We start from the raw sequence: 144,179 nt of genomic DNA on the forward strand, positions 1-144,179 counted from the left end.
TCAGTGCTGGAGTACTGCTAACTCTCTGTGTTTCGCTGTCCCTGTTAATACATATCGCTCATACGAATATCTCACTAGACGAATTTAGGACCACTCTTTCTAATGAGCACACCAACTCCGCAACTGCTACGGCTCTGCAGCAGTGCTGCTCGGTCAGTGCTGGAGTACTGCTAACTCTCTGTGTTTCGCTGTCCCTGTTAATACATATCGCTCATACGAATATCTCACTAGACGAATTTAGGACCACTCTTTCTAATGAGCACACCAACTCCGCTTGAAAAATCATTTCTTTTGTAATTGGAAACAAACCGACGCTTTAGTTCGAGACTAGACATCGCATCAGAGACACTGAGTATCGCATAAATACACTCCTGAAAATGGAAAAAAGAACACATTGACACCGGTGTGTCAGACCCACCATACTTGCTCCGGACACTGCGAGAGGGCTGTACAAGCAATGATCACAGGCACGGCACAGCGGACACACCAGGAACCGCGGTGTTGGCCGTCGAATGGCGCTAGCTGCGCACCATTTGTGCACCGCCGCCGTCAGTGTCAGCCAGTTTGCCGTGGCATACGGAGCTCCATCGCAGTCTTTAACACTGGTAGCAGGCCGCGACAGCGTGGACGTGAACCGTATGTGCAGTTGACGGGCTTTGAGCGAGGGCGTATAGTGGGCATGCGGGAGGCCGGGTGGACGTACCGCCAAATTGCTCAACACGTGGGGCGTGAGGTCTCCACAGTACATCGATGTTGTCGCCAGTGGTCGGCGGAAGGTGCACGTGCCCATCGACCTGGGACCGGACCGCTGCGACGCACGGATGCACGCCAAGACCGTAGGATCCTACGCAGTGCCGTAGGGGACCGCACCGCCACTTCCCAGCAAATTAGGGACACTGTTGCTCCTGGGGTATCGGCGAGGACCATTCGCAACCGTCTCCATGAAGCTGGGCTACAGTCCTGCACACCGTTAGGCCGTCTTCCGCTCACGCCCCAACATCGTGCAGCCTGCCTCCAGTGGTGTCGCGACAGGCGTGAATGGAGGGACGAATGGAGACGTGTCGTCTTCAGCGATGAGAGTCGCATCTGCCTTGGTGCCAATGATGGTCGTATGCGTGTTTGGCGCCGTGCAGGTGAGCGCCACAATCAGGACTGCATACGACCGAGGCACACAGGGCCAACACCCGGCATCATGGTGTGGGGAGCGATCTCCTACACTGGCCGCACACCTCTGGTGATCGTCGAGGGGACACTGAATAGTGCACGGTACATCCAAACCGTCATCGAACCCATCGTTCTACCATTCTTAGACCGGCAAGGGAACTTGCTGTTCCAACAGGACAATGCACGTCCGCATGTATCCCGTGCCACCCAACGTGCTCTAGAAGGTGTAAGTCAACTACCCTGGCCAGCAAGATCTCCGGATCTGTCCCCCATTGAGCATGTTTGGGACTGGACGAAGCGTCCTCTCACGCGGTCTGCACGTCCAGCACGAACGCTGGTCCAACTGAGGTGCCAGGTGGAAATGGCATGGCAAGCCGTTCCACAGGACTACATCCAGCATCTCTACGATCGTCTCCATGGGAGAATAGCAGCCTGCATTGCTGCGAAAGGTGGATATACACTGTACTAGTGCCGACATTGTGCATGCTCTGTTGCCTGTGTCTATGATCCTGTGGTTCTGTCAGTGTGATCATGTGATGTATCTGACCCCAGGAATGTGTCAATAAAGTTTCCCCTTCCTGGGACAATAAATTCACGGTGTTCTTATTTCAATTTCCAGGAGTGTATTTGTTTGGGCTGACTCCACCTACACACTTCAAAAACTAAACTGCAGAGGAAATGCGCCTAACGACTACTAGGAGCGACACTCGGTGTATCTTCATCCATTCACTCTACATGTATACTGCATTATTGAGAGACTTCGAAAGCACTTGTGTCAATAGTGAGGTTACTATAACGTCTTGTTTCTGCAAGAGTGAATTTTTATTGTTTTCTTCTAAATTATAATCAACAGTACAAAAGTATTCATATACAACCAACATAAAAATAAAGGTACAGACTGCACTTACACTGAATGAAGGAAAATGTTTGACAATGCAGTTTCTTCCGACGTGGCATGGTGCAGCAGGGTTCGTATGGAGTGAACATTCATCTCACTAATAGGAACTTGGCTACATTATAATCACATGTCGTGAAATGGGGGAACTGGTTTCAAGGAAATAACAAAGGAATGTTAAAGTTTGCAATACTGCACTTGAGATGCTATGACAGCGTGCTTACGATGTTCGTTTTACGAGATCAACAGAAGCTTAACACTAAGGGCGTGAGGAGACGTGGCAGGTACTGCAATCTGGGCTCCAGCTGCTGCAGGAGAGGCACCCTCAGTAGTGTCCGTAACCTCGTCGGAATCCTGTTTCAGGTGAAGCGACGTAGCCTACAAAGGAGAAAGAAAACCGTTAACAGCTAAACGCGAAGTAACACATACATTTACTAATTGTCCACTTTTCTGCAGTATGTCGTATTTCATAGCACTAATTATTCTTAGTTCTCAAAACGTCTTTGCAAAATCAAACAGTATGCGATATCGGTATCCGAACTGTGAACAATGTCGTCTGCAGGCAATGCCCTGATCGACTTAGCTCAGTTAGGCACGACTCGCTACCCGAGCTCACAGCTTCATTGCTGGACTAGAATTCCGTCTATCTCCCAGGAGTCCCCGTGCAACGACGCATGCAGGAGAACTGCTGTATAGTTTGGAAGGTAGGAAAAGTGCTGGAGGAAGCGGTGGTGTGAATGTGATAGTTAGTGTGCCTGGCTAGCTCCGTCGGTTAGGACACTACCTACAATTGATAGGATTCATAGTTTCATTCCCTAATCGCACACAGGTTAAACTGCCTGGTAGTAACAAAAAATCACACACTCCGCGAGTGATAGGTTCATTCCGGTCTTGACTGTTTACAGCTCTGACACCAGCGTGTTGAAACTGCAAGATACTAAACGACTTAGAAATGGCCGTCATCGAAGGAGTCGTAATTAATTTTCGTTTTACTTTTATCCGCATTTTGCAGTTGTAAACGTGACTGTATTCAATGCACAGAAAGCTAGAATAAGAATAGCTTCAATCACAATTTTTTTCGTATTTTATTAAATTAAACGATGCATTTCGGTCCCTATGGGTCCACCTTCAGGTGAAAATCGTCCAATATATAATTTACATTTGGTCTTAGGTAACATTAAATACGTTTTCCAGTTACGAGAAAGCTAGTTCTTAGGTTTGCATTCCGCCGGTCGACTGCAGAAAATATAAGAGAAACAGTGGGGGAAAACAGTGAGAAGCTTTCCAAACAAACGAGGAGCAACATTTTAACCTCTTGAGGTCAGCATACATTCGTTTATTTATTCTGTCGTTACACATCACGTTTTACCATTGGCTTCATTCTGTGGTACTACCAAATCACTTTGCATCCTGTTGATAACGTGTTTGGTTTCCAGCTTATGTTGGGCATTAACAGATTTTTCAAAGTGGTTGAGCCTGAAAGCATTATTCTTGGAAAAAAGTTTTGAAATTTATGCCTGTTTTCCCCGAATAATATGCAGAACAACTCGGCCTTGACATTTTACAAACTCCACAGCTGTTGAATTTTTAATTATCTGTCATTATGTCTTGAACTAGAAGGTTTCCTAGCTCATTGTTGGTGGGGAGAACAATTGTTAATTGTATTGTGCGACGACAGAATGAATAACCAAAGCATGCTGACCTCAAAACGTTAAAAATGTTCTTCCTTGTTTGTTTGGTAAACTTCTTACTTCTTCCCACTGTTTCTCACATATTTTCCGCATTCGATTCACGAAATACAAAATCAAACATCTAACATTTTCATAATAGGAAAACGGGTTTCACCTTACTCAAGAGCAAATACAAATTGTGTCTTAGACTATTTGCATCTGAAAATGGACTCACAGGATCCGTAATGTGTCGTGTTGTTTAATAAAACACAAATTGTGACTGTAGGCATTTTTATTCAAACGTTCAATGAATTTTCGTGTTCATAAAGCAAGAATAACTAAAAGGCAGAAATGAAGACATAACACGCTGTCGACGAAGAGGTCATTAGATGTCGAGCACAAATCGGGACAGAAACAGGATGGAAAAGGAAATGAGTTACTTCCGTTCTGATCGTTCATCTGCTATTCGCGTTGAGCGATTTAACAGAAAGGGTAAAACCCAAAACGTAAAGTGTCATACGGAAATATGAACCCAGATTATCCCGAATGAGATAGCATAGCCTTGACCACTGCGTCATCATTACAGTAAATGCTACGTTGTTGCTGTTGCTGTGGTCTTCAGTTTGAAGACTGGTTTCATGTAGCTCTTCACACTGCTCTGTCCTGTGCAAGCCTCTTCATCTCCGAATAACTAATGCAATCTATATCCATTTGAACATCCTTACTGTGTTCATTTCTTGGTCTCCCTCTACAATCATTATCACCCATATTTCCCCCAATTGCTAAAATGGTGATCCCTTGATATCTTAGAATGTATCCTATCAGTCAGTCCCTTCTTCTAGTCAAGTTGTGCCACACATTTCTTTTCTCCCTAATTCTATTCAGTATCTTCTCATTAGTTACATAATCTATCCATCTAATCTTCAGCATTTTCCTGTAGCATCATATTTCAAAGCTTCTATTTCTTCTTGTCTGAACTCTTTATCATCCATGTTTCATTTCGTACGAGACTACACTCCTTCAACGAAGACTTCCTAACACTTAAGTACGTATTCGACTTTAGTAAATTTCTCTTCTTCGTAGACTGGCAGTCTACATTTTATATTATCCTATCTACTTCGACCAAGAACAGTTATTTTGTTGCCCAAATAGCAACAACTTTTACTGTGTCGCTTCCTAATCTAATTTCCTCCGCATTGCCTGATTTAATTCGACTACATTCCATTACAGATGTTTCGCTTTTGTTGTTTTCATCTTATATCCTCTTTTTAAAGATACTGTCCATTGCACTCAGTCACTGTTCCAAATCTTTTACCGTTTCTGAGAGAATTACAATTTCATCGTCAAACCACTAAGTTTTATTTCTTCTCTCTGAACATTAATTCCTTCATCAAATTTTTCTGGTGTTTTCTTCCCTGCTTGCTCTGGGTAAAGATTGAATACATCAGGGATAAGTTACAACCCTGTCTCACTCCCTTCTCAACCACTGCTTTCCTTTCGTGCCCATCGACTCTTATAACTGCCATCTGGTTTCAGTACAACTTGTAAATAGCCTTTCGCTCTCTGTAATTGACCTCTGCCACATTCAGAATTTTACAGAGTGTATCGCTGTCATCACTGTGAAAAGCTTTCTGTAAGTCTACAAATTCTATTTTTCCTTGCCTGAACCTATCTTCTAAGTTTTAGGGTCAATACTATCACAATGTTCATACATTCTTCTGAGCTTCCCCGAAGTCTGTTTCTATCTGTTTCTCCATTTTTCTGTAAATAATTCGTGTGGGTGGTTTTCAATTGTGGCTTATTGAAGCGATAGTTCGGTAATATTCACACCTGTCAGCACCTGCTTTCTTTGTAATTGTAATTATTACATTCTTCCTGAAGTTTTAAGGATTCTCCTGTCTCATACGTCTTGCACACCAGATGGAATAGTTTTACCATGGCTGGTCCTCAGAAGGATATCGTTAATTCCGACGGAATGCTTCGTATACTGAAGAATATTCTAATTATCCCAAAACTCATAACACTTCCTTAGATCAAATAATATGTTCTGTAACGAAATACGTAAGACTCTCTATTTATTTATTAACAGCTGTAACCAACTCACATCCTGCTTCTACAAACAAAGAGTGATATTAATACTGTGATAAGTCTTCATTGTACTTCAATTCCCATACGAATAGATAATATGTGGTGTACAGGAGCTGAACTCAAAAAATAAGCATCTATCTCGTGCACAACTTAAATGCCATTTACGGCAGATGTGCTGAAATCACTTGCTATGCGGTCGGTCTGCGACGGACACACACTGGTTTGATCCACCAGTGATGTTACCCCTTCTCCGTCTTTAAGATGTGGAATAGTGTCTTGAGGACAACTGAGGGACTACTTCAAGATACATGGACTTCAGTTTTCCAAAGTCGATTCTAGTAACCCAAGAGTGCGTAACTACGTGCGGAGATACGATGTCCTAACTGCTGTTCCCTTAGGAGCTGAGGAACAATGCCATCTCATTTTTACCATCTGACAGCAAAACAATAAAACAGAGTAATTGTGTATATCAGGGTCACTCACCGTAATGCGAGTGGTGCACGACGGGGTGGAAGCCGGACTTGTCTGCGTGGTACTTGACGGTGCGCACGCTGCCGTCCGCCTCCTTGAGCGAGTACTCGCCCGTCACCACGTCTCCGTCGCGGTGCTCCTTCTGGGAGTGGTGGTCCCCTGTGTGGCCGTCAGACACCCCGTACTCGAACTCGTACTTCGGGTACGCCTGCAAGAATACGAGAAATAGGGGTCACTTAGTCTCAAGAATTAGTGTTAGAAGTAAGTTCTCTACAAATGAAAAAATAACTGTTATTCATTCATCAGCTGCAGCTTCGCCAGTACAGCGGTAGAGACAAAATTGAGTTATTCTGGCAATAGCATTTGTTTATGTAATTTCATTGGTAATTGATCTACGAAACATCGAACGTGCTCCGTATTACATTTGTAGTGCAGCTGAAAATCACAGCAAATTTATGTTAGAACACATGATAGCTCCTAATTATATTTATAAACTCCATCACTTCAAACATCCTCGCCTAATTTGTATTTTTTTGCATTATCTGATGTGAGCATAGTTGTAGTATCATTGCCACAGATACCACTAGAACGCCGCGCCAACACAAAGGTGGCAGCCCGTCGTCGGCCGAGCACATCTCACTCTAGCGGGCTGTGCAGCTCGATGGAACTGGAGTGTACCTCGGTCACTCCTTAGCTAGATTTCAACCTAGGCAGACGCACTTTCATAATCGGCCATCAGCCAGTTCTGTAATGTTTGCACTGATTCTCTGAGGAGGGCCCATCAGGATTAGTCGCTGAGAATATGTTGTATTAGTTCATGGTATTCCATGTTACGAGATTGTCAGTTCATAGCCACAGCTGCAATCCTACAAACTACTGAAGATAAGTAATTTCATTGTACTATGTGTTTCTTGAATAATAATCCTCTCTAACAGTGTGCCGTTCCGCATATTATTGCAACCTGGCCTCCTTCAGCTCCTATAAACTCGGCCTCCTGCTTATTTGCATTTAGTAACGGCCTGAAAACACCCACGCGTGTTGTGTCTCTAAACAGTGAGACACAATAATATTGTTGATATTACAAGGAAATACTGTCGACAGGAAAAGAATGCAAGTTTTAGATCCTCTTCTGACGCGAATATCTGTGGGAGTCTCTAATGCCTATACCGCGGGACTGAGCAAAGTGTTACAACGGTTAACGAACTGCACTCGCACTCGTCGGACCATGGTTCAAATCTGTATCTGCCCATCGAGGTTTCCGGGGTTTCCCCAAATCGCTTGAAACATCCTTTCCTAATCCGAGCTTGTGCTCCGTCTCTAATCTTCCTTCCTTTACTTTTCATCCAATGCGGCTGACTGTGCAAATTATGAGTGGTGTGACGTAACGTCTGACGCAAAACTACTAGGATAGGTGCAATCACACCTCTTGCGAATGCTCTTGCTGGCACTGTTCCGAAATTACATAGGAGGAACAATTAACGTTTAAATTTGCCCCAAATTATTGATAGATACTAAGATTCGTTACCAAGGGAACTTTTCTTCTTGTATCTTATTTATATTTATTAATTTGCTTTTCTTAATTACGTAGCAGAATGTGAGCCAGAGCTACCTGATCACGGTAAGATTCACTATTTATTCCCCATAAAGCTAGTTAACAATTCCAAATTTAGAAAGTATTTATTTTAAAATGGATAAAATGTAAGATCTCGGTAGGATGTACATAATAATAAAACCTTACAGCGAATAGCTGCTCCATACAGTAACCAAACAGCGCCTCAGGAAAGCCTTTAAATTTAAATTAAAAAACCTTGGATTTGTTCCAAGTTTTCAAGTCCCGTGAGAAGCTTCTCAAAACAGAACTTACTGAACTATGCAGCCCTTTCTGCACAGTAATTAAAGAAGTGATCGCCAAATGCAAATTGTTTTTCTGAGGACTATGCACTGTAGTTTGTCATGAATGAGTCTATCATAACCAGCAGTTATTTTTTCAAACTGTAGGATGTCTCACAATGTTCATAATTCGGTGAGATGGAGCAGGAAGAGGTGTGATGAAAAGACACTGACCAGTCTGAACTTGAAAACGTTATTCATACACAAGACTTATCCTATTACTGCTCCAGTTGACTCAGTCTCCAACACATGTATGTGTCAAAGAGAGAGAAGAATTGCTGACATTAATATCGACTACTGGGAAACATGAGAAAGTCTCCATATTGCTCTGAGCACTATGGGACTTAACATCTGAGGTCATTAGTCCCCTAGAACCTAGAACTACTTAAACCTCACTAACCTAAGGACATCACTCACATCCATGCCGAGGCAGGATTCGAACCTGGGACCGTAGCAGTCGCGCTGTAAAGTCTCCATATAAGGGCTTTCTAAAATATTTTGTCATTGGTTTACTGGACCACAGCTGACAATCAGAAAGATCTTCTTCGTCTGCGCACAATGATACTTTCCAACACTGTGTATGAGAGTTGTCTCTTAAGTGTATCTGTTGAGTAAAGGTGACAATAATCGGTTTCTGTATAGAACAACATCATGTTTGTAAGGAAAAGAGAGATTGGAAGCAAACGCATAGACTGATTTTCTAGAATTATGTCAAGGGGACTACGTACATGCGACCCCGTCCGATGGACACTGTGAAGAGTCATGGAGTTTAATGGAATACTATGGGTCCTCTTCTTCCACCGCCAGGAATGGAACCAGCTACCTCCGAGAGCCACAGCAGAGGTATGCATTAGTGACATCGGCTACGAAAACCAGTATTGCTCGTAAACATTCTCACAGATCCAATGCTGTGAATTCCTGAAGTTCTTTCCACCCTCACAAAACCGATTTACCTTCCAAACAAACTTCACATCGAAGAGACGTTAAGAAGCATTACCACGTAGTCGATGCTGTGTCCTCCGTATCCGTGTCCGTGGCCTCCGTGTCCGGAGTGTCCCACGGTGACTGGGTGGGCGGGACCCACCACGGGACCCGTCTGGTGGGCGTACGAGTGGGCGTGGCCACACAGCGCCTGCTGGCACGTGGCAGCCATCATCGCCAGCAACAGTGCAGCCGTCTGCAAGGAAATACGTCATGAGGCTTCATAGGCATCTGCAAAGTGAATTAATCCAAGAAATATGAGCATTATCGTGACGATGCGACAGCCACAAACATGTTATTTGCTACATAACTGTGGTCATTTATAAGGAACGACCATCAGCATTCAAGGTTGTACCATTTAAACGATGCACCTACACAACTTACGTACCATTAGTTCATGCAGAACATGGCGTATACTCACAATGTATAAAAATAAGTTTCCTGTTTTTGTTAGGGTGGCTATGAAATCTGAAGGGAAATGGGAACAAATTTTCAACAGTATAATTTCTTTTAAAAAAAGCTATCCTTATTTTAGCATCTCTGTCTGCTCTGAAATTACGTCCATGAGATACAAATGTAAGATTCACAAGCGAACACTGAAGTAGCGGGCATCAGCTTGTGACACCGTTTATGATACCAACTGAGCAGTTCACAATGCAATGGCCACACAGGAACTTGACCTTTTATAGTGTCGCTCCATACGTAACTGAAAATGAAGGCGAAATTACCATCAAATTTCTGTGGGGTTTCTACACATGTCGCCTCATCGCATCTATCTGTCTATATTGGTTTCTGTCTTCCCATGGCTCCTCGTCTTCATCTGTTTCACATTTTCTCATGAACTCCTTATCCCGTCCAAGCAGGCAACCGTCCGTTTCTGTCTCCTTCTTCTTCTTCCCTGCAGACGGCACGGCAAGCTGTCCTTCGACCATCTGCCATCCGTCATTCATTATGTTCATATTAGGCAAACTGCCATTCTTATTTTCTATCTGTGATGCTCCCTTTAATCCCTAATATTATTTCTCGCCTAGATGTTTTGAGATAGTCCATTCCTATAACTCTCAATTTCTTTTCCTTTTTTTCCAGTTAGCTCATAACTCACTCGCATCCGTAGATCGTTACAGGCTGTACAATACTTCTATAGGACACCTACTTTTCTTACATGTCTTAATCTGCTGGCCTTTTACTCTTATGTTTTGTACATTTTCTCCACTGCATAGGTATTCACTCTTTTCATAATTTGCTTTCAGTCCACATATGCTACCACATATTTTCTTAGCATAAAGCAGATATCATCCACTTCACTTGCCACTAGTACCTGATCATGTGCTAAACATAAGGTGTACAAATATTGATCCTTCGTTAGCTGAATCCCCATTCCCATACATTTCCTACTCCCCAACGCTAAGGATTTTTGGATGAATATAGGAGATCCTTTTGTAATTTCGAAACGCTGTGGCGAAATTGTATTCACCAGTTTGACGGGGTACTCTGACAACATGTATATATTGCATGTACTTCTAACATGTTTTTTCAAGCTCCCTCTCCCTCCAGAGTTCAAACAGTTTCTTTAGCGGCACTGTGTAATACACCTACTAAACGTGTATGAACACAAAACGGCTACTCAGATTCCCTTCCAGTCTTTTTGTTGGTAGTTGCCTTCAAGTAAAAATGTTGTCATTACAAGATCTTCCCTTCCAGAATACACTTTTTACGACCCAACCCTATAATCAACCATTTGTGTTTGTATCACCGACTCCATGACAATTTTCACTTACCTTCTCCTTACCTTTCTTTTAAATTAGACTTAGATGTGCAAGATTCCATTCCTTGGCCCTTATTCTCTCTCTACAACTTACTCAAACATTCCCAGAACACATATGACGCGTGCTTCACTTATTCTACTGATACGTTTCCTCCTGCGGGAGATTTTCCATTTTCCATTCTTTTCAGAGATCTTCGAATTTCTGCTGTAATTATTTAGTCTACATTTCCCACCATAACTCATTCTCGAAATCCAGTTCTATGTCCTTGTGCCCGGTTACTTCTTACGTAAACAGTGTCTTGAAATGATTTTCCCGTTCTCTAATGCCTATAACATATACACGAAATGTAGATTTATATATTCTGTCCCTCCAAAATGACCTCCCTTGATTGGATATGGGTGCATACAAGTCGCGATATGAAACAGACAAGCAAAACGTTCAGCAATAATTGTCATTTTTTCTAAATCTAATATGGTATTTGACCTACAAATGCATCATAATTGAGAGTGGAATAAGAAAGTTTGAAGCTACAGTACTTTTACTTCAGCTAACATCTCCCACATAGTACTAACACAATCACAATATTGTTTTCGTTTTCTATTTTAGCACGTCGTCTGCTTCTATCTCCGTTGGAAACTAAATTGTAAAACATTCGTAATACATACAATGTAGGCTTTCATACAACTAAAGATTCTGGTAGGTGGAGCCTTGATAAATGACGTCCTCAATTTCCGACGCACTGCAGTGGCGGACTCGCTCGTCCAAAACTAAATCACGTAAGATGATTTCGCCGTTGGTCTGGCACCCATGCTTTTGGAGATCACTACAACAATAACAGCAACAACATAAACTCCTTGAGTTGCTGTTCCCATACTCAAGCTTGAAGGTATCTAGATCATTTTGAGTAACGCTGTAATTACTTTCTAGGTAACCAGTTACTTATTAGGAACTAGAAGTTTCTATGAAGTCAGAGGAGAAGAGGCTTCATTTTGGCCCAGCAGTAGTTGTTGATATCGCATTAAAGACCAATTACATTATATAAATGGTACCTACAAAGTATAGATGCAAGCAGATCAAGATAAAAGTAAAATAAGATTGAGTAAAGGAAGAAAATTCCTGTACGCTGTTGCTCAGTTATGCCATATGGTTCTTGAGCATAATTCATGGAGTTTTGCAGTCACCGCAAAATGGAACCAATGGTGATTACAGAAAATTCATGAAACTGTGTGAAATCCTAATGTTCTGAATAATACTGCCAAAGAGATTATTATTGCATGAAGATAAGTACCGTTAAAAATTAAGTTGCTTACATATCCTGTCACAAATACAGACATCAGTGGAATGAAGTGCAGTAACATTTCGCTGAAATCGAACAACAGATTCACACGTGTGTACTAGTCACCGTTTACTTACGAAATTGTAGAAGTTTTCTGCAATATCTTCTCATTATCTGCATCGCAACGACACAATTGGTTTAGACTACAGTATTTCCTCTGCTATTATTTTTCAATTTTTCTGCACAAATTATGTTCGTATTTGTGATACGTCTTAAAACAAGCAAAATTAAGCTTTGTGAGTTTACTATTTCTCGCATTTAGTGCACTTAATTTTTCTTCGCTGGCCGCTCAAAGCACGAATATGTGAACTGAAGCTGGAACATCTCAACTACATCAACTATCTCAACGAACAAATGTAGAGCCGTATGGAGTGGTTCCACGACATATTGCTGAACAGGCACCCACACGTGGGGCACAGACAAAGTAACTGGCCACATGTGATTAACAATATAATACCATTCGTAGGTGAGAGGCGAATGAAATAGACTCGTTGCCGAAATATCTGGTAGAACTTGCAATGTGGCCCGGGCGGACACCCGATAACTCCACAAGTTAGAAATACACCGGGGAAACATCAGATTGATGTTTCATAATGTCGTTTCACCGTCTGGTCGTCAATTAGAAAGACGAGTGGTTGACATGATGGAAGGAGTGGAGACAATTACAGTTAGTAAACAGCTGTCAGAGCGACTCACCTGTCCGCGTATCATACTGGCTTTAGGCGATTAACTGAAGTATTCTAGTCGCTGCCGTGAGACAACTGGTGTTACTCTCACGAATTTGGGCCCTTTTATACACACGAACGTTATGCACCCTGCGTAACGTCTTGGAGTAAAAAGACACTGTCTCATTTCTTGCGTCGCAGTCAATTCTTCTAATACAGCCAGCCCGCCACACAGTTTCTTACTGGCGATCACTGGGCCTGGAGAAACAGGGGCGGCGAAAGCTTTAGACTGCCAATCAGGCTAAGCGAGCGCTGGACGTAGTTGTTATGACACTTCGCAACGGACTAATTTCTGTCACGTTCGTTTATACAGTACGCATGTTGTAATATGGAACCATGTGGCGAAACACCAAATATTTTCAACTGGCAACGTCACCTGTAGTCTAATTTTTCATTGCCAGTGTGTGGCAAAGATACCATTATAAGAAAAGTGTGAATGATGTAGCTGTCAGTGAGAGGTAATGTATCATTACAGAACGTCTAACACCAATCTGTCTCTAGAAGCTACATTGTTTCGCTAGAAACCGTCATCCTGACATTCGGCAAAAAGTTGTTGTTTCTCAATGACCTTGTAAATTTTTGCAGTATTAAAATTCGCTGAGCTTACTGAATTTTGCACACAGAAATCTATTCATAAAATGTTTTCGCATCATTATCTGTGCCCAATTTATTATATTTTTCTCTAAGGCTCTGGATTATTATTTTATCTCCGTTGAGCATACAAAGTATGAAAGGCAGAGCGCTCTTTTTTCTACTCTTCATTCCCTGTGCTGTTCAAGTTATGATCTTTTCAGAAAAATATTAGACGAGCTAGTAGCAAGGAGAAGAAGTTCTATTTGCGAAAATGTGGAAGGGGATTACGTTCAAGCATTTGCCTTACAACAAAAGAAAACTTCAAGAAAGCCCTGGTCAGAATGGAGTGATACGAAATGCTTTTAATATGATTCAGGGCAACATATCCGAGACAAAAACGAGGAATCTAATTTATACACTGTGTATTTTACTTGTGTATTTACAAAATAAAGTCGATAAATTGGCATTGTAACTATGCCGCTGCCGATCACAGGTTGTTCAATCGAAGCGACTTACGAAAGCATGGTTTTCTCTTTTCTCTATTCCTGTTTCATTCACTCGTTCCATATGTGTGGGAGCCAAAAAGTTGCAGTAGAAATGAAATCTTTAAAGGATGAAACATTAACATGTTACTTTTATTAATAAGGTGATGATTTTCATTTATAGTATTAAAGGCTAAAGTTCGTCGTCTGTTTTGTTAAGAAACACGCTCGCAATGTAAGTCAAGAAACAGGTTCCGCAAGGCAGCTGAGTCAGTCACAGTACCACAATGGCAAAAGAGACTGGACAAGAGGCGGGAAAAAGTCCATCATCTTAAAATATGGATGACACGTCAAGAGTGAACCACCTACCATCCAAAGCCGTTCTGCTACCACGTGGACTAAAACAAATCTCCATAGATCAGGTGCCATCGTGGTATGTTTGTTTCGTGAATGTGGAGATTAGCAGACCTCGGACCAATTCCTGCAATGTTAATTACGCCCTGTTTCATGCACGGTGTAGGACTTGAAAAAGATACGATCAGTGCGCAAGAGGTTGCCAAACTTTAGGCACAAATTGTTTAAGTTGTAGTGATATTTTTCTGTTTCTGCTCCCTTTCCCTCTAGTTTTTAGGTATATGCGGAGTCTTGCCAGACGTAAGAGACTGCACTGTAAGGAGTGGCTAACACATTTTTTCCTCTGTTTCATCAAACGCTAGCACCGGACGCGCGGGAGATCTGCGGGTCGGTAGTCACGCTACACGATTCGATAAGTGATGACTCGTCACAAGGCGTGTTCCTTGTAGGTATGGTTCCCACAATTGTTAAAACGGTATAGTTCGACTTTTTAACTATTAATCTGTAGATGATGTTTTAAACTGTCGGAGTCAAGAGTTGAATCATTCAAAAGAATATTATCAAAATATTACAGCCCCAGTTATGATCTTCAGAACATGGAAACGTGCTCGAATTTAGAATAGGATGACAAACATTTTGTAAGTCGTAATTATGAAACTGCGTCTCGATATAAATTAATTATATGTTTTCAGAACATTACCTTATTGTTTCCTTCAATCTCTAGACGGTTTCTACAATCCCTTCACTTTCATCATATAATGTCAAAAAGTGAAATATTTTATTAATTATGATACTTTCATACTTTCATTCATTCGCCACTCAAGGGACAAGATTCGCCAGTAGCGGTAAAATATGCCGCAAACGTTTCGGTTAAAACAAGTAGCTATAAAAAATTAAGCTAGTAAGTTAGCTACGTGTTCCACAGATCATTTGAACGACTAATCGAAATGATGTGGAACGAATCAGCTTACAGAATATGTATACACCATTAGCGTTAAGATTAATGAACACAATTTTTCCCTACCAATGCAACTTCGCTTAAAAATAAGATTTTTCTCAGCTTAGCGGACTTTAAACAGAATTTCGTGCATGGAGTAAAATGAGTTATAAAGGAGAAATGAATTTAGGATAGGTGTAAAACTCGATTTGCTACCTGTGAGATACTTGATGTGCCCCGGCGTAACGACAAGCGCTGGCAGTACGATCAAGAACGGAAGAGCAGAGAGGGCTGTGAGACGACGTCAGCCAATAGTACGCTGACGAACCCCTCTCTAGGACGACACCGAGACAGGAGCGGCCTCTACACGAAGAAGAAGCGTCGCGCCGCCTAGCCGCGATCCGAGTGAAGACGGACGAGCCGTCTACAGCAGTGACTTATGTATTATTTTGCTTGTAATGGCAATGTGTATATGTGTATATCGAAGGACATTGATTATTTGCACTTCGCCATTTGCTTGGGACGCACCTTCGTGAATACGCAAAGTTAAGTATTCTCAATTTAACTTACTGTAAATAACTCTATTAATACGATTTGCTTGATTTGTTGTCTAGTCCCTTACCATCTGCGCCCGTCCTGTCCTCCTTTCCCCCGCCGTCACCTTGGCCTCACCAATGACTGTCACCTCGCCTGGATCCCTCATATCCACTCTATCCAATCCAAATCCCACAACCGCCTCGATTCCTCAAACCCCTCTCTGGCCGGACATGGGGGTTGAACTCCTCTACCATCCTCCACACCTTCAAATCCTTAATCCGTCCCATCCTCTGTTATACCAATCCCTCCTGGATATCCGCACCCCCCCTCCCTACCCCAAATTCTATAAGTCCCTCCAGATCCTCGAGCTTCATGCACTCTCCCTCACCTTCCGTATATGCCTCCCGTCCCCCACGCGCATCCTATACGACCTGATTCCTTTCCCCCATCTGCTCCTATTCCTTGAACATATCTGCATAGCTTACACCTCCCGCTGCCTTGATCCCCCTCATCCCCTGGTTGCTCCTCTCCTTCCCAATCCATGCTCTCTGCCACGCCTTCACTGTAGTGTACCCCCCTACCCTCCATCTCTACACTATTCATCTCTTTTCCTAAGGTGCCTTCTGTCAACTCCCCCTCCCAGGTGATGCCCTCTCTCCCTCCATTTATCCCTCCTATCAACTCTGATCCCACCACTTTTTCCTGGGCTCCCTCTCCCTTCCTCCCATCCTTTTTTTTCTCTGCCTACTCCTTCTCTCTCCCTCCCTTCTCTCCCCTGAGTCCTTTTGCATGTCCCTCCTCTGACTTTCCCCATTCCCTCTCACTTCTGCCCTGCCCCCCCCCCCCTTATGGCTCCTCTCCCTCCATCAGTTCCCCCCTTTCGTTTTTCCTCTCCTCCCCCCTTTTTTTCCCTCATGTGTCCAGGTCCCCCCCACCTGCCCTTGGCTGTGTTGTGTCATCTTCATGCTGACTTTTTAGTGCAGTGTTTCCCGTCATTGTTAAGTGTTGTGTATCTTTTCCAAAGTGTTGCAAACGGACATCATACTGTCGCTGGGTGTGATTTTTATATCTCTTGTGAACAGGAACCAGATTGTCACCGTGTTTTTTAATTGTCTTCTACTATTTTACCTGTCTGCTTCCTGTGTATTTTATTAGCATCGCCCACCCTTTGTTTTGTGTTTTAACTTTTCACAATTTTCCGCCGTTTTACAATTTAAGTCACCGTTTTGTCGCCTGATTGTATTGTTTCTTATCATCATATGTTTTAAAAATTCTGTAGCCTGAAGAGCAAAGTACTAAGCTGCTGCCAGCCCGCCCCCCTCGGTGAGAATCGAAATTCAATAAAGGAAAAAAAATTGTTGTCTAGCGATCGGAGAAAACAGCTTCCTGGGCACCCTATATTAGACATCACGATGTTATGTTATTGAGGAAATAATCAAAACATTTTGTTGCTGAAAATTACACTTCTTCCTAAGCCACTGGCAGCTTAAATAATAGGTAATAAAGGTCATTTTTTTCCTGTAGTGTTGAGGGTATAGACATCACTGTTCTTCTCAAAATGTGTTGGATTATTTATGACAAATTTCATCAGCGAATTTATATATTGTGATGGTGCAATCAAAATGCCTAGCTTTTTGAAGAGTTATCTAGATGATGACTGTAGATGAACACCACACATTATTCTTACTGTACACTTTTGTGCAACCAGTAGGTTTTTTTTTTTTTGGTGTAGTGAGTTACTCCAGAAAATTATTCCATAAGACATTACTGAGCGGAAATGTGCTAAATGTTTTAGGAGGTTGATTTGTTTGTTTCCAAGACCAGCTATTCTACCAAGAGAAAAAGTAACTGAACTTAATTGTCTGAGAAACTCAGTAGTATGCTCTTTCCAATTCAGTTTTCCATTAGTACGTGCAATCAAATATTTGGAGCAATCTGCCCTATCTACTGACCATTCAAATATTTTGAGCAATATATTCTGTTTACTGACTATTCTTCATGTGCCACATCAATTGTTGGTACGATTCTATTTGTTCTACTGAACTCAATATAGAGAGTTATAAAACTAAAAGCATGATTACACACTGATGTTCTTTAAGAGGAATACTGCTAAAATTGTAGAACACTTCACTGCACTAAAACTGGAAAGACTGCCAATGGGGAGCGATAATTTTGGAGAGAAGAAGTTGGGAGATTTCGGTAGAGTAGGGTGACAGGTATTGATGAAACACAGGGTTGGTATTTGGGTACTGTTGTAATGTTCAATCTTGTATTTAGGGAAACAAAGAATTTGGGATTTCTGTAGAAAATATGGGGGCTAGACTAGGAGCCATGTTGTAGGGAAGGACTGTAGTGCATTATATCTGTTAGCATGGCTAACATAAGTGCGAATTTCATTGTCTGATAGACGGAATCCGTTAAAGCTGTTTAAGGGAAGTGTAGGTATATAGTTGTTTGGACCAGGGTTGTTGGAACCAACTGATGTAGCAAATTAAGTAGAAACATTGGGATTTTGAATAGAGCTAGTAGGATGTATAAGATATACTGAGGAGTTTAATGTGTATGACAAAGGTCGGGAGTGTGTTGAATTGGTTAAGGGGTCAGGTAGGGGAGAGTAAACAGACAGGGAAAACAAGGTGGACTGTATGACAATAGAGAATTTTAAGTGAGTAATAGAATTTGACTGTACCTACAGGCTACAATTGTATAACAGAGGATGGGACAAAACAGTGCTTTGTAGGTGTGAAAGGATGCAACCCTATACTTAGTAGATAGTTGTAGTGGTTTTGGTCTTGTGAACTTTATGGTAAATGGTTAGAAGGAATTGCCACATAGGTTAGTATTTTAGTTATCTAATGAAGTAAGACAGTCATACATTATCAGGAAAAAAATCATGGAGACGCAGGGTGTGGATGGCTAGTTGCATAATTGTTGCCTGGATGTTGATTGCATTTATCTTGAGGAGGTGCTGGTTGCACAACAATGTAAACTCATTGAGGTGGATCTGTAGGGGCCGTTGGAATTCTGGAGGATAGGATAGAGGAATAGGAAGGCGGTGTCGTCACCATACTGCAGATGATATGGAGAAGGTGGTGGCTTGCACATGTCAATAATGTAAACAATGGGCCCATATACAAGTGACAAGATTTAGGCTCCCTGTGGTACTCCTCCAGTGTACAATACAAAAATTAGTGTTGTTTATGGCTAAAAATCCTGGGCGAATGGTAAGAAAGTCTGAAACACAATAATTAACGAGAACTCTATAAATCTGAAGACTGAATGGGGGACCTGAAGCTGTACCTGCTCAGAATACGATGAAAGAGTGCTTGGTGCCCGTTTACTCTGAGTATGTCTCAGTCAAATATAAAATTTAAAATGAACTGTTGGAAAATTACCTCTCCGATTAACATTCGATCAAAATCAGAATAGAGATTCATTCTTAAGTATATAACATAAAATATTAAAAATCAAATAGTAGCTACTCAGGGGTCTTGTAAGTGGATGACTTTTAAAGAAGCCCAAGCTGAAAATTTGGATCGAATTACATGAAATAACACCACGTCCGAAAATTAAGAAATACATGAACATTTACTTTGCAGTTGTATTAATCATAATATAAAAAGAACCAAGCAAAATCACAGTCGCCAGAGAATGCTGTTGCCTGATACTCATTAAACAATACAATAAGCACGTCATGAATTATATCTCAAGACATGGGAAACACGTATGATGAGAAAAAAAGGATTCCTCAAAGCCCAAACACACATGCAGACACACACACTTACATCCATACAAACAATCAACACAGAGAGAAAAATAGATCTACAAGAAAACTTCCACACATCAAACTTACATTGATCCGTGAGAACATGGGTCCACCTATCTAATAGCTGGTATGTCCGCCTTTGGAAAGGACAACAGCGGCGACGCATTGTGGCATTGAATGAATGAAGCTTTTTTAGGCTGCTGGAGGGTAATAGCTCACACCTGCACACACAGGTCACCTAATACCTGTATATGCCAGGGAGGGGGTCAAAGAACTCTGGTGCCAAATGAAATTACACCCCAGATGTGTTCGATCGGATTCAGAACTGATAAGCTGAAGGGCCTGCACATCAATTAGAATTGTCCACTGTGTTCCTCGAACCGCTCCATCACATTACTGACCGTATGCCATGGCGCATTATCTTCTTGAAAAATTTACTGCCGTCGAGAAAAATCAGGAGTATGCGTTGTCTGCAACAAATGTACGATTCTCCCTGGCTGTCATAGTACCTCGCATGAGCTCCACTGGCCCCATGGATGCCCACGTCAATGTTCGCCAGAGCCTAATGGAGCCGTCACCAGCTTATTTCCGAATCCCAGTACAGGTGTCAAGGAGCTGTTCTCGTGAAAGACGTCGATGAAGATTTTCTGGATCATGTCGCCATCAGTGATGTATCGACATTTCATCTGAGGGAAAATGTGAATATCCATAATGTGTGCATCTGGAGTTCAGCAAATCCCCAAGAAATGGTACATTTCCTACTAAACTGATCTTTTCGTGGCATATCCCGACGTGAAGTTTATGGTCCTTTCTTTTTTCACGAAGCAGCTGTAACTGGTGTTTCTAATGTTGATGCTCTAGAACTATGGCCCCCTTCGCAGTAGGAAGAAGATAAATTACAAAAATTTATTTGGCAGTAAGATGGTGCGCCATGCCGCAAGCAAAATTCAGTATGCTGTTGGTTAAACGATGTTGTACTCGGCTTCTGTACTTGCCACAAGGGACCAAATGACATATTGTTTCACATGGCCTCCACTTTCACCCAATCTGGCGCCATGTGATCTTTACCAAAAAAGGATTATGTGCACGTGTCTCTGCTACCACCAACTTAACAAGATTAACAGAATTGAAGCAGTTGTTGCAATAATTACTGCAGACGCCTATCTCCTCGATGTGTGCCATGTGACGAACGTTGTAAGAAAAACTGTTTGAGTGCTCTTTCATTTGATGTACTGTTTATAATTGTAAGCTGAACGTAATAAATCATACAAAGTCTTAAAGTTCCGATATTTATTTTGAAACACCCGGTATTATACAGCGTTTAAACGTGTAGAACGTGAAACATTTACAAATGCTGAAAAAAACACAACCTCATGTCTAACAACACCAAAAACTGTAAAAAATGGCGGAAGCTGTTTATGAAAGCCTCTAGTAGGTATTCCGTCGTGTGATTCTAAAATCGATCACTAGACTAAGAGCCGGCCGCAGTGGTCTCGTGGTTCTATGCGCGCAGTCCGGAACAGCGCGACTGCTACGGTCGCAGGTTCGAATCCTGCCTCGGGCATGGATGTGTGTGATGTCCTTAGGTTAGTTAGGTTTAAGTAGTTCTAAGTTCTAGGGGACCGATGACCACAGATGTTAAGTCCCATAATGCTCAGAGTCATTTGAACTAGACTAAGATAATGACCAAAAACTGTCGTGTGTTCCTAGGTACACAATCTAAATAAGGCACACCCCCTGTCTGCGAACATTGTGGCATTTGCAGTACGTTTTCCAAGACAATGGGGAGTAACGCAAGTACTGGTAGGCAACGCATCACTTCAGAAATCTAAAACTGCATTGCACTTCACACTAAAAAGTAAATATCCCTGCACTTTTTCATATGAATTTATACTTGAAGATTGCCGGTATTTATGTAGTCAATTCTTAATTTTATCATGCCGGAGCAAAAGCTTTCAGCTTTTAAGTGACATCTGCATTGTTTACAACACAAACGTGTGTGAATTACGTCCACTTAACGCATTGGCTAATACAGTATCTAATTTATCGATTCCATTTCTGCCGGCCGGAGTGGCCGTTCGGTTCTGGGCGCTACTGTCTGCAATCGAGCGACCGCTATGCTCGCAGGTTCGAATCCTGCCTCGGCCATGGATGTCTGTGATGTCCTGAGATTAGTTAGGTTCTAAGTTCTAGGCGACTGATGACCTCAGAAGTTAAGTCGCATAGTGCTCAGAGCCATTTGATTCCATTTCTCCTGTACCTCCTGGTGTTGTTTTCCACAACAACAGAATGTATGAGTGAAGCTTGAGAGAAAAAGTATCGTTTTTCTGATCAGCCTGTAACTATCTGGATCACACAGAATTTTCGATCTGATACAGAAGAACCTTTAACATCTCTGCACCAGTTTTGAAGCAATTCATTTCCATTTTGTTGTTCCCAGAAGTCTGGAAAATCTCATGTAATATGTTACATGAGGACAGAACTGGGAAGTATTTTCTTTCATATTATAGTGACATCCTGTGGCTGGCATATGTCGTCGACAGGCAGAAAACGAAGGTGATTGGTCAAGACCCTCAGACAACTTAGCTTATGCACTGAACACTCTGCAGCCTGTAACACATCTTATCTACAGAAGCTCTATATATTGTTTTAATTGGCGTTTTTGTCTTCAACTCTAGAATCAGTGTTTATATTTGCTCTCAGGATACAACTATGCTTCTTTTATAACATAACAAATTATTCAGACTATCACTATGACGCCCCCTTCCCCTCCTACTCCTCAGGGCTCCCTCCCCCTGAGTGATTTTTCTCCCTCCTACACCCACTCCCTTTCCCATGCCCCCTTCCGTGTCTCTGAGGTCTCTTCTGACTTGCCTTCCATCTTCCGTCTCACCCGTCTCCTGCCTCTTGGTGCGCCCCCCGACCCCCCTCTTCTCTTTTCCTCCCACCCCCTCAAGCCCCCCTCCCCCACTTCACCTTCCTGTTTTTCCCTCCACTCCGGCCTCCCACCCTCGGCAGGTCCCTCCTAGTAGTTTTTATTCTTCGTGTGTGCTCCATAGCTTACAGCAGTTTTTTAAGTTATCTCGTTCCGCGTTTTTTCATACTGTGTCCGACTTTTAGCTTGTGTGTGTGACTCCAGTTTATTTTAAGGATCCCACAAATCGCCAACTGTGTTCTTTTAACTTTATATCGACTTTTTTCACTGTCTCTCAATGAATGTCCTCATGCCACTGTATGTTCTAACTTCCATTGTCACCATTTACTATGTTTTTATATCGCCCTTTTCTCGCCCTTATTTCAGGTATAGTTTCCTCTTTTATTTTCAGTAATGCAACTCGGCTGAAGAGTGGCGGATTGTGCCACTGCCAGCCTTCCCCTGCCCATATGGGGCAGGGGAATGAAATCACAATAAAGAAAAACAAACTATCACTATGTGATCAATACACACAGTGGTTTCTTATACATTGCAAGTTGTGTTAACAGCTGACTTTTCTAAGAGTTTATCGAAGGATTATTTAAGTAATATTACGTGAAATTTGAATTAAACTGCATTCCTGTTCTGACATTAACTCCATGTACTTCCACCTTTTAAGCAGCCAGCCCTTCTATGGGCAGCTAATGCTATGTTGGATTTCTTGATCTAGTCCAATATTCTGTGATGCATAGTACTAATCCATTGAAATGCATTTACAAACTAGCATACTTTCCTCCTTACTGAGTGTTTGATTTGGTGAAACTGTATAAATTCTAATGTTACTTTTCCATATGATTTCATTTGCTTCTGACAACTAACAAAAGTGCTATCCAATGCTGTAGTCTCATTCAATCGCCTGAGAATACACAATGATGTTTGTTTCATATGTAGTCAGTCTTTCAATGCTGCGTAATATATTTGTGTTTGTGTTTGAATGTACTTCCTTAAAATAAAATTGTTACTGGCGAAGATTTTCTAAACTTTAATAGCGTGGCAGTGAAGTAAATAGCCTAGGATGTGCTGTCCACACCTGGGCTGTACCTTTATTAAAAATAAACGTTCCTCCTCTCCATCAAGACATTAGACGAGACACACAAATATTCTTACTGCTGCCTGATTTGTTGGTTCAATACATAATGGCCTGTCTATATCATGAAATTGTGTGCTAAAAGCACAAACACAGTAATGAAGAATAAAATAACATCCCTGTGTTGCTGTATATTCTCATACTTCATGCATAATTTCAGTACTGTGATACTTGAGGCCAGTTCTCCCAATACTTGAGGCCAATTCTAGCCGTATAAAGATTAAGTATAGTTTGCCTTTGTTTCACATGGATTACTTTTTACTATGAGTTTTTCTTTATTTTACACAAATAATGCAACATAGTTACCACAAATTCCAAAAGTAATCCTACTTTCGTTATCTACACAGAATACCAGGAAAAAGTTCATCATGTACTTCTTCATGACAGGATCGTTGAATGACATTGAGTTTCGCATATAGAAAAGAATTTTGGAGTTAACAGGAAACAGGCTGTCTAATAATTAGATTTATTGTGAAATGAAGGAACTGAAAACAAGGAAATAACGAAGAAACGTTTAAGTTTACTTTGTTGTTCTCATTAAAACGACGTGACAAACAGCTCCGTCATCTTCCGTTGCAGGGTGGCCAGACGACTGCTTGGACTAACGGCCGTGAGAAGTGAGGCATTTGTACTGTGTGTGCGGTCCGCTGGCCAGCACTTCTGGATGAGAAACCCTCAGGAGTCTCCGTATCCTCCTCACAGACTTCCTTCAGAAAGACCACCTGAAACACCATGGCCTATGGAGAGTAAATGAAGATTTCTGTTACAGGATTTAAAAAAAACAGCACTATTTGCATTATTATTGAAAACATAGGGAATAGGAGAGAGGATTACAGGACCGGAACTTTCTGTTAGTGTCATGCATGAGGGTAACGTCGTGACGCCACAGGCGTGGGTCCAATCAGAAAATATAGTTAATGTTTACTACGATGACTGTTTCGTATGACTCCAGTATACATAGAAGTTTCATAACATAAGGCAGCAGAAGTAATGTAATTATCATAAAATAATTTCCATGACACAGGCTCCAACCAGAGAAGCTTCAGAGAATGTGTTATTACCTGATTTTGAGGGTTATAACGAAGCATAATGAAGAAGAAAAGAATAAATTGTAGCACATCTCGCCCGGTTAATCAAAGTATTCCGTCCATTCCTTGAAATGACATTGATAAAACACGTACCTTTGTGATCCCGCGAGAAATGGAACATACTCTCGAAAATGTACGTGACCCATTCCTGCATTAACCACTGCGTTAAGACATTAGAAAAATTGTGAGATCTGAGTTTCTCCAGGCGTATACAACTTTCAAATAACTTCCGGGAATTCAGCCAGGTAACATTTTCAGCGACCGCCAATATTTCGGCGGGAGAATACCCCGCCATTTTCAAGGCAAACTGCAACGGACAGACGGACGTACATGCAAATTTAAAACCTCGGTTCTCGGACTGAAGCAGGAAAGATAACACACACACACTGAACACTAGTGCCACCAAAGATGATCAAAGTCGGAGCTATCGATAGTGAGGCTATGAATTCGCAGGTGAGGTAGCATTGAATCTTTCCCTCTGTTTTTTGACAAGGGAGAGAGCCGGATTCCAAACAGAGTTTAAAGAGAAACCTCCATCCCTGTTAACGACGTTGCTCGTTAACTTAATCTCGACTGCCTCCCTAATAACACTGTCCCAATAGCTGGACGTTCATGCCAATATCTCGGTGTTATTATATAACATGGGGTGACCAGTATCCAAGCAATGTTCGGCAATAGCATATCTACTTGGTTGCTGTCATCGTGGGTGCCGTTTATGCTCAGTACATCGGTCCTCCACGGTCTTGATAGTTCGACGAATATATGCCATGCCACAGCTACAAGCAATACGATATACACCCGCCTTACGCAGGCCAAGATCTTCCTTAACGGAACTCAAAAGTGCTCTAATTTTACATGGAGGTCGGAAAACACATTTCACATCGTATTTCCGTAAAATACGACGGATCTTGTTGGACGTGTTTCCTACGAAGGGCAAAAAGGCAGTAGGCTTAGGTGTTGACTCAGAATTATCATCAATCACCCGATGTACAGTTGGTTGATAGCGCAACGCACGTTCAATCTATCACTATAACCATTTTGACGGAATTTAACTTCAATATGGGACAGTACAACTGGCAAAGTCTCAGCGTCAGGAACGACATGTGCCCTGTGTACCGAGGTACGAAGTACCCCCTCACGCTGTGCCGGATGGTGACAACTATTAACCTGTAAGTACAAGTCGATGTGAGTACGTTTTCTGTAGACTGCATGTCCCAATGATCCATCATCCTTCCTCCTAACCAACACGTCAAGAAAGGGAAGGTAGCCATCCTCTTCCACCTCCATCGTAAAACGAATGTTCGGGTGGATCGAGTTCAGATGTTCTAGAAAAACATTCAAATTCTCCCTACCATGAGGCCAAACAACGAAGTTATCGTCAGCGTATCTAAAGAAACAGACGGGTTTCAAAGGCGCCGACTCCATGGATGGAGGTGCAAGACGATGGTTGCCTTCCCTTTCTTCACGTGTTGGTTAGGAGGAAGGACCATGGATCATTGGAACATGCAGTCTACAGGAAACGTACAGGAAAAGCAACTTCCGCTCTGTCACTGTCAAGTAACATAGCTCCATGAAACTTCGACCATACGTTGAAAGAACTGTTACAGTGTAGTAGAGAAGATAACTGAAAGAAATACACAAGGGTCGAAAAGAAATGACGCTTTTATTCAAAGACAGTAAGTGTAGTGAAGTCACCGCCATTCATGATGGTCCCGGGACATTACAAAAGGCGGGGGCATTGTTCTTTACAGGGTGTGTGATCACCAGGGAAGGCAAAACGACAGGTCCGCCAGTTTCTGAGTCCCACCGAGCAGGTGTGAGATGCTTTGGGGAGACACTACACCACGTTCTGGTGCACCAACTACCGTCCAGCAGCCATCCAGCAGCCATCAACCACGCTGGTGGAGGAATGGAACGCCCCATTATAAGAACTCCTTATCAACCTTGCGGCCAGCATGGAAGCACGCTCAATCAATGCCATGTACCACACTTTGCAATGCCCAGGGTATCATCGTGAACCGCTTCTAGTTTGACTTAATTAAAGTCTTTGAATAAAAGTGTTGTTTCTGTTCATCTCTCTGCGTATTTTTTTCCTTTATTTTCCGTACTATACTATAGCAGTTCTTTTTATGTATGTTCAACGTTTCATCGAGCTATTTTACTTGCCAGTGACACATCATGCGGAAGTTACTGTCTTAAAATTCGTACCTGGGGTTGTTCGAGGGATGTCTAAGTATACAGTCTTTCTTTTTCTATCAGAACGCCTAGCCATGTAACTGAATGTGAATTGTTGATGCGTGTTCTTAGTCCTGCATGTAAGTCATTCAAATGAGTGTATATCAGGGTCACTTACCATGGTGCTAATGGTACACGACGGGGTGGAAGCCGGACTTGTCTGCGTGGTACTTGACGGTGCGCACGCTGCCGTCCGCCTCCTTGAGCGAGTACTCGCCCGTCACCACGTCTCCGTCGCGGTGCTCCTTCTGGGAGTGGTGGTCCCCTGTGTGACCGTCAGACACCCCGTACTCGAACTCGTACTTCGGGTACGCCTAGGAGGGTACATCACATGAGGCAAAGCTAACATCAAGAGCGAAACACTGTAGGAAACACATTTGCAAATCACTTTTCTGTACCACACAAACCAAGTAGCTACACCATTTTATTAACAACGACCGAATTTGGAATTGGTCACAAGACATTGTATTTGCTAAGTATGACAAAAATATACTCCAAACAGTCACAAACAACACTGTTCACGTATAACAAAGTTAAATTCGAGAGTCCACAAATATCTTTGTGAAAATCAGTCTAGACAGTACAGGCAATATGTATTACTGCAGCTAGTATGTGTGATGTTTTCACACAGTTGCGGTGTCTAAGGAGCCCTCTAAAGGATGACGTTTTTCCTCTCTTTTCTCCGAATATAATTATCTAAGAAACCGACAGTTGTACTTTCGTCCGAACATAGCTGGATAATGGTCACCTACGCAACACGTTGTTACAGGCAAAAGCCACGCACATTGATCAAGTGTATCAATATGTCGACATTATTTCACAGGTGTTAATAATGCTTATCCATAAAGTACCTTGTGGTATCTCCAAAATAGTGTGACATAAATAAATGAGTCTCAATCCTGTTTCATAGAATAATCTGAACTAACATTAAATCTCGTGACAGGTATATATTTGTGTGTGTATGTATGTAGAGAGGAGGAGAAGAGAGAGAGACAGAGATAGCAGTGTGGCAGAGGAACACTATTAGACACAATTACTGTAGCAGAATGAAGGAAAAGTATATGGCAACCTTTTATATGGCATAGAACGAACCTTACTACACAACTGGTACAATCCACATGTTAACCTCATAGATGAAAATGAGTGGTGCATTGTACAATCTCTCTCTCCGTCCGAACAGGCCTTGGAAGGCTCAACGGTTTCGACCGGCCGCCGTGTCATCCTCAGACCATGGGCGTCACTGGATGCGAATATGGAGGGGCATGTGGTCAGCACACCGCTCTCTCGGCCGTATGTCAGTTTAGGAGACCAGGGCCGCTACTTCTCAATAAAGTAGCTCCTCAGTTTGGCTCACAAGGGCTCAGTGCACCCCGCTTGCCAAAAATGCTCGGCGGACCGGATGGTCACCCATCCAAATGCTAGCCCAGCTCGACAGCGCTTAACTTCGGTGATTTGACGGAAACTGGTGTTACCACTGCGGCAAGGCAGTTGGACTTATAATCTCTACTGCAAAGAAAAGAATGCTTTCTTTTCAGCTATGGAGGTGGCACGATTTTCAGGCAATGGACATCGACGAGGGAGATTCAAGACCCTGTCTGGGCATTCTGTTTTAGGTTTCTCATGTCTCCAAATGGCTCAGTATGAAAACTGCAATGGTTCCATCAAGAAAGGCATCCAACCTAATTCACGATTCGTAATGACGATGTACGCAACAGCGACAACGAATTGTGTCTTTGACGACACTCAACGAAGAGTTCTTACCACGTAGTCAACACTGTGTCCTCCATGTCCGTGTCCAAAACCGCCATAGCCGATGTGTGCTACAGTGACGGTATGGGCAGGACCCACCACGGGACCCGTCTGGTGGGCGTAGGAGTGGGCCTGGCCACACAGTGACTGATGACAGGTGGCAGCCACCACTGCCACCAACAGCACCGACGCCATCTGTAGGAACATACGGCATGACACTGAAATTAGCAGTGAAACTAGCTACACCAGGCAATATTCAAAGCTTATTAGCGTGGTGTCTGCAGATTATTTGGAAAGAAAATGTTACTATGAGATTATAATGTGAAATGTAGTCACCACTGCGTAATTTTGAAAATTTTCTCGTTATATGTTTCTTAATGCGTTAGGCCCGCATCTCGTAGTTGTGCGGTAACGTTCTCGCTTCCCACTCCCGGGTTCCCGGGTTCGATTCCCGGCGGGGTCAGGGATTTTCTCTGCCTCGTGAACGCTGGGTGTTGTGTGATGTCCTTAGGTTAGTTAGGTTTAAGTAGTTCTAAGTTCCAGGGGACTGATGACCATAGATGTTACGTGCCATAGTGCTCAGAGCCATTTGAACCATTTTAATGCGTTTGCTTATCTGTTACAGTGGAACCAAAATGTCAGTAGCCAATAACTACTTCCGAAAATGGTGCCGCCATAGAATGTATAAATGTTAACTATATCTTCATTAGTCGTATTTTTGTGAGATGAGTACTCAAATTTGAAAATATAGTACCAAAGTTGTACGCCCTTGATATACACTGAAGAGTCAAAGAAACTGGTGTACCTGTCTAATTTCGTCTAGGGCCCCCGTGAGCACGCGGAAGTGCCGCAGTATGACGTGGCATGGACTCGACTAATGTCTGTAGTAGTACTGGAGGGAAATGATACCATGAATCCTGCAGGGCTGTCCGTAAATCCGTAAGGGCATGAGGGGATGGAGATCTCTTCTGAACAACACGTTGCAAGACCTCACAGGTATACTCAATAACCCTCCGCCAGCTTGAATAGTCCCACAGATTCATGAGGTTGTCTCCATACCAGTACACGTCTATTCACTGTATACAATTTGAAACGAGACTCGTCCGACCAGGCAACCTGTTTAAAGTCATCAACTGTCCAGTGTCGGTGTTGACGGGCCCAGGCGAGACGTAAAGCTTTGTGTCGTGCAGTACACGAGTGGGCCTTCGGCTCCAAAAACCCATATTGATGATGTTTCGTTGAATGGTTCGCATGCTGAGACTTGCTGATGGTCCAGTGTTGAAATCTACAGTAATTTGAGGAAGGGTTGAACTTGTGTCCCGATGAACGATTCTCTTCAGTCGTCGGTGGTCCAGTTCTTCCAGGATCTTTTCTTGGGCGCAGCGATATGGGAGATTTGATATTTTACCGGATTTCTAAAATTCACGGTGAAATGGTCGTATGGGAAAATCCCACTTTATCGATACCTCGGAGATGCTTTCCCCATCGCTCGTGCGCCGACTATAACACCACGTTCAAAGTCAATTAAATCTTGATAACCCGCCACTGTAGCAGCAGTGAGCGATCTAACAACTGCGCCAGACTCTTGTTGTCTTATATAGGCGTTTCCGACCGTGCGGCGTATTCTGCTTGTTTACAAGTCTGTGTATTTGAATACACATGTCTACATCAGTTCCTCTGACCCTCAGAAGAGAACTTATTTTCTTTGAAACGCTGCGATGAGATTGGAAGGAATGATACACTAATCTTTTTTCCGCTTGTGTTGAAGACATTGCATTTTTTACCACCATTTTTTATTCTAGTCTCGTAAAATCGATTCAGTATATCCAAAAATAATGATTCGAGGGAATATTGAGTCCTCTGAATAGTTACTGCTTCATATAATATATAAATATTAATCTTAGATCCTGGGATAAGCTGCAGATCCTATGAACTTTGGTGTTATCACTAAAGGTAAGTTTTACAGAAAACATTGTAGACGTGACTAAAGCAATAATGCAACACATTAATACAGTTTCCAAATATAATCCCATAAGTGACGGTAATTTACCACTTGTACAGTATGTGAACACAAATGAACTATCGTGGCACGACTGCATAACGCTCCTTAATTACATCCTGTATCCTAGTGCCAAACTATAAGTGAATGTACGTTACATGAAGTGACTCATAATATGTTGTAAATTCTCCGGTAAATGAGAAGTTATCGATAACTCTGTATTAGTTATAGTACCTCCATATTATGAAATCTTGTTGCCAATGAAATCAGTCCAGTCGTGAGGATCTTCAAGTACCACAATCCTGCTACAGATACTATGCTGCTGTCATTTCAACTCACCTGTCCGCGAACCATATTTTTCAAGTTTTGCAGTGAAACAGCTACTACACGTTGACTGCTGCCACTGTGTTGAATTAGGTACTTATATACACACGATGGCCGTACACTTTGCATAACTCTTCAGCAAAAACAGACCGTCTCACATTTTGTGGTGTGATCAATACCCCCAATTCTCAGCCAGCGCGCGACTCAGTTCTTGTCGGCGTTCGAAGGATCTTGAGAAACAGGAGCGGCGAAAGTTCACGTGTACTGGGTGGCTAGGTCAACCAATCAACCAAGCTGTGCTGTGCCAGTGGACTAAATTCTGTCAGGTACTTACGCCTGCTGAAAATACCCTTGATGGAACGCGGAACCGTCAGATGAAACGCCAAATTCCTAAAACATTACTATCCATGCGTGTCAAGAAATGAACGCTTACAGCACAGCTTTGTACGGAAGTAAGAAGCAGCAAGCGGAGAAACGAGAAATCAGAAAAATTGCGTGCATGTTGAAATCCATGTGGGGTAAACCAATGTTAAAATTAAAGGGGAAAATATTAAACGAACGAATGAAGTACCAAATTATAAGTTATAACAGTACAATATTAAAAACCTACCCGACTGGATAGCCGCAAGCATTAATACGCCGTTTCTGTGATTCGGGGAGGCGCGCCAGTCCCCGATTGAATTTGCGCAGCAGATTAACAATGAGGACCGGTGTGTCAGCCAGCCTAGGTGTATCTTTTGTGAAGTCTTCCACATCCCACTAGATGAATACTGGGCTGGCACCCACGTTTTGCCTCAGTTACACGATTCGTTAACATTTAAAGAACTTGCACAGACTGTCACATGGATGAGATGGGCTCAGCAGTGGCGAAAGGAAGACCTTCTAGCCACATTCTACACTGCTAATTTCGATAATTATGAAAGGGTACAGTACCGCCCGACATTGAAAATAGGTACAACATACTTCATTATTCTTGTCAGAACAACATTTTTTTGTAAAAATAACTCAATTTCAATTAATACAGCGAAGCCGGATACCAATGTGGGAAAGAATGACAATTTATTTACACTCATGGAAATGGAAAAAAGAACGCATTGACACCGGTGTGTCAGAACCACCATACTTGCTCCGGACACTGCGAGAGGGCTGTACAAGCAATGATCACACGCACGGCACAGCGGACACACCAGGAACCGCGGTGTTGGCCGTCGAATGGCGCTAGCTGCGCAGAATTTGTGCACCGCCGCCGTCAGTGTCAGCCAGTTTGCCGTGGCATACGGAGCTCCATCGCAGTCTTTAACGCTGGTAGCATGCCGCGACAGCGTGGACGTGAACCGTATATGCAGTTGACGGACTTTGAGGGAGGGCGTATAGTGGGCATGCGGGAGGCCGGGTGGACGTACCACCGAATTGCTCAACACGTGGGGCCTGAGGTCTCCACAGTACATCGATGTTGTCGCCAGTGGTCGGCGGAAGGTGCACGTGCCCGTCGACCCGGGACCGGACCGCAGCGACGCCAAGACCGTAGGATCCTACGCAGTGCCGTAGGGGACCGCACCGCCACTTCCCAGCAAATTAGGGACACTGTTGCTCCTGGGGTATCGGCGAGGACCATTCGCAACCGTCTCCATGAAGCTGGGCTACGGTCCCGCACACCGTTAGGCCGTCTTCCGCTCAAGCCCCAACATCGTGCAGCCCGCCTCCAGTGGTGTCGCGACAGGCGTGAATGGAGGGATGAATGGAGACGTGTCGTCTTCAGCGATGAGAGTCGCTTCTGCCTTGGTGCCAATGATGGTCGTATGCGTGTTTGGCGCCGTGCAGGTGAGCGCCACAATTAGGACTGGATACGACCGAGGCACACAGGGCCAACACCCTGCATCATAGTGTGGGGAGCGATCTCCTACACTGGCCGTACACCTCTGGTGATCGTCGAGGGGACACTGAATAGTGCACGGTACATCCAAACCGTCATCGAACCTATCGTTCTACCATTCCTAGACCGGCAAGGGAACTTGCTGTTCCAACAGGACAATGCACGTCCGCATGTATCCCGTGCCACCCAACGTGCTCTAGAAGGTGTAAGTCAACTACCCTGGCCAACAAGATCTCCGGATCTGTCCCCCATTGAGCACGTTTGGAACTGGATGAAGCGTCGTCTCACGCGGTCTGCACGTCCAGCACGAACGCTTGGTCCAACTGAGGCGCCAGGTGGAAATGGCAGGGCAAGCCGTTTCACAGGACTACATCCAGCATCTCTACGATCGTCTCCATGGGAGAATAGCAGCCTGCATTGCTGCGAAAGGTGGATATACACTGTACTAGTGCCGACATTGTGCATGCTCTGTTGCCTGTGTCTATGTGCCTGTGGTTGTGTCAGTGTGATCATGTGATGTATCTGACCCCAGGAATGTGTCAATAAAGTTTCCCCTTCCTGGGACAATGAATTCACGGTGTTCTTATTTCAATTTCCAGGAGTGTATATCTCCTCCTCTTGTGATTCTTAAACAGTGCTATTACTAGCTGAAATCTATTATAAAACTCTGTCTTTCTCCCACATCATTCCTTGTCAAACTTACATGTTCTTCTGTAAACTTTCGTTTTACTCCTTTTTATAAAACTGCATTCCTGTCCTCCATGACTATCCTCTTATGTACTGTATTACTCTCTCATATCCTCATATACTTTCTTTACCTCTTTATCTTTAGCTTACGACATCGGCGTGTATACCTGACCTATCGTTGTCTATGTTGATTTGCTGTCGATTCTGATAAGAACAACCTTATGACTGCACTGTTCGCAGTAACACACTCTCAACTCTATCTACCTATTCGTCTATGTGCCTGTGGTTCTGTCAGTGTGATCATGTGATGTATCTGACCCCAGGAATGTGTCAATAAAGTTTCCCCTTCCTGGGACAATGAATTCACGGTGTTCTTATTTCAATTTCCAGGAGAATATTTAATTGATCACATGTGCACCCCCACAAAATAAATCCCTACATCCAGTTTGGTGAGATCTGTGAAATGAATGAATGTGTTGTCGTCTGCTAACTGCAGATAGTGAATGTGAATATATGATCATCTTTGAGACGATTTTTTGGTGGAACCAAAGAGATGAAATTTACCAGAGCTTTGAAATGTGGCTGACCAATATGGTAGGAAGGTGTTGCCCCACTTCGGCAGAGGTGCGTGAGGACCTGAAGAACGGCCATGTTTCAGCACTCTGCCGCTGGATCTAGTGTTGGTAAGACCTGTCTTAGGTGTGCCCCGTAAAGACAAAAGAGTGGAGACATGGTATGCATGTGAAATACTTAAGAGTAGTTTAGAATAATAATTCCTCTATTTCAGGAACTTTTGTGGGAAGAATTAAATGTCAGGCAGGTAATATTAAGGGGATCGTAGTAATCTTCGAAACTGACCAACGGTTACAATGAAACCACGTGTAGCAATAAGTTGAAATACTTCCGAGTGCTTAAGTTAAGCTGAATTACTAGCGTGTGTACTATAAGTTGGAAATATTTAAGAAATGGCGTGTGCAGGACTTGAAATTAGAGAGGAGTACTTCCACGTGGTGAGTACTGTGTGAGTCTCAACCTGTGTATGAGACAAAGGATAAAGAGAAGTACTCGTCCATGGTATCAGTTGAGGACTCGTGTGTGTGATGAATATGTTCTTAATATTACTTTGTGTGTCATGTTTCCGTGTGACGCTTGATTCAAACTATAACACTCTGAGAGAGAAGCAAGGTTAGTCAGCCGTCTATCCAGCAACGCCACTTGGCTTGCATTGCACAGGAAGACGTGCATATATCCTCCAGAGTTCGTAGTAGGAAAGAAAAGTTGCGAAGTGGGGCAGTGTCTTGTGAAATTAGGATGAATACTAATTCAAGTGGGAAAGCTGAAAGTGATAATGTTGTGACTATTCCTTGTGTTGTATTCCATGTTGCAGTGTGGTGTTTGTCATGTAATTAAGTATGTGTGGTTTGCATGGAAGAGTGGCAAGGTAGTTTCAGAGGTAGTGGGTTATGCATGTTTCTTTTGTACCGCTCGGTCTGGAGGAAAGTTTCGTGATGATGGTTGTGAGAGTCGAAGTGTGAGATATAGCAAAAGATCCACCATCCTATCCCGAAAGTGCACTGTAGCGTTAAATAATTACGAGACCATAAGATAGAGAATCACCAATGTAAAGCCATGCCCACTGGGCGGAGTTTCCCATGTGTTATTGTGTGTTTAGGTTATAGAATTTATCCGAATAAATAAGATAGTGAAAAGAAATAGATTGGTGGCCTTTTCCTTCGAATTGTGTGTTGTCATGATATCCAGAATTTATAATGTGTGCGCCCTTCATATTCAGTGCGATGGCCAAGTGTTGATCAAAGCCGTTAAATAAGAAAGAAAATGTGGTATTGCCAGTGCGTAGTGAACAGTCAGAGTTCTGTAAATTACTGCTAGTCAGATGTGCGTTCCCGTTGCCTAATATTCATACAGGAGGATAATTTGTAACTTAATTGTGAGTACGAGAGTTCATGTTACTCGATAAATAAGAATGTATCCAGATATCAGTCTGTTGCCTACAAAAGCCGCACTTAAGCACCGTCCAAAGATGACGTGTTCTGCTTGCGGTAGTAGTATATTAGTTGCTGATCTACGAATTCGGATCTCGAACAGATTATCAGTGTATGTGTAATACAAAAGGTGTCCAATTCACCATGAGTCAAACTAGCTGAATTATAGGAATGTGTGGTGTCTGTTCTTTCGGGCATGTATGTGCGAATGAACAGACACCATTCATGCAATTGATTCGCCTAGAGAGGGAATGGATCCACCTTCTTCAGAGCAGATGTACAAGTATGTCCGACCTCCTTTGGGAGTCTCAAGAGCAGCGAGTATGGTGGAAATGGACAGGAACTGGGGATAGACGGCGCTCGGTGGGAGTGTGTTTCGGCCTTGAGGCACGCCGACGTAGTCCGTACAGTTACGATAGCTCTGTGTCCTGGATGGCGCAGTGATTGACGCACCTACCTAGCAAGCGGATTAACCCGGATTTTATTCCCGGTACGGCACACATTTTACTCGTCACCGTTGATTCGCATAATGTCCCGATACAGCTGACACCAGTAATCGCCTCCCTTTTTTTCCCTTTCTCCCCATCTCCACCTTCAATTTACACAGAGCTGTATTAATGTCAGATGCTTCCGATGTGATGAATATGGTAACGTAATCGCAGTTGTGTATGTGTACAGCAAAATAGCTGTTCATTATCCCAATACTAATTACACACAAGCACACCATAAACTGCGTAAGTGTACCATCTTCTCGAAACTGTATTTCATTCCTAAAAGAACAATTTTTTTGTCTTTACAGTCCTTCAGGAACAACTGGCGTGTCATAATTAAACGTACAATAGCCAACGAACAACTTTTAACCCTATTGCAGCAGTCTTCGTCAGGTCGAGGACTGTGGTCGGACAACTGAAAATTATGGAAGGAACTGACTACGTCCTTTAAAAAGGAACATCCGAGTATCTATCTTAAGCGGTGTCGAGTAATCATCGAGAGCCTAATTATGGATGAGTAAATGGCAACGTTGAACGATTAAGCGGAAACAGTGATTTTGTGTACAAATGCTATCAGTATTCATTCATCTATACTATACAGTCGCTATATCGACAAATACATTCATTTCTTATACACCTGGCTTTCATAGTTCTATTTGACATATACTTACTGGCTAATGAATGTACATAATGCCACTTTTCCACGTAGCCTGTCGTACAAAATTGTTGAAATGTAGAGACATTTCACATTGACGATGGCACCTTAGATTTATATCATACGTACTTATTTACTTAATGAACCCACATTCTGGAAGTCTTGATATTTCACTTGTATTAAAGACGTTCCTGTATCTAAATTCATAAACGTATACGCCGATCCGCACATCAAATTCGCAACTTATTTGAAACTTCTCAAATGGTAAATTTCCTCTCTATGTGAACCCATCAAGAAGGCAAGTCCCCTGCTCGTCTTAAGCCAGTCATGCGTCTTCATTTTCTCAGATGGTTTGTTGAATCACCTCCATGTCGTATCAGGAGTGTCAGTTTTTGGCTTCCAATTGATGATATACATATTGCATCTTTTGTTGGGATTTCAATGAGTGTGGTTTCGGTTTCTAAGGTAGTGAGCATCCAAAAGGTTCTGCGTGAAAACTCTTTACGAAAAATACTAATTGTAACATCGTCGACAAAATTTTGAAAATGTCAGTAAACAGTTAAGATATGTGTCATATCAAGGGTGTAGTTGTGAACACAACCACGAAGATGGTGGCTCTTTGTCCTGTATTGAGAATTTTGACTCGGCCAAAATATTCCTCTGCTGGTTAATGCCTGTAACGGGTAACACAGGGTGTATTCTTAGGGATGTTGGAAAATATTTAGCATGTGTGCCCGATACTCCGTGTTAAAGTGTCTTTGTGAATCCCGTCTCAGCAAAAAGGCAAAAGCCGCAACACTGGGAAACAAAAAGGTGGCGGCAATGTCTTATTAAGGACTGAGAGAGGAAGCACATTCGGAAGGAGAGAAGTTATTATCTCCGTTCACACTTACAGAATTGTGTTTCTCATGTTTTTTCTGCATTTTACATGACACATACTGAGAGAAATCTGCTGAACATAACATGTCCAGTTTCCTTTCCCATCCTTCTCTAATCTGAGGTTCAGCTTTCACTTTAACGGCTTCATGACTGACCAGACGTTAATCATCTTCCTTCTATTCCTTGTTAATAAAGCTCCTTCTGTTTAATCCACTATCTCAAAAGTATTATAGCTTAAAATATTTCATTTGCCACGATATATACATAAAAATGGTGTAAAGGTAACAATAGACACAAACGGACCTGCTGAGGAAACAAACACAATTATCTTTCCCAACTTTAAACGCAGATATTACATGACTTTTGTCATACTTTCAGTTTTTTTAACAGTGAACCTATTCTTCAACTGAAAATGTTTCGTTGATATTTAAAAATGTAACCATCGATTACCTATTCTTTAAGCCAATTCTGAACTAACATACTAAGCAAAATTTTACTGAATATTAAAATTGCTGTTTTCCGAATACTGTTCAATTTAGAACTACACCAGAACACCCCAATTCCTTAAGGATTCGAGCTCCTCTTTATATAACGGCTTCAAAGGTCTTTTTACTTTAAAAGACAGAAAACCCTGAGGGCGGCCGCCCTTTCGTTTTTATTACTGTTATGACGTTTAATAGAATAGAGTGACAGTGATTACACACTGCATGCCTCAGATCTAGTTGCACTGGGGGTTAGAGTGATGGTACTTTCCTTCTGTTGACTAAGATTTAGTGACATGTTTGTTCAAATGTGTGTGAAATCTTATGTTACTTAACTGCTAAGGTCATCAGTCCCTAAGCTTACACACTACTTAACCTAAATTATCCTAAGGACAAACACACACACCCATGCCCGAGGAAGGACTCGAACCTCCGCCGGGACCAGCCGCACAGTGCATGACTGCAGTGCCCTAGACCGGACATGTTTGTGCTGAAGTAGACGCATTGCTAGGAGTTTTATCGCAGAAGGCAGAAGTGGCCGTCTGCAGGTAGAATGGCAGAGAGCACGCGGGAACTATTGACTGCTTTTACTTAGAGTCTGAGGCTTGCGGAAGAGCAGAGATGATGGGAAGTCAACTAGCGACCAGCGCAATCGCACTGTTGACGCAGGACAGCGTATTGTTCCCAGTGCTAGCTGGAGCGGTTAGAAAATCTTTTTCGGAATCTGTAGGTATTTCCGGGCCGGACGCCCAGGGACCTTTCTCAGAGAAGGGTATCTGTTGGCGTTGTAAAACGCTTCTTCTCAGAGTCAGAGATAGTCCCGCGCTGCTGGGCGCACGACATTTTGTCACCGATGCAGCCGGTGTACTTTTTTTTTTTTTCTTTTGGCTCCCATGCCAAGTACTTTCCCGAGCGTACTGAAAATAAGCGTTATGAGTGGAAATCAGGCGGTGATTTCAGAGTCGTACCGAGGGTGTCAGCAACCTTTGGCGGCAAGTGCATGCTCTGGAGGAACACAGTGTGTATATTTTTGATTATCCAACTGCCGTGAAGAAAATTGTCCTGCGTGCAACTGGCAGCCGGAACTTATTCGGGGTGTTCTACGTGGTTAGTATTTTGGGAGTTTGTGGGGATGTTGATCCAGAGAAAATTGTTGGGGTATGGTGAGGTATATGAATTCCAGAGCTCACCCGGAAGCAGACATCGACGCCGAGGCGGGAGCCCATTGACATACTTGTACATTTTTAGAGTGCTGAGCACAAGGCTCACTAGCGATAGCAAATGACTGTGCTGAGCTTATTTGCAGTTCCAGCGTTTAGGGACGCATCCATGTTCTTTCGAACTGTGGCAACAATGGATCACCTAATGAATGTTACACAGTCTCATAGTTTAGTGATTCACAGTCACTGTTACGTAAGATAGAGTCATTCAGATAGTGTTAATGTTTAGGCAAACCTTTACGACAACATTTCTTTTGACGTAATTGCAATTCATTGGATCTGTGCTTCTTTTGAACCCACCGAACGTTGGCTGGGGTGAGGAAGCACGCTTCTGACGTATGAGCTAAGTACAGCTATTGACACGGTACACACGTACCGTTTATTCTACATTCACGCGAGTCTTTTGCCCTTATGGGCGGTCTGTATTAATGTTGGACCATGCCTCTTTAGGCAGTTCGTAGTTTTAGTGTGTTCCCGAAGAAGGCGTGGTTATCCGCGCCGAAACCTAGGTCAACATCCGGTTTCTATTTGCAATCGAGGCGGATTCTTTATAATCTTTAAATTATTCACGATTGCTGACGCGCTGCAATGTTAAAAGTTATCATGTTTCTATTGCATTAAATCGGTTGTTTCAATGAATAATCTCTCTCATTTCAATAGAGAAGATTCCTTGTTCATTTAATAATTCTAGATCTGTATGTAGAATATTTCATGTCATTTATTGTTTTATCAGAAGGTGGCAATTAGGGGTTCACAACTTGGCCCATACAATATTAATATGGATTCAGATAATATCTTTTGCACAGATTTTAGTAGTGTATCTTCAGGGTACTTCCATATTAGAGTTCGTTCCGGTGCAGAAATGAATCACAGGTAATTCTCACATAACTTTACCACTGGGCTCTTATAACTTCACACATGAGTTCATAAGTTAAATGTCTGTGTTAAGCGTGTAAGTCAGAAAAAGTTGAGAAAGATTTGAAATTAAGTTGTGAGTTCGTTGGTAGTCACTTAGTGTTCTCTTTATCGAATACCGAATGAGTATAGTCAAGATAATTTTTACCCGTTTGAAGCAGATGCTAGTTTTTCACACATGTCAGTTTTTATGTCACATTGAAAGGGATCCATCAGGTCCATTTCATATTTGTGCTTCTCTTAGCCATGTTGCTTCTGGGTCCTCAATATCTCCAGCTTCCTGTACGTAACGGAATCGAGCTCAAGTAAGGAACATTGCCGTGTGTGTTTTTCTTTTAATCTACATTTATTCCAATATCTTTTTTCCCATGTCCTAATTCTGTGTTTCGATACGTATGACTTGTCTGTCTGTGTGAAATGAGTGTGTTTTTCGTTGTTGAAGTCTTGTGGTCTTCAAGGGCAGTTTTGCCAACGTACGGTCGTTATGCAGAGAGATTTACCAATAGGGACAGATACTTTTGTATGGCTTAGCCCTCTCCCTCTCTCTGGCTCCCTGAGTGAGCGAGAGTCGAATCATGGCACACTTTTGTTCAAACCCTTGGTAAGTCATGTTGTGTCCCTCATAGAAGGTATGAGATGTGAATACAGGTAATGCAGTAGTGCTGGAGCACTTTAATTTTCACTTATAATGAGGTTTCCGGCTTAATACATTAGGAAAAACTTTGTGCTGTTATTTGTCAGTTGGCGCTACAGTTTTACCACATCGGCTACAGCTAGGTTAAAGGCGACACGCAAGCACGGTTTGTGAGTTCACAAGTGCTTAAATGCTGTTCATGTAAGGCGGAGCATTGTTGGATGCTGCTGCCATCCACGGCGAGAAAGCAAGGTGCTGTGTGTACAGCTCATTTTAAATTACCGGTGACTGAACAGCGTCGGACAACACCTTCTGTAGCTCTTAATTTACGCTCGTCTTCTAATCTAACCATAACCTCTTCATGTGCAATGTATCCGAGAAAACGGCGGTCAGCAACCTACGGCAGAAGTATAAATCGCGCTCCCTTTGCTCACGGCGATTAAAGTTCACCTGTAGAAGCAAACTCAGAGCAAAAAAAAAGCGAACTCTAACTTCTCGCTTTTGCCAAGCGAGCTGGCGCGATACCATCCGATGAGCAGTCCTGGTTGGAATTCATTTACAGGTTACAGGCGACATAGGTAGATTCCAAAAGAAAGAAGAATGATAGAAAAAAAAAACAAGAGCAAAAAAATATATACAATGATGAAAATGAAGCAACAAAAGATTGAAAATAAAAAATTAGATTGATACAAATTATTTGAAAATAATAATAATGACTCATTTTGGTAAAGGTGTAAGGAAGATACTGGAACCTACATGCCGTTACACCACAGACTGGAACGTTACCATTACGTTACGGAAGAACTGCAGGTTATGTTATTATATTTATTAACTATAGCAACAGTTTCAACTATCATTTTTTGGCTTCAAAAAACTTCGGTTTTACAACATGTCACATGAAAATTTCTTACTGTAGCCCTATCTCTGTGACTATAATCGGGTATGTATGTGCTGTTTCGTTGCCATGATTTTTGTGTGTGCGTGTGGGGTGGAGGGGGGGGGGGGGGAGGGGTTATCATGTGTGATGAAATGCGAAATAAAAAGACCAGACCCAGGATTCAGGACACAAACACAACAAGAAAAAAAGCCAGACAAGGAATTGAAGTTAACTGACAATTTGTTTTGGCAGACTGGCAACAGCGAACAGTTCAGGTGTGACATTGAGCACTCTAATTGGAGGAAGACACCTCCAACATGTGAAGTATCAACTATCAAGTAATTCTACACATTGTTCTTATGATATGGTAAAGCAATCGAACCATGCTTCGATAGATATTTTATGAAATTACTTCTTCCTCAATGTTTTAGCTAAAATAAAGGGTTCTATTTGCACCTAATGTGTTTTTGGAATTCTAGATTTACCAATTAGTAACGGACTTAGGGTCTTTGTTTCAGCCATGCATTTTTGTGATACTGTGATAGGATCAGTTTCTTATGCTTTTGTAATATTTCCAAAATGTTCACTCCCTCAGTGTTGGTTTAGAATATGGGTAATTTTCTCATTAAGCTGTGATTCACTAGATTATTTTGAGGTGCCTGCTCGGATTTTCCTTTTAATTGTGTTAAATTTTCTTCATAAAATGATTATCTATTCGCCGAGATAAATTCCATTTTAATGTGTTTGCATAATTTTCTTACATGATTGTTTCTGTCCACTCACATGCTCATCACATTATACTGGGGGCTTGCTGTCGCTTTCTGTAACTGATTGTTCTCTTTCTTTGATGCAAATCAGTAACTAAACGTACAATGGTATTTTATTACTACTGTTTATTTCTTTCAATTTAACGTTTTTCGCTGTTTTCATACCTGTTCATTGTGATGACTTACTTCACTGCCCAGTCTGCATTAATGACATTAGATAAAGTGGCGTGGTAACTTCTCTCTTGCTAAATCTATTCATGTGTGAGTGATCAAGTGCTTGATTCTGTATTTAGTCATATTCAGTATGAATCCACATGTTTAGATGCAGATGTTTCCAGACAAAAGAACAAATGGCACTGTGGACCTGAAGCATACAAACCCATACACAGTGCAGATGGTGGTGGGAATGTCCAACGGTTTTCTCCACAGCGAGAAATGGATGGCTCTGACTAAAAACATTTCTCCACAGTGCGTAAATTCGAAGTGTTCCGCTATTCCTTCAATGACATCCATCCCACGTCGTGGCTGGAGCAGTTTATTATTCAGCGCCTCCCACATGGGTACAGTAGGCCATGTGGGATATTCGAGGTGGGGGGGGGGGGGTGGAGCTTGCACTCCAAATGGGATCCATTGTACAAGAAAGCGGGATATACTGAGAATTTTGCCAATTATTCCTATCGGCATGTTGGTCTGTTGGTCTGATTCTGTTCAGTATGGCGCTAAGCACAGCATCATCAAGTTGCAAGTTTACAACCAATAAGGATTTACTCGTTCAGTGAGTTTTTCGGAACACATGTTTAAGAAAAATAAATTTCTGTATAGTCCACACAGCCCTAGCAAGCTAATTAGCATCTACATCACCAAACTGCCTGAGCATCTTAGGCGTTTTATTTTCACTGGTAGATGCTAAAATGATGTGGAAGCTTTTAATAGTGCTTTGCTAGATTTAGAATATGATGCAGAGGACCATAATGTATGACACGACCCAGCCTCAGCAGAACCATTATGATGGGATGACGCAAAACAGAACCAAACAGAAGCAGGTGGAACAGGCGTGAGATACCATGTGGCTGAAATCACTTTGGTGGAGAGCACCAACCTTGCTAACAAAATGAATGGAATCGCTATCACAACGACTTTAACAAGCATGGGAGAAGTCATCACTGGGAGGTAAAACCTGAACAGGCAGAATTACAGGAATGAAAACCAGCAAACACATGAAGCAAGAAATGTCAGCAGTTTATGGTTCTGCAATGTGTGGAGATATGCTCCACGGTTCCAGAGAACAAGCCAGCAACCCAGCGCTAACAAGTATGAGTAGCAAAAGAGTAGAGGTAGAGGAGATGAATGCAGAGTAGGACAGAGTAGGAGTGGGATACAGAGTAGGAGTGGGGTACTGATTTTGTCTATAAGGAAGACTAGCTTGAGGCAGGAAAGGGGGCTGCAAAACAATTGCTTTTGGGAGCTGGGTTCTTCCGTGTCAGACAGAAAAACGAGGATTCATACGGACCACAGCATTAGAAATTTTACTTATTGCACAGAAGATCGGCAACCTATCTGTAGCCATACAATTTGACCAAGAATACCAAAGGCGGTATGTCATCGCTGCTGCTTTATCACAATCACTTATAGGACTAGAGAGTAGTACTAAAGAAGACCTTGAGGATAGCAACTATAGCTTGAAAATTTCATAACATGCACCATGTAAGATATTAATCAAGAACAATACGAAGATCCTGAAGTACTGAAAGTGAAACAGAAGTGGAGCAACAGGAGTCAGACAGTCATGAGGCAGGTCTACCTCCTGAGAAAAGTATGCTTTTCCACCGAAGTAACGTAGGGAGCGCAGAATTTTGCCTTCGTCTTTCCCCTCACATAATGAACGATGTGGTGTGGCATACTCACTATGACCATTTCGGTCCACGTAAATGTTACTTGAAGCTCAAGACAATGTTTCATTTTAGGAATACCCAGTGAAGAATTCGGCATGTGCTATGTGTACATAAGGATTTACTATGGGCAATATCTGCATGAACCTGGTATTATTTTCTCCTCAAACTCTCATTTATCTGCCCTGAATTGAAGGGCTTATTTCAATGGTGGTACAAGTCCATTTTTGCTCATACTGAGATACAGAGTCCTAAAGTTAAATGAGCGCTAAAAAATCTGCATTTTAGATACCAGAAATATTCAAGCATATGGCGTCTTGCTAGAGATGAACCTTTCTTTCTGTTTGTTTGTCTCAATAATTTCAGAAGCATTATTGACACAAAAGTGGAGGTAATGGACTTGTACCACTATTGAAATAAGCCCTACAATTGACCTTCGGCAGACAAATTTAGATGTGCTCATCCCTTTGATGATTTTCATCCTCCTCTCACCAATTTCTTTCATGCTGACACTGTAAGTAGGCTGTTTAGGTTTTTTTATTGGTAACGCCACATAGCGCTCTGTATGAAAAATCACTGGCTGTGCTGTGTGCAGTGAGTGGCTGGTTGGCATTGTTGTAATACTCGCCATTGTAGTGTTGGGCGGCTGGATGTTAACAGCGCGTAGCGTTGCGCAGTTGGAGGTGAGCCGCCAGCAGTGGTGGACGTGGCGAGAGAGATGGCGGAGTTTTGTAATTTGTAAGACAGGATGTCATGACCTGATTTATATGTTATGACTATTAAGGTAAATACATTGTTTGTTCTCTATTAAAATCTTTCATTTGCTAACTATGCCTATCAGTAGTTAGTGCCTTCCGTAGTTTGAATCTTTTATTTAGCTGGCAGTAGTGGTGCTCGCTGTATTGCAGTAGTTCGAGTAACCAAGATTTTTGTGAGGTAACTGATTTGTGAAACGTATAGGCTAATGTTAGTCAGGGCCATTCTTTCGTAGGGATTTTTGAAAGTCAGATTGCGTTGCGCTAAAAACTATTGTGTGTTAGTTTAAGCACAGTCGTGTATAATTTTTCTAAGGGGACGTTTCAACACATTATTATTTCCTTGCCAGTGTCCTTGTGCATTTGAATTTTGTTTTCTGACATCAAGATTCCCATGGACCTTATTGAAATCATTTGTTCTACCATTATTATTTCCTGGCGGACCTCGAGATGTATTTTTTAAATTATTACTTTTCCGTTTCCTTTGCTCATTTGTGTTCTGTCTTTCAAACAATAGTTAGGCCATATGGAGCAACTCTTGAATGCTTCGGCATTGAGCCCCATTTTCCCACAAGTGCTAGCTGGTACTTGGTTTGAAGTTTGGAGAAACAAAATTGAATGACTTCTCAACTACTGTATGACCCATCCAGAAACTGGTTCCTCGACAATTTTGCAGAGTTTTTATATTCTGACACTTCAAGGTCTGGTCAAAATATAATACTCTGTTTTATGCGCTTTTGACGCTGTTAATTACTGCCGTGTGAGAAATGATGTCTTCATGTTAACATAACGAAAAGGATAGGAACTGCAAGCCGGCCCTATGCCACGCATTTTCTCTGCAGCTGGGCCCCCGAGGTGTCATCGAAGGAACTCAAGTATCGCCTGTAATGGCCGTGAAGCTGTTAGCGTCAGTGAACTGTGTTAACCAGGTTTTGGGCTGGAGTTTAGCTCAGACGTCTTCAGCAATATAAAGTTCGAAAACAGCAAGCAGGTGGTGCTGACAATAAAATCTTCGCCGCCGACTCTTCTAATGTGCTCCATCCCTGAGGAATAACCTGACATGAATTACCTCTGTCCAGATGACCGAGACAGTGTACTTGTTAGCTGGCGATAAAGTGTCTCCAGGAGGAGATACAGAGAACGCCTAACACGAAATCTTGCACCCAAATCGTACAGAGGCTAGATCCAGAGCGTTCTCCCTAACAAGCATTAAACACAAAAATTCGAAATGGAGCCATCTGTGAGCTCCACCACTTTCGAAAGTTCGCTATTTACCGCGGCCACAGGAACATGCTCCAATCATAAGATTCAAGGTGCAGCGGAAAATTGCACTAAACTGGCAAGCGACATATAATCATGCAGTGGGTTCTTGTCCAGTCAGTTTCAGGACGAAGCCCTCTGACATCATAGAGAATCGTCATGATTCGCCCAATCGATTTCCTATACCTACGCTGGCATGGGAAAAGGGTCCCACCCACCGCACAACACACAATACCAAAAGTTCATTGAAATGCCGGCGCCTGAGAGTTGTATCCAGCAGGTCGACTTGTGGCCACTTCTGGCAAGATCAGATCCATTACTCGCTGGCAGCGTCGGGCAGTTTATGCCGGGATGCCACACTATCGTAAAGTGATTATACCAGGACTGGGCCGTCGCCTTCCCAGTCGCTCCACAGTGTGTTCAATAGGCTGGAAACACAGATAGACGTCAGGCTAGTCGCTGTTGTCTGCAGACACCAAAGAATTCAATTTTCAGGACGGCCGCTCGAGATTCAGGCCACATCCACGTTCACTCGCCCCACACCAAGGATGATTAGAGTTCCCAGCACTCACTGCATATGAATATTCGGCCTTCTCCTATAGAGACATAGTAAAAATGATGTTAAATAAAGATGGCAAAAAATGAAAGGAAATAGGCCAGAAAAGGCATGCGTAAGGGGTGTCAGCTATCATGCACAATGCTGTTTGAAATATGTGTGTGTGTGTGTGTGTGTGTGTGTGTGTATTGTAACTTTCTATTGCTTTTTGGGCTCTTTAAAACAATGCACAAAAATTAGTGTTAAATTTTTTTAACCAATCCACCACTGCTCTAAGCTAGTTCTGAGCTACAGGGTGATGAATGTGTTCTGTCAGATCCATTTCACATTTTTGTGTCTCTTAGTCGTGCTGATCTTCCGATATGTTATGGGAGAAGATCTCAAGGAAGAGAGCCAAGTGTTTTTCATCGTCAGTCATTGCATCTACGTTATCCTAACCCTTTCTTCCCATGCCCTAAATCTGTGTTATCATTCTGTAAGTCTGGCTTGACTGTATCAGATGAGTGTGTTTATCTTGGATGAAGGGAGTCTTGTAATGTGCAAGAGCAGTTTTGCCAATTTTATTTATTTACATGTCAAGTTGCGTAGGACCAAATTGAGGAGCAAATCTCCAAGGTCATGAAAGGTATCAGCACATGAAATTACAACATAAAGGTAATAACAGATAAAAATAAAATGTTTATGAACTCAGGAAAGGTCAAGCCATAAGTTTAAGTAAACGCAGTCAACAATATAACATAAGAATCAGCTTAATTTTTTAAGGAACTCCTCGACAGTATAGAAGGAGTGATTCATAAGGGAACTCTTCAGTTTCGATTTGAAAGCGTGTGGATTACTGCTAAGATTTTTGAATTCTTGTGCAAATTTACTGAAAACGGATGCTGCAGAATACTGCGCACATTTCTGCGCAAGAGTTAAGGAAGTCCGACCCAAGTGCAGGTTAGATTTCTGCCGAGTGTTAACTGAGTTAACTGCTTATTCTTGGGAATAAGCTGACACTGTTAACAAGAAACGACAGTAAAGAATATGCATTGAGAAAGGCCAGTGTAAAAATACACAGACTAGTGAACAGGGGTCGACACGAGGTTCACGAACTTAACACCACTCATTGCCCGAACCACCCGTTTCTGAGCCAAAAATATACTTTCAGAATGGGAAGAGTTACCCCAAAATATAATACCATACGACATAAGCTAATGAATATCAGCAAAATAGACTAACTTTCGTATCGAACGTACTTCAGATGCTGTTCGAATAGTAAAACTGTAAGAATTAAGTATTTGAACAAGATCCTGAACGTGTTGTATCCACGACTGTTGACTGTCTATCTGGACACCTAGAAATATGAATTGTTAAGTTTCAGTAATCATATGCCCATTCTGTGAAATTAAAATGACCAGTTTTGTTGAACTGCGTGTTGGAAACTGTAAAAACTGAGTCTTACCGTGATTTAACGTTAGTTTATTTTCTACAAGCCATGAACGTAGATCTTGAACTGCACTATTTGAAGCCAAGGCATATGTGCACACAACATCCTTTACTACCTAGCTAGCGTCATCAGCAAACAGAAATATTTTAGGTTACCCATAATACTAGAGGACATATCGTTTATATAAGTAAGAGACAGGAGTGGTCCCAACACCGATCCCTGGAGCACTCCCCATTTGGCCGTACTCCACTCAGACCCCACATCACACCCATTCTCTTGATAGTGAATAATGACATTTTGCTGTCAATTGTTTAAGTAAGACGTGAACCAATTGTGAGGATTGTTAGGCAGAAGGGCAGGAGCTTTACCAACTAGTAGAGGCAGGTAGTTTTGTATGAGAGTTGACACAAGCATTGTTATGAGGTAACATTGGTCATTGACTCAACATTCTCCCCCTTGCTGGTTTCAGAGTGGGCGACCGCCGCTCAGTCGGATTCTGGCTAACTAGGTAGGACTTCGTGGTAATATAAGTTGTGCTCTCGTAATCAGTCTGAGATGTGGATACAGGTATTACATCAGTCTTGGTACAATTTAATTTTGTTTCATTGTGATCGTCTAATTTGTCTCACAGGAGAGTGTCACAGAAGTGCTGAAAATCTTGAACTGACAGACGCTTAAAAATACACTTGAGTACCCAGCAGAGCCTATTGAAAGGATTTCAGGGATCTTTATTAAGTAAGATATACACTACAGCAAGATAACATCGCACATGGAGATATTAAAATAGTCACTTCTCTTGTAATTCTTACGGAATTAAATGAGAAGAAATGCTAACATATCGTAAATAAATTTTAATACATGGCACTATGAGATGCCAGCAGTTTGCAACGAGAGGACGTAAATGTAGATGCTGAATGAAAGCAGTGTGCGATATGTAGGTGCGTTAGTTGGCATAACGTGGCTGCTTACTGCTTATCGTGCATTGGTGTCGTCCTCTTCACTCGCCTTGGAGAATGTACCGCTGGTAGTGATGTGGAGCACGTAACGTGACTGATCTTACAGTCGCTGTCCCTGTGCAAAATCATGGCGTCGGTGTTTTAAGAATAGGCATGGTGTTTTGTTGGGCGACTTCATGCAACGAGAAACCACTATCAATGCAGAAGCATACTGCCAAACCCTGAGAAAGCTACGCAGGGCGATTCAAAACAAAAGACACGGCATGCTGACAAAGGGAATTGTGCTTCTGCATGACAACGCAAGACCTCATACTGCAGGTCAGACCCGCGATTTATTGGACAGTTTTAGCTGGTAAGCTTTAGACCACCCACCTGCCAGTCCTGATCTTGCGCAGAGCGATTACCATCTGCCCTCCACCTCAAACAACACCTCAGTGGCATCCATTACAATGATGACGACGACGTGAAAACGGCAGTGAACTCTTGGTTATTGGAGCAGGCAGCAAGTTTTTATGAAGAGGGTATTTTAAAATTTGTTGAGAGGTATGATACGTGTTTGAACAAGCTTGGAAACTATGTCAAAAAATAGAGTGAGGTATGTACTTTATTTTTTGAAATAACCTTTAGCTGTGTACTTATGTTCAAAGGGACCTTGCTTAGAAACACGCCTCGTATTTACAACAGTCTGCCAGGGCTGATATATCTTTTCAATTTAGCTATTGTAGAAATCACGGAGCTTTGGGGTGAAGAACTCGTTAAGCCATGAGCAGAGCACATTTTCATCCGGAAAGAAAGTTCCTTGAAGGCTGTCCGACTGAGAGCCGAAAAGGTGAAAATCTGAGGCCGCAAGATGGATGCAAAATAACTTCCCAACCCACCATCTGTATAATGTTCTTGGTCAGTGTAGCAGAAGGCCGGGGTCCGTTATCCTTGAGTAGCATCACTTCACGCAGGCTTCCTCTTCGTTGTTCTTGGATCGCACCCGCAAGACCTCTCAGATGTTGACAATAAATGTCAGCAGTGATGGCTACACCTCAGGGAAGCAATTCCTAGTACACCAAACCGTCGCTGTTCCACCATATCCGTAACATTGTCTTCTGTGGATGCGAGCAGGTCTTTGTAGGACAGATTCTTCTTTGTTTGGGACCAATCATTCCTTTCTTTTCCTACGTTAGCAAAAGGCACCGTTAACGACACAGTTTAGGATTGGTCGGTGTAGTTCACGAGACAATTGATAATGAGGAAGCAGAGATGCGCTTATGGCCATCCGCTTATTTGTGTAATTTTGGCCTAGAGCAAGCGGTACCCACACACCCGACTTTTTGACCTTCCCCATGCATGCAAAGATCACAGTTCATCGCAGTTGCCAGTTCTGAAGTGGATATTTGTGGATTAATGCGTTTAAACGATCTTCATAAACCCTGAAGTTCTTCCTGAACCTGTAGAGTCACTAATGTCAAAACGATCCCCCATAAAACGAGAAACCCATTTACTTGCCGTGCTGCGTCCAGCGGCATTATCCCCATAATGGCTGCCTCAATTGCTGTCACCCCTCCACTGAAATCAAACAGAAGAATATGTCGGAAACGTTTCGATTTCTCTACTTGGCATTCCAATGTCTAGAGTCCACAGCTCCATCCATGAACTCCACATTACAAAATGGCAACATGTAAACTCAAATAACAACACTGGACTGTTGTTGTTGTTGTCGTCTTCAGTCCTGAGACTGGTCTGATGCAGCTCTCCATGCTAGTCTATCCTGTGCAAGCTTCTTCATCTCCCAGTACTTACTGCAACCTACATCATTCTGAATCTGCTTAGTGTATTCATCTCTTGGTCTCCCTCTACGATTTTTACCCTCCACGCTGCTCTCCGATGCTAAATTTGTGGTCCCTTGATGCCTCAGAACATGTTCTACCAACCGGTCCCTTCTTCTTGTGAAGTTGTGGCACAAACTCCTCTTCTCCCGAATTCTATTCAATACCTCCTCATTAGTTATGTGATCTACCCATCTAATCTTCAGCTTTCTTCTGTAGCACCACATTTCGAAAGCTTCTATTCTCTTCCTGTCCAAACTAGTTATCGTCCATGTTTCGCTTCCATACATGGCTACACTCCATACAAATACTTTCAGAAACGACTTCCTGACGCTTAAATTTCTCTTCTTCAGAAACGCTTTCCTTACCATTGCCAGTCTACATTTTATATCCTCTCTACTTCGACCATCATCGGTTATTTTGCTCCCCAAATAGCAAAACTCCTTTACTACTTTAAGTGTCTCATTTCCTAATCTAATTCCCTCAGCATCACCCGACTTAATTCGACTACATTCCACTATCCTTGTTTTGCTTTTGTTGATGTTCATCTTATATCATCCTTTCAAGACACTGTACATTCCGTTCAGCTGCTCTTCCAGGTCCTTTGCTGTTTCTGACAGAATTACAGTGTTCTCGGCGAACCTCAAGTTTTTATTTCTTTTCCATGGATTTTAATACCTACTCCTACTTTTTTTGTTTCCTTTACTGCTTGCTCAGTATACAGATTGAATAACATTGGGGAGAGGCTACAACCCTGTCTCACTCCCTTCCCAACCACTGCTTCCCTTTCATGCCCCTCGACCCTTTATAACTGCCATCTGGTTTCTGTACAAATTGTAAATAGCCTTTCGCTCCCCGTATTTTACTCCTGCCACCTTTAGAATTTGGAAGAGAGTATTCCAGTCAACATTGTCAAAAGCTTCCTTAAGTCTACCAATGCTATAAATGTAGGTTTGCCTTTCCTTAACCTTTCTTCTAAGGTAAGTCGTAGAGTCAGTATTGCCTCACGTGTTCCATTATTTCTACGGAATCCAAACTGATCTTCACAGAGGTCGGCGTCTACTAGTTTTTCCATTCGTCTGTAAGGAATTCGCGTTAGTATTTTGCAGCTGTGACTTATTAAACTGATAGTTCGGTAATTTTCACATCCGCCCACCCCTGCGTTCTTTGGGATTGGAATTATTATATTCTTCGTGAAGTCTGAGGGTATTTTACCTGTCTCATACATCTTACTGACCAGATGGTAGAGTTTTGCCAGGACTGCTTCTCCTACAGTCGTCAGTAGTTCTAATGGAACGTTGTCTACTCCCGGAGCCTTCTTTCGACTCAGGTCTTCCAGTCCTCTGTCAAACTCTTCACGCAGTATCGTATCTCCCATTTCATCTTCACAAATAAAAAACGAAAATCTATAAATAAACACATAGCAACTGGAACAGCAACATGCAGAACAAAAATGCACCAGCGTAATAGCTTGTGCGTGTATTGTAACAAAGTCGCCTACGTTTGATCGCCGTTGCTTCCACGGGAGCTACTTGACCGATTATTGCAGTCCAGTCCACGAACAATGGCGGTTCGCGCAGATCGAGACAACGGCGGGGGTTGCGTTGTTGCCAGTTGCAAGCGGCAGTAGTGGTACGCGCATAAACGTGCTTCGCGCTTCTTGAAAGCGTGTATCCCGCAAATTACGACCATCGCTTGCTTGTGTAGTATCTGTAGCTCACCATCACCATCAGCCATGACAACTCGCAACAAATGGAACAAAAATTTAGTAAATAACTCTCTGAGGTCGTGTATAATGCTCACATTGTATACAACATTCTTAGTAGAGTGCTCAGAACACTACTGAACGTTCACTGGCCACAGGGAACCCGTGACGTAGGTGCACAGAACAAACCTAAGCTCGACCTACGAGGGGCATTCGGTAACCCCATTGGCCGAGGATGATACGGTGGTCGGTGGGCCTGGACTGTCCTAAACAAAGTCAGAACGCGGAACTGTACCTTCACCTTTGTGTCATCAACAGAATGTATTTAGGTCAGTTGTATTTAGCTTTTGTAACTCTTTTCCCTAATTTGTGGAACTCAGTCTCGATTCTAGCAACAACGTAGTTGGATATTGGATGTAAAGAAAAAAGCATACTTGAAAGTTGTAAGAACCACTGTCATTCACTGTCCTTATTTTCCCGTCGTGTAGTCCCTATCCCATAGAAACCCACGTTCTCTGTGTAATACTGTTGTTATTTTTCGACTATTATATTACAAAAGAATGACAAATAAGTTTCAGAATGCCCATCGAGAAGGGCATGGAGAATCACGGAAGATAGAAATTAATCGTGGCAGATATGGAAGTAAACATTAACCTTCTCACTGCTCCATACGTATGTATACGCTAACCGTTTCAGTGTTCCAGGCCTATATATACGACTTGATATGAAAAATATTAGCAGCGGTCCCCTGCTACAAAACTACTGATACGTTTAACGTCTACTATCGGCCAGGGAGTCGGAGACTATTCTTGCACTAGTATGTGGTCTTATCGTTCGAATGCTAGGAATTAGCCGAACGAATTATTGGTTGCTGGAATCTCTTTATAGGTCACTGGTATCGTAACATTACTCAGTTTGCGTGCTGCCCTTTCCGTGTTACCGAATAAACGGACATGACGTTACACTTTGTTTAGAGATGAGCTGCTGAGTCTTCTAAATTAAAGTTACGACGAGCACTTCATCATGCCCAGTACAGCTGATTGTGGTTGGACAAATATTGATCCCGCTGAATCTGTTGGTGATACCGTCACCACAAGCTTTCAGAATATTAGTGCAACAGCAAACGCTGAACCAATAAATGTACGTCCAGATTGTGATGCTAGCATCGCTTATTCCTCCGATTCCGAAGAAGAGCCTCAGCATATGCCCGATTCACCTGCTAAAAGAAACAAAACTGATGATTTTAGATGGATAGACTCTTATTTGAACCCCAAAGTGAATAATCTCAATAACAATCATTCCGGTAGCAAAACCGGCAGTTTAGATGTTTCTTCTGCTATACCGCTATATGACTGCTTCCTAGTTTTTTAGTGAAGAATATATGAACTACTTAGCTGAACCATGTAATATACATTAAGAGCACCTTTGCAACGACAGCAGTGTAAAATCAAGACTGCGACGTTGTAAAAACGTAAACAATGACGAAATTTGCTGTTTCCTTGCTGTAAATTGTCTGATGATTCCAGTGAGAAAATATCATATAAACATCGTCCAACAGTCGATTACTGTCTATTCTGATGTTAGCGCAAATTATGCCAAGAGATGGATACCTTCTGTTACTAAGACTGTTACACTTGTTGATGACAGTGTGGACCCTGGGAACGATAAAATGTAGAAAATTAGGTAGATTTTGGACCATTTAAGAAAAGCATTTCCAGATGCTCTCCGTCCTTTCAAGGATTTGGCACTGAAGAAATTTTAAATCTCTAAAGGCCATGTCTTCTGCAGACAGTATAACCTGTCCAAGCGCCGTAGATTTGGCGTAAAGTTTATGGTGTTGTATGAGTGTGGAAAGGGGTATATTCTTGGCTTTATTATTTGTGTGAATGCACCAACGGACGAAATGCAACTGATTTTGTTGTAAATGTTGGAATACGTGGAAGCCTTGTTCTTACTTTACTAAAACGCTTCGTTGGTAAAGGTCATACACAAAATTGTCACTCAAACCCGGCGTTATTTTCTTATCTGCATGACGCAGTGACTAACGCTTGTGTACTTGTACGGAAAAACCGTAAATCCCCTTCCTGTTTTATCAAAAAACTTAAAACATGAGAGCTCTACTTCATGTCAACATATAAACGTCTTGCTCTGAAGTGGCAGGCCAAGCGGGAAGTGAAGAAGCTTTCAACTCGTCATAAAAACGAAATTATAGCGACTGACAGAATTGACAGAAGCGCAAACGAAGTAAAAAGAAAACCAGCTTTCATCGTAAGCTACACTGAAAATATCGTCGACAGGGAAGACGTGATGCGATGTTCAGGAGAGCGTGGCATATTTTTTTTTTTTTTTTTTTTCCAGTTGGTAGATATGTCTCTGGTGAACGCTCACCTGTTATATAAAACTCAAACATAAAGGAATATACGAGATTTGGTCGTAAAGTTTTAAGAATGGGCTTGTAATTCTACAATGATGGTACATACATGCTACTGCGATGCTTCTCCTAGCCGCGCGGGGTTAGCCGAGTGGTCTGGGCGCTGCAGTCATGCACTGTGCGGCTGCTCCCGAGTCCTCCCTCGGGCATGGGTGTGTGTGTTTGTCCTTAGGATAATTTAGGTGAAGTAGTATGTACGCTTGGGGACTGATGACCTTAGCAGTTAAGTCCCATAAGATTTCACACACATTTCAACTTTTTTTTTTTTTTTTCATCTCCTTCAAAATAGTCCCCTTCTGACTGAACACACCGACTCAAACGGTGTTTCCACTTTTGGAAAGATTCTTGGAAATTTTTTTCTTGTAATGTGTTAAGGATGCTGTCCGTATTTTCCTGGATGTCTTTAATCGAGTCAAATAGTTTCAGTAAAAATTTCAGTTTAGGAAACAGTTATAAGTCCGCAGAGGCCAAATCAGAAGAATATGGCGGTTATGGAATCATAGGAATTTTGAATTTGGTCAAAGCTTCAATGATGGAGAAGGCACGATGAGCTGGAGCATTGTCATGGTGTAGCACCCAACTCTTGTCTTTCCACAATGCAGGCCTTTCCTTCCAAACCTTTTCACGCAAGAGCTGAAAAGTTGTCTGTCCTCCAGGGGTAAATTCATGATGCACAATACCAGTAGAATCGAAAAAAATCATCAACATTGTCTTCATCTTCGACCGACTTTGTCGTGCTGTTTTCGATCATGGTGAACCTGGAGTCTTCCACAGCGAAGACTGCACTTTGGTTTCAGGATCATATCCATTGCCACACTTCATGTCGGTATTGTCTCTGGTCACTTGACAACACTTTTGGAATGAATTTTGCAGACACTCGACGCATGTTTAGATCTTGAGTTAAATTGACTGAACTGCATATAAACTTAAATTAATTTCATCAGCCATATCCCTAATAGTAAGTCTACGATCAGAGCGCACTGGGTCGCGAACTTTCACAACATTTTCACTCGTTTCTGAAGCGGAAGGACAGTTGGACCGTGGTTCATCTTCAACTGATTTGCGGCCATTTTTAAATCTGTTGAACCTGACAAAAACATTTGACTGGCTCATACAATTATCTCCAAAAGACGTTTTTAATAGTTCGTCAGTCTCAGAAGCTGATTTTCCGGTTTTAAAAGAAAATTTCAAACAAACTTATTTCTCCGTTTTTACGTCTATTTTCACGCAGATAGAATCCGGTAGCAAGCCGTAACAGACTCGTACTTAACCAGTTGCCACAACGAACTGAATAAAGGAGATGCAGTTTTCTGTCAGAGGGCGTTCAAGGACAAGGCAGTGACTCACTCCCACCCTCCATGTACCTGCCCACCAAACCAGTGAGCAGTAGAGGATCCATTCTGAAAACTTTCTAATCACATTGTGTTTCAGTAACTGATTTTCAGCAGAAATTTATCGAGGAGATCCTAGGAAATCACCACCAACTGCAAACAGAGGGCCATCATTGAAGGAGATCGGGTGATTGTGGTAATCTCTTACCCCTAACCGAATGCCACTTTATCTCGCTAATCAAGGAATATCAAAAGAAGATCGACCACAGAAGGTGTATTGTACGAGCTAAACATGACAAGCGAAGTGACACTAGATACAGTTGTAGAAAATTTAATGCATGTTTTTGATTGAATTTTTGCTTCGAAAGATAAAGTGTCCCAATACGGGGTAGTTTTGGTTTTGTCTCATACCGCTAACACCATTAAAAGAATTAAACACTATTTTTATACTTATGTTAAAAATGGGATTCTATAATTAGATTTATTTGGGTTTTAGCTTTTTACATTTTAGATCTTTCTTTTGTGGTTTATTTTTAGAAAACTCCAAAAACGGTCTCCAATATGGGGGTGGCGCCTATTATGGGGTACCACCTTTTCTTACAATTTTCAGTTAAAAACATGACAATAAATCAGTATTACTAGAAACAGTTTAATGCACTGTTTTAAGTTCTTCAGTCACAAAAGAAAACACTTAAATAAAAATTATATTCTTACTTTATATCAACTTAAGTAAATGAAAGAACAACTAAAATTATCACATAGGGTCTCATATTCCTTTATTTGCATTTCAAGCACATTACACAGGATTACCCACACAGCTTTTGGGAGTCCATTTCAGGCATTTTTGACGACGGATCCACTTTTCACCTGACAGGTCATCTGAAAACAATCCTGCATAATACATACAGTCAGCATCAGCTTCATCTTAGCTTTCATGTCCCCAGTCATCATCCTCTGGCAGAGAACAAAATTCTGAATCTTCTGAAGGAGATGAAGTTGGAAGATCTAGAGATTTTCTTCTTCTTTTCCCATTTGTTTAACAGAGCTAGTTCACGCTCTCTGTGCATAGGAATATTTCTTCGTAATCTTCTAGGACCCTTTACCCTGAGTAGGGCTTGCAGTGTTTTGATTATCAACTACGACGATCTTCTTCGTTTGACTACTTGCCAGCTATTGTTTATGCGGCGATGAAGTTATGGTCTTCACCGAACCTGGTCTAGAATTTCTTTGGGGACGAGCACTAGAAATAGATGGCAAAAGACTCAAATCTGCAGATAGCAGCAACCAACTTAACGCATGAATTTGTGATTTCGAAGAGGGTGAATTTTGTTCAGAACAACATGCAATGCAGTGGCATTAGGTTGTATGGCAGGAAACACACGTCTGCAGCACTCACAGTATCCCTTGTTGAAACTTGTAATATTTCTGAATTAGTCAGCCATCATATTAGGCTCCAAGAAGCTGTTCCCAGAGCAGTGGTGATGCAAGATGTATATAGATGACGAAATGTGGTGTGAGGTACCTGTGACAGATGTTAGATTCGGTACCATTCCCGTGAGAAAGACCGCCTGCATAATGTTACTACTCTCTGATTGGCTGCTGTGTTCGGAGCAAGGGCGGCAAAACGTTAAAGTATAGTTATTATTATTAGTTAAACTACACATTGGAAGACTTCACTTTTTAATATAAATATCTCTTAACAGCTGAATATCAATCAGTCATTTTAGAATTATTAAAAACAACTTAAATAAAAAACAAAAGACTGACGAAATTGCAGACGAAGGACTTCGGAAGCGTTCGGGTCACTCCTTTTCTGATATGGCGCGCCAAGTGTTTCGCGCTGTTCGTCACTCTGGATTGGGCAGTCGAGAAGAACAGATATGCTGTCTGTCGTATGATGTGTTTCCAATTTTTATTTAAGTTCCTGATCGTCACTCTTGATTAGGCAGTCGAGTTGTGCAGTCATGTTGTCTGTGGCAGGATACGTGCTGTTTTCTGCGCTGGGCACATCAACTTGAAGACAGCGGGTTAGTGAACTATAACAGAACCTTCGTATTTCACACAGTGCAGTGGAAACAACTAGGCGCCTCACGTGTACTGCATGCACAGAACAAATGTGCTCAGTGACACGTCATCTGCAGTGATGCAGAGGAGGTAAAGGAGAATGATCGTTATTAACACCAACAATCAATTCATTCTTCCTTTCTTGCTGCAAACTATAGGCCTATCATCAGTTATTTGAAGTTCATTGACAGATGACTTGATCTTGGAGCTCGGTAAGTGCTTCGTTTGCAGAGTGTACAGCAAAGTCATGGATTTTCAACAATTTTCGGTTGAGCGGATAGATTCCTCTTTTTATAAAACATTTAACTCCACTTCAACAGTTGCAGCACGGAGATATGCATTGGCAAATAATTTTCCCATCTGGAGTACTGCAACTGTGCGAGGGAAATTGTTTTTTATCGCGACTCATTTTCCTGGTAGTAGAAAGTCTTGTGCGATTTCATAAATGTCAGTCTAGAGGTTGCATCTTATGAGAAATGTGAGGCGAAAGGCATGCAACTGAAACCTATTTTCACTTCCCAGCTCAAAGACATGCATGTTTCTAGTGTGGGAGTAATGTCCATCAAATATGAGGACAACAGGGTCTAATTTAGTCTGTTTTACCACTGCGATAAAACGTCTAAACCACTGTGTGAAAATATCTGCCTTCGTCCACCCTGCAGTACGATGGACATGGGTTCACCCTGCTGGAGTTCCATCCATGAACTCTGCTTCACATTTTCCGTGAAAATACAATTAAAGGTGGACTATAATGTCCAGAAGCATTGATAAAGGCTACAACAGTAGTGAAGCAGCCACGCTCTGCAGATGTCAACGACACTTCTGCTCTTCTTCCTTTTACGGCAATAACTTCAGTGCTTTCGTTTTGCATTACACTGATCCCTGTTTCATCGTAGTTATATAGCCGATTAAGATTGAAATTAATTTTCTGCATTTCCGGTTCCAATGTATTTGAAAATATAGTCATCCTCAGAAGAGGATTACCCTGTGGCGTTCAAACACAGTGTTGATGAATGGCGTTTTATAAATCCCTGCAACCACTTTTAACGGTAGATTCAGTTTCTTCATTGAACTTATTCGCGATACTATTTGACACGGCTATGCGGTAAGCCAATCGTCTTAAATCAGTGCTGGTCACTCCAAAAAATCTCTCCTCCATTAACGGGGAGTTCCTCAACAAGTCAGATTTAAGTCCGGTCGAGATGTCAACTTTCTTCCTAAGATTGAAGCAATATCGTCGCTGTCATATTTTCGCCATTGCTTTACATACCTTTCTAACGTTGTGCTACACAGAACTGTCTAGCTGCTTTTAAGTGGCCCATTTCTTTCCCTCCGCTCATATAGTCACTATCCCAAACCTTACTTTTCTGTAGCGAAGCCACGTAATAATATATTATCTTCTTCATTTCAAAAATGTCATAGAGAATGTATTCGATCACAAAAATAAATTTGCAAATAAGCTCCATGTATGGGCTACCCCATATGACATATCACTAACTACCCCCTGTTAAGCTCCCCGCCATCTTCACTTTCCTTCGTAACCATATGCTATATGGGTGCACGTAATTGAATAAATACTGAAAGGACATTTACATACCATTAAAACGAAATAAATAAAGCACTTGATGAAGCCAAAATCCACAACTTCCAGCTACGATGTAGCCTGATTTCCATAACACTTCAAAAAATTTTCAGATGGTAGATACAAACAAACGCATTCAGCCACAACGAACTAGAGTTCACCAACTGCTTCCGGTCCTAAAATAGCGTAGTGGCGCATACAGAACAAGTTCCGATACTTGTCAGTAGTCGTCAGGTGCCAAAAGAAATAATAACTAGGTACTCTTTATTAGCTGGTATCGTCATACTACTATAATTGAAATTTTATTAACGTAATAAACTCCTTAAAAAACTAGATATTTCTCCATAAAGATAAGAAAAATTTAAAGCGATAATACAGCATTTCAGGTCGTAGATATAACCACCACCTGAAAATTACGTGCATATCGAAAGCAGCAGCTGAGACTAGGTGTTAAGCGTCTAGGTACATCAGCAAACACACACTTCTTGATACCAAAATGTTTGCCAATTTGAGGACAATTGTTCTTGAATTCTATGACTGAAATAAGTTCCTTAGGGAAAATACACCTGTTTGCTGAAGAGTTTGCGAAAAAGTAAGAGCTGAACGTAGAACTAAATGTTGCACGTTTCGACGTACACTCCATGAAACAGACGTACCGTCCATGAAACAGTAGGACGTCACAGTACCCGTTTCTACGCCAGACGATGCATGCAGATGATCTTATGGTAGAGAGATGCAATAGTTTTTTTTGTCAGCAAGTATTACCGAATGAAAAACATTAATCATAAACATCATGAAAATGCAATGCATATAAGAATGAACAGACTTATTTTCCTTCTCTGTCTTCGCACTCTCGTCTGTGTCATATAGTTTCATTGATGCGACATGTAAATGATACTATGGTAAATAAAAATACTTAACATCTATGTTGTTGTTGTTGTCTTCAGTCCTGAGACTGGTTTGATGCAGCTCTCCATGCTACTCTATCCTGTGCAAGCTGCTTCATCTCCCAGTACCTACTGCAACCTACATCCTTCTGAATCTGCTTAGTGTACTCATCTCTCGGTCTCCCTCTACGATTTTTACCCTCCACGCTGCCCTCCAATGCTAAATTTGTGATCCCTTGATGCCTCAAAACATGTCCTACCAACCGATCCCTTCTTCTAGTCAAGTTGTGCCACAAACTTCTCTTCTCCCCAATCCTAATCAATACCTCCTCATTAGTTACGTGATCTATCCACCTTATCTTCAGTATTCTTCTGTAGCACCACATTTCGAAAGCTTCTATTCTCTTCTTGCCCAAACTAGTTATCGTCCATGTTTCACTTCCATACATGGCTACACTCCAAACAAATACTTTCAGAAACGACTTCCTGATACATAAATCTATATTCGATGTTAACAAATTTCTCTTCTTCAGAAACGCTTTCCTTGGCATTGCCAGTCTACATTTTATATCCTCTCTACTTCGACCATCATCAGTTATTTTACTTCCTAAATAGCAAAACTCCTTTACTACTTTAAGTGTCTCATTTCCTAATCTAATTCCCTCAGCATCACCCGATTTAATTTGACTACATTCCATTATCCTCGTTTTGCTTTTGTTAATGTTCATCTTATATCCTCCTTTCAAGACACTGTCCATTCCGTTCAACTGCTCTTCCAAGTCCTTTGCCGTCTCTGACAGAATTACAATGTCATCGGCGAACCTCAAAGTTTTTACTTCGTCTCCATGAATTTTAATACCTACTCCAAATTTTTCTTTTGTTTCCTTTACTGCTTGCTCAATATACAGATTGAATAACATCGTGGAGAGGCTACAACTCTGTCTCACTCCTTTCCCAACCACTGCTTCCCTTTCATGCCCCTCGGCTCTTATTACTGCCATCTGGTTTCTGTACAAATTATAAATAGCCTTTCGCTCCCTGTATTTTACCCCTGCCACCTTTAGAATTTGAAAAAGAGTATTCCAGTCAACATTGTCAAAAGCTTTCTCTAAGTCTACAAATGCTAGAAACGTAGGTTTGCCTTTTCTTAATCTTTCTTCTAAGATAAGTCGTAAGGCCAGTATTGCCTCACGTGTTCCAACATTTCGACGGAGTCCAAACTGATCCTCCACGAGGTCTGCATCTACCAGTTTTTCCATTCGTCTGTAAAGAATTCGCGTTAGTATTTTGCAGCCGTGGCTTATTAAACTGATAGTTCGGTAATTTTCACATCTGTCAGCACCTGCTTTCTTTGGGATTGGAATTATTATATTCTTCTTGAAGTCTGAGGGTATTTCGCCTGTCTCATACATCTTGCTCACCAGCTGGTAGAGTTTTGTCATGACTGGCTCTCCCAAGGCCGTCAGTAGTTCTAATGGAATGTGGTCTACTCCGGGGGCCTTGTTTCGACTCAGGTCTTTCAGTGCTCTGTCAAACTCTTCACGCAGTGTCGTATCTCCCATTTCGTCTTCATCTACATCCTCTTCTATTTCCATAATATTGTCCTCAAGTACATCGCCCTTGTATAAGCCTTCTATATACTCCTTCCACCTTTCTGCCTTCCCTTCTTTGCTTAGAACTGGGCTGCCATCTGAGCTCTTGATATTCACACACGTGGTTCTCTTCTCTCCAAAGGTCTCTTTAATTTTCCTGTAGGCAGTATCTATCTTACCCCTAGTGAGATAAGCTTCTACATCCTTACATTTGTCCTCTAGCCATCCCTGTTTAGCCATTTTGCACTTCCTGTCGATCTCATTTTTGAGACGTTTGTATTCCTTTTTGCCTGCTTCATTTACTGAATTTTTATATTTTCTCCTTTCATCAATTAAATTCAATATTTCTTCTGTTACCCAAGGATTTCTAGCAGCCCTCGTCTTTGTACCTACTTTATCCTCTGCTGCCTTCACTACTACATCCCTCAGAGCTACCCATTCTTCTTCTACTGTATTTCTTTCCCCTATTCCTGTCAATTGTTCCCTTATGCTCTCTCTGAAACTCTGTATAACCTCTGGTTCTTTCAGTTTATCCAGGTCCCATCTCCTTAATTTCTCACATTTTTGCAGTTTCTTCAGTTTTAATCTACAGATCATAACCAATAGATTGTGGTCAGAGTCCACATCTGCCCCTGGAAATGTCTTACAACTTAAAACCTGGTTCCTAAACCTCTGTCTTACCATTATATAATCTATCTGATACCTTTTAGTATCTCCAGGGTTCTTCCACGTATACAACCTTCTTTCATGATTCTTAAACCAAGTGTTACCTATGATTAAGTTGTGCTCTGTGCAAAATTCTACTAGGCGGCTTCCTCTTTCATTTCTTAGCCCCAATCCATATTCACCTACTATGTTTCCTTCTCTCCCTTTTCCTACACTCGAATTCCAGTCACCCATTACTATTAAATTTTCGTCTCCCTTCACTATCTGAATAATTTCTTTTATTTCATCGTACATTTCTTCAATTTCTTCATCATCTGCAGAGCTAGTTGGCATATAAACTTGTACTACTGTAGTAGGTGTGGGCTTCGTATCTATCTTGGCCAGAATAATGCGTTCACTACGCTGTTTGTAGTAGCTCACCAGCATTCCTATTTTCCTATTCATTATTAAACCTACTCCTGCATTACCCCTATTTGATTTTGTGTTTATAACCCTGTAGTCACCTGACCAGATGTCTTGTTCCTCCTGCCACCGAACCTCACTAATTCCCACTATATCTAACTTTAACCTATCCATTTCCCTTTTTAAATTTTCTAACCTACCTGCCCGATTAAGGGATCTGACATTCCACGCTCCGATCCGTAGAATGCCAGTTTTCTTTCTCCTGATAACGACATCCTCCTGAGTAGTCCCCGCCCGGAGATCCGAATGGGGGACTATTTTACCTCCGGAATATTCTACCCAAGAGGATGCCATCATCATTTAATCATACAGTAAAGCTGCATGTCCTCGGGAAAAATTACGGCTGTAGTTTCCCCTTGCTTTCAGCCGTTCGCAGTACCAGCACAGCAAGGCCGTTTTGGTTAATGTTGCAAGGCCAGATCAGTCAATCATCCAGACTGTTGCCCCTGCAACTACTGAAAAGGCTGCTGCCCCTCTTCAGGAACCACACGTTTGTCTGGCCTCTCAACAGATACCCCTCCGTTGTGGTTGCACCTACGGTACGGCCATCTGTGTCGCTGAGGCACGCAAGCCTCCCCACCAACGGCAAGGTCCATGGTTCATGGGGGGGGTTAACATCTATACATATTATAAATTACCGTCCCTTGTCACGTTCCTCTGCCTGTTTCTGATGGGTGATTTCAAGAACTACCGTAGTGATTTTGATGCGGTTTTCATTAATAAACAGATTGCTTCACGAAGATTTGGGTGCATAATTCATTCTTTATAACAGCGATGATTGCGTAATATACGTACTGTTACATGTCCCGTATTTAATTGGGGTCATATCTCGGGTCCTGTTGATCACAGAAATAGGGGTCAAACGTTTTCATTAACTCTTGACTTAACGACCATTTGTATACACATCGGAAGAACGGGTGTAGTGTAACTATCCTACAGCACGCGATCAAGCGCGGGATTAGCCGAGTGGTCTAGGGCGCTGCAGTCATGGACTGTGAGGTTAATCCCGGCGGAGGTTAGAGCCCTCCCTAGGGCATGGGTATGTGTGTTTGTCCTCAGGATAATTTAGGTTAAGTAGTGTGTAAGCTTAGGACTGATGACATTAGTAGTTAAGTCCCATAAGATTTCACACACATTTGAACAGTTGAACACACGATCAAAATTTAAGAATTACACACTTCATCCAGCTCAGGAAAATTGAGCAAATCGGTTGGTTCTTCTTCATTATAAGTGGTCTAGGATGAACGTTAGGCGGCTTATAAAAGCATTATTTCTTGAAGGGTGGTCCCTGAGAAATCCAAGAAAAACCAAGATTTTTGGCCACCAAAAGTAGCAACTGTGGGAATGAGCACCTCTGTATTTTCTGTTCATGGAAAATCGCCGAAATTTTTACAATATTTTCTTAAAACTTTTTTCGAGGAAACTTGAAATGTTTTTGGACTTTATTATCAGTTTCCGAGGTTCGGAGGTTCAAAAGTTAGCGTACTTACGCGAGTAAGATATGCACGTAATACCTGGTCTGGTGCGTAAGTGTAGCTTTAGCTGAAGTGGTGAATTTAATGAACGCTGTCTAGGGTCATCGCAAGGGTCCAGAGGTCAGTAAACTCTGTTTTTAGTCAGCATTTTTTTATAAATAAAATTTTATGACGCGATATCTCTGTGTAATGAGCAATTCACGCCTATACAAATACACAAAGTTGTACTACAGTGACACAAAATTGGCTAAAAAGGATCTTAAAATGCCTGAAAAGAACTCAGAGTTACTGCAAAAAATGATGTAAAACTAGAAAGACTGCAAACTGAGTAAAATATCTCTAATAACATTTTTACTCTTTTAAGGTACAAATCATTAGCAGGGCGTTATCGATTAACTGTGATCAACGAAAAGCAAACGATGTCGAAGTATGTGTCCTCAGAGGGATAGTGTCCTGAGAGTCAAAGTATATAAATAAACTGAGAAAACTTTACTAATCTGTACAATTCGTTTTATATAAGAAATACAACCTGCTCTAGCAGGGATGAAAGGAACATATTCGTCTTTTTTGTCAGCTGGTACATATTATGAAGTCGCCCAGCTACTGATACTTAGTGCTACTCGTGCAAAGCTACAGCAGGTTGCTAGCCTACTACGGATATAATTGTGCATTAATTCTAGGTCAATAGAAATATTAACAACACGTCTGCTATAATTATGAATTAAATTTATGATGGTTTTATTGTTTTTTGCATAATAGTATACTATAGTACATAATGGTTAATATCAAATTATCATAAAAAATAAACTACAGTGTTCATTTACAATATGAGGAAAGTAACCTTACGACAATGGAGTTTCATCTGACGTGAACACTGAAGAATGTAGGTTTTGCGTGAAGTGAGTAATTCCTAAACTGACACAGATTTTATTGTCTTACACTCAGACTAAACGTACAAGGTGGTCACAAACAGTCTGAAAAGCTAGCAAGGGTGTTGCAGGATAAGTTGTACTGAGATACAGCTGTTAAAAAAATTCCATACGTTGCACCGTTTCCGAGTTGTTTAGCACTGAATTTAGCCCATCAGCCGTTGCAAGCGAAGATTCAAGTAGCCAGCCAGAGAGCGTTGCCAAACGTGTTCCTCCTTCGGTTTCTTCAAACCGAACAAACTTAGCCTTGCCTCATTTAGCTTACGTTCATCACTTCCAAAAAAGGCACATTTTAATTGGTGATGAGCATTTCAAAAAGTCGTCACTCAAGTACCCACAAATGTCTGTGCATTTCCACATTTTAGCGCGTCCAAGTGCTTGAGTTTGCTCACGCATCGAGGAAATTGATAAAGTTCAATGGTAAGAAACTCGGTAACGGCACAACATATCTAATTAGTTCCCTAACAGTTATTTCCCAACACAACCACCCCTGCAGCACCCTTACAAGCTTTTCAAACTATTTCTGAACAACCTGTATGTCTGGATACCAAGAAAGGTATTCTAAGAAAATAACAAAGCAATGGCTTTTCTCTTATTTCCTTTCACATCGTAATATAGTCCAGCAATTGTCATCTTTTACGAGTTCACTAGGCAGCTGTTGGCTCGCCTCGTGTTAAGGACGCCCTGCATTCTGTATCTCTGTGGTTTCAGGTACGACGCCTTCAGTAGTGTGCGTATCCTGGCCGCGGCCCCACTTCAGCGGCGCCCGCTGAAACACCGTGACATAAGGAGGAAAAATAAAAACATCAGCAATAAAACGAAACGGGAGAGAAATAACGATGAACAGATTGTTCAGCGTCTGTTTCACACCATTAATCATTGACACATTTGCTACTTTAATACAAAAACATTCTGCTACGACAACATCGATGTTTCTGTAACCGAACGTCAGTTTCTTTTCACAAGTATAAGTCACAGATTCATAGTTTTTGCTCTATACGCTTTAATGCACTGTGAAACAACAGGCCTGAATCTCAACTGGAATGTCATAGATATTTTCCTTAAATAATATGTTAGATTTAATTAAATAAAACCGAGTTAAACTGTGTAAATCTTTACTGGTAAAGAAACTCTCACATAGTCTATTTCACGGCAACACTTGAGGTCCATAGAGATGGAAAAACCAAAATTTAATAGACGATCTCACACAAACTCGTCATGGACAAAGCTCGTTACCAATATGTCCTTATATTATAAAACATCCAACAAGGCAGACAAGTGTTTTTGCAGTTCTTAGTCATGCAAGAACAGGTTTTATTAATGGAACTAAGTTCGTTCATGCGTGTCTACCGTAGGAATAACCACTTCGGCATGTTTTATAATTACATTCATTAGAATAATGCGACATGATTTTTGACAATTGACTATCACTGTCAGACATGTTTGGATAGGCAAAGTGAAGATTTCATTCAGCTTATGAAACACTGATTTCCACCTGCTGTTGGCTGTTCTTACGTTGAGAAAGCAACAGGAATCTTATACGGCACAGATTGTAGCATGTAATTTTAGGTACAACTGTGTTCTTGTTTCATCATTATGTATACAGTTACTTGGAAGTTTTTATAGATTCTATAATAATTCATTACCTCCGCCCTTTGCATGTAATGGCTTTCTTATGGTGACCACTGACTGCTTGAAACCAGTTGCAGCATAATGAAATTCTTTTGTGATTATCACCATAACAAAATAAAAGATCTGTGAAGGTCTTTGTAAGAGACTGAATCAATACCTTGATTCCACAGAAAATCAGTAGTTCGAATAAGAGCGTAACTGCTGTCCACGTAGTTTTTAGAGGTTTCTGGCTGTATAGTTTCTTTAATAATATGAAAAATAGTACTTAGTTAACGTTTCTTCAGAATACTTTACACGTGGAAATGAAATAGACCTGTTCTTTTTCAAAGGACGTGATATTCGCCGTTGAACGTAGAAGTTACGTGTTACACAACTGCAATTTCGGTCCTAAGTACATTATCAAGTGTTAGTGCAAAAGATTTTACATCAACACATTTCAAACTTTAAAATCTCCCGAGATGTGTACATGTCAATGTCAGAAATGAGCTCGTTCACTGTAACTATATACACTATTTGACCAAAAGTATCCGGACACCCACAAAAACATACGTTTTTCATATTAGGTGCATTGTGCTGCCACCTTCTGTCAGGTACTCCATATCAGCGACCTCATTAGTCGTTAGACATCGCGAGTGAGCAGAATCGGGCGCTCCGCCGAACTCACGGGCTTCGAACGTGGTCAGGTGATTGGGTGTCACTTGTGTCATACGTCTGTACTCGAGATTTCCACACTCCTAGACATCCCTAGGTCCACAGTTTCCGATGTGATAGTGAAGTGGAAACGTGGGACACGTACAGCACACAACCCTACAGGCCGGACTCCTCTGTTGATTGATAGAGATCGCCGACAGTTGAAGAGGTTCGTAATGTGTAATAGGCACACATCAATTCAGACTATCACACAGGAATCACAAACTGCATCAGGATCCACTGCAAGTACTATGACAGTTAGGCAGGAAGTGAGAAAATTTTGATTTCATGGTCGAGCTGCTGCTGAGAAGCCACACATCACGCCGGTAAACGTCAAATGATGCCTCGCTTGGTGTAAGGAGCGTAAACATTGGACGATTGAACAGTGGAAAAACATTGTCGTGGAGTGACGAATCGCGGCACACAATGTGGCGACGATCCGATGGCAGGGAGGCGGCGGTGTTCTGGTGTGGTCGTGTTTTTCATGGAGGGGACATGAACCCCTTGTTGTTTTGCGTGGCATTATCACAACACAGGCCTACATTGATGTTTTAAGCACCTTCTTGCTTCCCACTGTTGAAGAGCAATTCGGGGATGACGATTGCATCTTTCAACACGATCGAGCACCTGTTGATAATGCACGGCCTGTGGCGGAGTGGTTACACGACAGTAACACCCCCGTAATGGACTGGCCTGCACAGTGTCCTAACCTGAATCTTATAGGACACCGTTGGGATGTTTTGGAAAGCTGACTTCGTGTCAGGCCTCATCCACCCACATCGATACCTCTCCTCAGTGTAGCACTCCGTGAATAACGGGCTACCATTCCCCAAGAATCCTTCCAGCACCTGATTGGACGTATGCCTGCTAGAGTGGAAGCTATCATCAAGGTTAAGGGTGGGCCAACAAAATTCCAGCATTACCGATGGAGGGAGCCACGAACTTGTAAGTCATTTCCAAGCCTGGTGTCCGGATACTTTTGATCACGTAGTGTAACAGCATTAAACGAGCGCCAAGCTTAGTACATATTGCAATGATGTAAATTACATGAACTATTGCCAACGGTAACATCCTTAACACGCAACGTTGTAAACTAAGTAATGTGTACAGTCAACGGCGAATATGATGTCTTTCAAACAATTCTACGTGACTGTCAACCCTGACCATGAGAAGTTAATCAGTATAGACTTGTGTTAAGAGTGTCTCACCGTGATGCGAGTGGTGCACGACGGGGTGGAAGCCGGACTTGTCTGCGTGGTACTTGACGGTGCGCACGCTGCCGTCCGCCTCCTTGAGCGAGTACTCGCCCGTCACCACGTCTCCGTCGCGGTGCTCCTTCTGGGAGTGGTGGTCCCCTGTGTGACCGTCAGACACCCCGTACTCGAACTCGTACTTCGGGTACGCCTGTGAGAGAACATTGAAGCTGGTCAAAGTAACAACAAGAATCAGTGTTAGGATAATACCTCCTATAGGTTAGAAATCAATTACTCATTAACATTGTTCAGAAGCTTGGCAGTAAAATGATAGAGGCAATATGTGCTGTGACTGTGATTGCGCTTACTCCATATGTTTCGGGCTTTGAAGAATCGCTATACTAACAAGGAAACCTCCCCATCGCACCCCCCTCAAATTTAGTTATATGTTGGCACAGTGGATAGGCCTTGAAAAACTGAACACAGATCAATCGAGAAAACAGGAAGAAGTTGTGTGGAACTATGAAAAAAATAAGCAAAATATGAAAATTAAGTAGTCCATGCGCAAGATAGGCAACATCAAGAAGAGTGTGAGCTCAGGAGCACCGAGGTCCCGTGGTTATCGTGAGCAGCTGCGGACTAAAAGGTCCTTTGTTCAAGTCTTTCCTCGAGTGAAAATTTTAATTTTTTATTTTCAGGCAATAATCTGTCCGTCCGTCCGTCCGATGCGAGGTAACTGCGCCGTAGTATGGGGACGCTACACCTAAACGGAAAAATTTGAAAACGTTACAAACATGTGTTTTGACAGAGCAGAGGGAAAACTATGCGACTGTGAAACTGTTGCATTAATTTGTTGCAGTTTGTGAGAAACTCTTATGTTTTCATCACTTTTTTGGGAGTGATTATCGCATCCACAAGAAAATCAAAATCGGGCAAGGTAGAAGAATCTTTTTACCCATTCGCCAAGTGTACAAGTTAGGTGGGTCGACAACATATTCCTGTCATGTGACGCACATGCCGTCACCAGTGTCGTATAGAATATATCAGATGTGTTTTCCTGTGGAGGAATCGGTTGACCTATGACCTTGCGATCAAAAGTTTTCGGTTCCCATTGGAGAGGCACGTCCTTTCGTCTACTAAAAGCACGGTTTTGCGGTTCGGTCGCAAAACACAGACACTAAACTTATTACAGTGAACAGAGACGTCAATGAACAAAGGACAGATCATAACGTAGCGAAAATACGGAAAGCAAACTTTTCACTCGAAGGAAGACTTGAACCAAGGAGCTCTCGCTATGCAGCCGCTCACGCTGACCACGGGACCACGGCACTCGTGAGCTCACACCATCATTGATGTTGCCTATCTTGCGCATGGACTACTAAGTTTGTATATTTTGCTTATTTTTTTCATAGTTCCACACAACGTGTTCCTGTTTTCTCGATTGATCTGTGTTCAGTTTTTCAACGCGTAGCCACTGTGCCAACTTATAGCTAAATCTGAGGGGGTCGCGATGGGGAGGTTCCTTTGTAAGTATCCTTTAGCGGACTACGTATATCCTTTGATCCACAGAAACGTAAAAAGTTAAATTTCTTATGTGTAGTTTCATTCGGAATCTTTCTCACGACATATTTGCGCAAATATTTATTCACATGTGAAAGCCACTTAAACAAAATTATTTTTTCATTAGTTTCAGTTGTGATCATAAAACAACACAATCGGTGGTGTTGACGTACGGCAGTAAGAGGGACTCACCAGGCAGAACTGTGTACCGCTGTTGTTGCCCGCCTTTCTTACAGTTTATATGCGTCGGACATTTAGCACTGATTTTCGTTTTAGTGTACGTATAGTGGCAGCTGTTTTGCCGTTGTAGTGTTCACCGTGGATAACAAAAAAAGCAGCAATAGTCACACCAGAATGAATCTTCCATTCTGGAGCGAAGTGTCTATACTCTTTTAACCCTCCTTCGCAAATTAAAATTGTCTGCTGTACAACGACTTGACCCAGAAATTGCTTTTTCCCGGCTGAGCTATCCGTATACGATTCGCAAATAGGGGGACCGTAATTTCTTTGGACAAAAGCGGGAGTTTCATACCTGTTCTTGGCCAAACAGTAGAACAACTTATAATCTATCGTTAAAAATGAGAAAATCGAATACAGAACAATTACAGTGCTTCATCTATACACGTATCAGAGGGTACCGATGGAAAAAAAGTCAATTTAGATTGTTAGTTTGTAAAATAGATAGTCAGAATATTTTTAACCGGTTTGGAAATGTTTGAAAATAATCCTTTGAAAACCGGGACAAATTAATAATTTCTTTCAAAGTCAAGACAGATTTTTGAGGCTCAAAAATGGATCCTGATTATTGGGGGCGTTTGGTCACCCGATTCACGAGAGATATCACAACTCCAGTTTTACCAATACCTCACTACTGCTTTCCGAACTTCCCAGAATCTCTACAGAACACCAAATGGAATTAGCATTCCTAGAATGAAGTATCTTTTTCTTTCTTCTGCTTCTCCAGTGGCTTTGGGTTTTGACAGTATTAGTTGGTGGCCTGATCTTCTGCCTGACGTAGTTCGTGTGCGCCATCTGTGTGGGTCGATAGAATATCTCTTCCAGAATGCTTCGGTAGCTCAATTGGTAGAGCACTTCCCCGCGAAAGGCAAATGTCCCGAGTTCGAGTCTCGGTCGGGCACACAGTTTTAATCTGCCAGGAAGTTTCATATCAGCGCACACTCCGCTGCAGAGTGAAAATCTCATTCTGGAAACATCCCCCAGGTTGTGGCTAAGCCATGTCTCCGCAGTATCCTTTCTTTCAGGAGTGCTAGTTCTGCAAGGTTCGCAGGAGAGCTTCTGTAAAGTTTGGAAGGTAGGAGACGAGGTACTGGCAGAAGTACAGCTGTGAGTACCGCTCGTGAGCCGTGCTTCGGTAGCTCAGTTGGTAGAGCACTTGCCCGCGAAAGGCAAAGGTCCCGAGTTCGAGTCTCGGTCGGGCACACAGTTTTAATCTGCCAGGAAGTTTCAGAATATCTCTTGTTCAAGTATGAGAAGTTTTCAAAATACTTTCGTAGAGAGTATCTGAGGCGGGATGGTGGTACCAGCCCAGCATTTACCTAGTTGGATGTGGGAAACTGCCTGAAAACTATATCAACGGTGGCCCACTCATCAGCCCTCATCGTTATTCCTAGAGACGGATCCGGTCCGAGGCAGGTTAGGCTCCTCAGCCTTAGCGATATATGTTCCCGGAATCAAGTTTCTACTCTGCAGGGCGATGTGCTCTGAACTTACTTTTCCAGGAAGAGAAAACCGTGTGCCGGACTAGGACCTTAACTGCCCTTTCTGTCCAATGCTCATCCGGCAGTGAGGATGGACTTGCAACATTTCACCACAAAGTTTTAATCTAGAATCAAATTTATATAAACCGTCATACGTTGCACTAGTATTAACCACTGTGAGGAAAATGACCTATTCATTTTGAAAGAATCCTATCTTGAACTGCCTCGTGATCTAAGTAGTGCAAGTTCTGTAATGACCACGATAAGGAGAAACTTTTATGAGTGGAATCTGAAGGAAAATGAGTCACGGCGCAGTAGGTCCTGTTAGCTCAACATGATTATAAGTTGTTCAATGGAAAGTTCAACCAAACATTCGGGCGCGTCTACAGTCATTCTGGTTTAGCTCCACATTACTTCAAGAGAATTGCACTATGGGTTCTTTAACGAAACCTATTTCCTTTTACATTCTTGATCGTTTCTAGTAACCTACACGTTGACAAAACAATAAAACATTTCTGTTGTAGTGGAAGGAAGGGAGATTACAGCTTATGGTCCCGTCGACGATAAGGTAATCAGACACAAAGTACAAACTCGCATGAGACAACGTGTGAGGGAGGAAACTAGACTTATTCATTTGAAAAGGAAGCAGCTCGGCATTTACCTTAAACGATTTAGGTGAACAACGGTCATACTAAATTTGCAATTAAAACAGGAAACAAAATTATCAAGAATGACATTTTAATTAACCAAGGAGTTAAACAAGGTTGCAGTCTGTCTTCATTTTTATTCAGTTTACATATAAATGACACGATTAGAAATGGAATGAAGAAACAAAAAAGAAAAGGCCAAAAACTAAATAAGGACCATTATACAAAAACATTAATATACACTGCAACTCTAATAACCACTTCTGGAGGAGAATTATAATGAGATATTTAAATCAAACAAAATTGGTCAAAATTATAGTTTATAAACATCAGTAGAAAAGACAACAGTAATAGCATTCCAAAGAAAATAAGAGGTGCTGTCAAAAAGAATGATAGAAAATAAAGCAGTGAAATGCCTAAGTCATTTTGACAACCTGAGCTGCGACATTTCTTTTTATTATGGTAAACACATAAAGAATAGAACACCAAAACTTCGGGATATCTGTGGAACAAAAAAAGAACATTAAACAAAGTAGTAACTAATGAAAATCAACTGAAACTCTATAATACACTACCTGTTCCAGTGCTACTATATGAATCAGGGGCATGGACCGCAGACAAGATAGACATAAATCGAATAGTGACGTCAGACATGAATTTCCTCAGATCAGTTAAAGAATGTAAACCAAATATTTGGAATAACAGAAAAAGGAGGCACATATAAGCAGAAAAGCAAGCAAGATGTAGACAGACTGAAATAAGACAGACATCCTGAAAAGGTTTTGCAATTTATACTCAGAGGGACCTAGGTCGACTCAGGGAGCATTGGAGTTAAGACAATGAGGCTGCAACAGGTTCCTTGAACCTAATCATTGAATGTGGAGCCGTGCTGCTGTGCCTTACCACGTAGTCGACGCTGTGTCCTCCGTGTCCGGAGTGTTCCACGGTGACTGGGTGGGCGGGACCCACCACGGGACCCGTCTGGTGGGCGTAGGAGTGGGCGTGGCCGCACAGCGCCCGGTGGCAGCCAGCGGCCAACACAGCCACCAGCAGAGCCGACAACACCTGCAGGCACACAGGGAAGGACCGTGATTTACAGACTTCAGCAAACTGATCTACTTCAACAGAAGTAGCAATAAACACCCCATGTGTGAAGACCGTTTGAGAAGACACTCGCAAAACTTCCCATTTTGTAAGAAAATCTGGTCGGTTATTAACGGCGTCAGTTGAGACGGTAAGGTGACTACCGAGTGCCAATGTCGTCACGCCAAGGAAACCTCCACATGCATATCCTCTCTCGCGTTAATCAAAATGATAAAATATTCCTATAACTTTGTTAAAGTGGTATTTTGCAGGACAGTTATCGGAAGTCAAAGTTAATCGTTAACTCATTTAGTGTGCATTGGTCCACACTAGCTTCAGATCCACCGCTGCCAATTTCTGAAATCCCAAGAGGCACTCCAATGCTTCTTTGTATTATTCTTTTAACCGGGTTTCTGCTGTTGGCTCCATTTTCGATATATAAATGCCCAACGTTGATTTTTCTTTTGGCTTTCCTCGACCGGACCCTGCCTACATCGTTCCTTCAAATTGTACATACCGCGTATCATCATGTGATCGCCTTACGTGCTGTCTCAAGTTGTTAGGGCTCGGAGTGTGAGCCCTGATTGTTGATTTTTTAGGAAAGCACGGTTTACAGTCTAAAAGCATTTGTCCTTCCTATCTGTAAACAAAATTAAGGTAATCTCTTAAATGCTGCCACGAATTTTCATGAGTTGTTGAGATAAAGCACGATTTTATTATTTAGTTTCCAACGTCAGTCCACAAACAAAAAGCAGTTAAAGCTAGTTCTGTAAACAAACGACAGGCAACACCTAGTTATTGTCCGTCGCACTCGATTGTTTACAATCGCGGGCACCCCGGATCAGCACACAATTTCCGCCGTTGACACGGCGTGATTTTTGTCATAAACAGTAGGTAGCTAACTAATGATTAACGCACTCAAAGAAAGTTAACAAAAGTTAGAGTCCGATAACGTTTCTTGAAATTAAAAGTTGATCCGATACTCGAAAAGTTAACTTCGGTAATTATCGATTAAAGGATTTATGGTCTTATGCCCAGTTATTCCTTTCTGTACTACGTAATAGATCAAAACTAAGAGCCATAATCATTTATCATTGTAACCTAGATATTTAGTTTTATTTTCTTCTATGCACCACATTTGGAGCCGTAGTTCCACACAAAGGGTAGCGAGCTAGTGTGTGGCGTGTTCGTAATAATCGTCGAATAAATTTCTGGAGTATTATACTTACGGAGAAGATACAGAAGACAGAAGAATGTTATTCTGAATTCGACATGATAGTCTTACACCTATTCTGGTAACAATCATAGCTGGAGTACTGGACTTGAAAGCAGCAGTTTCTGGCTACCGTATGAGTACGGGTTTCTTGGAACTAAATTGTCAGTGCTAAGATGGGCTCTCTTTTTGTAGAATCATTACCAACATAAATTTTTCTATAATGTCATTAACACACGGTAACCCTGCAGGGGAACGAAAGTTGCCGTTAGAGTAATTGCAGTGTTCCAGTTCGTCACCGAAGCTGCTGCTGGTAAGGTTAAAAAATTTCATTTTCATTATATCCAATGGGTGGCCGTGATGGTCTATCGGTCAGAGCATTAGACTGTGGCTCTTGGAGTGCTGGGCACAATTCCAGATAGGGGTACGTTTCTAGCTACAGTCATGACAGACTGTATCATTGTGGAAGCCAAACAGAAACTGCGATTTAAACTGCCAGTTTATGTAAATATAATGTGTAATCTGTCGCGTTTTCAATTTGATACGATTTATTGTATCATGTAGTAGTTTTAGAGCCACAGCAAAATCATCCTCACGTGGAGGTGTGTACAGGAACATTGTTTTATTTTCTTTAAATTACTGCACTGTTTCCATTGCGAAGTAGATTACAATTTTTTGCTTTAGTCAGAGCCGAAGCACTAGAATCACAAAGCGGCAATAATGTAGGAATTTAGTCTGACTATACAATTAAATAATTAATTCCAAATGCATCTACACCGACGACCCAAAACAATATGACCACCTGTGTAACAGTGCGTTGGTCCTCTTTTCAAACACAGCAACAGCTATTCTGCTTGGCATGGATTCTACGTCCTTGATAGGTTTTCAGAAAAATATGGCACTAAATGACTACTCACAGGACAAAAATTCCCGTAAATAACGGGACGGTGGTTTGTGGGCACGCATCTAGCGCCCCATATGTGTTCCATTGGGTAAAGATCAGGGGCATTTGCTGACTGAGACCTCAATATGAGCTTTGCTGCGGAGAGTTATCCTGCTAGGTGTTATCGCTAACAGCGAAAACTTCAACCATGAAGGGATGTAGAAGTCCACAATAATGTTCACGTATTTCACTGGTGTTATGGTGTCTTCGAGTTCTACCATAGGTCACATTGAAGCTCAACTCAGTCTACCCCACAGCATAATCCTGCTATCACTGGTCTGCATCTGTGGATCGCTGCGCGATTCAAGCAGTCATTTGCATGGATGAATGCGTGTTAGTATCCAGCCAGCGACCTACTGAGACAATAAATGCGATTTACTCGAAAAGGAGCACGTCTCTATTGATCCACCACAAAAACTTAGTGATACTGTGACCACTGCAATCGTAACTGAAGATGTCGTTGAGTCAAGGCAGGAACACGTAGGGGTCGTTTGATGTGGAGCTCCACGTTCAACAGTGGTCTTTGAACGATGTGCTCCGAAACACCTGTGCCTGCACCAACGATGTACTCTGTCATCAGATCTGCCACAGGGCGCTGCCTATCCTGGTTTACACAGCGGAGGATCCTCCGATATTATGTTTTGTGGTGAGACGTGGCCGTCCTACACCATACGGCCTACTCGTCATTCCACTCTCCTTCAGTCACTTTCCATGGGGTCTCACGACGGTAGCACGCAAACAGCTGACTAGCTTCGCCGTTTCAGAGACTCTCATTTCCCGCGGCAGAGCATAACAATGCTCCCTTTACAATGAAGTGAATACCCCTAGCTGCACACAGGCTTTGATATAAGTCAACAGGGACAGTTGAAAATGTGTGCCCCGACCGGGACTCGAACCCGGGATCTCCTGCTTACATGGCAGATGCTCTAGCCATCTGACTCACCGAGGACACAGAGGAATGTGCGACTGCAGGGACATATTCTGGCACGCCTCCCGTGAGACCCACATTCCCAACTTATTGCCCGCACTATATTCATAGAGCCCCTGCCCATTATACTCATTGGAAGTCCTTGGATGTCCGAAAGAACAGATACCATGTTGTTGTTGTTGTGGTCTTCAGTCCTGAGACTGGTTAGATGCAGCTCTCCATGCTACTCTATTCTGTGCAAGCTTCTTCATCTCCCAGTACGTACTGCAGCCTACATCCTACTGCATCTGCTTAGTGTATTCATCTCTTGGTCTCCCTCTAGGATTTTTAACCTCCACGCTGCCTCCAATACTAAACTGGTGATCCCTTGTGTCTCAGAACATGTCCTACCAACCGATCCCTTCTTCTAGACAAGTTGTGCCACAAACTCCTCTTCTCCCCAATTCTATTCAATACCACCTCATTAGTTATGTGATCTACCCATCTAATCTTCAGCATTTTTCTGTAGCACCACATTTCGAAAGCTTCTACTGTCTTCTTGTCCGAAATATTTATCGTCCACGTTTCACTTCCATACATGGCTACACTCCATATAAATACTTTCAGAAAAGACTTCCTGACACTTAAATCTATACTCGATGTTAACAAATTTCTCTTCTTCAGAAACGCTTTCCTTGGCATTGCCAGTCTACATTTTACATCCTCTCTACTTCGACCATCATCAGTTATTTTGCTCCCCAAATAGCAAAACTCCTTTACTACTTTATGTGTCTCATTTCCTAATCTAATATGCTCAGCATCACCCGAGTTAACTCGATTACATTCCATTATCCTCGTTTTGCTTTTGTTGATGTTCGTCTTATATCCTCCTTTCAAGACAAGGTCTACTCAGTTCAACTGCTCTTCCAAGTCCTTTGCTGTCTCTGATAGAATTACAATGTCATCGGCGACCCTCAAAGTTTTTATTTCTTCTCCAAGGATTTTAATCCCTATTCCGAATTTTTCTTTTGTTTCCTTTACTGCTTGCTCAATATACATATTAAATAACATCGGGGAGAGGCTACAATCCTGTCTCACTCCCTTCCCCACCACTGCTTCCCTTTCATGTCCCTCGACTCTTATAACTGCCATCTGGTTTCTGTACAAATTGTAAATAGCCTTTCGCTCCCTGTACTTTACCCCGGCCACCTTCAGAATTTGAAAGAGAGTATTCCAGTCAACATTGTCAAAAGCTTTCTCTACGTCTACAAATGCTAGAAACGTAGGTTTACCTTTCCTTAATCTTTCTTCTAAGATATGTCGTAGGGTCAGTATTGCCTCACGTGTTCTAACATTTCTACGGAATCCAAACTGATCTTCCCCGAGGTCGGCTTCTACCAGTTTTTCCATTCGTCGGTAAAGAATCCACGTTAATATTTTGCAACTGTAACTTATTAAACTGATAGTTCGGTAATTTTCACATCTGTCAACACCTGCTTTCTTTGGCATTGGAATTATTATATTCTTCTTCAAGTCTGAGGGTATTTTAACTGTCTCATACATCTTGCTCACCAGATGGTAGATTGTCAGGACTGGCTCTCCCAAGGATGTCAGTAGTTCTAATGGAATGTTGTCTACTCCGGGGGCCTTGTTTCGACTCAGGTCTTTCAGTGCTCTGTCAAACTCTTCACGCAGTATCGTATCTCCCATTTCATCTTCATCTACCATCCTCTTCCATTTCCATAATATTGTCCTCAAGTACATCGCCCTTGTATAGACTCTCGATGTACTCCTTCCACCTTTCTGCTTTCCCTTCTTTGCTTAGAACTGGGTTTCCATCTGAGCTCTTGATATTCTTACAAGTGGTTCTCTTTTCTCCAAAGGTCTCTTTAATTTTCCTGTAGGCAATATCTATCTTACCCCTAGTGAGATAAGCCTCTACATCCTTACATTTGTCCTCTAGCCATCCCTGCTTAGCCATTTTGCACTTCCTGTTAATCTCATTTTTGAGACGTTTGTATTCCTTTTTGCTTGCTTCATTTACTGCATTTTTATATTTTCTCCTTTCATCAGTTAAATTCAATATTTCTTCTGTTACCCAAGGATTTCTACTAGCCCTCGTCTTTTTACCTACTTGATCCTCTGCTGCCTTCACTACTTCATCCCTCAAAGCTACCCATTCTTCTTCTACTGTATTTCTTTCCCACATTCCTGTCAATTGTTCCCTTATGCTCTTCCTGATCCTCTGGTTCTTTCAGTTTATCCAGGTCCCATCTCCTTAAATTCCCACCTTTTTGCAGTTTCTTCAGTTTTAATCTACAGGTCATAACCAATAGATTGTTGTCAGAGTCCACATCTGCCCCTGGAAATGTCTTACAATTTAAAACCTGGTTCCTAAATCTCTTTCTTACCATTATATAATCTACCTGAAACCTGTCAGTATCTCCAGGTTTCTTCCATATATAATGTGCCCTTTGTCAAAACCGCTTATTTCAGTGGATTTCTGAATTTGCTTCCCGTATCTTCGCCGCACCGTATCTATGACTGCCCATTCGCCTCTCCTCGGCTTACATTCTTTCCTTACTGCGTCTCGTGCCCGCAACACAATCAGGTGGGCATTGGTCATGACGTTTTGGCTCATCTGTGTATAACATCTGTGATGTTGTATTCTTCATAATGAGTGTAAGCACATAATACACCGTGTATAGCGACATTTCGCGGCCAAATATCTCCCGCATGTTTTTTCCATTGTGCTGTTTACGGAGTATTTCGCTCCTAATCCATGTATTTACCTATACTGTACAAGTATATCTATATACCATACAAACAACTGAAAAAGGCTTCCAATTGAAACTGTGTCGTAATGAACGTGAAAGAAAGCTCTATTAAAGTCTACACAGTAGCAGACAGTATGTTGTCATTAAGATGATTTGTGATCCCTTATAACTAAAACATTATGACGAGTTGTATAGTTATCAACCGTTGAATACTGCTACAGCTCTCAGAGTAACTCACTTGTCCACGAGCCATGTCTGTTTCCTGCCTGCTCCTTGACTGGCTACTGCGGTTGACTGGTGCCGCAGGTGAGTGTAAACAACCTATTTATACATACATCAGCCCGGCGCCCTGCGTAACTCCCTCAAAAACTACCTGCTTCGCTTCTTGTTGCGATGTCAGGAATTCCAATTTTCAGCTGACGTGCGCGCAGTTTCTTGCCGGCCGTTCGAGGATGCAGAGAAACAGGAGCGGCGAAAGTTCACGTGCACCTGTCTGTCGTTTGGGCAAATATAATTATGTAATGAACAAGAAAAGTCCGCTCGATAAACTTTGGCGTCTGTCTGTTAACATTTGATTTGGACACCGTATAACAAGAAAACCCTTTCCATAAATAACTGACTATCGCAATAGTCTCTGCGCCTCCTCTGTCCCTGTACATGAGAACTATTAAGATAATCCCACAGAAACTAACCAATTTCCTTTCGTGAAAATGAAAACGCTGTTTCAAGAACTCTGCAGTGCATTAGAGATTTTACACTACTTAGTTATTTGCTTAGTTACTTCCATATTCGTTAGACCAAATTCAGAATGAATTTTAGGGGTTCAACGTCTGATGTGTCAGTTGAAGAAAACGTTGCAGTGAGTTATATCTATGTACATTTCAAGATTTCGTTCGTGATGTAGGAGGGAATGTTAAGGAGAACCAACTTTAAACGACGTTAGACAACACTTCTCGTGTCTACCAGGCATTTCATTTAAATGCGCAGACTGTCAAACAGTGCTATAGCTGTGTATTTGACTTCTTTTGTTTAAACGTTCGCCTGCAAATAGTTACAGAGGCATCTGCTGTCACGTTCCTTCCGTTCTTAACGACTTCACAGTGACCGTACTAGGCATCGCACTTACCTTGCCGGTCACACAGGCTGTACGTTGTCTTTCTGCAGTCTCAATCAAATCGCTGTTTTATACACTCCCTGCTTACAGTATTATTGGGGCCGTTGTTTCTGTATGTTGCAGTTTTCACAAACTTAAGTGTATATTCGAGCTATATCGTCTGTAACAGATTTCACCAATTACAATAATCTATGGTCCTTCCTCTTCCAACAGTGAAGACTTCCCCCCTTGAATGCCCCATTTCTTTCTCCTTTACCATTGGGAAAGCATTAATACTCGAAACATATTATGGAAAACAATTTACTTAGCCTCTCAACAAAGTCACTTTACTTGTACAATAATTTCTCACAAGGAACATCGTGTGTGTGTCTCTCATCTAAGGTTCATGCATTGATGCTACTTCACTACCAACTTCACTACCAACAAAGAAACCTCTAAATTTCCTCATTCGTTGCAAACGCTACGACAGATAATTTAAAATGAAGAATTTCGTGTGCAAATCATGTTTTGTGGATTTTCAACCAGCAGTTTTTCTTCCACACTGACAGTAGTTTTCTAGGTTCATTGGAGGAGAAAAATAAAATCTTCGTACAAACAGTGAAAAGACAGTGACCCTTGTTTGCATCTGCGAAATACTGTAGAATCGATTATCCATTAACTCTGGAGGAAATGAGGCAGATTACAACTAACGACCACAAACAACAGATGTGCCTTCGATCAGCCAGTTGTCTGCAGGCAGTATTAAGTAGTGGCCGTGCTGCCGTAGTGTGTCAACTTTGTTGTGCCACATAACGCAATGGAGCAACGAACTGAAAGTGTATAAGTCAAGTGTCCAAGACACTCTGCACAGTGTTTTGAAGAAACACCTTGAGCTCCGAACAAAAACAAGGACGCTTGGATGCTTGCACCGACTTAACTGAAATGCAAAACGTGGACAATTCCTTTCACCACGAGAGAATATGAAGAACACTTGAAGCACTAAAACCATCTATTCTTTCTGTTTCTTATTAATCATCCAACGAATCTCAGTCTGTATATACCGTGCCTGTGATTCTTTTTATGTTTCCATTCCGCTTTAAATCACTCCGTAGGCGTACCTCATACAGGGTGTCCATAAAGTTCCATTACGACTACAAAATTTTATTACAACGGCAGTTGTCGAAATATTTTAACACCACTTCCTTTATTGTAATCAGTGTTTATTAAAGTTTTTTGACAGTGTTAAATAGACCTCTATACTGGCGCCTTTGGTTGCACGAAGCACATCAACACGGTACTCGATTTTTTGACATGCTCGCTGTAGCATCATCAATGGTGGCAATGGCATTACGAATCCTTTGCTTCAAGTCAGCAGTGTCCCATATCTGTGTTTTATACACGATATCTTTTACATACATCTTGCTGTAAAATGATAGCTGGCTGTAATTCAATCAATTGTGGTGCTACATATTCGGTCAGAAGGTCGAGGTAAACATCTGCAGTAATTGTTCACTCGTTGAAGTAAAATGGACCAGTTATTCAGTTGCACATGATTCCACACCACGCATTCACTTTTGGACTATCCCGGTGAAGCTCCCCAGTCACATGGGGGTATTCAGATTCCCAGATTCTGACATTCTGTCTGTTTAATGTACCAGAAACATGAAAAATTGCCTCGTCACTGAAATAAACTCGCTTGAGGAATGCTTCATCCTACGAAGGACGTTCCAGCGTGTTGAGTGCAAACTCTGTCCGTTTTGAAACTTCCTGGCAGATTAAAACTGTGTGCCGGACCGAGACTCGAACACGGGACCTTTGCCTGTCGCGGGCAAGTGCTCTACCAACTGAGCTACCCAAGCACGACTCACGCCCCGTCTTCACAGCTTTACTTCCGCCAGTACCTCGCCTCCTACCTTCCAAACTTTACAGAAGTTCTCCTCTCCTCGCAGGTTCAGCTACTGTGAGTGAGCATTTCCGCGACGAGGTTAATTTCATTTAATACTGTCAAGGTTCGAAGTTACTTCCATCAGAAATTTCCAATTTAAATAATTTTCATTTTATCAAGTATTTTCCGCAATTTCCCATCGTTAACTATTTCTCATTAGATACTGCTAACTGGTTTATACTGAGCACAGTTAATTGAGTGTGCATCTTATCTTACCTGAGTTTGAAAACAATAGAGGGAGCATTCACATATCATAGCGGATCTAATGGGAGCAGTGATACTATTCCGTGAGAGCCTCGAGAAGTTTTTTATGTGATGTAAATGGCATATGTCAGTATTATCATCAACATGTAACACAAACTAATTCACTTGTCTCTCTCGAAGGGCTGTGGTAACATGTAATGGTACAACCATGAGTTACTTGTCATTCCCCTCATTTCTCTTTTGTATTATTTTCATAATCTGAATACTCGATGATGCAGACGTTTATAGAAACGTCTTCATTCGGTGTTTCAGCTCTGTAGCGAATTACACATTGGTGAGCCGTGTCGCTATTAAGTTCTCTCTAGGGCCACTAGCTCAAAGGTAGTATCGACTGTCCCTCTTGCGGCCCTGTTGTCAATATCTATGAGTATGAGTTGGTACCCGTAGGTTGTGTCCCCAGAAGCTCTTTGCTTGCCGATATATATACGGGTTCACTGGCGTGAGAAAGGTGGCACCAAGATTAGGGACTGGCTGTAGCGTCACGACAACAGGGTCAGCGTCGACTACAAGCAGAAGGCCGACATCTCGTCGGTTGGTTGGTGACATCTGTGTCAGAACACGCTCGTGGCCTGGCTGCCCCCTTCTACCTGGCTCTCATCGGCACCACTCAGTAAACGCATCGTTGCACCGAGGTTCCATGGAGCTGCTAGCTGATAAGGGGGAGTAACATTCTCTAATCCTAGTGGTGACTGGTGTCATAGTCTACCCGACCTGCTAATTATTTTCTGGTTTGTACCCGACCTTCAGAGCTTTACTTGGTCGGCTCTTTGGTCGTAAATATAGGCTGTAGTGTTGTACTAGACACTAGCTGTCGTTTGAAAATTTCTTCTGATATTATATTACCCTTCCTTTATAGTTCATACCCGATCATTGTTTTAATGAATCAGCTGCTGGTCGAAATTAGAGTCGGATCAATTGTACCAGGGTACTGGTTGCTGTTAAACAAACAGAGGTCTTGTGATCAAATTTAGATGTTAACCGGTTCAACTCTTTGACTGTAATTTTATTTAAGATAATCTGAACTACCTGTTGTATTAATCTGTGCGTTCCTGTCTTTGAAAGAAGGGGTCATTATTGGTGTGTTTTTATCTTGTGGTTCCGCCGAGTGACTTCTCTCTTAATACCTGTTCACATGTAATGTTTTAAAACGTTCCTTCACAACGTCCATCATAACTAAGAAGCAATTAACTTTACAAGGAAATGTTTATTGAATTCGGTTTCGTTATCGTTGGTTACAAGTTTATGTACGTAAATATCCATACACAAATAAAAATAATACTCATATCACAGAAACAGGTTACTGTTAATAGAATGCACTCAGGGATGAAAAGTATTTGCGAGGGGCTACGAAACGGAATATGGGTGGCTGATGTGGTCGGATGAGACCAAACAGAGAGGTCATCGGTCCCAGCGCATTAGGGAAGGAAGTCGGCCATGCCCTTTCAAAGGAATCATCCCGGCATTTCCCTGAAACGATTGAGGGAAATCACGGGAAACCTAAATCAGAATGGATTGACACTGATTTGAAGCGTCGTCCTCCCGAATGCGGGTCCTGTGTGCTAACTAATGTGCCACGTCGCTCGGTCACTGCTTATGGAATATGATAGAGTTTCTTGGAGCAGAGCTGAATGTGGTAGACGAGTGAGATAATGATGATCATTATTTAATATTACTTGAATGTGTGTTATCCTAAACACAGATCTACGAATGTGAACTGACAACCTGAATGTGCTACTGAACTCAAAGCCTCATCACTTACATGAAACTGAAAAGAATCTGTGTGTTTCAAACCGATCCCTCATAAGAAAATAAATAACCAAAACAGTAATTTCACGCTCAGTAGACTTAGTCAGTGTGAACTGTTTGAACGAAACGTAATTGTATAAAAAATAAACCAAACTGTAATGTCGACCTGTATAAAAATGTAACCCGAAACACACGAAAATTTCTGCACTGACAAATGGGCCTGGTAAAATAAAGAAACTGGCAGAACCTACATTGCGTAAAGGAAACGAAGCAATCGCGTATTGTGAATCTCACCTGCAAAATGAAGTACTGGTAGAAACAGCAACACACTAAGACACCGCAACAGCTAAAAAAATACTGCAAAAACTAACTACATTTGGTACAGGGAACTTGGGTTCATAATCTTGACACAGAGGTTCCTATGAAACACATGACGCAACCTTTAAATTGTGGAAAATCGGTTAGGAAGGAACTTCTCAACGAAAACTGACTCTAATATGAAAATTCATTCGATTTAATAACTTACATAATACAGTAAATTAACTCAGAAGATAATCAATACAACAAATATCAAAAACTCGACTGTGACGATGGTGAATTGGATCAACATTACAGGTCTGCAAAAATAAAAATAAACTTTTCATCTCATCAAACAATACTTTGTTCGTTTCAAAACCTTTTTCATGTCCGTTTACTATCCATCAGTCGTTATGAGTCATTCCTCCTCGTAATAAATCTGCAACTCACAAAGTTCAAAAATGTGTCCATGCATTACTCTGTACACTAAACGAAAAAAATTCCGCCTGCTGCACACCGCAGCTATCCACTATTGACTGTCAAAGATTCTATGACTCCACAGTTCTGCCACCACAGACACTGACACCTTTGCCAACAACTGTTTCTCGGAGCAAAATTCTTCAAATATATCACTTTCCTTCACAAAGATTAACACATCCAATAACATCATCACAAAATAACCATCTTACTATTGGTACTGCATGGTTGATTAGGGGCCTGGAAGTCACTCGAGGGAGAAGCTGCAGAATGGGACTGCACTGGGGAAAGGAGCTGTTCAGGAACAGAAATGTATTGAGCAGAATGAACGACAGAAAAAGAACTTTACAATTTTCCCAGCGAACTAAATATTCAAAAAGATTTCGGCCTTGCGGCCGGTCTTCGTTAGCTTCCATCCACGATATTTCGACTGGACAACTGCCAGCCGTCCCCAGGTGAGCCATCGGAGACTGACGAAGACGCCCTCCGTTCCGTAATATACAGCGTGCAGCGAGTATTCCGCGCATGCGTCAAAATCATATGGACGACGAACCACACCGCCCGCCAGCAGCGCCCTCGCTGGTGGAACTGCAGAACTCAGCTGCTTCGGCGTTGTCAATTGCCGCGGCCATCGAGTACTCTGACGTCTTCGTCTGGAGCAGATCTTAGAGGTGACGGGGTTCCACGCATTATATAGCTGGTAGCCATTGTCACGGTTGATAAGATTATCTGTCATGCGAATTTCCACTGACTCTTTTATGACGGAGTTCCAAAAGGATGTTGCTGTGGCCACAATCGTTCTCTTGTCATGCTCCATTGAGTGTCCAGTGGAAATCCAGTGCTCAGCAATTGCAGACTTGCTAGGTTGCAAAAGGCGAGTACAGCGCTGATGTTCAGTGCAACGTTCTTCTATTGCTCGCAATGTTTGTCCTATATATGACATGCCACACTGACAACGTATTTTATAAATTCCCGCCTTCCGTAATACCAGATTGTCTTTCACTGATCCCAGCAGGTCGGAAATCTTCCATGGTGGACGGAAAATTAGTTTCACTCCGAAACCATGGAAGATTCTTGCAATTTTGAAGGAAATGTTGCCAACAAAGGGAAGAAAAGCTAAAGCTTTAGTAGACGTGCTCTCTTCTTTCTCCACCCCCTGTTTCTTTGGCTTAATTGCAAGTGCCTTGCTAATTTGCCGGGTAGAATATCCATTCTCTTTGAAAACTCTCTTCAGATGGGCAAGCTCTTCAGGCAAACTATCTGCATCTGACACTATATGAGCTCGGTGTACAAGTGTTTTAAGTACACTCATTGTTTGCGATGGGTGATGGCAGCTGGACGAATTTAAATACAAATCAGTATATGTGGGCTTACGATAATCCGAGTGCCCCAGAGAGCCATCACTCTTCCGTCTAACTAGCACATCCAAGAAAGGGAGGCAACCATTTTTCTCTAATTCCATGGTAAACCGAATGTTCTCATGAATGGAGTTGAGGTGATCTAAAAACTCCATTAATTTTTCTTCTCCATGAGGCCACACTACGAAAGTGTCATCCACGTGCCTCCAAAAAACAGTTGGTTTGATGGCTGCTGATTCAAGGGCTCTCTCCTCAAAATCCTCCATAAACAGGTTGGCCACCAAGGAGACAAGGGGCTACCCATGGCGACGCCGTCAATATGATCAAAATATTCTTGGTTGAACATAAAATATGTTGAGGAGAGAGCGTGGCGAAAGAAAACAGTGATTCCCACCTGAAACTTAGTGCCAGTCAGTGCCAATGAGTCTGCAAGAGGTATCTTTGTAAAAAGAGACACCACATCAAAACTAACTAAAAGATCAGAAGTACTTAGGCCGATTTTATCAACAGACTGGGGGCTCTCCGCCAATTCGGCAATACCATGCAAAATATGATGAAGATACGGAACATCATACTTGCGACATGATGGGAGCGCAGCTTCGGAGTAGCTGCGTTAATGGTAAAACCTAATTTTCAAAGGAGCGTTATTTTTAAGGAAATTGTGCTTAGCAGACTAAAAGCCATTTTCGAGTAATCAGTCGCAGTTACAATGGTGATTTTCATATTTCGAAAACTCTCATTTGTGGTTTTGCATTATGGATAAACATTGAACAGATTTCCGCCAAACTGTGTAAAATTGTGCTACGCAGACACTGATAGTCTCACATACCACATCAAGCTATGATGATATCAGGAGTGACGTGGATACGAGGTTCGACATTTCGGGACTCCCACCGAATAACCAATGCAGTATTCTGCTGGTGAATGAACAGATGATTGGTCTGATGGAAGACGAACCGAGTGGGGGCCACTTCACAGTATTAGTAGGCCTACGAGCAAAACTGTACGTACTTGAGCCCGAATGTGGGCGCTTAATGCGCACAGCAAAATCAGTACAACCATCATCTGCAAATAGGCTAACCATTGACGATTACAAACAATACATCCTGGATTCGGAAGTGAAAACCATTGAGCATTTTGTCAGTCACTCGAAGCAGCATTTTGTTTAGATTATTAAACAATTTAAACTCACTTTACCTGGTAAGGACGAAAAACGATATATACTTCGTGGTAAGGTGAGTACACTGGCCTGCTGACATTACTTCATGAAAAATGATAATAATAAGGATGAATGCAAATAAAGTAAATACATGAATAATGTAAACTGTGAATATCGTAGATAGCAAATTTTTCTGAGGATTGAAAAAATGGAAATAGTGTAAAAATGTAATGTGAGTTGAGTAACACCTTCTGATGCATGAAAAAATGCAAAGAATGTAAGATATGTAAATTGAGATGAATACCACCTTTCATGTTTAAAAAAAAATGTTGTGATCCATCGTAATTTTATTTCATTGTAAATTGTATTTCCTTTTCCATGGAAATTCAATGAAACATTGTAATTCCATTACATGTAGGAAACAGAGTATGTAAAATGTATATAATGTAAATTGTATACTTTGTATGGAAATTTAGTAATCGATTAAAACTGCTCACATAGTGGAAGAAATTAAAAAATATTCACCGTAAAATTTATTATAATAAGTGTTATATCTACCGTATTTTGTGTTTGAGTTCTTTTTTGTTATCTTTCCTACTCGCTCCATAGTCTGTTTCCACACAGGTGTCTGTGAGTTGGTCTGCGCCTTATCAGGGTAGCTGAGACATGTAGAGGTAACTCTGCAGTGGACCACTGTTTGTACCTGGCAGTGGCAGGTAAGAACCAGAACTGATGCTCCGTAATTATGTACTCTATGCATTTCTGTGATGAAAGAATATGAGACATCACAGTATTTGCAGTTTTTCAAAAACATTACAAGAGAGTACATTAACAACGAGACATAGGTGGAAAGATGTGAACCAACACATGTGCAAGATGTACAGTGGAGGTTACATAATTTTTTTACTGCATCTGAAGAGATTTTTAATGCTATACTCTGGCTGGTTGGAATGAGGAGGGGGAGAGGAGTGTAAAGACTGTAATTGATTTGTTCGTAAATATATTGGAAGTTACACATAATTTTTACACATCATTTAACATTATGTCACAAGTATGTGACTTTCTAGGAAATAATGAATATTGTTTTGAATTTAAAGTGGAAGTTTTGTAATTTTTACTGCATATTTGTAGCTGGTGTGATTTTTGTATAGTATGGACTGACTGGTTCGAGATGGGAGGAGAGGAGTGGTAAGTGAATGTCAGAAATAATTTAATCTGACACAGTTTCTAAACATCGTTTTAATACTGTGTTGTGATAGTTGTAAACAGAGAGGAGCGGATGTGTAATATAAAGCACAATTTGCTCGTTTCAGTCATCTTGGATTTTTAGTACTGCGTTATGATTGGCTGGGGATAAGAAGGGAGCGGGGAATGACTTGATGCATACGTCGAAAATGAAGTAATTTGATACAATTTTAAACATCATTTTGACATTATGCCGTTTTTTTTTTAATTTTCCATCCACGATTAGGCTAGTTCCCTACTTGTGGATGTTTAATACTGCATTTAATTGGCTGGAGATTGGGGAGTGGAGGGTTTTTAATTACCTATTTGTACAGTTGGGCTATTGCCTAATGCTACACCCTGACTAGTTGGTGATATAGAGAAGAGAGCATGGAGTAAAAAGTATAAAATTGGACTGTTTCCATTATCTTGGACTTTTAATACTGCACATACTTCTGGACATATAGGAGGGAGGGGGATAGTGTTTCAAATTTTCCATTAATAGAATTGTGTTACTTCTGCCATCTCGTATTTTCTAATGTTTCATTGTACTTGTCTGGGGATCACTTGACTGTAATTGGACGGTATTTTTAATTTTTAGCTAACATGATTGGGCTATATCGGCCATCTTTGACGGTTCGTTGGCTCTTTTACTTTTAATACTGCGCTATGATCGGCTGGAGATAAGCAGGAGACATGGTTTCCCACTGATGAGGACGATGATCTCAACGATTAGGATGGTAACATGGTGAATTAAATATCATCTACGACGTCATGTATAAGCTTGAGGATCACTGGATGATTTTGAAAAGGTCGATGACCAGTTTTAAGGTGAGAAGGGGCCAGAATTTTCATTTATTCTAATTATAAATTATGAATAATGAATAACCTCGAAGAAAACGATCTATTGACAAACAGTCAACAAGGGTTTAGAAAACATCATTAACTAGCTCTTTATTAACATGAAGTGTTGAGTGCTATTGACAAGGGATTTCAGATCGATTCCGTCTTTCTGGATTTCCGGAAGGCTCGTAGTGAAATTGCGTGCTTATGGAATATCGTCTCACTTATGTGACAGGATTTGTGATTTCCTGTCAGAGAGGTCACAGTTCGTAGCAACTGACGGACAGTCATCGAGTAAAACATATTGATTTCTGGCGTTCCCTAATGTAGTGATATAGGCCCTTTGCTGTTCCTTATCTATATAAATAATTTGGGAGTCAAATCTGAGCAGCCGTCTTCGGTTGTTTGCAGATGACGCTGTCGTTTTCGACTAATGAAGTCATCAGAAGATCAAAACAAACTGCAAAACGATTTAGAAGAAATATCGGAATGGTGCGAAAAGTGGCAGTTGACCTTAAATAACAAAAAGTGTGAGGTCATCCACGTGAGTGCTAAAAGAAATGCGTTAAACTTCCGTTACACGATAAATGAGTCTAATCTAAAAGTCGTAAATTCGACTAAATACCTAGGTATTACAATTACGAGCAACTTACATTGGAAGGAACACACAGAAAATGTTGTGAGGAAGGCTAATCAAAGACTGCGTTTCATTGCTAGGACACTTAGAAAATGTAACAGACCTACTAAGGAGACTGCCTACACTACCCGTCCTGTTGCGCTGTGTGGGATACTTACCAGATAGGACTGATGGAGTAAATCGAAAACGTTCAAAGAATGGAAGTACATTTTGTATTATCCCGAAATATGGGAGAGAGTGTCACAGAAATGATACAGGAACTGGGCTGGAAATCATTCAAAGAAAGGCGTTTTTCGTTGCGACGGAATCTTCTCACGAAATTACAATCACCCACTTTCTCCTCCGAATGCTAAAATATTTTGTTGATACCGACCTACATAGGGCGGAACGATCACCACGATAAAATAAGGGAAATCAGAGCTCGTACGGAAAGATATAGGTGCTCATTCTTTCCGCGTGCTATACGAAATTGGAATAATAGAGAATTGTGAAAGTGGTTCAATGAACCCTCTGCCAGGCACTTAAATGTGATTTGCAGAGTATCCATGTAGATGTATATGTAGATTCTAGGTGGGCTAGAACATATGTGGATATGCTATTATTAAGCTATGAAATGCAGAGCTTAGCTTATTGTCTGTGACCACTGACTAGCAAAAAGAAGCAATTAGGTCACTAGCTTAATTCATAAAAATAACGAAGGCTGCAGAACCACTGTAGGCAGAGTACAACTAGTAATGAAGAAGCTCCTTCGTAACATCAGTGAAAGAAATTCAAGAATGCCCAGCAATATCGATAACTTTCCGATGCAGTCAAACAAAATTACTTTGTAAAAGCTGATTAATACAGAACGAAAAGTGAATAATTTAATAGCGATAGATATCTCTCATAATGGGGTAACGAATAGAAAGAACATTGTATTCGGATTCAACATCAGTCGACAATGAGGTCATTACAAAGAGATGACAAGCTTGAATTCAACGAGAATGAGTGTTGTTTTCTCTTCATTATATGAGCAACACCAGAAAAAACTAATCTGGATGGCAGATTGAAGAATTATACATTACGGCCCGTGGTTTAAACTCTATGTAACTCTGCTCACTCCCCGAGAGGAAAGGGCTGAATGATGAGATATTTTGTGTGACTTTTACCCCACAGAAGAATTTCAGCACCAAATTTGGAATGACTTAGATTTTCATCTAAAAATCTGGACACGTTACTATCGTTTTAACACATCAAAAAATATAACAGTGAAGTGTGGGCATATTTCTGAATCCAGACAAGACGGTATGGAACAACCTGGGAAGTCCCATCCTAAACATTTAGTCTTTCTAGCACCTCATCAGCTTTGTACTTGCAGAAAGTGGATTCTGTAAACTATTTACAAAGTACATATGGCTTACGTCTAGTATAAACGTGTCTCTCAGTATCAACTCCCCCACTTACTATGTACTAAGTAGTGAACCTAATATTCTTTAATATCCAACAGAAACTTCGGTTTCACTTCTTTTATACTTTTAAATCAAGAGTTTCGCATTGGGAAGTGCGTAAAGTATTAGTAACAGCCAACCTTAATAGATTAGTATCTTGCCTTCGTAGTCAAGAAAGCGTGTCACTTCCAAAATTTAGTCGATAAACACTGAGGGTATTTCACTGCGTATATCACCTTTTCTTCTTCGCATGACGTGTAGGCAGTCTAAGAGCTTGCGCTGGGGTTCCAATAAAACATTCTGCACTCATGCCTTGTCTGAAGATAATAATTTCTGCACTCAAACACCACGCATATGTTTAGAAAAACTTGTTTGTTGTTTTTCATATAGATATTTTATTTCTTGTCCAACACAAAAATAAATCATACAAAATGTATAAAAATCAACAGAAAATATATACATAGAACTTCAGTAGTTATTCAGACAATCACTGTTGTATAAAGCAATGCAAAGTGAGAAACATTATTTTATTGTGTTTAACAACAAAAGTGACATGCACATGTACACTATATCAGCGACTGCTGTTTATAGCAACAGGATGAAGATGGAGCTACAAGATCAGCAGCATTCCTCATGGTTAAATAGGAATAAATATGAAAATGGTTCTGTGAAGAAAATTAGAGAGCCTAGAGGTACGCAGCATTCCGAACTTGGACGTTTCGGAACGGATGGTGCGACGTGCCTTCAGTAGTAGCTGTGACCGTGTCCGTAACCAACAGCGCCGGGGCCCAATCCAGCGCCGTAGCCTGCAAAAAAATTAAAACGTCAGAAACTGAAAAGTACAACTTCATGGCACATATTAACCTCTGTCACAGACGAGGCAAATTCCAGTTATTTGTACAGGAATTAATTGATTCAAACATGCCAAGCATACTTTGTTTATGATTTGTGAACCAGAATCAAATTTTGTACTGTGAACGTGAAAAGTTGTTGAAAAAAACTTGGATGAGAATACAAAAATTAATTGAACAGCAAACGGGTGAAGATTAGTTCAAAACCAGAATGATCTGAAGTAGAAGAGCTCACATTTTGCATTCCAGTGGATGCATGAGACCGTAAAAATTACGAAACTTCAGTACACGTACTGAATGTCCTCGATGAGGTGAATAGTGAAAATGAACATAACTGTAATGAATGTGTAACGGGAACATAAACTAAAGTTAAGTCTCAATTACACAGCCAAGTTTGATGAAAATGCACAGGCCTCAGAGGTCTTGTTGAGTGTAATGAAGGGCCTATTTGACATATAATCTAGATTAAGGCTGAATAAAATAATAATGTAAATGATGAAGTTTATAAAAGGAGAACACAAATCCGAAAAACTACAGCATAGGAAAGGCGCAGTAGAAGAACTGGAACTGTTCTGTTAACTACGCAGCATAACAAAACAATACGATCGAGCAAATAAGAAAGCTTACTTCAACAAAATTATACTGCTAGCATAAACTACTTCGTCTTCACATTTATTCGCGACATAGTTGTAGCTGTGCTGTTATTTCGTGGCTCCGCTGCCAGAGGTGACTTTTGCTCAGACAGTTCTTGTAACACACTTTTCCGATGACATTTCCTTACAAAAGTTGATCCCCTTATGAAGAGAAATTCGTTTAATAAGACTATTAAATAATGTGGTCTTTATTCTAGTTTCCATCTAGATTGTACATTTAACTTATTTAATTTCAGTTGAACAATATATTTGATGATATAGCACGGCAGCTCCCGTGTCGGAAGCATCGAGCGTTTGTGACACAAATTGTATAGTTTTGAATTAAGACTAAGCATTTACTACAGTCTTCAATTAGAGTCTGATGATGGCTGCATGTCGAAACATGTACACGTATATGGAGTTTATTCCATTTATTGGATGCAACACTACAGAATACACCCGTGTCTCTTTATAGTGAATAAATAGATCATAACGTTATTATGAGAAGCCTGATGGTCAAGATCTGTAACTTTATTAACATAGAAAACAAGACGTATAATTACAGAGCTATACAGATATTATGTAGCAAACCATAGTATGTGTATAGAACCCCAATATCTGGTTGTACTGATGGGAAGTAATGAACAGCGCTCTTGCCCTATTGAGTCGTGAAAGTACCTTCCAACCTGTTCCAAAGTATCTTTTTGGGATTACTTACCGTGATGCGAGTGGTGCACGACGGGGTGGAAGCCGGACTTGTCTGCGTGGTACTTGACGGTGCGCACGCTGCCGTCCGCTTCCTTGAGCGAGTACTCGCCCGTCACCACGTCTCCGTCGCGGTGCTCCTTCTGGGAGTGGTGGTCCCCTGTGTGGCCGTCAGACACCCCGTACTCGAACTCGTACTTCGGGTACGCCTGGATTTACAGAAATAACAGTAATACTACTCTGACATGAGCTGCATAGAAAGTTTAACTCCCACCTCTTTCGATTTCAAATACAACGAGAAACAGAGTTCACAATAACTGAGGGTGAAGCAGATGGCAATGGTTCTGAAAGACTGGAGCTGAAAACTGTGCTGCCCTCAGATGATGAAAATTCCAGCCGATGTAAATCCTCGGTTCTCCACCCGTCTCACCTCCATTTGAGCCTGAGAGAACTGATCAAAAGGAAAGAGCGGAGCCAAGACTAGCTGAGTGCTACTGTCATATCCTTGAAAGCAAATCGGAAGGTGCTACTGACCTGAAACGTATACATGCGGAAGATCTGTGGAATAGATAAACGTGCATGCAGTCTTGGTGACTTCAGCACAACGAATGAGTGAGGCTGATGGTGGCCCAGGGAAGAACCTCGGCGAAGACGCTAGAGCAGAGCGCAAGTACTCCTCGACAAAGTTTGCTTTCTAGTACCGGTAGCTGAATACTGATTACAGATACATCAACTAAGTGTATTTCAAGTGAGAGTCCTTGGGAAGTATAATAAATCTGAGACCATACGACCCCAGATGACTCATAAAAACAGTTTTAGTGACATCCACAAAGAGTGAATATGCGAATTAAGGTTTCCCTTAGTGATAAGACATTAATGAGTGACTAACGTAGAAGTAAGTTAGACTTTGTGGCTTGATGCGAGCCAGTTATAAAGGGGAATAAACACGTATGCTACTATCCTTTAAGGGTATTAGTTGGCTTTTCTAGAATGCCAGGGAGCGATACTACGCAACGAACTTAGTTTCGGTGTGAGCAACAGGGGCCGAGGACCACGCTTGTTTTGTCCCCATGGTTAAATTAAAATAAATAGAATAAAAAAAATATTTACTAAGTTTTTGGTAGCTTTGTTCTCTCATTATTTCTGTGTTTATCCGTGGTGCATCACAATACAGGAACATTCCTGACAAACATGTAAGTAGAGGACCGTACTTCAAAGATAGGTCCCATTAACTGTGATTTTGATGTAAATTTAAAGACGGTTTGTTCATATTTATTATTCGCCAGTAAGACACTAAGAGGACACTAGGACGCACGTAATGAGATTAGCGGGAGAAAGTCAGTCTTTTACCAATAGAATCGTATAGAGAAGCGCTGTGGAGCACCGCCATCACGAACTACAGACTCACCACGTAGTCCACACTGTGTCCTCCGTGTCCGTGTCCGTATCCCCCATAGCCGGCGTGTCCCACGGTGACTGGGTGGGCGGGACCCACCACGGGACCCGTCTGGTGGGCGTACGAGTGGGCGTGGCCGCACAGCGCCTGCTGGCACGTGGCAGCAATCCCCAACAGCAACAGTGCTGCCAATATCTGAAGACAGTTAACGAAGCAAATTATCGGCTTCATATATGAAGGAAAGCATCATGCACCTCTCAAGTAACATATAAGAAAAACCGAAATGGCATACCACCAACCACCTTTTGTAATTATTTATTTCTAGACTTATTCTGAAACCAGACTTTCTTTTCGTCTGATAATACTAATTTTTACCCCCAAAATAGTAATGTTACACACAAAATTTTGTCCCGACAAATTCAAAAACCTAATAACCAGCATTATAGATGACTATACACCTCTTTGGAAATCAGCTGGAATGAAGAGTTATAACTGTGACACGTAACTACGTTGTCTGAAACTTATTTAGTAGCAGGCTTTCAAACATCCACACCAGAAATGAACCTACGTCGTCGTTTTAGATCTCATTTGGTGATTAGTTTGCAAAGGAAACAAAACAAAACAAAAAATACAGTGAACTGCTAAAGATTAAACACGACGTCACACAAGAACGGGCACCCCAATTCACGTCTTAAATGATTTTCCGCTATTCTTTAAGGGGAATGTTATTTGATAAAAGTTGTTCATTACTAAATGAACATGTTTTTGAAGGCGAAGTGTTGATATCCGTATTCTGTCAGCTGCTTATCGATTTTTGACACTTTCCCCAAAATTTTTCCCTGGTGAACTTTCGCACAATTTTGTTACAACTCTTCTGCATTATATTTCTGGTTTGTTTCTATGACTGGGTGCCATTACATTTACACATGCATTCGCTGTTGATGTAACGTTAAATACTACATACATTTTTTGGCAAATATTTTTTTCCTAGATCCCTCATTAATATCTTTAGCAATAATTACGTAATTCAGACCATAATACTGACCTGTACCTCCTCTAGGCGCTTTATCACCGAAATCTAACAAACGAAACTCTGTAAAGAATCTGATTTAAAACATCCGGACACCTGTAAGAGGACACTGACATGGGAATGTCCATCCTTGGCCTTTATGACGGCTTGTCCTCTGCTGGGGACACTTTCAGTGAGGTGGCAGAACATTCTTCTTCAGAGAAGGTTGTGATGCTAGACACAGTGGGCTGGACAGAAGTCGATATCCTAAATCCCGAAACTACTCCTCTCTGGTCAGGCCAGATCGTTTCAGGAATGTAATTGTCCACAAACCATCGCCTCACAGCTGCCTCTGTGTAACAGCGTGCATTCTCATGCCGGTACAAACTGTCAGCGTCTCCGAACTGTTCCTCTACTGTACGCGGTAACAATGGTGTAATACGTTTGCTTACCTTCCTCATTTAGAGTCTCCTCAAACGCAATAAGGGGGCCACATCCTAACTTCGGAAAACGTTCTCATACCGTGACGCCACTCTTTCGCACATCTGTTGAGATTACACATGATAGCAGGTAATGCTCTCTGGCAATCGTCAAACCCATACCATTCCGTCGGACTGCCAGAGGGTATAGCCTGATCCACTGGCCAGCAGCGTTGCCCTTTACGCCATTTCAACTGTCGTTTAGCACTGACTAAGATATTTGGCTTACGAGGAGCTGCTCGACCATTCTGCACCACGCAGTGTCACTTTGCTGGCTGGACTGATGGTAGCATTTTGTAACTCAAGACTGATTCCCTCCACCGCTTTGAGGCGATTTTGTACAACCACCTTGCACAATGCTCGACACAGGAACATTGTTTTGGTTGTGGTGGTAGTAGTTTTCAGTCGGAAGACTGGTTTGATGCAGCTCTTACGCTACCCTATCTTACGCAACGTACATTCATTTGAAACTTCTTGCTGCATTCATGCCTTGTTCTCCCTCTACAACTTTCATCTCCCCCCTTTCCTCACACTTCCTTCCGTTTCAAATTGACGATTGCTTCATGCGTCAGGGTGTAACCTTTTAACCTATCTCTTCTTTTAGTCGAGTTCAGCCATAAATATCTTTATCCCCCGTTAGATGTACTACCTCCTCCTTAGTTAACTGATCTACCAGTCCTATCTACAGCAGTTTTGTCTAGCATTACATTCAAAAACCTATTTTCTTCTTTTCTGCAGAATGTAACGTGCATGTTTCATTTCCTGTAAGATTTTCTCCAGAGAAACAGCTTCGAAAAAGACTTGCTAACAATTAAATATATATTCACTGTCAACAAACTTCTTTATTTCAGAAATGCGTTTCTTAGTATTCCCAGATTGCACTTTATATCTTCTCTTCTTTGGCCACCATAAGTTATTTTACTGTTCTTCTAATTTTAGTGTCTCATTCCCTAGTCGAAATCGCTAAGCATCACCTGATTTAAATCAACTACAGTCCATTACTGTTGTTTTATTTGTTTTGATACTCATCTTATAACCTCATTTCATGACACTGCCCATTCCGTTGAACTGCCCTTCCAAGTGCTTTCCCGTCTGCGAGAGAATTACAATGTCATCAGCAAACCTCAAAGCTTTTATTTATTCTCCTTGAACTTTAATGCCCTTCTCATACTTTGCCACGTTTCCTTACCTCTTTGCTTAGTGTGCAAATTGAATAACACCGGGGATAGTCCACAAAGCTACTTCGTTCTCTCTCAGCCACTGTCTCCATATAGCGTCTTTCGATTCTTATAAGTGCAGTCTTGTTTCTGTGCAAGTTCTGTATAAACTTTCGCTCCCTGTATTGTATCCCTGCTGCCTTCATAATTTATTCCAGTCAACATTGCCAAAAGCTTTTGCTAAATATAGATGCTATAAGCTTAGGTCCGCCTTTCATTATCCAATTCTAAGATAAGATGTAGAATCAACATTGCATCGTGTGTTCCTTAATTTCTCCAGTACACAATCTCATCTCTTCCAACGTCGCCTTCTATCAGGCTTCCCATTCTTCCCTAAACAATTATTTTCAGTATTTTGCAACAATGACTTAGTAATATTAACACCTGTCACCGCAACCTGTCTCGTATTTGTTGCACACGAGGGAACAGTTTTGTCATTGCTGACTCTCCCAAGGATCTTAATAATTCTGAGTGTCACCTACTCCGGAGGCACTGTTTCGACTTAGATCTGTTGGTGCCCTGTCAAACTGTTGTCGCAGTATTGTATATTCATTTGCGATAGAATATTTCTCTTGAGTAAGGACTATCGGCAAATGGTTATAGCTGTAAGCTACAGTCTACTGCTAATAAATGGTCCATGACTGCGTTACCAATGGACGTTTTGAAAATTTCTTAATCTATTAGAATACATCAGTCTACAGTTCTTAACTGAGGACAGCTTAAATGGTGAATACAGTGTGTGTAAGACTGTTTCAAAAAGTCCTACTTAACGTGTCCTTTATTTCTAATATCTACGTCGTCAACACTAATCCTCCTTCCTTCCTGTCTTATCACTTTCTTGCCGAGTATTAAGTTGTGCAGATCCACGTACGATTATCATAAATTTTTGCGAAAATATTAGGCCACAACTTGTTCCTGATGCAATAGTAGAATACAATCTAATATTTCTCTTGATAAATAGTTATAGCATGAAGACCAATTACAAACCAGTCAAGTCAATAACTGAGTCGCCAAGCTGAAGAATATCGCAAAGCTACCATTCCAGCTCACCTGCCCACGGATCATGTCTGCTTGTGAGTTCAGGTACTCGGCGCACACTTAAGGTGTAACTGGTGCCAGTATTGTCGATCGGTGCCCATTTATACGGGCGGTGCACAGTGCGCTACGTATGCCACTGAAAAAGTCTGCTCCCGCTTCTTGCTCCACCCCCGCTGGCGCCAAAGCGTTTCTTGCCACGAGGTGGTGCGTAGGCCCAGGCAAACGGGAGCGGCGAAAGCCCGGGTCCCCGTGGCGGCTCAGATCGTCCGCCCGCATGGCACGCGATTAGACACGGCTCCGAGACGCAGCGACCGCGGCCCCGGACAGTTTCAAAACTCGTCACGGGCGTGCACATATCGGAACGCCCATCGCTGCTACGTGCAGCAATGCTGTGAACTACTTTCTTGCGGAAATACTCAATGTTTTTTCTCTATTAAAGCAGTGGTTGCGCCCACCTGACGACTGTAGCCAACCCAACTCTCTTCTTATCGCGCAGCCATTGATTACTTTGCCGTCCTCGTGTTGCTTTCCTACCAAAGCGCTGTGTGTATTGCGAAGCGTCACTCAATGGAGACGATAGTTGTAGAATTTTCTACACTGAAGCCTCTGAAGTACATTCGTGTTCGCATATAAATGAAACACCTTGAAATCACACTCGCGGGAAAAACGTACTTCTTTGTACTTTTTTAAGGCTAGATTTGTCTCAGTACTGTTGTACAGCCATGAGTAGATTATTTTCATTACTTATCTTCGCACTATGTCGTGTATGTTGTCGTCTGTACACTGATACATTCTTTAAGTTTGTCCTTGGCTGTAAACTTTTTTTTTTTTTAAGTGTTTCCCCTGGCTTCTGCATCTTTCAGATTTGAGTGTCACTCTCTGACTCTCTAAAATCGGTCGCATGACACCTCCTGTCGTTACGTTATTACTTTTTGTAATTTCTTCACATACAGTTACATAACATAAATGTATCGTCTAAATAATGGAAACATTTTAACCACCGTAGGCTGTCAGTTTTATTCCTTTTATGTACCGTGCATATAAATTGCATTACTGGTCATTTCGGGCCTTAGGTCATTATCAAATGTCAGCAATATAATATCAAAAGTATAGTAAGTAAGTAAGACATATTAGTGAACAACATCACACTTGCACATTATAAACGTTGCTTAAATTACTTACAGGATACTGGAAATAAAAACGTTGGTTTCGTGTTACGTGGGGACGGGCTCGTTCGCACACATGCACATTTTTTTTTCCTTTATTGAGTTTAGATTCCCCCCTGAAAGGGCGGACTGGGAGCAGCTTATTACGCCGCTCTTCAGCCTACAGAATTTGTTTTAAAAAGAAGATAATGAAAAGTATAGTTGGCGATAAAATCGGTGACTTAAAGGTAAAATGGCAGAAAATTCTGGAACTTAAAACATAAAACATAGGGTTGATGATGCGAATAAAATACGCAGGAAGTAGAAAAATAATAGACAGACAATTAAAAAACACAGCGACAGTCTGGTTTCCGTTCGCAAGAGATATAAAATGCACACCCAGCGACAGCATGATTTCTGTTCGCAACACTGTGGAAAGATGCACAACACTGAACACTCACTGAAACACTGCACTAAAAACAATGGTTCAAATGACTCTGAGCACTATGGGACTTAACATCGTCCGTCATCAGTCCCCTAGAACTTAGAACTACATAAACCTAACTAACCTAAGGACATCACACACATCCATGCCCGAGGCAGGATTCGAACCTGCGACCGTAGCAGTCACGCGGTTCCGGACTGAGCGCCTTAACCGCGAGACCACTGCGGCCGGCCACTGCACTAAAAAGTTGGCACAAATATGACTTACCACAGCCGAGAGCAGGTGGGGGGAAACTGGACAGATGACGGAAAAAAAAGAAAAAAAAGGGGAACGAGAGGAAAAGTGAAAGGGGGAGGGGGGGAAGGAGCCAATGGAGGATGATGAGGATCAATTAAAGGGGAGGGGGACGCCGAGCAGATGTGCAAGGGAGTGGGGAAGGCAGAGGAGGGGAATACAAAAGGACTCGGGGGGGGGGGGGTGAGAAGGGAGGTAGGGAGAGGTTAGGTGGGGAGAAAACACAGGGTGGAAGTGGGGAGGAAGAGCGAGCCCAGGGAAAGGACAGAGGAAAGAAGGGGGTTGTAGATCAGAGTTGATAGGAGGGATAAATGGAGGGAGAGAGGGCATCATCTGGGAGGGGGAGTTGATCAAAGTCACCTTGGGAAAGGAGATGTAGGGTGTAGAGATGGAGGGTAGGGGGGATACAACAGTGAAGACGTGGCAGGGGGCGGGGATGGGAGAGGAGAGGAGCAACCAGGGGGTGAGGGGGTTCAAGGCAGTGGGAGGTATAGAGGATGCGGATATGCACATGCACATCTCAAATGTTATAGATCTCTTACAATTACTAATCAGCTTATAAGAACAACTCTTACAAAACGTCATGTAGCAAGGAACCTTACTAACAGATGGCTTCCTAGCCCTTGCACTTTCGTTTAGCAGCGTACCGTATACGTCTCTGCACTCATACATGCACGTAACTGTAACTAAACACGGAAAACGTGTGTTAACAAAGTAGAGCCTGCAGTCGTGTGATCACAGCCTTGTGTACATCACTTTGACCACATCACTACAGTTCCCTATGCCCATAGCTTTGTGAATGCAAAATGACAGGTCTTAGCATGCTCTCTGGTTGATGCATGTTTCCTGTGATTTGTAACAGTTATGTGTATGAATGAGGGCGGAAAAGTACGCACTATGCTCCTAAAGGAATGTGCAAGGGCTATGAAGCTACCTGTTAGTAACATTCACCTTTGTATGTGTGGGAAGGTATCTGTCTCCATGTAACACAAATCAAACGTTTTTAAATGTGACACTCCTATCACCAAGATCATGTAGGTATTTAAACAATTATGGAATAAACAGGCTTAATATTATCTGCGAGATGAAGCAGACATCCTCCGGTGGTTAAAAATACTTCCATCATTTAGACCTTGCTTTTTATGGTGTACATACAACAACAACTTATTGAAATATATGTAAAATACAGTGTATAACAGTTACATATACACATCAAAAAACGTTTTGCATTACCCCAGTTGCCAGAACTCATTAAGATAGATGTTGACTGTGGATATTGTATCACAGACACAGTCCCTTTGACAGCCGATCAGTTCCACTCATTCCACCAGAAAGGAGGTACACGGCTAGTGTTCTCTGTACTTCAACCTTGCCTAGACTGTCGATACCGCGGTTCCATCGCCTCTGCATTGTTACATCGCGTCAGGGAGGGCTCTCAACTGCGACGTCGTCAGCGCCTGTTCAGTCCCAACTTTTACACAGTCCAATTTTATTCGCACGAATGATGGTGAGGAAATGATGAGGAGAACACAAATACCCAGTCCACAGGCAGAGAAAATCTGCGGCAAGGCCGGGAATCGAACCCGGGGCCCCGTGATCCCGAGGCAGCAACGCTAGCCATTAGATCACGAGCTGCGGACAACAGGGAAATGTCCAGGCGTCTCGGAATGAACCAAAGCGATGTTATTCGGACATGGAGGAGACACAGAGAGACAGGAACTGTCGATGAAATTACTGGCTCAAGCGGCCCAAGGGCTACTATTACAGTGGATGACCCCTACCTACGGATTATGGCTCGGAGGAACCCTGACAACAACGCCACCATTGATTAATGCTTTTCGTGCTGCCACAGGACGTCGTGTTACGACTCAAACTGTGGTCAATAAGTTGCATGATGCGCAACTTCACTCCCAAGCTGGCTGGGGTGGCCGAGAGGTTCTAGACGCTACAGTCTGGAACCGCGCGACCGCTACGGTGGCAGGTTCGAATCCTGCCTCGATGTCATTAGGGTAGTTAGGTTTAAGTAGTTCTAAGTTCTGGGGGACTGATGACCTTAGAAGTTAAGTCCCATTGTGCTCAGAGCCAAATTCACTCCCGACGTCTGTGAAATGTTCCATCTTCGCAACCACATCACCATGCAGCACGGTACAGATGAGCACAACAACGTGTCGAATGGAACGCTTAGGATTGGCATCACGTTCTCTTCACCGATGAGTGTCCCATATGCCTTCAATCAGACAGAGACGTGTTTGGAAACAAAGTGGTCAGGCTAAACGCCTTAGACATACTGTCCAGCGAATGCAGCAAGATGGAGGTTCCCTCCTAGTTTGGGGTACCATTATGTGAGGCCGACATACGCCGATGGTGGTCATGGAAGGCGCTGTAACGGCTGTACGATTCGTGAATGCCATTGGCCGACCGATCATGCAACGATATCGGCAGCATATTGGTGAGGCATTCGTCATCAGTACGACAATTCGCGTGCCCATCGTGCACGTCTTGTGTATGACTTCCGTCAGGATAACGACATTGCGACATTGCTCGACTAGAGCGCCCAGCATATTCTCCAGACTTGAACGCTTTCGAACATGCCTGGAATAGATTGTAAAGGGCTGTTTATGGACGACGTGACCCACCAACCACTCTGAGGGATCTACGCCGAATGGCCGTTGAGGAGTGGAACAATCTGGACCAACAGTGTCTTGATGAACTTACGGATAGAATGCCACAACGAACAGAGGCATGCATCAATGCAAGAGAATGTGCTACTGGGTGGACAGCAGTCTGGAACACCACCTCTGAAGCTCTCGTTGTATGGTGGTACGACATGCAATGTGTGGTTTTCATGAGCAATAAAAAGGGCTGAAATGGTGTTTATGTTGCTCTCTATTCCAATTTTCTCTACAGGTTCCGGAACTCTGGAAAAACCGAGGTGATACAAAACTTTTTTTGATTTGCATATTTTACTGAGCGCCTAGGAAGCAACATAACACACTCATGAGCAGCTCAATTAGAGACACCTATTCAGTAATGCGTTCGCCTGATTATGGCTCGCAACGCGTTCGGTTTTGGACACTAACAAACACTAAAAGCATTTCGAACTCATAGCTGCCTTCCACTCAGGTTGCACCCCAATGTAGATCATCTTTTTAAAGTAATGTCTTCTTGTGTTTGGTACATAGATGATGTCTGTCATTTTGCGTAATTTATTTTAGTTCGCGCAGTCATAATAAAAGCGCAGAGCTGTTCAATGGTTCAGTAATTTTAGTTAGGAAATATAACAATTCGCAATAAAGATTGTTTTTAATATACAATAAATGTATAAGCAGCAACAAAGTTTCTCATGTAGTATAATTAGTTCCCTTAATAATTCGTTTCTGTTTAGGTTGTAATTTATATGTTAAAGATCATTAAGAGATGCTAAGATCTGCTTCAGGGGATAGTCAGACAGAGCCAAATTTTCATTTTAGCGTTTATTATTCTGCGTTGTGCACTCATTTAACACCCGCCCGCGGTAGCATCTTGGACGTTATAGGTCAATATGAATATTTAATTTCTGATGAAGGCACTAACAGAAGTGTTTAAACCTGGTCGAAAGACTTAAAATTTGTGACCGAGGGGTTATTTAGTTCAATACTGCCAAGCATTTTTTTTTAATTTTATGTGGTGATTATTGCCTTACGGATTTCACAGTTCCCACCTTTGTCTATACAGATGTATGAGGTTTTCACCTTGTCTCCGGTCCCACACCACTCCGAGGGACACTTCCCGCCTACAAAGCGAGAACTAGTTATCTGTCACAATGCGAATTCACGCATGCAGTACGCTACCCTCGCAGAGCCGTTGTGTGCTGCGCGGCACGGAAGGACGCACTTAGTGTGGACTTGCCTTTAGTCTTTTCAATTATGGATTGGTAATTTCAGAAAGAACTGATTCATTGCTTATACATATTCATGTGAGGAAATTCCCTTCTGTTGATCATCAGACAAACATTCCTATTTCAGTGATCATCGGATAAACATGCCCTCATTCTCTTGGGTTTTTCTGGTTTCAGATAAGAGAGACACTTTCCAAGGTAACACATAAAATTTAGTGAATCAATAAAGGTGAAATTTATACTGCATATCTACTCGTGATGTGTTACTGGAACACTCTTTGTCAAAGTTTTGTAGTTTACCACATTCATTGGTATAATAGAAACACGATCTGCACTTAAAATAATATCTTCATAGTCATCTGTTGTCTTTTGTTCACATCGATTCATCATCAAGAAATACCCGTTGTACTTGCTCAGATTGTGGAACATAGAAACGTCCCCTTAGAAAAATTTATGAATTACTGTGCTGGTAAACCCCTTACGTTATTTGATTTTCAAACAGTTGAGCAAAACTGAATGTACTCAGACATTTCTCTCTTTACTTATTCTGATCATCACTAAACTGACACACAATATTTTTAGCGCAAGGCAATCTGACTTTCAATAATCCCTACAATTAATGTCCCTGACTAACAATAACCTATACCTTTCATGAATCTTAGTTACTCGAACTAGTGCAATACAGCAAGAGCCAATACTGCCAGCTAAATAAAAGATTCTAACTACTGAAGGCACTAACTACTGACATTCATAGTTAGCAAATTAAATATTTTGATAGAGAACAAACAATGTATTTACCTTAATAGTGTTCAAAAATCACAATATATATATCAGTTCATGACATCCAGTCTTACAAATTTGCGCTCTCTGATGAACACACGTCCAGATAATCCGCTATCAAAACTCCACCATCTCACTGCCCCCATACACCACTGCTGGCGGCTCACCTCCAACTGCGCAACGCTACGCCCTGTTCACATCCAACTGCCCAACACTACAATACCAAATACTCCAACAATGCAAATCAGCCACAGACTGCACACAGCACTCTCAGTGATATTCGTACAGAATGCTACATGGCGTTCCAAATATAAAAACCTAAACAGCCTACTTACATTACCCCCTATGCTCCTCACAAAAAATTTTACAAATTTTTTGGGGCACTGGCCATTACATATTTGTTAAAAAAATTTATATTAAAACTATCAAGTATATCAAAAGCACATACTTATCCATACAATGTGGGTCAAAAGTTAAAATTTTCTCACAGTCCATGAAGACAGTCCTGATCATTCATCACTGTAGTAATTGGAATATTTTTTCTCAAAGTCTGAGCAGTAAAAGAAAATGCACATGATATAGTGGATTTCCTTGCAGTCTTGAAGAAGTAGTGTTGTCCTTCCAACGGAAAGACTGTGCTGACTCTTGACATGCAGACAGGTAATGGTCCACAATAGAGCAAACCCACAGCAGAGTCAGACGAAGTTTAGAAGAATATTGGTAGGAAGGTCATCAAAGAGCAGACCCACTGTAGTCCTGGTAGAGAGGATGGTATTGGTGGGCCACCACAGGTGCAGACCCACTGCAGTCCTTGTAGAAATAATGGTATTGGTGAGTCATCAAAGATGCAGACCCACTGTAGTCCTTGTAGCGATGGCCAGCAGCCAGCTGCTGTGACTGTTCAGGTGCACAATCACCATCGAAATATCTCACAGAGAATATATCAAGTCCATAAACCATCACTTGTACACTCACAAAGTTTTTGGAATTCTCCTTAGAACCAGCAATGCTGTTAACCAGTCCGTTGCTGAATTAAAGTGCTAACAGTCCCAACTTCTCACATATTGTGCATATACTATGACCAACAAAAATGTGTGCAGTGAAATTAATGCTTATAAGTTACTTAATTTGATGAACTGGTGTCAATTACAATTTTATAACATGAGAATACAATTACAAAGATACACATAATATCATTAAAACATAATAATACAGATAACATTTGTAGTAATAAAGGCTTTACAAAAGAATAGAAATAAACATATATATCAGTGTTACAGGAATTATGACATAAGGAAAGAAATAAAATAATGAGGATAGTTTTCGAAACATTAATTTCACACATGAGCATTAAAATGAAACAAAATAAATAATGTCTAAACATTTTTACAAAGTAAATAACATAGTATTAATGCAAATTATATTTGAGGATAACACTACTCCTCATAAAAGTGAATGTAGCTTAGTATTAGAAGAGAAAAAATTCTATTAAACAGTACACAGAGACTGGAAGAACACAAATACACAAGGGTACACAAACACATAGCGAGATAACACAAAAGGAAAGGACAGGGTTTGTTTTACTGCGGTACTTGTAATATTTGAATTGCAAACAAAACTTTCTCTACTTCTTGGTGATCTCCCTTAGTTCTTCATTATTCCCAAAGTCCTGTCTATACCTGTTGTCCCTAAACCCTACTGATTTGTCCATACCCTCTTTCAAAATAATTATCCTTCATTGTACACTACTCATTTTTGCCCAAATCTTTTTCATATAACTTCTCAATGCATTCTTTCCCTATTGTCCATAGTTAGTTCCTTATATAGTATCCCACCCTCATAAGCTAACTTAAATCTACTGAGCTCAGAAACATAAACTAAGGAAAAAGGAACTGCAGCAGTACAAAACAATTAACAATTAACACAAACAGCAATGGCAAAAAAATGCAAATTGGCAAATCAGGCAGCAATATATCTAAATTAGCAAAGCAAATGCAGCATTACAACTAACATGAGCCAATGCGCAGCAACAAGAAAAATAAATCGGTAGTAAAACTAGCTTAATACAATACAAAATTCAGTAGAACTATGCCTGGCAAACAGCAGTAGCAAATGCAATAACTTATATATAAATATGACAAACACATAAGCAGGAAAAATAGTACACTAAAGACAACAATGCAGATTAGGGAAACGTCTATTCACATCTAGTGTCTGTCATTAAAGTGGTGCACCACAACAACTTATTCTAAAAAAAAATTACCAAGTATTTGAAAAGGAGCAAAACTGAATGTACTCAGACATTTCTCTCTTTACTTTTTCTGATCAACACTAAACTGACACACAATACTTTTAGCGCAACGCAATCTGACTTTCAATCAATACTGCCAGCTAAATAAAAGATTCTAACTACTCAAGGCACTATTGATATTCATAATTAGCAAATTAAAGATTTTGATAGAGAACAAACAATGTGTTTACCTTAATAGTGTTCAAAAGTCATAATATATACATCAGTTCATGACATCCAGTCTTACAAATTTACTCTCTCTGATGGACACATGTCCAGATTATCCGCTCTCAAAACTCCGCCATCTCACTCCCCACATCCACCACTGCTGGCAGCTCACCTCCAACTGCGCAATGCTAAGCGCTGTTTACATCCAACTGCCCAACACTACACTACCAAATACTCCAACAGACTGCACCCACAGACTGCACACAGCACTGTCAGTGATATTCATACAGAGCGCTACGTGGCGTTACCAATATAAAAACCTAAACAGCCTACTTCCAACATGATGAACACGGTATAGTAATGCCAGTAATTCACACCGAAGACAGGACTGCTGCACCTCGATACGCACCTGTGATAATGTGCAAACTCCTGCTCAGCGAAACGCCGATTCTCGAAGTCGATCAACAGGGAGGGGGCTAATGGGGGAGGAGGGGGTTTGGGGGAATGCAATATAGCTTAACAAAACGAGAGTCAGGTCCCTCCACCGACAAACTGGTAAAATTTGGTGTTACTTAAAGTAGTTTTTGGTAACTATTTTGGAGTTCAGGGTAAAAAAAAAACTTATTTTAACATGGGAGATTTTGTAAATTACGTTAACCATAAAAAGATCAACTTACAACGACTTTTCATTAATTTTCTAGCCTCAGAAAGTGGCGTGAAAATAAAAACTTGATCTTGACATGAATTTTAAAAAATCTCTAACATATTTCACTGGATATTTCCGTCTTGTGCCCAAATTGCCATGCTCATTCTTCTCTGTTTCTTTTTAATGAGTATGTCAACCCGAGACTGGGGTAGTAACTGGTGAAGTAATATTTTCAGTGATTTCTGGTGTCGTATTATCCAGTGTAATATGATATTCCATTTGGGGGGTGGGCTATTGCCCCCATAGCTCCCCCCCCCCCTTACCCCCACCATTCCAGCGCCTCCGGCCAAGGGGTTTAATATCAGATGTCTATTTTGTAACAAAGATGTTTACAGTCTCAGCTACTGCATACAGTTTTTGAGTAAAAATTTCCACGTAGGCACTGGCTCTATACAATTTAAACTGGGAAGTACTGGTTATAGCTACAGTATACACAGCAGGCGACGACTGAATCGACTATGCAAATGTACCTCATCGGAATATGAACCGGAATTGTATAATTACTATAAGCAGCGATTGTTTCCAATAAGCATTGTGTATTTGCACAAATCAGGAATGACTGTTTCAGTTTATTACTAAATTTCATAAATTTCACAAACTCGTTTTTAACATTCATAATGGTGACTGTAAAAGGAACATGTAAGGAGAAGGCCACTTACTTTGTATGAAATAGGAACATTTTCTAGATCAATTTGAGTGCAATTATAGAAGAATCTGAGAGAAACACGTTGTCTGTCACTTATACACTTTATCTGACACTTACATCAAGAAGAAATTTCATATATAATAAAATGTTCGTCGGCTGTAATTGTAATGTATCGATTTAGTGTAATGTATCGATTTAATGTTACATATTTTCGATAGCACGAGTTTATCAGCCTTTTATTAAACAGATCGATTGCAAGAATTTTAACTTCCTTGGACACATTTATAAAGCTTGGACACATGACAGGATATATCGTCTTTAAGTATTAAGGAAAGCATTCTTGAGTAAAAAAGATCGTGGTAGGCAGAAAAGCAGTGGCGGGGAGCACGGGTCGCAGTCGAGTCCTGAACGAGATGTGACGATGATCAGTCGGCTCAGCTGAGGAACTCTGAATCAGAGCAAGCGGTGGATAAGAGCTAAGAATTGAATGTTATTGCAGGAAAGCCTTTTGGAATTTGGTTTTGACGTGCAAACGATTCAGCAACCAAAAAATATATTTTGCCGCATTGCTTATCATGCATTTAGCTCTTATCATAATTTTTTAATTTTCATTGTTCAAAGATTTCAAGTGTTAGGTAAACGAAACGATTTATCAGTCATATGCCTAAGGTGTTAGGAAGTTCCATACACATCTTTAAGTTAAAAGGAGAGTTTGACTTAATAAATTAGAAGTAAAACTGACAGTAGTTTTATACTTCTGTAGCGTTTGGTGTGTTTGATAGGACAAAATTATTTTATTAATAGGAGTTTTAATATTAGATTTGCAATTTTGAGAAAATTAAATAAGTTCTGATTTCATTTCAATCTTCATTTATAATAATCCTCCCTACTTTCTTAAATAGCATACATTTCGAATACATTTGGAATACAATAACCACTAAGAGCATTGTTAGCAAATGAACAAAATGGTGAGTGTCTAGAGTGTTGTCTTTCATGAGATGTGGCTAACTATATCATACAATGCAGTGTTTTTCTCTTTCAGAATCCCAGTAGCATTGTCACTCGCAGCTGGCTGTTACAGAATAGAACTGAACATCTATTGCAGGTAAGACAGGGCTTATTACAGAACTCTTGTTGCCTGCAGTGAAATAAATTGGAGGTGGACTCATTCTGCATTTCAGCTACTGTGAGTGACGAGGTTAATTTCATTTAATACTGTCAAGGTCCAAAGTTCCTTTCATCATAAATTTCCAAATTAAATAAATATCATTTTATTAAGTGTTTTTGGGAATTGTCCATCATCAACTACTTCTAATTAGATACTTCCAACTGGTATGTATTCTGCACAGTTAATTGAGTGTGCATCTTATCTTACCCGATAATGAAAACAACAGAGTAAGCATTCACATACTACAGTGGATCTAATGGGAGCAGTGATACTATTCCGTGAGAGCCTCGAGAAGTTGTTTTATGTAATGGAAATGACATATGTCAGTATTATCACCAACCTGTAACATAAACCAATTCACTTGTCTCTCTCGAAAGATTGTGGTAATATGCTGTGGTACAAGAATGAGTTACTTGTCATTGCCCTTATCTCTCTTTGGTCTTATCTTCTACAGCCATTCAGTCATAATCTGAATACTCGATGATGTAGACGTTTATAGAAACGTCTTCATTTGGTGTTTCGAAAACATGAACATGTTTCAGTTCAGTAGCGAATGACACATTGGTGAGCCGTAGCGCTATTAAGTTCTCTCTGGGGCCACTAGCTCAAAGGTAGTATCGACTGTCCCTCTTGCGGCCCTGTTGTCAATATCTATGAGTATGAGTTGGTACCCGTAGGTTGTGTCCCCCAAAAGCTCTTTGCTTGCCGATATATATACGGGTTCACTGGCGTGAGAAAGGTGGCACCAAGATTAGGGACTGGCTGTAGCGTCACGACAACAGGGTCAGCGTCGACTACAAGCAGAAGGCCGACATCTCGTCGGTTGGTTGGTGACATCTGTGTCAGAACACGCTCGTGGCCTGGCTGCCCCCTTCTACCTGGCTCTCATCGGCACCACTCAGTAACCGCATCGTTGCACCGAGGTTCCATGGAGCTGCTTGCTGATTAAGGGGGAGTAACATTCTCTAATCCTAGTGGTGACTGGTGTCATAGTCTACCCGACCTGCTAATTATTTTCTGGTTTGTACCCGACCTTCAGAGCTTTACTCGGTCGGCCCTTTGGTCGTAAATATAGGCTGTAGTGTTGTACTAGACACTAGCTGTCGTTTGAAAATTTCTTCTGATATTATATTACCCTTCCTTTATAGTTCATACCCGATCATTGTTTTAATGAATCAGCTGCTGGTCGAAATTAGAGTTGGATCAATTGTACCAGGGCACTGGTTGCTGTTAAACAAACAGAGGTCTTGTGGTCAAATTTAGATGTTAACCGGTTCAACTCTTTGACTGTAATTGTATTTAAGATAATCTGAACTACCTGTTGTATTAATCTGTGCGTTCCTGTCTTTGAAAGAAGGGGTCATTATTGGTGTGTTTTTATCTTGTGGTTCCGCCGAGTGACTTCTCTCTTAATACCTGTTCACATGTAATGTTTTAAAACGTTCCTTCACAACGTACATCATAACTAAGAAGCAATTAACTTTACAAGGAAATGTTTATTGAATTCGGTTTCGTTATTGTTGGTTACAAGCTTATGTACGTAAATATCCACACACAAATAAAAATGATACTCATATCACAGAAAAACGTTATTGTTAACAGAATGCACATAGGGATCAAAAGTATGCAGGCCGGAGTGGCCGAGCGGTTCTACGCGCTACGGTCGCAGGTTCGAATCCTGCCTCGGGCATGGATGTGTGTGATGTCCTTAAGTTAGTCCTAAGTTCTAAGTGACTGATGACCTCCTCAGTTTAGTCCCATAGTGTTCAGAGCCATTTGAACCATAGCCATCAAAAGTATTTGCGAAGGGCTGCAAAATTCAATATGGGTGGCTGATTTGGGAGGATGGGACCAAACAGTGAGATCATCGGTTCCAGCGGATGAGGGAAGGAAGTCGGCTATGCCCTTTCAAAGGAATCATCCAGACATTTCCCTGGAATGATTGAGAGAAAGCACGGAAAACCTAAATCTGGATGCATTGATGCGAGTTTGAGGTGTCGTCCTCCCTAATGCGGGTCCTGTGTACTAACTAATGTGCGACGTCGCTCGGTCACTGCTTATGGAATGTGTTCGAGTTTCTTAGAGCAGAGCTGAATGGGGTAGACGGATGATGATGATTATGTAATATTACTTGAATGTGTTTTATCTTAAACACAGATCAAGGAATGTGAACTGATGAAACTGAAAAGAAGTGTGTTTGAAAACCGATCTCACTTGGTCAATGCGAACTGTTTGAACGACACTGTAATGTCGAACTGTATAAGAATGTAACCCGAAACACACGAAAATTTCTGCACTGACAAATGGCCCTGGTAAAATAAAGAAACTGACAGAACCTACATTGTGTAAAGGCAACGAAGAATTCACGTATCGTGAATCTCAACTGCAAAATGAAGTATTGGCAGAAACAGCAACACAGCAAGAGTCGGCAACAGCTAAAAAAATATTGCTAAAAACTTACTACCTTTGGTACAGGGAGCTTGGGCTGATAATCTTGACACAGAGTGCCAATGAGACACATGACTCAACCTTTAAATTCTGGAAAATGGGTTAGGAAGGAACTTATAAATGAGAGCAATTATAGACTCTAATATGAAAATTCATTTGATCTAATAACTTCCAAGATACAGTAAATTATCTCAGAAGATAATCAGTAGAATAATTATCGAAAACTCGACTGTGACGAGGGTGAAGTGGATTAACAATACAAGTCTGCAAAAATAAAAATAAACTTTTTATCTCATCAAATAATACTTTGTTTCATTTCAAAACCATTTTTATGTCCGTTTACTACCCAACGTTTGATCTGAGTCATGATTCCTCCTTGTAATAAATCTGCCACTAACGTAGTCCCAAAAATGTGTCCGTGCATTACACTGTAAACTCAACGAAAAAAATTCTGCTTGCTGCACACCACAGCTATCCACTACTGACTGTCAAATTTTCTAAGACTCCATAGTTATGCCACCTCAGACACTGACACCTTTGCATAACAACTGTTTCCAGGACCAAAATTCTTTAAATATACCATTTTGCATTACAAACATTAACACATCCAATAACATAATCAAAAAATAACTATGTTTCTATTGCTACTGCATGGCTGATTAGGGGAATGTGTTCGAAGTGAGAGGGGCGGAGGTGACTGGAGGTCAATCGAGGGAGAAGTTGCAGAATAGGACTGCACTGGGGGGAGGAGATCTTCAGGGAAAGAACTGCATTGAGGAGAACGGACGACAGAAGAAGAAGAACTATCTGTTGTTAGACGCTGTGAATAAAAATCAGTCTCCGCTTAGAATATCAAATTGTTTATCTTGTGCATTGGAAATGATCTCGTCAGATTGTCAAACTGGTGGAGCTGCATTGATTCCCCAAAAGTAGAACTCTCATCAGGACGTACATTTCACACATTTTCCAAAATGATGTAAGCGTCGGATCTTCTTTCTTGTTACGTTTACTTGAAAATATTTCCCTGGCACGTTATTTCTTCTTCGTTAGTAGAAGCTGAATTGTCAAGACTCTCATGAAAAATGTCATATTTAATACGTCTTCCACGACATTTAGCGTAGAATCGTGTAGGCATTCATCATCAGAACTCTGAAATGAAAAATTAGGCTATATCTTATTAATTTTGACGGTAAATGCTTTACCTTTATAAAGGGTTTCAGGGTATTATTGAGAGCGTCGCAAATTTCGATGACAATCAGTGGTACACTTTGTTAGATATTTTGAGCACATACAACAAACTCGTAAAGGAATCCCCAGTTGCCAGAAAGCGCGAAGTTATTGCCAGTCTTTCTCTTTGTTAGATATAGCACGTCAAAAATTTAAGTCGTTCTTGTTTATGGATGGTTCGATCACATCCAACAGATGTTCGAAGTCCGCGAAAGACAGTCGATTAAAGTTTTCCTACTGACCACTGTTGCCTGCAAGTAGTCCACTAAAAAGATTACTTCCACCGTACAACGCCCTACTCTTTAACATCGGTGTTACCCAGTGGCGATGGTTTTTTCTCTTCTTCTGTAACTGAGGGTGCAGCACGTCAAATGCGGGGCTTAACAGTCTCGGCTCGCTACATCTACGACAATGAGCGTCTCGGAGCGGGACGGCGCAGTCTCCTCTATATGAAGGTGGAGAGAGGAAGAAAGGGAAGGGAGAGGTTATTGCCGTCAGCTCCATGGGGATATCACGCTGAATCAGCGGAGATTAGTCAAATTGTATATTGCACTACTACGCTGGTGAGTTTAACCATTACGCCATGCGGGACAAAGCGTTATCGCAACTACACGGACTATTTCGGCGCGCCTCACTCCCGATCCACACTCCCATCGAGAACTATCTATCAACAGTTCCTGTCCATTTCCTCCATGTTCGCAACTCTGAGATTCCCACAGGAGGTCGGACGTATTTGTGCATCTGTCCTGAAAAAGTTGGATCTATTAGCCAGCTAGGCGTATTAATTATATGAATGTGTAAATGAACACAGCACATAATTTTTGAGTCTTCTAACTGGTTTGATGTGGGCCACCACGAATTCCTCTCCTGCACCACCCTCTTCATCTGAGAGTAGCACTTGCAATCTACATCCTCACTTTTTCTTGATGTATTCCAATCCCTATTTTCCTATACAGTTTTTACCTTTTACAGCTCCCTCTATAAAATGGAAATCATTCTATGATGTCTAATTGTTGTCCTACCATCCTGTCCTTTCTTATCGTCAGAATGTCTGTTAAAAATAACGTCCCTTTGAAAATTGGCTTTTACGATTAATGCAGCTGCTCTCCCCTGAAATTGCAAGTATGATGTTATGCATCTTCAGCATACTTTGCATGACCTTGCCGAATATAGAATTGTTCGAGTCCCAGCCGTGGGTCAAATTTTAATTCATTTCTCCAGCTTACATCAATAACACACCTAGCTGGGCAATAGATCCACGTTTTCCTGTTCGGATGCACAAATACGTCAGACCTCCTGTGGGAATATCAGAGAGGAAGTGGACAGGAACTGTCGATAGATAGCTCTCGATGGGAGTGTGGATCAGGCGTGAGACGTGCCGAGGTAGCCCGCACACTTGTGATAATGCTGTGTTCCGCATGGCGCAATGGTTAACGCACCCGCTTCATAAGTAGGAAATCACAGGTTCCAAGTCCAGTTCGGTACACATTTCCACTCGTAGATGCTGATTCCGTGTAATGTCCCGATGCAACTGACAGCAATGATCCTCGCCCTTTTCTTCCCTTTCTTCCGCTATCCACCTTCAATTTGCATGTAATTTACCACAATTGCGGATTCTACCTGATGAACGCATTCAAATAAGTACTCTTCTCTGCTACAGCTGTGCACGTCGCACTCAGTGTGGACCCGCCTGATGAGTTTACTGACATGCAAAACAATAACTGAGACCGAGTACAAAAAAAGCCTGCAGCGTACTGAATGCATTCAGTTGTAAGACATTCGAAGAAAACTCTGATTTATATTTGAAAATTGGCGTGCTGCTCCTTGTCAACACGTTTGAAAACTTTTGGTGTCTTTGTCTTAAGACATACGAACTAGACGCTACAAAGTACATTAGCTCACCTAATTTGGTTTTGGACACTCTGCTGAAAGTTGCTAAAGGTGATTTGCAACTAATAACCTACATTGAGTCACTCCAGTTTGTTGAACCAGGGGGGTGGGTGGGGGGGGGGGGGGAGTGGGGAATTGCTCACTATTCTTTCAGGCATGCAATTGTCAACAACAGATACATCTCCAATTATCATGACAACCATCAAAATATCATATACATTTTTTCCCATTGTGAATAACTTATATAGCTAGGAGATGTTGCAGCATCTTCCTGGATCTAATTTTGAATGGCTTCGTTCAAAGAGTGTCCAAATTTTTTATGTAGAGAAAATACTAGAGATTCGAACATGTGATACATACTTAAAGCAGATCTTGCATGCCCTGAAAGCTTTCGCGATTTACATTCAGATTAACCCTTATTTACAGCAAAAATGACATCCGTTTCAGACATTACTTGTTAAATGGGAAGAAGAATGACGTCATGCATTAAAGAAATTTGAAACAACCCTTGATAAACAATTTGCTTTGAAAAAATTCATAGAATCTTATCGTTTAGGCAAGCTTCCTGGAAGAAGCCACACATAGAGGTTAATACCACAAAACAGCATGAATTCGTGGATCAAGTTTGAGAAAAATTTCTTCCAACTCATGAATGTTACTGTACTCGATAATGATGTAAGCTGGAGAAATGAATTAAAATTTGTCTCACGGCCGCGACTCCAGAATGCCATATTCGGCAACACCATGCAAAGTATGCTGAAAATGCGGTACATTATACTTGCAACATCATGGGAGAGCAGGTTCGAAGTAGCTGCATTAATTGTTAAACCTAATTTTCATAAGAGCCTTATTTTTAACGAAATTGTACTTAGCAGACGAAATGTAATTTTCTACTAAGCAGTCGCAGTTAGAATGGTGATTTTAGATGTTTCGAAAACTCTCATTTGCAGTTTCGCATTATGGATAAACACTGAACAGATTTCAGCCAAACTATGTAAAATTGTGCTACACAGACACTGATAACCTCACATACCACATCAATCTATGAGGATATCAGGGGTGACGTGGATGCGAGGTTCGACATTCCGGGACTACCACCGAATAAAGAATGCAGTATTCTGCTGGTGAATAAACAGATGGTTGGTTGGTCTGATGGAAGATGAGCCGAGTGCGGAGCACTTCACAGAATTAGCAGCCTACGCTCAAATCCGTATGTACTTGAGACCGAATCTGAGCGCTTAATGCGCAGAGGAAAAGCTGTACAATCATCATCTGCAAATAGGCTCACCATTGACCATTACAAGCACTACATCCTGGATTCGGAAGTTAAAACCATTGACCTGCGGACATTACTTCATGAAAAATGATGATGATAATAATAATAATAACAATTATTGCGAACAAAGTAAATACATGAATAATGTAAAATGTAAATATTGTAGATAGCAGATTTTTCTGATGGAAGAAAAAATAGAAATACTGTAAATAATGTAATGTGATTTGAGTACCACCTTTTGATGGAAGAAAAAAATGCAAGTATTGTAAGAAATGTAAATTGAGGTTATTGCCACCTTTTTGGGATAAAATTTTTTTATGTGGTCCATCGTAATACGATTTAATTCTAAACTGCATTTACTTTTCGATGGAAAGTCAATGAAACATTGTAATTACATTATATGTAGGAAGTACAGTACGTTAAATATATATGGTGTAAATTGCATACATGTATGGAAATTTAGTACTCCATTAAAACTGCTCATATAGTGGAAGAAATTAAAAAATATTGAGCGTAAAATGTTTATAATAAGTGTTATATCAACCATATATTTTGTGTTTGAATTATTTTTTGTTATCTTTCCTACTCACTCTATAGCCTGTTTCCACACGTCTGTGAGTTCGTCTGCATCTTATCAGGGTAGCTGAGACATGCAAAGGTAACTCTCTCTCTCTCTCTCTCTCTCTCTCTCTCTCTCACTGCAGTGAAAGGTAACTCTCTCTCTCTCTCCCTCTCTCTGCAGTAAAAGGTAACTCTCTATCTCTCTCTCTCTCTCTCTCTCTCTCTCTCTCTCTCTCTCTCTCTCTGCAGTCGACCACTGTTTATATCTGGCAGTGGTAGGTAAGGAGCAGGACTGACGCTCCACAGTATGTGTACTGTATGCATGTCTGTGATGAAAGAACATGAGTGATCACAGTATTTACATTTTTTTCAAAAACGTTACGAGAGATTGTATTTAATAAATAGACATAGTTGGAAAGATGTGAACCAACACATGTGCAAGATGTCAAGTGGAGATTGCATAATTTTTAACTGCATCCGGAGACATTTTTAACACTATGTTCTGACTGGTTGTAATGAGGAGGGGGAGAGGAGTGTAAAGTACGTAACTGAGTTGTTCGCAAATATTGGAACTTACACACAAGTATGTGACTTTCTATGAAATAATGGATTTTTTTTTAAATGTCAAGTGCACGTTATGTAATTTTCAGTGCATATCAGTAGCTGGTGGGATTCTTTTATACTATGGACTGACTCGTTGGAGATGGGAGGAGGGGAGTGGTAAGTGCATGTCAGAAATAATGGAATCTGACACAATTTCTACGCATCGTTTTAATACTGTGATGTGGTAGTTATAGACAGAGGGGACGGGATGTGTAATATAAAGCACAATTTGCTCGTTTCAGTCATCTTAGATTTTTAATACTGCGCTATGTTTGGCTGGGAATAAGAAGGGAACGGGGCGTGACTTGATGGCATTAAACTTGTGTGCCGGACCGAGACTCAAACTAGGGACCTTTGCCTCTCGCGGGCAAGTGCTCTACCAACTTTTTCTTTTTCTTCTCATTTTGTTCGCTTTTGTTCGTTGAATCTGCTTGGAGAGGACGTCGTAAGACACCCGTTTTGAGTTCGCTGGTGATCGATTAACTCAGTTTTCTTTATTACAGAGGGCAGCTAACCCTCTGACCGAACACGCTGAGTTACCGTGCCGGCACCAACTGAGCTACCCAAGCACGACTCACGCCCCGTCCTCAAAGCTTTACTTCTGCCAGTACCTCGTCTCCTACCATTTTTACACATACTTTTGATACTATACACAGATTGGTCGCCGTATTGTTTTTAATTCCATCCACAATTAGGCTATTTCTCTACTTTTAGATGTTTAATACTGCATTTACTTGGGTAAAGTTTGGGGAGGGGAGAGAGTTTAATTACCTATTTATGCACTTGAGCTATTGCCTAATGTTACATCCTGACTGCTTGGTGAGAGAGGGAAGGGAGCATGGAGTATAAAGCATAAAATTGGACTGTTTCCATTATCTTTGACTTTTAATACTGTACATACTTCTGGACAAGTAGAGGGGAGGGCGATAGTGTTTCTAATTTTCCATTAATAGAATTGAGCTATTTCTGACGTCTTGGGTTTTTTAAATATTCCATTACAAATGGCTGGGTTTCACTGCACTGTAATTGGTTGGAGACAGGGACACTGGACGGTATTTTTAATTTTCCGCTAACATGATTGGGCTATTTCATTGGCTCTTTTACTTTTTATACTGCGCTATGATCGGCTGGAGACAAACAGGAGGCATGGCTTCCCACCGATGAGGACGATGATCTCAAAGATTAGGATGATAACATCGCGAGTTCAAGATCATCTACGACGTCATGCATGATCTTGAGGATCATGGAATGATCTCGAAAAGCTTACGTTTAAGGCCACAGTGGGCCATAATGCTCATGTAGTTGTATTCTAAAGATTCAAGGTCGGTTAGAACGTATGCGGATATGCTGCTATTAAGCTATGAAATGCAGAGTTGCATTCTAGAAGCTTAGAATCTGTGATCACTGACTAGCAAAAGGAGCGCCTTAGGCCACCAGTATAATTCATAAAAATAACGATGGCTGCAGAACCACTGTAGGTAGATTACAACTGGTAATGAAGATACCCATTCGTAAGATCAGTGAAAGACATTCAAGAATGCCCAGCGATATCACTTTCAGATGCAATCAAACAAAATTACTTAGTAAAAGCTGATTAATACAGAACGATAAGTGAATAGTTTAATAGCAATAGATAACTCCCATAATGGGGTAACGAGTAGGAAGAACATTGTATTCGGGTTCAACATCAGTCGGCAATGAGGTCATTACATAGAGATCGCAAGCTTGAATTCAACGAGAATGGGTGGCGTTTTCTCTTCATCATATGAGCAGCACCAGAAGATATTAATCTGCGGATGGCAGAGTGAAGATTTGAACATCACATCTCCGGAAAAAGAGTTCCGTGGTTTAAGCTCTATGTAGCACTGCTAGCTCCTCGAGATGAAACGGTAATTATAAAGGGCTGGATGATGAGATATTATGTGTGACTTTTACCCCACAGAAGAATTTCAGCACCAATTGTGGAATGACTTAGATTTTCGTCTAAAAATCTAGACACGTTACTATCGTTTTAACACATCAAAAAATATAACAGTGAAGTGTGGGCATATTTCTGAATCCAGTCAAGACGGTATGGAGCAACCTGTGAAAGTCCCATCCTAAACATTTAGTCTTACTAACACCTCATCAGCTTTGACTTGCAGAAAGTAGATTGTGTAAACTATTTACAAACTACATATGGGCTACGTCTAGTATTAACGTGTCTCTCAGTATCAACTCCCCTACTTACTATGTACTAAGTAGTAAACAGAATATTCTTTAATATCCAACAGAAACTTCGTTTTCACTTCTTTTATACCGAAAATTTAAATCAAGAGTTTCGCATTGGAAAATGCATAAAATATTAGTAAACGCCAATCGCAATAGATTAGTACCTTGCCTTCGTATTCAAGAAAGCGTGTCACTTCCAAAATTTAGTGCATAAACACTGAGGGTATTTCACTGCGTACATCACCTTTTTTCTCCTCATGACGTGTAGGCAGTCTACGAGGTTGCGCTGGAGTTCCAATAAAACATTCTGCACTCATGTCTTGTCTGAAGATAATAATTTTTGCACTCAAACACCACGCATATGTTTAGAAAAACTTGTTTGTTGTTATTCATATAGATATTTTATTTCTTGTCCAACATATATTAATAAATCATACAAAATGTATAAAAATCGACAGAAAATATATACATACAACTTCAGTAGTTATTCAGACTAGCACTGTTGTATAAATTAATACAAAGGCAGAAACATTATTTTACTGTGTTTAACAACAAAAATAAAGTTATTTTTGTACACTATATCAGCGACTGCTGTTTATAACAACAGGATGAAGATGGAGCTACAAGATAAGCAGCTATCCTCATGGTTAAATAGGAATAAATATGAAAATGGTTCTGTGAAGAAAATTAGAGAGCCTAGAGGTACGCAGCATTCCGAACTTGGACGTTTCGGAACGGATGGTGCGACGTGCCTTCAGTAGTAGCTGTGACCGTGTCCGTAACCAACAGCGCCGGCGCCCAATCCAGCGCCGTAGCCTGCAAAAAAATTAAAACGTCAGAAACTGAAAAGTACAACTGCATCGCAAATATTGATTAACCTCTGTCACAGACGAGGCAAATTCCAATTATTTGTACAGGAATTAATACATTCAAACATACCAAGCATACTTTGTTTATGATTCGTGAACCAGAATCAAATTTTGTACTGTACACATGAAAAGTTGTTGAAAAAACTTGGATGAGAATACAAAAATTAATTGAACAGCAAACGGGTGAAGATTAGTTCAAAACCAGAATGATCTGAAGTAGAAGAGCTCACATTTTGCATTCCAGTTGAAGCATGAGATCGGAAAAATTGCGAAAATTCAGTAGAACTGCTGAATGTCCTCGATAACGTGAATAGTGAAAATGAACAGAACTGGAATGAAAGTTTAACCGGAACAGAAGTAAGCGTCAATTACACAGCCAAATTTGATGAAAATGCGGAGGGCTCAGAAATCTTGTTGAGTGTAATGAAGGGCCTATTTGGCATATAATGTAGATTAAGAGTGAATAAAATAAAAATGTAAATGATGAAGTTTATAAAAGGAGAACACAAATCCGTCAAACTACAGCATACGAAAGGCGCAGTAGAAGAACTGGAACTGTTCTGTTAACTACGCTGCAGAAGAAGACAACATGAGCGAGCAAATAAGAAAGCTTACTTCAACAAAATTATTCTGTCAGCATAAAGTACTTCGTCTTCACATTTATTCACGACGTAGTTGTAGCTTTGCTGTTATTCAATGGCACCGTTGCCCCCAAGTAACTTTTACTCAGACAGTTCTTGTAACACTCTTTTCCGATGATATTTCCTTACAAAAGTTAACCATTGCTTTATAGTGATTGGTGCCGATAGTAAGTAACAGTCTGATGATCCCCTTGTAAAGTAACATTCGTTTAATTAGACTATTAAATAATGCGGTCTTTGTTCTAAGTTTCTTTCTATATTGTACGTTTAACTTATTTATTTTCAGTTGAACAATATATTTGATGATATAGTACGGTAATACCCGTGTCAGAAGCATCGGTCGTTTGTGGCACAAGTGGTATCGTTTTGAATTAAGACTGAGCATTTACCATTGTCTTCAATTCGAATCTGATGATGTCTGCATGTAGAAACATGTTATCTGATGGGACCTGCACGGATATTGCTATAAAGATCACAAGCACTGTCAACATATGCATATATAGAATTAATTTCATTTATTGGGTACATCGGTACAGAATATTCACATGTCTCTTTATAGTGAATAAATAGGTCATGACGTTATTATAAGAAACCAGATGGTCAAGATCTGTAACTTTATTAACACAGAAAACAAGACGTATAATTACACAGCTATACAGATATTACGTAGCAAACCACAGTATGTGTATAGAACCCCAATATCTGGTTGTACTAATGGGAAATAATGAACAGTGCTCTATGCCCTATTGAGTCGGGAAAGTACCTTCGAACCTGTTCCAAAGTATCTTTTTGGGATTACTTACCGTGATGCGAGTGGTGCACGACGGGGTGGAAGCCGGACTTGTCTGCGTGGTACTTGACGGTGCGCACGCTGCCGTCCGCTTCCTTGAGCGAGTACTCGCCCGTCACCACGTCTCCGTCGCGGTGCTCCTTCTGGGAGTGGTGGTCCCCTGTGTGCCCGTCAGACACCCCGTACTCGAACTCGTACTTCGGGTACGCCTGGATTTACAGAAATAACAGTAATACTACTCTGACATGAGCTGCATAGAAAGTTTAACTCCCACCTCTTTCGATTTCAAATACAACGAGAAACAGAGTTCACAATAACTGAGGGTGAAGCAGATGGCAATGGTTCTGAAAGACTGGAGCTGAAAACTGTGCTGCCCTCAGATGATGAAAATTCCAGCCGATGTAAATCCTCGGTTCTCCACCCGTCTCACCTCCATTTGAGCCTGAGAGAACTGATCAAAAGGAAAGAGCGGAGCCATCCTAGCCGAGTGTTACTATCATATCCTTGGGGCAGATCGGAAGCTGCTACTGACCTGAAACGTATACATGCGGAAGATCTGTGGAACTGATACACGTTCATGCAGTCTTGGTGACCAGCACAACAAATGAGTGAGGCTGATGGTGGCCCAGGGAAGAACCTCGGCGAAGACGCCAGAGCAGAGCGCACATATTCCTCAACGAGGTTTGGTTTGTAGTAACGTCGCTGATTACTGATTACAGATAGAACATCTAAGTGTATTTCAATTGAGAGTCCTTGGGAAGTATAATGAATCTGAGACCATACGACCCCAAATGACTGAGAAAAACAGTTTTAGTGACATCCACAAGGAGTGATCATGGGAATTAAGGTTTCCCTTTGTGATAAGACATTAATGAGTGACTAACGTAGGAGTAAGTTAGACTTTGCGGCTTGATGAGAGCCAATTATAAAGGGGAATAAACACGTATGCTTAAGTATTTTGCAACGGATATTTAGCAAAGGGCTCCTTCTACCCTTTAAGGGTATTAGTTGGCTTTTCTAGAATGCCAGGGAGGGATACTACGCAATTAACTTGGTTTTGGCGTGAGCAACAGGGGCCAGGGACCACCGTTGTTTTGTCCCCCTGGTTAAATCAAACAAACAATAAATATATTTTCTAAGTTGTTGGTAGCTTTGTTCTCTCATTATTTCTGTGTTTATCCGTGGTGCATCACAATACAGGAACATTCCTGACAAACATGTAAGTAGAGGACCGTACTTCAAAGATAGGTCCCATTAACTGTGATTTTGATGTAAATTTAAAGACGGTTTGTTCATATTTATTATTTGCCAGTAAGACACTAAGAGGACACTAGGACGCACTTAATGAGATTAGCGGGAGAAAGTCAGTCTTTTACCAATAGAATCGTATAGAGAAGCGCTGTGGAGCACCGCCATCACGAACTACAGACTCACCACGTAGTCCACACTGTGTCCTCCGTGTCCGTGTCCGTATCCCCCATAGCCGGCGTGTCCCACGGTGACTGGGTGGGCGGGACCCACCACGGGACCCGTCTGGTGGGCGTAGGAGTGGGCGTGGCCGCACAGCGCCTGCTGGCACTTTGCAGCAATCCCCAACAGCAACAGTGCTGCCAGTATCTGAAGACAGATAATGAAGCAAATTTGAAAACAAGTTCATATATGAAGGAAAGTATCATACATCTGTCAAGTATCAATCATTTCTTGACTAACTAGTAACATTTGAGAAGATCGAAATGGCATACCACCAATCACCTTTTGTAATTATTTATTCCATACTCATTCTGAAACCAGACTTTCTTCACGTCTGGCAATACTAATTTTTACCCCCAAAATTCGAATGATTATGTACCAAATTATGGTGTCCCAACAAATACAAAAATCTAACAACCAGTATTATAGATGACGATATAGCTCTTCGGAAATCAGTGGGAATAAAGTGTTAAAACAATGTCACGCAATTACGTTATCTGAAATTTATTTAGTAGCAGGCTTTCAAACATCGACTCCACAAATGAACAATGCATAGAGAGGCGAAATATTACTCAGATTTATAATATAAATAGTTAATAACTGAACTGTCCTCCAACCACAGCAGACCTACGATGTTTTCGACCTCTTTTGGTGAGCACTTTGCAAAGGAAACAAAACAAAACAAAAAAATGTGAACTGCTTAAAGATTAAACACAAAGTAGAACAAGAACGGACATCCAAATTCACGTTCCAAATGTTCTTCCCAAATTCTTTATGAAAATGTTATTTTATCTAAGTACTGAATTACTAACTGAATACGTTTTCGGAGGCGATGTATTGGTATCCTATTGTGTCATCCATTTATCGATTTTTGACACTTTCCCCAAAATTGTTCCCTGGTGAACTTCGGTACAATTTTGTTAATACTCTTCTCCATTATTTTTCTGGTTTGTTTCTGTGGCTGAGTGGTCTTTACATTTACACATGCTTTCGCTGTTGATATAACGTTAAATATTACAGAAATGTTTCAGTGATTATTTTTCCCTAGACCCCTCTTTAATATCCTTTGCATTATTTACGTAATTCAGACCATAATATAGTCCTGTAGCCTTCTCTATGTGCTTTCTCATTGAAATGTGACACACGAAACTCTGGAAACCATCTGATTTAAAACATCTGGACAACTGTTAGAGGAGACTGACATGGGAGTGTCCATCCTTGGTCTTTATGACGGCTTGTCCTCTGCTGGGGACACTTTCAGAGAGGTGGCAGAACATTCTTCTTCAGAGAAGGTAGTGATGCTGGACGCAGCGGCCTGGACAGGATATAGTAAATCCCGAAACTATTCCTCTCTGGGCAAGCCAGATCGTTTCAGGAATGTAATTGTCCACAAACCATCGCCTCACAGCTGCCTCTGTGTAACAGCGTGCATTCTCATGCCGGTACAAACTGTCAGCGTCTCCGAACTGTTCCTCTACTGTACGCGGTAACAATGGTGTAATACGTTTGCTTACCTTCCTCATTTAGAGTCTCCTCAAACGCAATAAGGGGGCCACATCCTAACTTCGGAAAACGTTCTCATACCGTGACACCACTCTTTCGCACATCTGTTGAGATTACACATGATAGCAGGTAATGCTCTCTGGCAATCGTCAAACCCATACCATTCCGTCGGACTGCCAGAGGGTATAGCCTGATCCACTGGCCAGCAGCGTTGCCCTTTACGCCATTTCAACTGTCGTTTAACACTGACTAAGATATTTGGCTTATGAGGAGCTGCTCGACAATTCTGCCCCACGGAGCGTCACTTTGCTGGCGGGGCGATGGTAGCACTTTCTAACTCTCGACAGATTCCCTCCACCGATTTGAGGCGATTTTGTACAACCACTCTGCACAATGCTCGACATTGGGATATTGTTTTGGTTGTTCTGGCAGTAGTTCTCAGTCCGAAGACTGGTTTGATGCTGCTATCACGCTACCCTATCTTATGCAACTTACATTCATTTGAAACTCCTTGCTGTATTCATGCCTTGTTCTCCCTCTTCAGTTTTCATATCCCCCCATTCCTCAGACTTCCCTTCCGTTTCAAATTCAAAATTGCTTCGTGCCTCAGCCACCTTTTAACTCATTTCTTCTTTTAGCAGAGTTCAGCCATAAATATCTTTTTCCCCCAGTTACCTCTTCATTAGTTAACTGATCTACCAGTCCAATGTACAGCACTTTTGTGTAGCATTAAAATTCAAAACCTTCTGTTTTCTTCTTTTCTGAAGAGTGTATCATGCATGTTTCACTTCCTGTAAGATTTTCTCCAGACTAACAGCTTCGGAAAGTACTTTCTATTAAATATATATTCACTGTCAACAAACTTCTTTTTTTTCAGAAACGCGTTTCTTAGTATTGCCAGATTGCACTTCATATCTTCTCTTCTTGGCCATCATAAGTTATTTTACTGTTCTTCTAATTTTAGTGTCTCATCTCCCAGTCTAAATCCCTAAGCATCACCTGATTTAAATCAACTACAGTCCATTACTGTTGTTTCAATTGTTTTGATATCTTATAACCTCATTTCATATCACGACCTATTCTGTTCAACTTCCCTTCCAAGTCCTTTCCCGTCTCCGAGAGAATTACAATGTCATCAGCAAACCTCAAAGCTTTTATTTATTCTCCTTGAACTTTAATGCCCTTCCCATACTTTGCCATGTTTTCTTATCTGTTTATTTAGTGTGCAAACTGAATAACACTGGGGACAGTCCACAACACTACCTCGTTCTCTCTCAGCCACTGTTGCCATGTGGCATCTTTCGATTCTTATAAGTGCAGTCTTGTTTCTGTGCAAATTCTATACAAACTTTCGTTCCCTCTATTGTATGCCTGCTGCCTTCATAATTTATTCCAGTCAACATTGCCAAAAGCTTTCTCTAAATGTATAGTTACTATAAGCGTAGGTTCGCCTTTCTTTAGCCTATTCTAAGACGTAGAATCAGCACTGCCTCGCGTGTTCCTAAAATTCTCCAGTGCACAATCTCATCTCTTCTAAGGTCGCCTTCTACCAGGCTTCCCATCCTTCCCTAAACAACTCTTTTCAGTATTTTGCAACAAATGACTTAGCAAACTGATGTGTCGGTAATATTCTCACCTGTTACCACTGGAATTATTAAATTCTTCCTAACCTGTCATATTTGTTGCACACGGTGGAATAGTTTTGTCATTGTTGACTCTCCTAAGGATGCCCTATCAAACTGTTCTCGCAGTATCATATATTCATTTGCGATTGAATATTTCTCTTGAGTGAGGGCTATCGGGAAATGGTTATAGCTGTAACCTCCACCCTACTGCAAATTAACGGGCCATGACTGCGTTAAGAATGAACATTTTAAAAATTTCTTAAACTATTAGAACACCTCTGTCTACAATTCTTAACTGAGAATGGCTTAAATGGTGAATAAGAGCGTGTAAGACTGTTTCAAGTAGTCCTACTTAGCGTGTCCTGCATTTCTAATATCGACGTCGTGAACACTAATCTTCCTTCTTTCCTGTCTTATATCTTTCTTGCCGAGTATTAGGTTGTGCAGATCCACGTACGATTATCATAAATTCTTGCGAAAATATTAGGCCACAACTTGTTCCTGATGCAATAGTAGAATACAATCTAATATTTTTCTTGAGAAATAGTTATAGCATGAAGACCAACTAAAAACCAGTCAAGTCAATAACTGAGTCGCCAATTGACATGAAGCTCAAGAATATCGCAAAGCTACCATTCCAGCTCACCTGCCCACGGATCATGTCTGCTTGTGAGTTCAGGTACTCGGCGCACACTTAAGGTGTAACTGGTGCCAGTATTGTCGATCGGTGCCCATTTATACGGGCGGTGCCACAGTGCGCTACGTATGCCACTGAAAAAGTCTGCTCCCGCTTCTTGCTCCACCCCCGCTGGCGCCAAAGCGTTTTCTTGCCCTTGCCACGAGGTGGCGCGTAGGCCCAGGCAAACGGGAGCGGCGAAAGCCCGGGTCCCCGTGGCGGCTCAGATCGTCCGCCCGCATGGCACGCGATTCGGCCCGCGGCCCCGGACAGTTTCAAAACTCGTCACGGGCGTGCACATATCGGAACGCCCGCCGCTACTACGTGCAGCTATGCTGTGAACTACTTTCTTGCGGAAATACTCAATGTTTTTTCCCTGTTAAAGCAGTGGTCGCGCCCACCTGACGACTGTAGCCAACCCAACTCTCTTCTTATAGCGCAGCCATTGATTACTTTGCCATGCGTGTGTTAGCTTTCCCACCAAAGCGCTGTGTGTATTCCGAAGCGGTTCTCAACGGAGACGATCGTTCTAGAATGTTTACACTGAAGCCTCTGAAGTACATTCGTGTTCACATACAAATAAAATACCTTGAAGTCACACTCGCGGGAAAAACGTACTTCTTCCTACTTTTTTAAGGCTAGATTTGTCTCAGTACTGTTGTACCACCATGAGTAGATTTTTTTCATTACTTATCTTCGCATTATGTCGTGTATGTTGCCAACTGTACACTTGTACATTCTTTAAGTTTGTCCTTGGCTATAAACTTTTTTTTTTTTTTTTTTTTTTTTTTTGGAGTTTCCCCTGGCTACAGCATTTTTCAGATTTGAGTGCAGTCCCTGAATTTCACGACCTAAAATGGGTCGCATGATAGCTCCTGTCGTTCCGTTGTTACTTTTTGTAATTTATTCATGTAAAGGTCCATAACCTTAACGTATCGTCTAAATAACGGAAGTTTTTTAACAACCGTAGGCTGTCAGTGTTATTCCTTTACTGCACCATGCATATAAATTACATTACTGGCCAGTTCCGTTCTTAGGTCATTGTCAAATGTCAGCAATATAGTATCAAAAGTGCAGTAAATAGGTGAGACATATTAGTGGACAACATTACGCATGCGCATTATAAATGTTGCTTAAATTACTTAGTGGATATTGGTGATCAAAATGTTTGTTTCATGTTATTTTGGGACATACACGTTCCCACATACTCACATCTCGGATGTTATAGATACGGTCTTGCAAATACCAATCAGCTTACAAGGACAACGTTCACAACACGTCATGTAGAAAAGAACCTTACTAACAGACAGCTTCCTAGTTCTTGCATATTCGTTCAGCAGCATACCGTATACTTCTCTGAACTCATACATGCACGTAACTGTTACTAATCACGGAAAACCTGCATCAACAAAATAGGATCTGCAGTCATGTGGTCACAGCCTCGCATACATCACTGTGACCGCATCACTGCAGATCCCTCCACCCATAACTTTGTCCATGCAAAATGATAGGTCTTAGTATGCTCTTCGGTTGATGCATGTTTCCTGCGATTTGTAACAGTTATGTGTATGAATGAGGGCGGAAAAGTACGCAGTATGCTGCTAAATGAATGTGCAGGGGCTATGAAGCTACCTGTTAGTTACATTCGACCATTGTATGTGTGGGAAGGTGTCTGTCACCAAATAACACAAAAGAAACGTTTCCAAACGTGACACTCATATCACCAAGATCATGTACGTAATTTAAACAATTATTGTAATACTCTGACGTAACGTTATCTGCAAATATATCTTACCTATTTGCTGTACTTTTGGCATTATAGTGTAGACATCTAATAATGCTCAAGGCTGAAACGTAATTTATATGCATGGTACAGTAAAGGAATAAAACAGACATCCTCCGGTACTTAAAATACTTCCATCATTTAGACGATGCTTTTTACGGTCTACATACAACAATAACTTATTTAAATATATGTAAAATACACTGTATAACAGTTACATACAAACTTCAAAAAACGTTGTGCATCACCAGTTCCCAGAACTAATGAAGATAGACGATGACTATGGACATTGTATCACAGACGCAGTCCCATTGACTCTCCAGAGATATCACTATTAAACGGAGGGTGCCTGACAGCCGATCAGTTCCAATCATTCCACCGCGAAGGAGGTACACGGCTCGTCTGTACTTAACCTTGCCTAAACGGTCGATACCGCTGTACGATCGCCTCCGCAATGTTGTTTTGTGTCAAGAATTGCTCTCAACGAGGGAAGTTGATGACTTCATGATGTTTGGTGTGTGAGGCGCTGAACTGCGCCGTCATCAGCGCCCGTTCAAAGCCCCAACTTTCACACAGTGCAACTTTATTCACCGCCCAATCGAGCCACAGTCACGAATGATGGTGAAAAGCGGGACAGAAGCTGGAGACAGTGTGCAGCAAGACTCGTCCAACCAAATAACTTTCTTCCGGTGCTCCATAGTCAAGGTTTTATGGCTTCTGCAGCACGTTTCCATATTACGGGCATCAGCATCCTTAACGCGTGGCTTTGAAATCTCAGATAGCCTTGCAGTTCCCTGCTCATGGAACTCCAACGTTGTTTTGGCGCTGACGGCATTCGCGAGTGCGCCAGTCGCCATTCATTTCTGCAGTGACTTGAGCGGTCGTAGTCCTGTTCAAAGGCCATCCGTATCGATCATTCAACACTTACTTTCGTCCGAGTTGTGACTCAGTGGATAATGGTTTTCCGCTTCCCCTGCGTGCGGTATAAATCTTTGATACGATGCCTCGTGATATACCAAACACTTTGGCTATCTAAGTTACGGAAGCACTCGCCATACGAACACCAAAGAGTTATCCTACGTTCGAATAATTTAGTTTCGATGTACAGCATTCACAACTTCGCAAAACACTGTTCTGGTCACGGCTAACACCTGATATGTATTGATGACGCTGCGCAGGTGCCGTCCGCGATACATCAGCGCATCCTGTAGGCCTCACCAGGATCTGTATTTAAGTTCAAGCATGCATTTGTCGAGGTGTTTCCATATTGTTCTCCAACCCTCGTCCATGTGCAAAGATACTCTGCAAATCACATTTAAGTGCCTGGGAGAGGGTTGATCGAACCACCTTCACAATTCCCTATTATTACAATCTCGTATAGCTCGCTGAAAGAATGAACATCTACATCTTTCCGTACGAGCTCTGACTTCCCTTATTTTATCGTGGTGATCGTTCCTCCCTATGTAGGTCGGTGTCAACAAAATATTTTCGCATTCGGAGAAGAAAGTTGGTGATTGGAATTTCGTGAGAAGATTGCGTCGCAACGAAAAACGCCTTTCTTTTAATTATTTCCAGACCAAGTCCTGTATCATTTCTGTGACACTCTCTCCCATATTTCGGGATAATACAAAATGTGCTTCCATTCTTTGAACTTTTTCGATGTACTCCATCAGTCCTATCTGGTAAGCATCCCACAGAGCGCAACAGTATTCTAAAAGAGGACGGGCAAGCGTAGTGTAGGCAGTCTCCTTAGTAGGTCTGTTACATTTTCTAAGTGTCCTAGCAATGAAACGCAGTCTTTGATTAGCCTTCCTCACAACATTTTCTGTGTGTTCCTTCCAATTTAAGTTGCTCGTAATTGTAAAACCTAGGTATTTAGTTGAATTTACGGCTTTTAGATTAGACTCATTTATCGTGTAACCGAAGTTTAACGCATTCCTTTTAGCACTCGTGTGGATGACCTCACACCTTTCGTTATTTAAGGTCAACTGTCACTTTTCGCACCATTCCGATATTTCTTCTAAATCGTTTTGCAGTTTGTTTTGATCTTCTGATGACTTCATTAGTCGATTGCAAACAACCAAAGACGGCTGCTCAGATTGTCTCCCAAATCGTTTATACAGGGAGTTACAAAAAGGTACGGCCAAACTTTCACGAAACATTCCTCACACACAAATAAAGAATAGATGTTATGTGGACATGTGTCCGGAAACGCTTCATTTCCATGTTAGAGCTCATTCTAGTTTCGTCAGTATGTACTGTACTTCCTCGATTCACCGCCAGTTGGCCCAATTGAAGGAAGGTAATGTTGACTTCGGTGCTTGTCTTGACATGCGAGTCATTGCTCTACAGTACTAGCATCAAGCACATCAGTACGTAACATCAACAGGTTAGTGCTCATCACGAACGTGGTTTTGCAGTCAGTGCAATGTTTACAAACGCGGAGTTGGCAGATGCCCATTTGATGGATGGATTAGCACTGGGCAATAGCCGTGGAGCGGTATGTTTGTATCGAGACACATTTCCAAAACGAAGGTGTCCCGACAGGAAGACGTTCGAAGCAATTGATCGGCGTCTTAGAGAGCACGGAACATTCCAGCCTATGACTCGCGACTGGGGAAGACCTAGAACGACGAGGACACCTGCAATAGACGAGGCAATTGTTTGTGCAGTTGACAATAAAACGTCATCGTCGAGAAGTTGCTGATGTACAAGGTAACGTTGACCACGTCACTGTATGGAGAGTGCTACGGGAGAACCAGTTGTTTCCGTACCATGTACAGCGTGTGCAGGCACAATCAGCAGATGATTGGCCTCCACGGGTACACTTCTGCGAATGGTTCATCCAACAATGTGTCAATCCTCATTTCAGTGCAAATGTTCTCTTTACGGATGAGGCTTCATTCCAACGTCATCAAACTGTAAATTTTCACAATCAACATGTGTGTGATGACGAGAATCCCCACGCAATTGAGCAATCACGTCATCAACACAGATTTTCTGTGAACGTTTGGGCAGACATTATTGGTGGTGTCTTGATTGGGCCCCATGTTCTTCCACCTACGCTCAATGGAGCACGTTATCATGATTTCATACGAGATACTCTACCTGCGCTGTTAGAACATGTGCCTTTACAAGTACGACACAACATGTGGTTCATGCATGATGGAGCTCCAGCACATTTCAGTCGATGTGTTCGTACGCTTCTCAACAACAGATTCGGTGACCGATGGACTGGTAGAGGCGGACCAATTCCATGGCCTCCACGCTCTCCTGACCTCAACCCTCTTGACCTTCATTTATGGGGGCATTTGAAAGCTCTTGTCTACGCAACCCCGGTACCAAATGTAGAGACTCTTCGTGCTCGTATTGTGGACGGCTGTGATACAATACGCCATTCTCCAGGGCTGCATCAGCGCATTTGGGATTCCATGCGCCGGAGGGTGGATACATGTATCCTCGCTAACGGCGGGCATTTTGAACATTTCCTGTAACAAAGAGTTTGACGTCACGCTGTTCTGTTGCTGTGTGTTTCCATTCCATGATTAATGTGATTTGAAGAGAAGTAATAAAATGAGCTCTAACATGGAAAGTAAGCGTTTTCGGACACATGTCCACATAACATATCTTCTTTCTTTGTGTGTGAGGAATGTTTCCTGAAAGTTTAGCCGTACCTTTCTGTAACACCCTGTATAGATAAGGAACAGCAAAGGGCCTATAACACTACCTTGGGGAACGCCAGAAATCACTTCTGTTTTACTCGATGACTTTCCGTCAATTACAACGAACTGTGACTTCTCTAACAGAAAATCACAGATCCAGTCACATAACTGAGACGATATTCCATAAGCACGCAATTTCACTACGACCCGCTTGTGTGGTACAGTGTCAAAAGCCTTCTGGAAATCCAGAAATACGGAATCGATCTCAAATCCCTTGTCAATAGCACTCAGCACTTCATGTGAATTAAGGGCTAGTTGTGTTTCACAGGAACGATGTTTTCTAAACCTATGTTGACTGTGTCTCAGTAGGCCCTTTTCTTCGAGGTAATTCATTACGTTCTAAAATCCTGCTGCATATCGACGTTACCGATATGGGCCTGTAATTTAGTTGATTACTCCTACTACCTTGCTTGAATATTGGTGTGACCTGTGCAACTTTCCAGTCTTTGGGCAAGTCTCTTTTGCCTTTTCTTTAAGGTCCTCACGTTTATGATATTACTTTCTTTTGTGTGTTTCAGCAGGCCAGTGTCTAAATTTCATTGTCTCTAGAATGTAAGTGGCAAAATGCGTAGGTTAATAAATCGTAGTTCACACGTTTAGGAAGCTACAGAGAATGTAGTTTTTTATATAGCTCATTAATGGGCAAACATTGCTCTTTGTGTCCGCCTGCTTAGCCGAGGGTTAGCTGCCCCCTGTAATAAAAAAACTGAGTGAATGGGTCAACGAGGAACTTGAACAAGTGTCATTGGGCATCCGTCCGAACAATACAGCGAACCGGGTTGGAGATATTCTCCGCCCTTGGATTGGTGTTGTCCTCATTATCATCTCATCATCATCGACGTGCAAGTCACCCAACGTCGCGTCACATGCAATAAGACTCGCAACACGGCAGCCAAAGTTCCCTGGATGGGCCTCCCGGCCAACAGTGCCATACGATCATTTCATTTCATTGCTCTTGGTATCTCTCGGATGTTGAAAGGTTCTCCACTCTTTCACTGTCCTCCTTGGTCTGCATACTAAGTAAGCATGAGAAATATACGTAATAATGAAACTTGGTCATTGGACCATCAGTGCAATCCATAAATCAGTATTGTTTATTCATTCATAATGAAAACGAAAATACCTTAAAGGGGGGAGGGGGGGGGGGGAGCAGAGAAAAGGTCCTATTCATTGCAAAGAAACCAAGTCAACACTCGCTTTAAGCATTTTCTTCATTCATTCGATGATTCATCGTTTTCTGAAGGTCCCATCATGGATGTGGAATAATTTGTTAGCTAAGAAAGAGAGATACCTGTTTGAAACTAATTTTGTACCTCTCTCCAATGTGATAACAATTAAAAGTCAGTAAGCGTCCACATACAGTTTCTGCATCCACATGATAGATATAAGACGGCCCAATTAGAGGAAAAGTTTTGGTTACTCAGTTATACTTTATCTGCTACTGATAGCACGAAATTTACTTATTCATAGTCACCTATGTTCTATGAGCTCAGAGGCATGTTTAGGTGAGTGTATAATTGATCCATTTTTGTTCCCTTTTCACTGTATTTCTCTCTCTCTCTCTCTCTCTCTCTCTCTCTCTCTCTCTCTCTCTCTCTCTCTCTCTCTTTATCTACAGAAAATATGCATCTAATAGAAATATTAGAACATTAGATACTTTATAGAAGGTTGCATGTTATGTGGAGCTACAATGTTACGCATCTGGTGAAGCTCCACAAGGAGATAGCTGACAGGAAAGAAAGAAGCAAAATGTGTTCTCGGATATGTGCCCGGCTCTCTCTGTAAGTGCATCCGCCCATAGCTACTGATAGTGCTGCTTGTCGCCGGCTTTTTGTCGTGGTTGATGTCAGCAGTGAAGACGCATTGATTCCTTTGGCTGGCTGAACTGGGAAAACTATCACTTGTGCCGTGAAAGCACAGTTCGTGATAGGTAGCGTCGTTCCAAGGACAGATTGTGTTCCTCTCATTTAGAACATGGAGGTAGACATAATCTAGCGGCAATACCGATTCTGTCACGATATCGAGTGCAGATCTATTTCCCCAACAGAGGGAGAATTTTAGCTTTGCACTAATTTAGGTCAGGCGTCTATTACATTCAGGAAGCATCTACTCGAGTAGCAGAAACCGTGTAGCGTGAGTACGAGATTTTTTCTCAGTTTGAAAAACTCCATTGATTAGTTGATTACAGTACACCGTAGAGTCATGAGTAGGTCACCTTTAGTTATTATAGGAAGGAATAGAGTTACTCTGCACATTAGTTTAAGAAAATTAATTACAAATCAAGCATTATGAGGAACATAACATTTTGGATGCAGATAATGATCCCGAGTTACACTTGCTTATTAACAGTATTGGCGTGCATGAAATGCATCGAACAGAAAACTCATTCAAAACAGAAATAAGTAGAAATCAAATGTTAAATTCCGAAAAAGATGGACTAGCAGTTTACTACAGATATGTTCCCGTACTTGGCTGGACGTTGAATAGTTTTTTAAATAAAAAGTTGTTAATTTAACACGTTTTCAACTGATTAAAAGGTATAAAACCATTTCTCCCAGCCCCATTCGGATTCCTAACACCATAAAGATAGTCCTGAGAAGCTGAATTTTTTAGTAGCTATGACAAACGGGGGTCGCATGTGATAGATAAATGATTCATCCTTTGTTCACCTAAATCACTAACAGTTTTACTGCAGTGCAACTGATATGAGCTGCTCTGTGATTTTTTCTTACAGCTGACAGCTTATGAATATATGTCACATGTGCCTCACTGTCTTCATTTTAAATTTTACGAGTATTGTCGATACTACTAGAAACTGACAAGCCGAAATTTTCAGGACTATCGGTATGTGGTTAGGAATATGTATGAGGCCAGGAGAAATTATTTTATACAGTTAAGTTCTTGTTAAAAACATTATATATTAAAAAGTATTTTATTTAAATTGTGCTGTTGTAAGCTGTCACCAGCACCCCGGTCATCAAAGATGTAGGAAGAAAGATCGATAGTAGGGAGCCCTTTGGGGAATATTTGAATTGGGTAAGAACCGTTCTAGGGCGTTGTGCCTACCGTTCACCCATCTAGAGGTAGTACTACACATTGTAGAGTAGATCAGTCCATTGGACCTTTCACAGTGGTTGTCTAACCACCCACAATATCGCAAGACTCAGAAGAGTTGGGGTAAAAGATCTAGGGCTTTAGGTAATTATGTTAATCAAGATCGAGAGGAATGAAGCAAAATAGCTGATGTGCACAGAGAAAACGGATGGTAGATGTCTCAAGAGGGGAGAGAGCTCAGTTATTTTGTCTGTGGTACTCAAGGACACTTTAGGCCTGATTGCCCACAGAGGAAATGGGATAGCAATGATCCACGTGACAGTGTGAAAATGGTGTGACTTGGGTGGATAGCTCGCTCGCTGCCCTAGGTGGGGGCAAGGCTATGATAAGTTAACAGCAAAACCTGACCCGTTTAATAGTGAGCCACTGTGCACCTTCGTTATACTGGTATTTCAGTGACGGTTTTACTTGACTCACTGTTCAAGTCACATCAATACGTGTGTATATATAAACAGTTGAATCAGGAAATCTAATTCACAGTGAATTTCAGTTGACTGCATACCTTAAGCAGGGTAAATTACGGAAAACTTGGGGAAATTACGAAAATTGATGGGAAATACGTAAAGTTGAGGTAAATACAACAATGTGGATGATTGAGGGTACCTACATGCTCGTCTGGGTGTATGAACATCATTCCTTTCCTCCACTGGTCCAATTGATGATAGGGCCTACTATCCGAGCTCTATTTATTTAAGTCCTGCAGAATGCTCTAGAAGGGGTTATGCTTTGTAAGCTATGAAACTGAAAGACACTGTGTCTAAAGATTTGGAGGACATCAAAACAGTGATCATATAACTGCATACAATAAGTACGACCAATATGGGGAATCAATGATCTTGGTCTCTTCAAAAACAGTACACTATGAGATGCGATAGCTCGTCACTCTGGATCACGACTTTAAATGAAGACGGTGTCGCCTTTAGAGAACATACGTCTCACAAGGTGATTCCACTGAGAAAGTTAGGGGCTAATAGAAATATTTTTACTGAGAGACAATTAGCAGCAGGAGTTCTATCATTTATTGTCTTGATAAATAAAAAAGAACATCTTTCTCCACCAATGCGGTTAACAATTGATGGGGCATACTAACCGTGATCTATCAATGGACGAAGTGACATCTTAATACGTACACTAAATTCACATTTACGTAATGTGCTTTCTTCGCAAGCCATTGTAAGGTATGTGGCAGAAGGTATCCTGTATCACTGCGAGTCATTTCCTTTCCTATTCCACTCACAAATAGAAAGAGGGAAAAAGACTGTCTCCATACTTCCATATGAGGGCTAATTTATTGTATCTTATCTTCATGATCCTTACATGAAATGTATGTTGGCAGCAGTAGGAACCTTCTGCTGCCAGCTTCAAACATCGGTTCTCTAAATTTTATCAACAGTGTTCCTTGAAAAGAACATTTGTCTTCCATCAAGGGATTCTCATTTGAGCGACATGGCGAGTGTAATGGGATTGAATGAAAAATTATTCACCATAAAGAGCGACTTTCATGTTCAGTATAATTAATTAATCAATCAATTTGATATCTATAACATTCCATCATATGGGTGGTGCATACATGAGGTGGTCAGCATGGTTGCAATTCCCAGCATGTCTGCTTTGTGGTTGGTGTGAAGATGCAGTTCGAAGGTTTTTTTTACGTGAGGAGGAGGGTGCTTGTGTAACCTCATACCAGTGCATACAAGTCCACAGATATATGATGAGGGTTATTCCCACAAATTTCAATGTTAAATACAGTCAATCAATTTGATGAGATATTTCTTGCCAAAAAATGCAAGCAATCAATCAAAAGTGCACCAGCATTTCTGGGGAACCAATGGGTTGTGGGATTGATGCAGTAATGATTTTGATGTAACTGCACCAGTATCCACCAGTACGATGTGAAGTAATGTCACAAATGTGGAGGTACCACAACTGAGCTGTTTCCCACTTTTTTTGTGTGAAAAGTGGCACAGGTTTTCCAGGTGGGGCAGCGGAAGGTTGTGGGTTATTATGTCAATTTACATTGATTTCAGTTTCATGTCAGGCGATCCTTCCTCTCCAGCACAGAATGGGTCTTTCTCCAACCTATTTCCAGATGGTAGAAGGGGGAGTGGTGAAGGAGAGGGGAGGGAAGGGGGTGGTGTGATGTTCCCTGGTGGCGCCGCTGTGTACTAGCTCAGTCAATCGCTGCATATCAAGGTGAGCACACACACCAAAATTTTCCAACAAGAAAACACCTCAAAGCCGCAGCAGTGTAATTACGTAGTCCAAATATGTATTTGTGATATGGGTTGATCCAATCCATGAAAATTGAAATTTATAAACAAATGTTATATTCTTTGCTATGTAAATGACATTCGTCCCAATTCCATATCATGAGATCCCTCCTCTCAAGCACAGACTGAGTCTTTTTCCCACCAATTTCAAGATAGCTGAGGAGGAACTGGGCAAGCCACACAACCAAAATAACTCAGAACTCTGTTTGCCCTACTACATGTAGTCATCAAATTACTCAGATGCAGTTTTCACTGTGTCTCACAATGAAGTACTAAATACAGTCCACTTTTACCAACTATGTACTTTTATTTTCAACCACCTTTCCTTTGCAACGGGGGCCGAACTGCACAATAATCCTGAAAGAGTGGCTCGGTGTCGGGCGGCGAAGGGGTTGACTGCGGAACTCGGTACTCGTCGTGGGGTTCTGGGGACGGAGCCTCTCCGTCGTTTCTTGGCCCCCGGTTAACATACAATACAATCGGTAACAGAAATTAATTTTCAATTTACTTATAGCTTCGTATGTCATCTTCATGCCCAAAATTTCATACTGTCATACTGTGACATTCTCGTTGAAGTAAGACGCTGCACGAAAATCGAAAAAAATTGCAATGAAAAATATGGGTTGTCATGTTTTTTGTTTGGCATATGTTACACCATATCTTTCTGCAAATGAAATTTAGTTAAGAGATTGAATTTTTCTTTCGACTTGGGATGAGGTCTCTATCTGTCTCCAGTCTCGAGAAAATGGAACTTATGTAACACATACATTTCAGAATACACGCGCTCTCGAATGAAATATTCATAAGATACTCATATCTCCTAAACCGTTTGAGATATCAATACAAAATTTTGGAAAGTGATACCACGCAAGCGGGAGAGTATTTTGTTATACGGTTAACACATTTAACTTTCTTATCTACGGCGACATAGCAGAAACTACGGGTTTTTTTTCAATTCAGTACTGTAATTTTTCTAAGTCTTCGATACCTATTGAAAAGAGATCTTGCTAATATGAATATAAATGCGAAATTTCTTATCTCTCGGTCTGGCGCACGGTTTTAATCTGCCAGGAAGTTTCATATCAGCGCACACTCCGCTGCAGAGTGAAAATCTCATTCTGAAATCCTTTGGTAAGTTTCCATTCCAGTTGTTCACTATTAATCACACCGCGTTTTACAGGATTCCTATAAAACTGAAACAGAATTAGCGATTTATTTTTGTCTGAATTGTTAACCACTTCTCATATGAAGGAGCTTCATCAGTTGAGAGGAACGGCCAAAACACAGTGTAAATTGCTACCAAACACACCTTGCAATAACTATGGCGACAGAATCTTAAAAGGGAATGTCTTATTAAACAAGCAGTAGGCGACTGGGGTGGTCAGTACCTTATGAAAAACGTCAAGGCGTCGGTTTGCTGAAATACAGGATAAGCAATACTCATACTAGCTAAATCCCTTCGCAGTAGCTCCGAAGACTGTTACAAAAATTACAATACTGAATTGAAAAAAAAAAAAACCGTAGCTTCTGCTATATCGCCGTAGATAAGAAAGTTCCATTAGTTAACCATATAACAAAATATTCTCCCGTTTGCGTAGTATCACTTTCCAAAATGTCGTATTGAAATCTCGAACAGTTTAGGAGATATGAGTATGTTATGAATATTTCATTCCCGACCGCGTGTGGTCGGAAATGTATGTGCTAGATAAGTTCCATTTTCTCTAGACTGGAGACAGAGATCTCCACCCTAGTCCAAAGAAAAATTCAATATCTTAGTTAAATTTCATTCGCAGGAGCAAATAGTGTAATATGCACCAAACACAAAACATAATTTTATTACAAACTGTTCCGAATTAAATGAGAATATCACAATAGTATGACAGCGAGATGATATACACTTCAAAATCAAGTCTTTTGGATGAACCGATTCCGTAAAATCGCGTGAGAAAGGCTACAGAACTAACTGTGCAAACTTTTCGTTCTAACCGTAATGGCACAGCTGTCACTTGACTAGCGGGCAACCGTGTGCACTCTTAAGCCCGTCCCACACGGAGTAAGATCCGTTGCAGTCTTACTTGCCAGCTCTTGCGATGGCTCTCTGCTGGCCGGCTGTGTATGTTTCCCGTGATACTCGTAGGACCGCTGCTGTTTTTCTTGTGAGACCTAGTCGGGTTCACTACATGCTACCTGTACTGGCCAGTCAGGAATCCTGTTTGTCGACTGACGTCACATCCTACAACTCTGGGACAACGTGTTAACCCTAGAGACTAAAACAGAACATCACGCTCCTTCCGGTCGACCTTCCATATTTCTCAAACGATCGGAAAGAAACCATTAGGTAAAAAAATTTGATCTCACGCATCTTATAGCTTCACTCATCTGCTTCATGATAAACTGCCTATCATTCCGTTAATAGTCATATGCAGATGATATTGCGACACAATCATAAAGACATGTCAATATTTTTTTGAAAATGCCCATTATCGGCAAAAAATTAAAGTGAAACTTCTTCACATGTGTTGTTCCAAACCCATAGTAATTCTCACGCATGCTGCTTAAAATACATCATTTCAATGAAAAAATCTGTAGGCGCTTGAATATCTCAGTATATCTGGAAGTTTCGCATATTACTCAAATGCTGAAATACTCTCCTCTTTGGCTACTATCATTTTCCGAAATATTGTTTCGATAACTAGTACCAGGAAAATGAATCTGTCAAACTTGAAAATCAAAGAGGAAGGGACTCTAATAAAAGACCCAATACATTTGGCAAACTATATAAATGATTATTTTAGTGGCACAGGAATAAAATTACGGGAAAATTTTCTAACAGCCCCTCAGGTCAAAAAGCCAAATAATGGTGTTTCACACTCGATGGTGTTATTCCCTACAACACAGGAAGAAATCTACAAAGCAGTCAGCAAACTGAAAAACAAAAACTCAGCCGGTCTGGCTGAAGTCTCCATGTTTATAATTAAGGACTGTATCAAGAGCCTACTTCCACCTTCAGCTGATATTATAAATCAATCTTTCAAGCAGGGCTACTTCCCAGACTATTTAAAATATGCTAAATTACTATCTCTCTTCAAAAAAAGGTGATGCAGGAAAAATTGAAAATTATAGGCCAATTTCTCTACTCTCATGCTTTGCAAAAACATTAGAAACTATTATGAAAGATAGGCTAATGAATTATTTAAATAAATACAACTTACTGTCTGTCGACCAGTTTGGATTTCGATCAGGGAAAAGCTCAGAATCAGCAACAGTACATCTCACAAAACACGTTATAGAAGCATTAGATAAAGGGAACTACACAACAGGCATATTTCTTGATCTAACTAAAGCGTCTGATGCAGTAGACCACAACATATTTGTTAAATAAGTTAGATGAACTGGGAATAAGGGGACTTGTGAACAAGTGGTTCCAGTCATATTTATAAAATTGAAGACAGATAACTGAG

At 41.4% G+C, this 144,179-nt stretch overlaps 2 protein-coding genes across 5 annotated transcripts; both read right to left on the reverse strand.

Annotated features, from left to right (window-relative positions):
* Positions 1 to 1,962: 1,962 nt before the first annotated feature.
* Positions 1,963 to 100,602, reverse strand: LOC126285399 (cuticle protein 19-like). Of its 4 annotated transcripts, none has more exons than XM_049984743.1 (4): positions 100,533 to 100,602; positions 96,790 to 96,972; positions 6,301 to 6,496; positions 1,963 to 2,437 (listed from the first exon to the last, which is right to left on the reverse strand). In XM_049984743.1, exons 1-4 carry the CDS (start codon positions 100,545 to 100,547, stop codon positions 2,385 to 2,387), a joined length of 447 nt encoding a protein of 148 aa, XP_049840700.1. In that variant the 5' UTR covers positions 100,548 to 100,602; the 3' UTR covers positions 1,963 to 2,384. The 4 variants fall into 4 exon arrangements, with proteins under 4 accessions (XP_049840700.1, XP_049840701.1, XP_049840702.1 ...); XM_049984744.1 differs by lacking the exons at positions 96,790 to 96,972; positions 100,533 to 100,602 and adding exons at positions 9,176 to 9,355; positions 12,958 to 13,028; XM_049984745.1 differs by lacking the exons at positions 1,963 to 2,437; positions 6,301 to 6,496 and adding an exon at positions 27,138 to 27,333.
* A 22,031-nt stretch (positions 100,603 to 122,633) lies between these two features.
* LOC126285397 (cuticle protein 7-like) lies at positions 122,634 to 129,886 on the reverse strand. Its single transcript, XM_049984741.1, has 4 exons — positions 129,800 to 129,886; positions 125,990 to 126,172; positions 124,569 to 124,764; positions 122,634 to 123,071 (listed from the first exon to the last, which is right to left on the reverse strand). Exons 1-4 carry the CDS (start codon positions 129,812 to 129,814, stop codon positions 123,010 to 123,012), a joined length of 456 nt encoding a protein of 151 aa, XP_049840698.1. The 5' UTR covers positions 129,815 to 129,886; the 3' UTR covers positions 122,634 to 123,009.
* Between the last annotated feature and the right edge of the window lie 14,293 nt (positions 129,887 to 144,179).

This window comes from Schistocerca gregaria, chromosome 8 (assembly GCF_023897955.1).
Source record: "Schistocerca gregaria isolate iqSchGreg1 chromosome 8, iqSchGreg1.2, whole genome shotgun sequence".
Taxonomy (NCBI): Eukaryota; Metazoa; Arthropoda; class Insecta; order Orthoptera; family Acrididae; genus Schistocerca; species Schistocerca gregaria.

Bases quoted from the DNA above. Each gene is read 5' to 3' on its own strand.
- LOC126285399 (XM_049984743.1), bottom strand. The intron at 6,497-96,789 runs GTGAGTCTGTAG...GTATTCTTGCAG, and splicing joins GACACAGTGTGGACTACGTG to GCGTACCCGAAGTACGAGTT. The intron at 2,438-6,300 runs GTGAGTGACCCT...TCTCCTTTGTAG, and splicing joins CGTGCACCACTCGCATTACG to GCTACGTCGCTTCACCTGAA.
- LOC126285397 (XM_049984741.1), bottom strand. The intron at 124,765-125,989 runs GTGAGTCTGTAG...CTGTAAATCCAG, and splicing joins GACACAGTGTGGACTACGTG to GCGTACCCGAAGTACGAGTT. The intron at 123,072-124,568 runs GTAAGTAATCCC...ATTTTTTTGCAG, and splicing joins CGTGCACCACTCGCATCACG to GCTACGGCGCTGGATTGGGC.